A 131,095-nucleotide genomic window follows, 5' to 3' on the forward strand; every position below is an offset into this window, starting at 1 on the left:
TGTGTCAATCTATTTTAACACTCTCCCTGTCGGCTTCATACCACACACACCATACAAAGTAACACCATCATCTAAACGGCTGTGAGCACCTGACGTGAATGCATTACCCGGTGCCAAATCAACTGTAGTGGAATGAAATGAGAAAATTGTTGTGTGCTTTTTTCGTACATTAGCTCCTGGGTACATGCAGAATCCCTAATTGCTTATCCTATTCTCTGCGCCGACAACAGGGCAGATGTGAGGAAACCACTTACCACAACAACCCGCTGCTGCCGACGACAAGCAATTAAGATATCAGGATAAAGTCATGTGCGCTCCTGTGAGCAAAGCAAGCACGCCTCAGCCTCCCAGTCTGACAGATCAGGCCCGTGGTCAGGCCTGGATATCACCTGTCTTCATAAAGTGCATCAAATCATCAGAGTGATTAGTCTTGTTAGCACAATATCAGATATCAGCAAATTAGCCAATGTCACACAGTAGAAAGTGTGTTGGAATTCATTGAGCTTACTTTTTTCTTGTTTTTTGTTTTTAGTTCAAATCTGTGTTGGTCATGACAGTGCATGTTGACAAACATATATGAGCCTCGTGCATGTAAACGCGCCAGGCCTGGTTAGATTACAGATCCATTCATCCTTGTCAATGCGCTGTGGTGAAGATTTCTAATGCCATAAAGAGTTCAGGAAGTGCCCATGGCCCCTTTGCTTTATCACAGAATGCTTCATTTTCCATCTGAAAAGAAAGCCAATGTTCATGGAGCAGCACAACACTGCCCCCCGGTGGACACCTGAAGAAATGCTGAGGCAGCCTAGTATGTTAGAGCTAATGTGTAATAATAAATCTGTTGGAATATATAGGCAATAGTATATTTTACATTATATTACTGTATTTGAGTACATGTTTTCATTTTTTTTCTCGTATCTGTATGTGAGATAGACCAGAAGTGAACAGAAGAGAAGCAAATGACATTAAAACATATGCATTTAGGTTTTTCTCGTCTTTTCAGAAAGCTCAACAATGCAGAGTGGACCACTTTAAAGTCAGGGTTTCAATTCTATACATTTGTCAATCTAACAGTGATCCATCCATACTCCAGCAGATGGGGACACTTTGTTCATAACAGAAATCATATGTCTGGCACCATTTAAGCTCAAATCTCTTATTATTATTCATAGCTTATTGATAGGACCATTGCTTTGGGGAATGCTCTCTCATTTTCAAATTGCACAAATAGAAAATTGGGTGACCCTGAACGAGCCCCCATTGTGTAAAGATTAAACACATTTTCATTCCTCTCACAAACTCACAACAGAAGCTGAAGAGATTAAACTCCACACTAAAAGAACGCCGGTGCACATCGAGAGGTAATTAATCATTTGCTGGATCCTATTATTCCAGTGCTCCCTCTGCTTGTGCTCATACGAGACCCCTGCTCAAAAACTTCTTGACATTTTTGTAATTACACCTATTCTCCCATGTGCATCCGCTCAGCAGCTGTTGACAAACAGGGGAGGTCACATTGACACGGCACAAATATAAAAGGCTGATGCTTACAGTTAATATTTGCTGAATTTGGAGAAAAGTTCTGAATTCTCAATCAATAAATTTAGTTGTGCATAGCTGTTTCAAATGGCTGAATGGCTAGTGTTGTTTTATGCATTAAATTGATTCAAATAGGCTCTTTAAGTCCCTATTCTCTACATTTGTCTCCCCTCACTGCATCAATTAATCACCCCTTTGATCGTGATACTTTATAGGTGCGTTATGAAACTTTTTATGGGGGAAAAAATGCCCCAGGATCAATTGTTATGTAGGTTTTCTGGTGAGAGGATCCATCACCAGTGAAAAACTTCCAAACAATTGATCCCGGAGCGTCCTGGAGACCGCTGTGATGGAAAGTAAAGGCGTCATGCTGACCATCATACAGCGGCTGAGTCACTACAAGGTAAAATACACACACATATCGACTTTTTTCTTTCGAAATAAAAAGTTGCATAATGTGCCTTTAACGCAGAAGTGAGTTGCAGAATCAGTGGGTCAACTCTGCACGGATACTGTTGTTGTTGTTTTTTTAAATGATATTATACATCAGGGTCAAAATGCAAGAGGTTTTCATTGGAATTGTTACTTTTGCATGTCATATGTTGAAGGTGCACCATTGAAAGCCACTGCTCTAGTTGTATCATTCCTGTGTCTCATTCCTCTTATTCCTAAGGGTCTGTTCTCCCAAGCAGTCTCCAAACAAAACCCCCCCAAATTTTTTTGTTCCTATATAAGAACATGCACCCTTAAAAGACCGTACAAGTGCATAAGCCATGTAACCAGCCACAGCACCTGCATCTCACCAATCAGTGCTGTTACCTTTGCTGTACTTCCCCAGAGCCCGTTTCCTGACAAGGTAACAAACTGCCTTAAAACGGCCTGGGCTCTCATGAGCAGGCGCCTTGTGCGGATAAAATAAGCTCAAGGAGAAGCCCCGAAGCCTGCTGTTGTGCTGTTGTGTTATGACTTTAGACAGAGGCTTGGAGGGACTAAGAGCTGTGGTTTTATTTACTTAGAAGACAAGTCAGATTGTTTTGCTATTTACCTGATTGTACTTGCTCTGCCACATTGAGTTATTTTTAAACATTACTCTATACCCATGTAACCAGATTCTTCCCCCAGAATACAAACTTCTTGCAAGCATTTTTTTTTATTTAATGTTCACTGTTAATTTGTGAACTAAACCAGGACTTCATAGGGCCTATATTCGGCTATATCTAAATCCAGATTTGACTGGGACTGGAGCATTTTCCAAAGCCTACCAGACCACTATTCTGTAAATCATAGGTTGCAGATGTCTGAGCTAGGGCTGTCACAATAAATACTATATCGACTTATTGTTCAATAAACATCAGATAAACGGTACATTTTCAAACGACCCCTATTTTTTCTTTGTAAAACTTTGATTTCTATCTGAAGCAAATTGAGTTACATTATATTTCATGTTTTTTGCAGCTTGTGTGGTATTTTTGGGATATGATGATGCACTTTTAGAACAAAGGTTTACTGTTTTATGCCTGTGAGTTGACAGTTTCTAGTATCGTTAGATTCAATAATATTGTTTATCGCGATACTTTCCTGCCTCAACATATCGAACTTCACATTGGTTATCGTGACAGGCCTAGTCTGAGCAAGTCAATGCACATGCACAACAGTGATAGAAATGAATAGGTTTTCGGCTACTGGAAAGCAAATATTAAGTATAGGACAGGGTAGGCATTATGGAAAGTCATCGACATGTGAGCAATGCTTATTTTATCTTACACACTTCCCCTGTGTACTACCAAAAACACATAAATCAACCTGCAGTGTAGCTCGGTGAGTATCAACGTGACCTCTGTTCTTCCACGCGCCCCCAGTCCCCTGACTAATTGTGTGAATGAAGGTCTTGCACAAACAGGAATCAAACTTACACAAGGAAAGACCTGCCTCTCATTGTCGATGCAAAGCTATGCGTCCCGTAATTAATTTGCCATTAAGCCTGGATTGATGCCGCCTTGGTGGAGCAGACAACCAGCTCTTAATTGCCTCTGGTGTTACATTCACGGCTTTGTCTCATTAGGGAAACAGATGCTTTCTGTGTGGCGCTTTTAAAAGTTGACAGGTGGGTGTGCAAGTGCATTACATGTGGAAAGCAGAAATATATCATAATAAAAATGGGTTAGTGATTTTGTTTATGAATAAAAGGCACTGGCGCTAATTGGTATTTGAAGAAACACAGAGTTAATTGCTGTGGAGAACGAGCCGTTTACTGAACTATTAGCTCGCTCAACAAAACAATTTGCGTCTAAATCTTTTCATTCCCCTGTTCTACAATTCATTAGGCTAATTGAAAGAGCCGAAATATTTTCTACAAATAACTGAAATCAAACCACTAGAAAGGAGATTTTATTCTTCAGGCAACAAAGAGAATGAATACAAATTGCCAGGCTTAGTATTCATCATCGGTTTATTAGTAATTAACATAGAAATACAAAAAGTAGTACAAAAGCCTCATCATTGAGCAACAACATTCATAGCTCCCAAAATCATGTTGGCCAAAATTATCATACATGGAGATTTAAATTGAAAATATTGGTCTTTGTTTCTTCATAACAGCATGTGTATGGAGAGCTGGTGACAGACAGAACGAGTATGCAAGTGAATGGCTGGCTGTGTTCATCTCTTTCATTTAATCTATTTTAGACATGCCTGGCTTATGTTCTGCAGGTGTATCCTGCCTAAGGCCCAAAGTTACAAGGATTGGCTCTGGGACCCACGTCTCCTAGATTAATCAATGTTTACTAAACAAACATGATTATCAAAGCCTGACAAATTTAGATAAGACTGCATTGTTCCCCGACAGCAAGAAGCACGGATCAAATGCAGATGACAGACCCAATAAGAGGACAAGGAGCACAGTACCTTCAGTTTAATCGTGTATTTTGCTATGTTATTATGAACTCTATCTTATTTGGTAAGAATAATTGACAGTAATGATATAAAAACAGTGTATCATTTAATGTCAATATATATTTTTTGCGCAATTTGTACATAGGCTTTAGCAATAGCGTCACATTGAGAGAGGAATTAATGTCCTTATGGGGTCATTGTATGATTTGTAAAGCATAAAGACAACTTTATATTTATTCTATACAAGATAATACCAAAAAATACTTAAGATAACATAGCACACTAAGCATAATGATTTTGGCCACTACTGTGGGTGTAGGATCTGAATTTCAGCGCTGTGTGGGAGTCTCTCCTCAGCGTCCTTGAAAACAAAGTCTCATTACAAAAACGTCACTACATCCTCCTGCGTTTCTTGGGTCTCTGGTTGAAAACGGGAGACGCTCCCATGAGAGAGTCTGGCGAGTGAGATCCGTAGCTTCCGTCTGACGCTGCGCCCCCTGGAGATGGAACCATGGCTCCTCCAGACTCACTCATGGTGGACATGGGCCCCCCCTCTTCAAAAACGTCCCCTCCCAGGACACCGTGGTGGTGATGGTGGTGACTGGACCCTTGGCCGTCATCACCATCCTGTGGCTCTATTTTTACCTGCGGCCAAAGCGGGGAGTTGTTGGCACCGCCTCCACCTTGTAAAAACAAAAAAGACATGGTGACATCATTCATTAAAAAACAACACAAGAGAAATGCAGACTACTTTTAAATTATCATTATTCTATTGGAACTGTTTAAACCAGTGGTTCTCAACCTGGGGGTCGGGACCCCCAAGGGGGCCGCGAGACAAATATTTTATCTGCAGATCATGTAGATAAAATATACATACTTTTTTTAGCATATAATATTAGATTTTATTGTCGCTTGTGTGTGCTATTTTACCAGAGTGCCATTATATGTTCGTTATTTGATTTATTTTATTTTAGCCATTTGTATTTTTCTTTGTTTTTTAAGAATTATGTAGGCTAATGATCCGATTCCTCACAGTGTGACCCGAGCGGGGGGTCACAAACCCCCTGAACTGTTGGGGGGGGGTCGCGGCTCCAAAAGGTTGAGAACCACTGGTTTAAACTGTTGTGCTCTAAGACGAATGGAATGGAAGTTTATTTGTATGACGCTTTTCACATGACACAAGTCACAAAAGCGCTTTGAGTTAAAGCCCAAGAGGGGCTTCAACAGGCACTCCTCCCAATGAAATCACTTTCAAACATGAATAATAATTGCAGGATTTGGCATTTGTGGTCTCTGTTTTATCAATGTGTTATGACTGTCCTGCTGCTTTCTAATTCCACCCCCAAGGAAATGCAATCAATCAGATAAATAATCAATTATCTGAGAATGTCTAAAGATACACATTGCATTCTTGACATGATTGAAATTGTTAAAATCATACATTGACACTCGTAAAGTAACATGTGCAATAATCAGCTGCACTTTATTAACTCTGAGTGATCTTCTTGAACGCCGACTGTAACAAGTGAATTTCTCCTTTGTGAGATCAATAAAGGATTATCTTATCTTATCCTGTCCTATATTTTTACATTAAGTTACAGTAGAAAACATCAATAATAGATCTACCTGAGGTGTGAGGAGACTGATCTCCCTCCAGGCCTGACGCGAGTCTCTCCCCATGCGGTCCCAGTACTCCCATGGGTAGAGCCTGATCCCCAGATGCCAGGTCAGCCTCTAGTTCCTCGCTAACGGGGAAAGAGATGTCACTCATGGGCTCCTCCTTGATCCTGGGGGGTTTGGAGTCCTCCAGGGCTTTCTCTGGGTTCACCAGGCGCTCGTATTCCTCTGACAGCTCTTTGCTCACCTGAATGGAAAATGGTGTGTGGTGAATTGTATGCACAATATAGTATTACACTTAAAGAACATTAAAAAATAACACGCTCATACACAGTATTTGCCAGACTCAAAAAAAATCCACACCTTTTTCTCACCTGTAACATATAGCTGTGATAGTCTTTTATCCGCACTTGCCAAAAACGCTGCAGGGCAAGCACACTGCCAATACCCACTTCATGAAAGATTTGCTCCATCACGTCTGGGAAAGCGGTGGCGCCGAGTCGAGCCTCTCTGTCCACTGCCACTCGCAGTCGATGAGTGAGTTTGAGGTAATGTTCATGAACCAGGTCTGTTAATGTCTCCAGAACGCTTTCGTGGGCCGACTCAAACCCAGCGTGGGCCAGGACTGTGGCCACTGACTGATACAGCAGCTGTCTGCAGGACGGCCAGCCTAACTCCAAGACAGGTTCACCTTTGCCCCTAAAAAATAAATCAAAAATATATTTTTTTAAGTTATGCACATTTTTATTGTAGAGTCAATGTCTGACTTTAATCACCAGTAATACTTGAACTCACTTGTAAAAGTCACTTTCAGGATCACTATGTTTAACGTTGAAGGGCTGTTGAGGGGCTTTGCTGTCTACAGGCAGCAGATCGTCTGGTATGGTAGGAGGAGTGGGGGCCCGCAGTGGTACGTTCGTGTCTGCCTCCTCTGACCTCCCATCAGAAGATGCAGAGGCCTGGCCTTGAGCCTGAGCCTGGGCTAAAGCTAACAGTGCCCGCAGACGTCGAGTGTGTTGACAAAGCTGCACTGTGTGGATGGTGAGGCTGCAGGGCTCAGAGGGGATGTCGAGCATGGTGGTGGGCCGCGGCCGCTGAGCTGAAGGCTGGTGCAGGGGAGGGTCCTGCATTTCCACGGAGCGAAACTCACGCTGGAGCAGGTCGAAGGAGCTGCGGCTCGGAGGCGCCCCGGCAGGACCAGGGATCTCACCCCAGTACCGCATCATGACGAGCAGCTGTCAAACTTGATAGAAAAGGAGGAGTGTTTAAACGACCGTGTACGTGCACTTGCTGTGTGCTACGGTAAACACTGAGTGAGGAGAAATGCAATTCAAGAAAATACGCTATGCATGTCAAACTACTAAACAACGTTAAGTTGTTTGGCTGCTCAAGAAAAGAAAGATACTTATTTATTAAAGTAATGTCTAAAATCCAAAACTTACAATACAGGGAGACAAAGTATACGATGAAATGATCTCAATGAATCCTGTTAGGGGAGATAAGCACAAGTGTAAGCGCACTCAAAACTTCCCGTCCTTCCAGTATAAACGTCCGGTAAGAAACAATGATACTTTATGTTCCGATAAAATTGATAAACCTATTACTGACATTAATTTATATATGTATGTTATGAATAGCACAGTAAATAATATTGTATACATTTTAATCTCAATTTTTTAATCAATTCTGACCGATATTTGACCCCGATACAATTTTAAACAGTTGTACAACACGGTCCAGTTTGAGTGCCGCACCAAATAAACATGGCTGCTTCCCCGTCGTCTGAGCATCGCGTTGAAAACACAAGTGAAGAAATAAACTCTACAATGGACACACCGGAGTCCTCGGCCACAGACTGCGTAGAGAAATCCGAAACTGAAAACGAACCTAAAGCCGAGGTAGAGGCGGATGAACCTTTTAAAAAGCCGACCATTTTTGCGGCACCTTCTCTGTCAACCAAGCGTGTTGCCACTGCTCCACCGAAGACTCCAGCATCATCTGAAGCTGACCGTGTCAAAGAGGAAAAGAAAGATGAAAATGTAGAAGCCAAAATCAAACATGAGTCAGAGACGCTAAAAGAAAAGGCAAAGGACGCGACTGGTACAAATACGGACACGGACTCTCTCAAAAAGAAACCTGAAGCCAAACCTAAAGTGCTCCCTAAAGGTCCCCCGCCTGGTAAATTCCCCCCTCTCCCGTACACTGAGCCAAGTTGGGGTGGAAAGGCTCCGGATGTCCCATACACTATAGAAATTCTTAAAGACGGGGCCATAATAAACTCGATACCACTCAATGACAGGAGCTTCTTCGTTGTCGGACGATTACCGGTGTGTGATGTGTCTCTAGAGCATCCGTCGATTTCCAGGTACCACGCCATAATCCAGTACAGAGGAGAGTCAGGGGAAACGGACTCTCTGGGCGAGGAGAGGGGCTTCTACGTTCAGGACCTGGGCAGCACACACGGGACAGTTGTGAACAAAAACAAAGTTCCCCCGAAGACTTACATCAGGCTCAAAGTGGGGCATGTGTTGAAGTTTGGTGGCAGTACAAGACTTTTTATATTACAGGTAAGGAAAAGGAAAACTACATGATGGTCAGTCAGTCTTAAATCCTGTTTTCCCTTTAAAACTTGCAGACCTTTGGAACAAAAAAGTATAAATGTGTTGGCTGGTCCGTGTTACGATAAAGAACATTTTCACATTGACTCGATGTTTTGAATGTTCTTTTTTTTTTGTCGATCCCACTAAGCTTGTTTTTTAACTGTCTTCCACATTCGCAGGGTCCAGAGTTTGATGAGGAGGAGGAGTCGGAGTTCACGGTCACAGAGCTGAAAGAGCGTGCTCGAAAGCAGAGAGAGGAACTGGAGAAGAGGATGATGGGAGTTGGGTCTGATGATGATGAGGAGCAGCAGGAGGAGGAAGGAGAAAATTGTGGAGATAAACTTAACCAGAACAAAAAGTCAAAGGACGTTTCAAGCTGCTCGTGGGGAATGGGTGAGTAAGATGTGTTGCCAATAAACAGAACTTCAGCCTCCATGACACTGTTTTTAAAAAAAAATTCAGCTGATGATGCAATCGCTGAGGATGAAAATGAGGAGAACCCATTCTCAACTGAATTTCAAGAGGATCAGGAAGCAGCCTACCTAAAAGACCCAAAGAAAGCACTCCAGGGATTTTATGACAGAGAAGGTTTGCCACTTATTTAACATTCAAGCCCAAATAGTTTCAGTATGTTGCTTCTGCAACAATTTCCTTTTTCTCCACAGGAGAGGAGCTTGAGTTTGAGTATGAAGAGAAAGGCTCTGGAACATGGATTTGTAGAATCAAGTAAGACAGAGCATCATTTAACACTGTTGTTCTCTTTAGGTTTTTATTTAATTTTTCAATGTTTCCAGAAAGTGTGGACAATCCTTGTTGGTCATTGTAAAAGATCTTTAATAACATACAAGTATATTACTACTGTGACATACTTGTTGAGCATCGTTTCCTTAATAATAATAATAATCATTCATTATTGTGTCATTCTTAATTTGTGTTTAACTGTGGCCTCAATGTTTTGAAAATTGCGTCCCGCACACATTCTTAATGTTGTTCCCTGTCAGATTACCAGTGGATGATGCCCTGGGGAAGCAGCTAGTTGCTGAGGTAACCAACACGGGGAAGAAGAAAGAGGTGATGGTGCAGTGTTGCCTTGAGGCATGTCGAATGCTAGAGGCACGAGGGCTGCTGCGCCAGGAGGCAGGTGAGATATCAAAGCCAAGTAACAACTTGACAGTAGACTCAACATTGCAGGTCTGAACACCTTTTGTGTGTGATGTTCAGTGTCTCGGAAGCGGAAGAAGAAGAACTGGGAGGATGAAGACTACTATGACAGTGATGATGATACATTCCTGGACAGAACTGGCACAGTGGAACGCAAAAGGAAAGAGAGAATGAAAAAAGCAGGGAAGATTGAGGAGAGGCCTGAGACCTATGAATCACTGGTGGGTCTGGCATGAAAATACAAGTGCAGAATTGGCTATATACACAAGATGTTCAATTTTCATAAATGTTTAATAAGAACAGTTCCCTTTTTTGATTCAGTAAGTCCATCAAAGAAGTGATATTGACTGGTTCTTGCAATGAACTCTTTCGTTAATCAATACCAATGAAAGGATGTGTGTATCATAGGTGGCCAAACTGGCAGGGGTGGAGAAGGAGCTGGCAGAGACTCAGAAAAAGCTTGATTGCAGAAAAGGTAATTTCTACATCTGCTCGCACATAGTGTTTTTTGTTTTCTTCGTCTAATTTACTCTCCTCATCTCTGTCAGACTCTTTGGGATCGTCAACTGAGGACACTCTTGATGCCTTCATGAACTCTGTGCGGCGCGAGGCTGCGATGGACGGAGTAGAGCGCAGGAAACTCCATGTTCATGTTGCCGATCTAAGAAAAGAAGCTGAGAGACTTCGTAAACTTGTTGAACTTACACGGCCTGTCCAGCTGCCCTCTCTTTTGCCTAAGTATAGCATTGAATTTAATTGTCAATCAGTTTTATGTTATTTTCTATACAGTAATTGTTTGTTCTCTCTTCCTTTTTCTTTTGGCAGCAGCAGTTCTCAGTCAGAAAAGCCTAAAAAATCCCTTCCCCTTTTTGGAGCTATGAAGGGAGGCAGTAAATTCAAACTCAAGACTGGCACTATTGGGGTAAGCTTCATACTTTATTTGATACTTTTTCCCTTTTTTTATATATTTTTTTATGCTTGCCTTATTTGCTTTTACATGTTACACCGTAGAAATTGCCCCCAAAGCGCCCTAATCTACCCGCTGAGCTCTTTAATATGAAAGACGTGCCTCCAGGAGGGGAGGAGGAAGAGGAAGATGAAGAGGATGAACACAAGCACAAAATGGAGGACAGAAACGATGAGGATAAAGACTGTGTAACTATGGCTGAACCTGAAGCTGAGGAGTCCAGCACATCTGCAACAGAGAAGACTAAACTAAAAGGTGAGCAGATACTCAAAAAGAAATCCTCTCTAGTCTCAAAGTGTCAAAGCCTTCTCAATACTTCCACTAGATGGCGGAAGAAATCAACAACAACAGCCTTTCGACTATTTGTTTTAAAATTTGCATAATTCATAAATTACCTCTTTTATCTTATTCAGAGCTTAGTCCAAAATTACAGAAAGATGTAGAACCCACAGAAGCTGTGAAGAAAGTACATAAAAGTCCCATGAACAAGGAGACGTTGTCAAGCTCAGGTGCTTTTTTAAATTGTTTTAATGGAAAATTAAAAAGGAACTTTGTTATTGAGTTTTGTTTTTGTATTTTCATAGAGTCTAAATCGGAAGGCAGTGAAGAACCGGCAACTGAGTCCATTAACAAAAAGAAAAAGAAAGTCAGTGGCCCAAGCAGAGTAAGAACAATAAAGTACACTGTATTGTCCTCCTTTGTATTTGTTCATTTATTACACTCGCTGTTTTGTTGTAGCCGCCAGTGCCACTCGCTGGGGGACAGTATCCAGATGATGACCCTGACTATTGTGTGTGGGTGCCTCCTGTTGGTGAGTTATGTTTGTACACACAACTGTTAAAGGTCTCCTAGATTTTGAAGGATACAGTGCTGTAAAGTAATGTGATTTGTAGTGTATTTGCACAATCATTTGAAAACTCATATGACTGCTATTCCCAAGTAATAAGTCGGAACCTACGGCACTTATGTCTTTTGAGAAACTTGGTGATATGGATAAATATTACACTTAAACGTTCTTACTATACTACAACAGCCTTACTAATCCTGTTTTCTATTGATAATTTTTAAACTGTGTTCTTTCATCCCTTATAGGTCAGTCTGGAGATGGCCGCACACACCTGAATGACAAATACGGCTACTGAGAGAGTCCTCTTTCTCAACTTCACCGGCTCTTCTACCGCACTGAATTAAATACCTACTTCCACAAAGCCCTCCAGTCTACTTAGCCGCCGAAAGCTAACTCTTGGCTATTGGTCATTCTGAGAAATAAAGGGACAGACCAATAAAACTGTCCCAAACCCACTCCTTGAGATAATAATGCACCCTTTTCAGCTTTTAGAACTATTTACAGACTGATAAACAAAAACCACACCGTTCCACTTCACTTAAACGGAGAGGTACCGTTGCTCTGAGCAGACACTGGGCAGTCGTCCCGCTGGCACTTTGTACACAGAGATGGGGGTCACACTTAAAATGTTGTCCTTTTTATGTGAAACCGCTGCTTCAGTACTTCGACCAAGTGGAAAATGCTAAGGGACAGAGCAGAATTTTTTTAACTGATCGCGATTCAGCGTTCTCTTGCTGTTAAATTCTCCTGACATCCAATCCATACACCCCACTCCCTATTTGGCACTAGTCAATTGCTGGCATAACCTTTTTTTTTTCTCCAAAAGGAGAATGCGTAGCCGGGAGAGAGAACGAGAGAAGAGTATTGAAGCAGCTTTTCTGACCATCTGGACTCTTGGATAGCTTACTGGATGAAATGCAAGCTGATAATGACTCAAGCTAAGTGAAGTGTGTGTCTGTATATACACGGACACACACGCAAATGGGGCTCAATGTTCTTATTTTAACAGGATTGTCCCAATAAGCCTGTCAGCACTTTGACTGTGTGCATGAACCGTGATTCCTTAATGTGTAAATCCTACTAATTGTCCCTGTGTTCTCATACGATTCATGCTCTCTCTGTAATGTCAAATTATTTTGTTATATAAAAGTGTAATTAAACAAAATATTTGTTCCTGATCCCATTGTGGCAGTGCTTGGTAGATTTCCAGGCAGTTGGCCTTTACTTGGAGGCCTTGTTCACACCCAAACCAGTTTTGACGTCAGAGGAGCTTTCTCTCTCTTCTCCCACACAAAGAGCTCCTCTCAGGGAATGATCTGGCAGAAAGAGGCTTGTGGTCTTGGCTGAGGTGATTCAGTCTGAACTTCTGTGTGTGACCTACTAATGAGGATAGAAACGCATCCTCTTTCTCTTACCTGAAAAACAAACCCTCTTTCTCTGAGGCTTCCATGTTATCCAAGGATTGTAAGAGTTCTAATTCATGTTTCAAAGTCAAGATTCAAGAACACAAAGTCAAGATTCAAGAACACTTTAGAGAGTATTTTTGGTTTTCAAGGCACATTATACTACCTAAATAATTGAAACAATTAAAATGTCAATTTTGATACAATTGTGATTAATTGTGCAGCCTTCACTCAACACTTATCCTGTGTGGTAGGAATATTTGAAATACATTAATTCTATAAAATTCAAGTAAATTAAGTAATTAAGTAAACTTATTTCATCTGATGATTTATTGAAATACATTTGCCCATAGAAGAGGCCACACTGCGTTTATTGGTTCATTTTGTGCAACAACAGTAACAGTGACATTGTTACTTTCTCTTCAGCAAAGTCCTTGTCAAGAGTGGTGTCTCATCCATCAAATTCATTACAGTCTGTGCTGAATAGCGAGCTATCATTTCATACAAGTGCCATGTCACACAGGGGCATTAAGGGACTTACAGATGTGTATACACCATTGCGATCCACTTCTACCTTCAAGTATGACAAGAATGTAAAGTTGTATTTAAAAATAATGGCACACTATAAAGTAGGCTATGCAGAAGACAGATTACACTTTGTCAAATATGCAGTAACTACTGTCCTTTCTCATTATCTTATTACACAGCTCCTCTCTGCAAATCAATGGAATCCATGCAAGGAAGATACATGTACTCGACTTTGACTACAAGTGACAGTCTTAAAAATACACAGATCATCAAAAAATCAACTATTCAACTACAGCCATTACAGTTGGTTATATCTTATGACCTGCATATTTGTAGTCAAACATGTTTTATTCCAACAATACGATGACTCACTGTGTCTATAGGGCGGAATTACCAAGTAGGAAGACCACTTGGTTTGATTGTCTTACATGCTTTATATCTTGAAAATGTTCCATGTTTCTTTCAAAGCTGCTTTGTTTACCACAAAACAGTATTTTCTTTCAGACATGCAATACCTAAAAAACCCTGGGACTCAAGTGTGTAGTTTAGCCTGTTTCAGCATTTGGAGGCAGACTACCTGAGTGTGCAAGAGTGTGACCAGCGGACATTTTTCTTAAGTGTGCTTCTAAAGCTGTCAGTCTTTTAACAGTCACTTGTTGGCCTCGGCAGCAGAAGCCACATGAAAGCGGCTGCGTCTCTGTCTGTCTGTCTGGGAATGCAGAACAGGGCGCTGGGTGCTGGATTATGGTGTTAGGACTGAGTGGATTTCCTTATGAGCAAGGAGGCTCCTCGCCGGAGTTGAGGGGGCTGCAGGGGGGCACCGTGCTGAGGGATCGAAATGCAAAGATGGAGGGGTCGTAGGTGTATCTGGGTGGAGGGCGGCTGCTGGACAAGTTCTGCAAGAGAGAGAAAGATAAATTGTCAGGTGATTGGGCTAAGACAGCCTGTGTGATTGCCCAATAGACATTTTCTGTCAGTTAAAGGCAATGGACTGATCCTTACTGATTATGCAAAGTGGAATCACATGTCTGGATCCTATAATAGTTTACTGCCAATTATGTAGATATAGGCCAAACTGCCTCGCTGAATACAAGAACTATTGACTGGGCCACGTAAATTGTTTAACCACCCCTAAACTAGAGGTTTTCCAAATCTATACAAAATAGCACCAACAAGCAATCAGTTTAATTCTGATTAATGTGTATTTCTATGCATTAATGCACACATCTTTGTACTGCAGCTTTTGAGTTTACCATATGAACATGGATAAGTACTGCTGCTCTAGGCAAGTTTCTTTGTCATGTCATGTTTTTTTTTTGCTTCAGAAATAATTTGAACCAAAACACCAGGCCTGTGAGAATCAGTGGTGGGAAAATGTCTGGCCCTCATTAAAACAAGTCAAAACACTTCTAGTTTTTCATTCAGGTTTACGCTTTTCCACACACAAGGCCGACCCCTGGTGAGCTGCAGCAGGCCTCTCACTGCTCGACAAGCTTCCAGTCTAAAATTAGCCCCGGTCATTTTCCTCCCAACAGGAAACGACAGGAAATGACTTTGTTGGATTTGGCAGTGAGGCAGCACTTTCTCCAGCGCTTGTTGAGGGGGAGTGAAGTCTGCAGAGTGGGAAAGATTGGGGTTTTGGAGCTTCAGTGTGCTTCCAATGTTTTTTAGATTGTAGCTGCAAATTTGCCATGCTACATCCACATCTGTGCAATGACTAAAAAACACTAGGGGTGCCCAATATACATCGCTTTTGGTTAAATTGGTTAAAATGCAATTATATTCTGGACAGATACAATACTTGTTTGAGTAAAATGATAAAGTGAAACATATAATAACATTGGCTTTCATTTGTATGGTGCTTTACAAGCTTGTAGACGAATGCACAAACTACAGAGCCACTCTTGCCCTATAAACCTTTATGCTCTAACCACTAAGCCACTATTTCCCCATAAACCTGTGCAATTTTGACACTCTTTCGACAATTTTGCGGGGCTGTCAACAGAGGATAGCAACCTGGTAAGTTGCCCCACGCCCCAGGACTGGGGGGGGGGATTAAGGGGCCTTTGTGAAACCTTCTTGCCCTGGGCCCCAGCAAGTCTGTCGACTGCCCTGCAATTTACGTAGTATGTTAAAATGTTAAGTAATTCATTGTTTTCAGCATTGTCATATTCAGCACAGTAAGCATAACGCTTTTTTCTCCTCCCCATCAGTCTGTAGTGACATCCTCACTTTTATTGTTAATGCAAAGTGTTGTTATGCTATATCTTCAGGGATCCAACTCTTGACAACAGCAGTAACTCAGCAACAAATCCCACTAACACGTAGGCATTTTACACCATTGATAACAAAAACAGACAAAGCTTAAGACGTGGAAAATCCCGGCACAGGCCAGGTACGTGTTACAGGAGGTTTGTTTTATGTTGCTGTGAGCTGTTTTCCGCATGGGATACACGGGTCGTCCTAACGGGCTGGGAGGGGAGGCTATGTTGAAGATCCCCACAGAGCTGTCCTGTTGTCACATCTGCAGGAGAACAGACATCCAGGGCCAAAAAAGGTCAAGCAAAGTACAGATCCCAAAAGAAGAAGACACTGAAGGGGAAGCAGTAGCACAACAAACTACAACTGGGGCACTTCTGCTTTGAAGGGTTTTAGACGGGTTTGAGGAACAAATTGGAAATACAGCCAAGGTTAATTGATGGGCCATTTCAGGTGGTCCCAGTTTATAAAATGGGAAGATGGAGTTACCGTCTGGTCAAGAGATTTAGATCAGCGCTGCTCACAGATTGGTTAAAAGTCCAGGATTAATCACAAAATACTCTTCATCTTTTCATTGATATTTTACGGTTTAGAACTTACAATGATGTGTCTAGAACAGCTGGCAAAGATATGAGTGAGCATTTATTCTCTAGGAGCAATTAAGAGTCATCAATTCACTGTACATGCGCCTTTTTTTTCAGACGGTGGGAGCAAGCTCGAGGGTGCGGAAAAAAACTCTACACCCTGAGAGAACCGCAGACCATATGCAGGACATTATATCAATGAACAAGTTAAATAACTTTTGAAGTTTTCAAGTTGTTTCGCTAAAACTGCATTTCATAATCTTTTTTGAATGCATTCCACTGCATGTACTTTGCCACTAATCTCAAATCAAAATAAGGCAAGCCCACTTTCCCTTCATTAAGTTTTCCTTCCACTCCCTTCCAATCTGCGCCATTTCCCTCACCTCAATCAATCTTCGCCCCGCTCTCCGCCCCTTCTGCGGGGTGACTGAAACCAGACGCCATCACTCCTGCTCTGGGAAGCTCTCATCACCCCATTCGGCTATTCATCCTCAGCCCCTGGAGGAGAGGCCATGGTTGTGTTTTCCTTCTTACTGACCCCCTCCTTTAACTAAAGCCACCGACCTCCTCAACCCCATAACAACTCCCATCTTTGAATGCTTCAATCCAGCCTCAAAGCAGAGAGTGCAGGGTCAGGATCCAGTGTCTCTGTTGGATATGGGCCAGGAAACTGAGGGTTGACAGATAAAAGGAGTAAAAGACACAGCCAGGCAGAGGATAGAGAGGCCCAAACCTTTGTAAGTAGAGGTTGGCAATAGTATATTGTCTACATGAGATACTATTGAAATGGTTGCTTAAATTAAAGGCAATGTTCGCTAGATGCACTCGTAGATGTTTAACAAAAGGCACTACAAGTACTACAAGTACTACATGTGTGTTAATGGCATTCCTGATTTGAAAGCCTAGGATCTCCAGAATTCACTAAGCTTTAACTAATGGAGGCAGCACTAGCACTGATAAGGACTTGAGACTCCCTTTATGTTCATTTCGAAACTGGTTCAGGCAACCCAAAGAGTGAGGTTAATTCTGTTTTCTCATGTATAATGGTCTTCAGAACCACAACAAAAATAGTAAACATAAAAAAACTCTTTTATATTTTTGCAAATACATCAAGAGTAACATTGTTATCAGGAAAGCCAATACATCATTGGAACATGTTTACCTCACAATGGGGACACAAATTGGCCATGTTTATGAAATGTTTACAAAACAGTGTTACCCTACCTTTAAAACCTCTGCTTATGTAATAACAATTTTGTTTTTTAGCCTCACATTATCAAGTAAGATACATCCACATTTTGTTGGTTTGCAAAATTCTCGCTTGTTTTTCATTATTGAGGAAGCGCAGAAAAACACTGAGATATTCACTTTTGTCAATATCGCCCACCCCTTGTCGTAAGGAGGGAGGATCATTCCAAATAGCGACCATGTGTGTGTGAAGAAAATCAACAAACTGAAACGCACCCAAGGCACAAAGACGTCACTAGCGAGGACACTAGCAGCTCCACGGGTGAGAACACAGAATATGAGGCGCTGCAGTGTGTATCAGGGCAGCTCCACGGACAGCCGTCCGCTCTATTAATGGAAAATGACTTCATCCTTGGAAATACACCACAGGGGAAGCAACAGCACTCCACCTCCTTCAGCATCTCTCATCACCAGCTCTGTCTTTAAAGTTGTTCAACACTTGGTTAAGGCTAAGGGAGAAGCCTGGAGCGCTGCAGTCGGTGGATGTGTGTACATAAACAAGTGCATGATAAGGTTCCACTGACACTAGCCCACACAACGTGATAATAACGTCACTTTTCTCACCACACTGCGCGTCCGTCTGGAGTGCTCCACTCGGTGCCAAGATGCCCAGGCTTGTTCCACTGTGCTCTCCAGTCTTCCCAAACCCAACTAAATAAACACTACCAAGCACTAAGTATATACAAATAAGATAATAGGATATGGTGCTGCTTCTAAACAACTCCAAAGATATTTGCCCAGACACAATCCTATGAAAACATCCCTATATTTACACAGCTAACATCCATTTTTATTTTATTTATTTTTTTATGTAGGATATCATTTAAGCACAAGGTCAATAATTATAGCATTTAATGAAAACTCAACTTCACCATCTATGATGAAAGGCAACATATTTTGAAACTTGGTAAATATCAGCAAAGGCATAAAGTATAGTATTTAACTCTACTGCATTTCATCTGTAAGTCACACAACTTAGTGTACAATTGTACTGTAAACAAGTGCAGTGAGCATAATGTCCTCTTTACGTTTTTCTTTGGGTAGCCTGGCTTCTTCCCACCATGCATGTTGAAGCTGGTGATTCTACTTTGCCAACAGTAAATAGATATGAGATTGAATGATGGCCCGCCCCACAATAATAATAGATACAACTACGTGTCTTCTGCATAATACCAATAGTTTCCTTACAGTTTTATTTAGAAGGAAAATGGAATGAAGAATAGCTATAAAGAAAGAAATCATGTTCAGGTCACTTATACAATTTTACTATGACTGTACCAACCATTACATAACAGCTGACAGGTCTAACACTAGTATGCCCTTTAGAAAGCTAAGAAAACTGATAGTGGTAGATGGGCCAAATCGCCACTTTGATCTTTGGTGAACAAGCTCTGAAGCCATATACACCCTGTACTGTCCCTGCCTGGACTTGGATGGACATCAAGGGGCAGGTGACAGAACAGGTTGAGCTGAGCATGGGGGCTGAGCAACCTTGCAACCTTATCACTGCTGTCAATGGAAACCCTGAGCTGGAGTGCCTATTATAGTTGTGCATAAAGGGAAAGGCTGTGTGTGCATTAAATTAACACCGCACCAATCAAAGGTATAGGCTTACCTTCAGGACAGACAGTGCATGTGAGGTTTCAAAGAATAAGATACTCACTCGAATCTTTATAGTCCGTGTCTTCCCGCCGCAATTCTTCTTTAGGAGCATTTTCTGTGGGGAACAAAAGTTATACTGTATTAATAAACAATTCATAATGTTAAAGCAGTACTCAGTAATTCATGCCCCTAGAGGCCATAAGAGCCACTGCAGGTGTCGTAGCATGTTACACTTTTTTACTCATTAATTGTCAATGAGAGTAAATACTACGCTGACAGAAAAGACGAAGGGAGAGAGGGATATTGTACATCCAATTACACAATGGAGATTTTTTTTTCCCCACAAACTTGCCTGTATACACTGTTTAAGTGGCGCTAGCTCACAGTTAGCTTTGCCCTTTAGCCTGTTAGCTTCTTCTTCTTCATGATTCTATGTGTGTATTGCGCCTCCGACCCGGAGCAGGGAAAGTTGCAAATGTGGTTTTCTGGCCTGAGACACCAGGGGGAGATGAAAGACCCCCCAATCACCCCATTAACACTTGTATTACCCTCAGAGGGACTACGAAAAAGGTATCAAGGTAAACAAGTCACTTAGTACTGCGTTTATCTCAATCAAATCAAAATTATAATTTGAATAGAGACAAATAGCAAATCGCAAAATTTCAATTGTTCAGGCTGTTAAAATATTATGCTTAAAAGTCCTTTTTTGGGGACGACAATGCATTTCAACTGCTAACGTGGTCTTCAGGGCACATCATTTTGCAGTCTTGTCTCAAATGTTAATGCTCCTGAAGATGCTTAAAATGTGCATTGAACCGAGTCTGAAGATGCGTCGCAAATCTAATCCAAATAATTGTCTGACAATTTTGAATTATTGTCGTTTACCGAAATGACTTAGCCCAACTCCAAACTGTAGGTGTTCTCTCTACCTGACACAGTAATAATCGTAGGTCGAATTCTTTATGAAGGAGAACTAACGATTTTGGTCTGCTCACACAAATTTAGGATTCTCCAGGAAGTGAGCAATCCAGCTGTCACACAAACCTAAACAGTCAGTCAATAAAACTTATGCAATATCCTGTCTCCCACTCCCCACGATGTTGACGTAGTTCAACTGTTCTCCAAAAGCAGTGGGGGTGGAGGGACCACACAATCATCGAATTGTCTTGGCTTGGGTGGCTCGCTTCTAAGGGGGAAGGGAAGCACAGGAAAGAATGGAAACTCAACTCTCCCACTGTTATGATGTGGTGGCGAGCCGGTGTACATTTGCCTCCCTGCTCACCTCCTGCCAAGCTTATATCTGCTTTAGCTTTACAATGTAGTGGGCAGAGACGCAGCGGCAAGTGAACTGGACAACGACTGTAGCTCTAGCAGCTGATTCTAGATAAACTATTGTACACACTCCACAGATATGCTATCATTGCTATCAGCCTTGGTACGTCTGTTTATGATTAAGACAAGAAGAGCAACCAAATATGGGTAGTTTTGAACAGAAAGTGACTGTAATACATTGAAACACATGTTTATATGATATCATGATCATTTGTTACATTTGTCAGAGTGGAGTAACACGCAGGCTCAATTGTCACACACTTGTGATGAAAGACATGTTGGGACTTGTCTACTCATGCACTTTTTACCATGGCTTTTATGGTACTATAATAACACACACAATGGGACAGGATTCAAAACAAATGAAATACAGATACAGGTCTATTTCATCTTCTTAAAAATGAACATATGTGTTAATAAAGTTTATGAATAACAGCTGTGTCTTAAGGTACTCCATTACTTATGTATTATACATATTTCTCAAATACTTGGCAAAGTAAGCAGACATCTGCTGTATAAACTGTTGTCACTTCATTTATTATCAGGCTAACAAACAATGACACCGCCATATCTGAACGATTGGACATGGATTAGCATGCATGAGGGATTATCGAAGACTAAAAGAAAACGACCCGCTGACCCTTTAACCCGGCCTTTAAGGAAATTATGAGATAAATAAACGTATGCCCCCGGCTGCCCCTCATGCTGGGCTCTGTGGAAGAGATTTAAAAGGAAGCTGGAAGTGCTCCGTTGAAGGGTTAATGGGACACTGGAGCAGCGTTTGCTGCTACCTCTGTAGGCCCCCTATTGTATTCCTGCCGCACCTCCCATTCCACTTGACTGAGTTACTCCCAGACCGATACAGCAACAAATGAGCAGACATGAGGATGTGCTCACAGACACACAAAGGCCTAGGATGATAGACGCGCACCCCAACCTCTCCAGATCTTCCTCTTTTTTTCATCTCACCCTCTCAATGCTGTCCCCTGTCATCTGCCGTCTCCCTATAAAACCCCATGGACATATGGTCTCCAAACCTGCAGTGTCCCTGTGCCCAGTCTTTCCAATACACTCCAGGCCAATAGTCTTTGGCTTTAATGATTAGTATTAGGATGATGCTTTTCCAACAGTCATTATTGGCTGTCATTTGGGGTGTGTGTGTTTCTGTGAGTTTGTGTGTTTAATCCTCTTCTTGAGCCTCCACCCTTTAACGCTGTCCCAAACTCACTGGCCTTTGTGAGGCCACAGGGCGGACATCTGCCGTCCTCCTTCATCCCTCTCCAGCAGACCACCGTGGAGGCTGAGCAGGGCTGTGCAGAGGGATGACTTTGTTTGCCTGTGAGAGCGTGCACATTTGGGGAGCCATGTGCGTGTGCGGAGGCTCGCCGGATAGACTGCTGGGACATCATTGTATTTTTGGAACACATCCTCAGACCAACATAACTGTTTGCCTTGTTCAGCGGGCAGCATAAGGTTCATCCGCTATTTGGTACTTTCATGTTTTCACTACAAACACTGGTGGAGGCTAAAATATGAGCTAATAAATGTCCCGGCGCTGCTGCTGGAGAAATACCTACAGCAGATTATTGGTTTTAGCGAAAGCAAGCTGAAAGGCTGCCCAGGAAACATGCTGAATACTTGTGGAAAAGTATGTGTAAAGTAAATTTGCTATGACAACTGGTGTGTCTGTTTCAAATGTTTATACTCTGAGAAATTACACTTCATTTGAATTGTACGGTATTTTAACAGCCGTGTTTGTCAATGGTTATGTGGGATCTGGCTATGAAGAATAAAAATACTGCTTTAGTTCGAAGTATGTTTTAGTTTTTATGCATCGCTATAATCAGATGAGGCAGATATAAAAATGCTTATGTGATCAATCAACAATGAAGGGCCTTTTTCAGATGGGACCTGGTTGTGTATAGGACACTCACCTGTTGCATCTTCTCCAGGTCTAGACTGGGTCTCCCCGGCTCGCCTCCGTAACTGTGCCTGTACTTCCTGTATGGTGCCGCCTGGTCAAAGTGAGTGAGGATGATGGGCCGCGTGGCGGGCTGTACCACCTGCAGCTGGAGCCTCATGGAGGGTGATTTGAGAGTTCGAGGGGGGCTGGAGCTGAACAGGACGGGACTCGGAGACGTGGCCAGGCAAGCACCAGGCTCCAGGGCTATGTTAGCGACTGGAGACCCACAGCCACACAGATCCCGCACCTCCTCATCGCTCGAGGCGCTGCTATGGTGATCGCCGTGACGCCCGGGGAAAGCCGACACCCACTTCCTGTTGTCGGCACGGCTGATCCTCTCCAGTTCTTCTTCTGAGGAGTGCCGGTCCAGATTGGCGTCTAGCAGGAGGCGGAGGCGCCGTAGCCGAGCTGGAGAGAGTGGACCCTGGTTGTGCTGTTGGCTGGTGGCCAGTGGAGTGAGGGCACAGTTTCGTCGCCTCTCTGTGAAGTAAGACAGAAGGGTGAAGATATGAAAAATATTGCTATGCTTTACACAGTGTACACAGTGTAATATGAATGAATACTTCGATGTGCAATGCTATGTGCGTGTATATTACAATCACAAAGCAAGACAGAAAATTGTCATCAAGGACTAATCTTATGTCAGGGAACACTTTGGTTATAAACACAGAACAACAGTAAATTGATGTGACGCAGTCTTAGGTCACATGTATACACGAAATTTACTTTACTGAATTCCCTGTCAACAGCTTGCAGCCACAGTTTCTGAGAATTGAAACCACAGTATTGGCGCTCGTCATGATTTCATCGTCAAGAGTTCGTCAAGAGTTCCTAAAATAAAATGAAAACTCACGCAGATCCTACCATTACGACCCTGCATTTTGTAAGCAAGTCCTAATATTGTTTACGAATATGGATAGACTAGTTCCTCCGAGGGGCCACTTACCTCTGTCAATTTGTGCGAGCTCCTGGTTCTCCCCCTCTGAGTCATCGCTCTCTCCGCCATCACCGCTGCCATGGTACGAAATCTGCAGGGGACACATCGTACTGGAGGTCAGATATGCCATATGGTCCCACCAGCTGAGTAGCCTTTACAGTAGAACAGGCTGTGAGGAAAGACTGCAGTTCCACAAACGACTGACAGTGTTCACAAATGGCAGTTGAAGACTCGACTATTGAGTCCCAAAGTTGTCAATAATATATTATAACGAAAACACATGCTTATTTGCAAGTTTATTTGTATAGCCAACTTACTTTTGTAATTAACAAGTACATCAGTCTGAGGGCTAATATTTCCTTAAAAGGTTGAGTCTATTTTTAAATGTATTCAAAACATTGAAGAGGACATTAGCAAAGATGTGATTCATACCATTTTTTCAAGTTTTACATGTTTCTAGTACTGTCTTCAAAGATCTGAGCAAGTTCTAGTTTTCAAAGCATGCTGTTTATAAGAAAGCATTTGTACAAAAGAGCCAAAACAACTAAAGGAACTTTTTATTTTCTCACAAAAGTTCACTATTCCTGCGTCGGACCAACGTGGCATAATGTACTCCCATACTCACATTCATTGTATTGACAACTCTCAGTTCCCACAATCTTGCCCCACTCCACTCCTCTCTCTCTCTCTCTCTCTCTCTCTCTCATTAAAATCAATTCTTGGTTTGCAGCCGGCGCAACAATACAGATACCCTGCAGACTGCCACGCTAAGAGTTAAGTAATGCCCCTCGTGTGGGTAATTACCAGTGTGAGGCCTCGCTGAGCAGCTGCCATCTGTGCATGTGCTGCTGTATTGCCAGCGTTCACACAAGCTCACACTGTCCCCCACAAATACACACATGCACACACCTCCTTCCTTTTGGGGCGGCGTGTGGGGTGGAGGGGTGGCTAGGGGGGTACTCATCCAAAAGACAAGAAAGAGCGAGCATGGGAGCCAGCAGCCACTAAGACTCACACTCGTTTTAAGTGTGAACATACAACTTGTAGAGAATTAGTGGAACAACTTTTTAAAAAAACAAATAAACTATCCACAATAAAGGATAAAAAGCAAGTGGGTCAGTGGATCAAATTATTAGTTTTAAATTTAAAAAACATTGCCGCCAACTTTCTGACCTTGATTGAAATGAGCATTGGACTATGTCTGAACCAGTAGGAAACCAGGATTTGCTTTGATATACAACTAGGACAAAAACTACTAAGAATGTAGAGGAATAGTTTTTCACTCCAGGTACCACCTCATTAAGTATTTGACCTTCCATGCACCACCAGGCCTAGATCCAGATCAAATCAGGACTAAACTAGGTCCAAACTGGGCCTAAAAATAGATCTCACTTACAACTATTGCAAAAGCTTGGCTTTAAACAGCTTAGGATTAGAGTGAGAGATTGTTGTTATTTCACTTGTGGGATAATTATTTGTCAACGTGTTTATAATACCAGCCCTTTTCAAACCAGATCCAATCCAAAATAACTATGATCAATCCTCACTATATTGAACTGTCTGGATGTATCAAACCCTTCATGGCCAACAAAATCCTTTCATCCAAGTGGCTCAACTTCACAGCTCGCCCTTACTCATGCGGCAACTGAATTATGCTTCGGGTACTTTAAAACCAAGTCACAAACAAAGGCGTAAATTATAAAGCATTTAGTATGTACTTAGTGTTTTCTGACTATTCATTGTCTGTGATTGAAAGGACCATAAGCTGTATCTTGAAATGACGGTGTCTCAAATGGAGATCTTCTGGTTAAGGGGTAAACGCAGTACTACATTACCCTACATTAAAGTACTACATTTAGAGGCAAAACACATCATCGTTGCTTTACCAACCCCATGTTTCTGTTATCCTCATAATAGAATATACATCAAGATGAGCGTGATTCATGTCATGTCTAAAAAAGCTACTTCAGCTCCAACAAACTAATGCTGGCAAAAACGTGACCTCCCTAGATGGAGTAGGAGGTTGAAATCTTGAGTATATTAACCACTTACATTCTGTCGATAGTGTGCATACTAGCCAAAGATTGTTCAGGGGCTGACAGTATGATTTGGCCTCTCCTTCCCCTCGAGCCAACTCAAAGGTTGCTGCTGATGAATTGGAGATCAAGACGAATGTAAAACATGTGTAGCTCTGCAGCAGGACAGAGGCTGCTGAAGTTTTTAGTGAGTCTCAAACGACACTCTGTAATCAAACCAAGAAGACTCACACAATGTTTTCTTGAGGGAAGAGAACACATTTTTTCTCTTAAGGCTGGACAAAATGACCAAACGTAATTTCAGCAGCAGGCCAATTCCAAAAGGACTAGTGACAAACCATAGTATTCAAATTTTAAAAAAAATAATTATTGATGTATATCTGTTTGTATGAATCTCTAGCTAGTTGAAAATAATAATTATTTTCAGTTTTATTTACAGTCACTTTTTGCTTCCCTAGAAACAATTATAACTTATAGGGATGTTTCATTTTCTAAAGCTTTGGAAATCTCTGGTAAAGTTTTCATTTGCTTTTAGAGTTGCTTGAGTCAAATAACTGACTTTGAAAACCTCTTCTAAAATAGAAAACACCTGGACGACCAAGAGCTTACACATGCTTTGTTAATCTAATTTGAGATAAATAACTGAAAGCATGTATTTGTATATTTAATTCTACAGTTCAAGAATTGCAGATGTATGCAAATCAAGGCTCTAGGTCCGTTCAGACTTGCCAGTCCTGAAGTGAGAATTTAAGAAGTTCCTGCAGTTTAACAAGCGTTTGTTGAGGAAATGCAACTCGCTGAGACAGACGATCCTGTGAGACGTCACTGTGATTTATGGCACATACAATATATTAGAATGTAAGGAATCTCTCCTGGCAGTGGCATGTGAGCGAGTGCACTTGATACGACAGTACTTTGAGAGACATAGATAAGAACACCACCATTGTGCTCCAGTCAACCACATCTGCAGCTTTTAGACAGTCTGCTACAACACTCCTACGCTCCACTATGCTCCAAATAATGGCTAGTGTATGGGTAGGTGGGACAGTGAATGTTTTACATCTAAATACATGGTATTAGTACAGTATAACCATGCTCTACTGAGGACAGCTTGTGGAGGGGCCTGTACTTTGATGTCAGGAAACATTAGAGGGCAGGAAAACATCTCCACTGTTTATGTCCTTGGTCCAAGCTTTAACTTTTGGCCAAGTTTCAGCCTCTGTGTGTACCAAAACTACTTCAGCTTGTTTGAAACTGATAAGACCACTGTAAAAACACATTAGATACAAAACAAATCTATCACTGGGAATTTCTTAAACCGGGTGCCTCTATACAAATAGTTTTGCAGGAATCATTGTCAACTAGGAATGTTCAACAAGCATCACTCACATTCACCCAACTGATGTGATAATTCTTACAAAAACATACTACAGGCACCATTCGTTCACCACATGCATTTGAGCTTATTTTTTTGCTTCTGATGAGGAACACGAAGCAGGTTTCAAAAGTTTCAGAAATGTACAATATCTGTCACACAATGAAAACAAACCACGTCTTCTAGCTATTCAGCTCATGGAGGATATAAAACACAGGCAGAAATTGTGTGATAAAGGCCACATGACGCGATGCCTCATCATTAAAGCCATAAAACTGTGTTGCAGGCAGAGACAAACAAAGAGCGGAGTGTTTGTGTGTCAAGATGAGCTGAATGAAATCCTTGTCAGTGCAGCGCGTCTCTGAGCAGCTTGCTAAGCTGGATCAATGCAATGTCACCGTGCACACTCTCCCACAGTGGCCAGTTCGGGCACATATCTGTCCTCCACATGGATACTTGCCTGTCCCGACCATGCGTTCACTGATATACTGCTGTATGTTCCTTTTGGGGTCACTGCGGTGGGATAAGGGCACTACATTCATAACGTTGTATTTTTTACAGTACAATCTTGCCCATCACTGTTAAATAGTTTGGGTATCAATATTTAATAGAGTTGTAGTTTATTCACCTATAGAAATAGCAAAAGTTCAGATGAATATAAGGCGCTGGACTGTACTACAAAAAACAGAGGCCTCATCCAACACACACTGAATACAGACTATTTGTTCAGTAATTTACATAACATAGAGCTGCACCCCATGACTCTTAATAGGTACTACAGTTGACATAATACTTATTTGTGCAGAAAACACTTCAGTACAGTATTCAGTTAGTGACAACAATCAGAAATCCCCGATTATAATTTCTGAAGATATGCTAAAAGAATGAAGAATAACATCCATCCCCGACCATGCCCATGTACAGTAAATGTAGAGACATTAAATTAAAAGCTGTTTACTAAGTAAGAGGTAAAGTTAGTTCTAAACAACACCTAAACAGTCTGTTCATTATATCTAATTGGGGACTTGGGTTACTTTTGAATCTATTGATCTGGTTTCTCACAGCAAAACTCCACTCCTTCTCCCTCAGAGATAAACATAATCATAAAATATTGTGTGGGAATGTGTTGTCTCAGTCGAGGTGGGTGTAACTCCACCGGATCTTGATCAGTAACCCAAAATGATGCACCGGGCAGGCCTACACACTTTATCTACTGGGCCATTCACTTCGCCAATCTCACTAACAAGCTGGGGCCGTACCATTGACCACCGCACCAAACAAGAACACAAGCAGACAATGGGGATGGCACACTTTCCCCCTGTATCTTCAGCCAGCTTTTTGAAAAGGGGGGGACCAGTTTGGCACAAAATGGCTGCCATGCGACTATACAGTTGGTTGAGGCACAATAGTGTTGTAGATGGAGCAAGTTAGTGACCCATGCCTGGATACTATTCACCCCCACTTCTCGCTGAAAAGAGGGTATTATGCAGTAACAATTGAGGGGCACTTTTTATGGATACCAAATAGATCTAGAGAGTTGTACATCTTAGAAGAAGTCAAGCAAAAGATGAGTTGATAGTTTTCCAAATAAAAGGGTTAAGATACAGTGATAACAATGTTGTTATGTTGTTGATCTTTTGGCTTAAAACTATGCTCAAGTTTTGTTTACAAAGAAATGAGTAGTAGTTTGTAACCACTGCCATATGCTTGCAGAAATGTTATGCAGCAAAGTGCCTCTCCAGTTTCTTCCTGTAAACATCTGGCAAAGTCCTGTAAGCCATGAAGACCTAAATTCCCCCTGTAACACAGTAATGAATGGTTGGAAGTGCATAGAAGCATCCAGAAAGCATACACAAACAAGACATACTTCCAGGATGTCAGAGTGGACTTCATTCAAACAGGCTATAGCGCAATGTCAGCCAGTGCCCCGGTGTGAAAGAGAAACTATATGAACTTAATTTAACCCCATTGGAGCAGGGTTACAGGCATCTGGCCTACAAACGCACGAGTCACAAGACACAAAGTAAAGCCACACTGTTCACAAACAACCTCCTCTCAGCTCTGCTCCCCATAGTAAAGTGCCTACAGCTGCTGCAGCTACAACTCCTCCATCTACACACCAGACAAAGTTAGTTAGTGATTCAACTTACCTTCAATTGAAAGGGATGTATTTCATTGAGCGAATGTCTTCTTAGCTTCTTGGTCAAAGTCTTTAACATTGTTTCAGTCTATGGCTTGCTCCCTACAATTAACGCGTTATTACACCAATGATGTTACGAGCTCATTTGTGTCTACATGGACAACTTGTAGCCAACATTTGAAAAGGCACCGGTTACAGCTGTCTGCCACAGAAGACAACCTCGTGAACAGTTAAAAGCATCGACAAAATGATACGGTGTAGTACATAAAAAATAAAAAATAAAAGATTCTGCGTATTTTTTAAGACATGAGCGTAGTAAACTTATTTTTGATCGCTGCGTAGCTGAGGAAAAAGGTCTGGATGCTCTTTCCGTTTCGGACTAACTCACCCTCAGCTCGTCGTGCTTAAGAGGTTTTGGAAAGTTTAAAAAATATATATGCTATATATGATAATAGTAATAATAATAACTTGTTCGCATTCACACACGCACACTCTCTCTCTCACACACACACATGCACACACGCAGATGCACAGTAAACTGCACGAACACAAGTGATTCTCCAGAGCAGCTCGAGCCGCGCGCTGGTTGGCTGCGGTGCGCAATGATGTCATGTATTTCACGAGAGGAGGAGGGACCTAATTAAAGCCACATTGACTTGCACTGTTTACAACTGCTATAGAAAAGGTATGTTGGGATCTGAGTGGGATGTCCCATGGTAAAACAGTGCGATATCTAAATGCATGTGCTGTGTTGTTGCAGCAAAGAGCAAAGTCAGGCGCACTGTGGTGCACTGTTTGAATGTGCCAAGACTAGAAACAGTTAATGAGTAAAAGGGATGCCAAAAGCACTGTAGTAGTTAATAGTTAATTATAATGAGGGACACTGTGTACATGTAATTGTACTTGTATTAAAGTTCATAGGCTGTATTATTATTATTTAATCATTAAGCTTAAACAATAGCCAAACCACTTAATTGTGTAATTATCAACAATATTTTCTATTGGCTTGTCTGATATTTTATTCCATGGGCCAGCTATATATATTCTTTTTCTATATTACTTTTGATGGCATCACATAACTTTACCAAATGTTCCACTAAATCCAAAAGTAACTTGGATTACTGTTTTTATTCTGTGTTCCTATTTTTGCTTAAAATATGATGTGACCATTCAGGCCCTTTAACTCGAGGAAGCAAAGCATGCAGGGAGTGAGAGAGAGAGAAAGCTGAGAGCAGAAAGAGCATGTCAGGTATAGCATAATTGGTGTAAGTGGGGCATCCAGTTTCAATGATGTCATGCTTTACAACCACTGTCTGCTGTAACTCACTGTAGATGATGCAGAGCAGGCTACCTTTATGCCTCTGAGGTCTGTTGTGTCAAGCATTCTCCGTGATGGCAGACGCGGGAGGGACACACCTTTCCCCGGTGACATAATAACCCCTCTCCAGTTGTCAAAGTCAATTATGTCAGACGCTGTCAAAGCAATCGGGTTGTTCTTTGTGTATTCTATGGAGTAATGATCTGAGAACGCATGCCTATTAATGTCTCTCCACGCACGCGAGCACGGGCTTTAATGTAGTCATTTGTGTGTTGGAGGCCTTCAAACATAACTCCTCCGGTCACTGACCCGCTAAACTCTCTAAGGAACCTGTGGCTTAATTTGCTTCAGGTCAAACTCAAAGCAAATCCACTTTGGCTCTGAAATTATCCAACTACAGACTTAACTACCACTTTGTGTAACCTTTGAATGCAGTACAGAGGAATAAACACATAGTTTTAAGGGTAAAATTTAGTTGTTGTTTTTTTTTTTTTTTTTTTTTTTGCCGGTTCAGCAGTATACAGTTTGGCCAAACGAGGGCAGCACTTGCATTATCTTTCCAGACCAGAGAGAAATGGTTTACATGAAAACATTGGCATAGATAGAACTGCATAGACTGAAACGCAGAACTGACGTCAGTTTGAAAACTGCCATTGAAAAAAACAATTCAATAAATTGTGTAGATTCTATTAAATTCTGAAAAATAAATGTATTTTAATAAACACATCATTTCCCATTATTCATAGTGTGTATACATATTTTTGGGACACTGTATTTACATTTAGACAGAGGAATTGGATTCTGCCCACACTTTTCATAACATATTCCTTTGTATTCTTTATATGTCGACCATTTAGAAGCAACAAATCACTCAAGGCCTTTTGATTTTCTTGCTCATACAGCCTGAAACAAAAGCACTTTGTGATTGAAAAATGATTACGTCTTTTTTGACAAATAATCACAGAAACAATTATGTAATTTAAGGCAGAGGTTTTTAAGGTTTTTCAGAGGAACATGCAAAACATGACACCATTGAGCTTCCTGCTACAACACTACAAGGTACAGAATGTATGATCAGACCAAATTAAAAGGGTCAAAATCTGAAATGGTTCAAAGTTACAATATATAGGACCTGTTGTTAAAAAGTAAAACAAAAAATTAAGTGGAAGAGGCAGTCAAAATATAGTAACAGTAATCATTTTTAGGACACACAAGGTCTAAACAGCATCACAGCCTCTATTTTATCACATTTAGCATTACACATTTTAAACAATTTTGGAAGCATTTAAACACTTGAGAGAAGACTTACAGTAAATATGAAATCCTAAAATACAACAATCCTATACACTTCGGAACATTATGAGGCTCATTCAGTTTTAAATATAACAAGATGACAATGATTGATATGATTTGTAGTTTGAAGAGCAGGTCAAAAGTGATGATGGACAGATAGAAAAACATGTTCATCATGTCCTCCACGTATATAGTTTAGTTTGGACTTTGTGCTGGGGGACCGCTGCAGGAGGAAACTTGCTTTGGGCTGCCCATCATGTTCTAATGCTGTGATGAACAAGTTGACTAGATGACGACTGTGACGATCTTATCCACAATTGGGATATACCGTCTTGGCTCACACTGGCGTCCGCAAACAGCTCGAATTTTTCCATGTTTTCTTTTGTGCATGGGCAGTGACCACCTCAGTTTGCTCTGGCTTATGCTGGACATTCTCATACCACATGTCCACCAGAGTGCCGATTTAAAGGCACACTGCGCAACATTTTGGACTATATTGTTGCCATCAGTACAAAACATGTTCCTAATGAGCAGCTCGACACGAATGGATGAATGGATTAGGATGGGAACCTAACCTGTTTAAATCTCAAATTCTGCTGCCTTTAGTCGACATCTCCATGGAAACGAGCTGGAGACGTACCCACTCCTGGTAAAGTTATGTCATGTCTTAGGAGAGCTGAGCCGCTCACAGCAAAATTACATATTTGTTCCTATTTTTCAATGCTGAAAATATCTGTCATAAAATAAAAACTTGTATTTCAATTTTTTCTTTTTTGTGGCTTTAAATAGCCAGCAGGAAGTAGCCGATGATGACGATAATTTTTATTTATACATACATCCCGCGACTGTGTATGTGGCAGAGTGTTATCTGAATGTTTTCTCCTGCAGCATCCATCCTGTCATACATTTGCCCAACCATTTTTGGAGTATATCACAAACATGGACAGTAGTGCCTTTATTGTTTTTGGTTTTTTGTTTTGTATACTTTATTGTCCCCGTAGGGAAATTCGTCCTCTGCATTTAACCCATCCTTCGATGCCGCTGGGGCAACCCGTAAGGAGCAGTGTCGACGGCAGTGCCGCGCCCGGGGACCCATCTCCATGATGTAGAGCCAGGCTGATGGTCAGAATCACCTGGCTGGAGGATTCACCTATTGCACATGTTTTTAGTGGTAGGGGAAACCGGAGTACCCGGAGGAAACCTACGCAGACACGGGGAGAACATGCAAACTCCACACAGAAAGGCCTCAAGACATCAGAGTGTCTTGTGTCAGTGAGGTTATCCAGGAAATAAGGATGTCCGGGTATGGGATTCACCTGGAATCCTCCGAGAACCTCACCTGAAAGACATTGTCAAAATTGTACGTCCTTGTGTGATTCTCCATCAGACGTTTGTAATGTTGGTGTAGTGATGGGTAGACGATACCATTTGTACAAATTGTGTCACACTGTATCACGCAGTGTTGGTAGGCTTATAGGCGCCATCTGGTGGTGAAAAAACTAACTTTGGGCTGCTGCTGTTCTAATGCCGTGATGAACAAGTTGACTAGATGACGATCTTATCCACAATTGGGATATACCGTCTTGGCTCACACTGGCATCCGCAAACAGCTTAAATTTTTCCATGTTTTCCTTTCTGCATGGGCAGTGACCACCTCAGTTTGCTCTGGCTTATCCTGGACATTCTCATACCACATGTCCACCAGAGTGCCGATTAAAATAGCCAGCAGGAAGAAGCCAATGATGACAAACGAAACGAAGTGGCCGAAAGTCTGTCACAGGCTGTGGAAAGACTCTTTTTGTCAGTCATTTATATTGAAAAAGACTTATGACTGGCAAATTGTTTCATCAACATCTGGTGGTTTGTTTTTAATATTTATTTATACATACATCCTGTTACTGTGGCAGAGCGCTACCTGAATATTTTCTCCTGCAGCATCTATCCTGTCATACATTATACTGACCCAACCATTTTTGGAGTATATCCCAAACATGGACAGCAATGCCTTTAACACATCAGAGCATCTCGTGTCAGTGAGGTTATCCAGAAAATAATGATGTTCGAGAACCTCACCTGAAAGACGTTCATGTACGTCCATGTGTGATTCTCCATCAGACATGTCGCCTCGTTTGTAATGGTGTAGTGATGGGTCGATACCTCAGTGTGTGTGTCACACACTTGTACAAATTGTGTCACACTGTATTAGCTCAGTCTGACCCAATACATAGTATATTGTATCAATAGCTTGTCTGTTCTGTGAGTTGTATCACTACGCATTCAATTTGGTGGTCCAATATAGGCAATACCTTATACTATAATGTGTTGCTCTTGGTTTGTTAGTGGGTGAAATGTGAGTATGAGAATTGTTTGCTCTGTGATATGATGTTTTTGATGCAGAAATAATCTCTCCTGTTTAGAGACAACAAAGATGAATCTAATCTGATTAGCCTGTGACCAATCTAAACTTAGATATCTGCCTATATCCAGTCAAAAGTGTGACCTGATCTGCTCTTTGTTTGCTCTTTATTCATTACTGTGCACATATTATTACATGTTGTTCCATATATTGCACTAGAGCAACATCATTTTTTATTATAATCTGGTAAAAGTGACAATAAAGCTTGCTATGACTTTATTTATGCATTGTTCATACATTTATGACTATTGACTTTCTTATCATAGCAATAACACTATCATTACAAAGATAAGCCCTTTTTTCCCTGTTTCCTTTTTTGGCCTGCATTGTGAAATGACATGCTTTATTCAGGCTTATTCTATTCTATTCAAATCTGATGCTCTAGCTTATTTTGCCCCTGTCCAAATAAGCTATATCCTGAGTTACCAAATAAGGTCCAGGGTAAGGAGCATTTTTCTCTATGTGGACAATTGCACAATGAGGAGAGTGTGGGAGCCTGTGATCATACAGTGATGTCAACATTCCCTCTCTGCTCCATCACTTGCTGAAATAGCTGATGACAAAGCGATGGACTGACCTGTGCGCGTCATCAGCCATTTTTAGCCATGTGTACCAAACCTCAGCCCACTTGGCCTTGGAAGTGCTTGTGTTCCTCTTCCTCCTGCCCACTCTTTCTCTCTACCTTGCACAGAGCGTAGCCACTGCCTCCGCTGCCCTCCCCTCCACACCACGCTCACCCAATGACCCACTGGCGGGAAGCGGGGGCCCATCTGTGCTGCTGGAGAAGCTGCTTATAGACTCGGATTCTATTTTCTTTGCATTGTTGTTTAAATAAAACCCACATGGTCCAGGATTACTTCCCCTATTTACCCTCATACGTGTGTCTCATCCTGATTACACAATGATGCTTGGTACAGCATTTTGACTCAGGTTAGTAGGCCATCTCAGACATGAAATTTGTGAATGGTCAAGTCCATAGTTATTGCAATTTTGGATGTAGTTTAGAGTGTTTCAGCTGAGTAACCTGCAGGGCAAACTGACCAATGCACAGTGTCAGAAACCCTGCATTTGCAAAGTATTTTTAGATTACAGTCACCATATTCACCATATTCAACTTGAGTCTTCTCACTATTTCACCAGTAAGATTTGATGCGATTAGGTACACTAGAAGTACATTTTCTCTTAAATGATTTGAGATTATGTACACAGGTAGTGGACAGGATGGGGAGTAATTATTCAGTAAGAGTCCTCTTTCACTTCAAAGGGGATTGTAATAAACATGTTTCAAATGTCTTGGGTCCCATCAATAACTTCTGGACCTTTGGCGGGACAATATGGACAGATGGCTGGGCTGACACAAAGACATACAGACAGAGCAGAGAGAACATTAATCCTCACACCTCACATTCACCCACCCGTGCGTTCATTGTTTTGCTATGTTTCTACAAAAGAATGTGTCAACGAAAGGGATTTCGAAGTTCTTAACTACAAATAAGGTGAAATTAGCAACAAAAAGAATATATAAAAATATTTTTTCGCTATACAGCACAAGAACAAGGGGTAGATTGGAAATTTGAATTGGGAAGATTTACTGAGACCAATAGGCTACTGTTATTGCTGTTGTCTGATTTTGAATGACTGTGACTGTACATGAACATGTATATAGTGGCTTTAGAGAATTGTTTCAGAGAACATTTCAGAATATAGAATTTAAATATGAGTAAGTGCAAGAAAGGTGTGAGGGGACACTACTGCAGAAATTATTTCTTCTTGTGCAAAGTGTTTTGTGCAAGTTCACAAATCATTCTTTTAAACATATAATTTAACTCAACTGAAAAGCCTTTTATGGGTTACATTTTATTTTACACTACTTTGATACATTGTACCTAAATTTAGTACAATGTAATGTACTCTGTAACAGTAATAACTTGTACCTATGCACTACATACACAATGGAATAATGTGTATTAGTACTTTGGAGGTAGGACATAAGATTATTACATTATGTACCTCCAAACTACAAATGCATATTATTCCATTGTGTATCTAACCCATAGGTACAATGTATTACTCATTGTTACAGAGCACATTACATTGTACTAAATTTACTTAGGTACAATGTATTAATTAGAGAAGTTTAAAATAAAGTGTAACCCTCTAGTCTAGACAGTTCTCACCATCGCACTTTAGTTAAAGGGAAACATTTAATGTTGTGAATATGTTCGTCCTGTGTCTTATGCCATCTCTTTTCTATATATGACATAAGCCAGAAAATACTTTTTTGATAAGTCCTAAGAGTGATAATTGTAACAATTGCTGTTACAATTTGCAATAAGCCTCATCTTCAACACATTACATACAATTGACCAACAGAGGGCAGCAGAGTATTTCAATACACTAGCCCATCGTCTTCTGCCTTCTCTTGTAACTTTTCCTCCGTATAAACCCTACATAAAACATCGATAGGAGCGCTAATGCAATGAGATTTATTATTATTATTATTATTATTATTATTGTTATTTTTTTAATGCAATGAGATCCATATGCAGCAACGCTTCGACGTGACGCGCAGAAGAATGGAACCGTGGCCGAGCTTATGGGCCGAGCACAGGAGGGGAGCAGAGGGGCGCAACCTCCTCTCTGCCCGCGCTCTCCTCTCCGGTGGAGCCATTATTGCTGAGGTTGCTATAGCGACCGGAAGCATAGAAACAGAAGGTGTCACTTGTTACCTCAGAGCTGGATTTAGCCAAATTGTAAAATAGCCACTGATGGATTGGAAAGGGGGGGTTGGGGTTTCTAAAGATAAGCGACACAAAGCAGGAGGACCAGGAAGTAGCAGAAAATAGGATGCTGTTTCTCTTTGGGTGCGCTTTTATCTGTATGTTCACACTTCCCAATAGAACAAATGTCACGCGCAGAAGGGAAATTACGCACAAAAAACGCATTATCAAAAACAACACTCTAACATGACTGTAAGTATCCTAAATGGTGCGACTGATGTTTATAACACTATTAAATTGACATTGATAATAAACTGGCCAAGAGTAAACTGACATGATATTTTGGCCACCAGTTTTTCTGATTTTCAAACTTAGCTAGTCTGCCACAAACCATATCAAGCTGGAGCATAAAGACGAATGCTTTGAGGTCAGTTAGCACTCATCATAAAATGCAGAAGGAAATGCAAATGAAGATGCTAAACAGACTCACTGGTGATGATGACCTTAATTTCTTGGAGAGCATTCTTGTGACCTGCATGTGAGATGTGACATTACAAGAGATACTGTTGATCTTATAATAAAGCACATGGTTGAATTTGCAATGATCAATTTATACATATTTTTTCTCTGTAGTTGGGCAGCTTTTCACTACAGCTTGACTTGGCTTTCGCAGCATGACACGAATAACAACAAAACTGAATTTATCCCAACAACTGTGGGCCTTAAACATACAAGGCTGAATACTGATGACAATATTTACTGCTAACTTTTTGGCAAATCTTTCACTAGAACATCGACAAAAAAATAGTTTTAGTTCTTCTTGGTTTGTTGTTTTTTTGTGACCTTTTTTGTAAAGCACTTTGGTCTGCCAAATGTTGTTGTAAAGTGCTCTAGAAACTTTGATTCATTGATAATTGATCCCTGTGCAGAGTGTGACATAGGGAGAGGTAGAACTCCCTTAACAGTTGGAAAGGAGTGAGTCATATAGAACCATCCCTCTTCCTACGTCACTAACATTATAGAATTGAAAAAGTGTTGCTACATTACTGGTGTAACACTATGATTATTCCTTACCACACAAATGATTTTCACTAAAACCAATAAGCACTTAATCAATGTTGGCTTTACACAATTTACTTGTTCATATTGCGCAGTGCTATATGGCAGGTTTGCCTTGACTGCTGTGTGAAGGCAACAACCCCACACCTTCTGCTTTAGCGGCCAAAGATCTAACATAGTTTAATAATAAATAAATGCAATACAATTGAGACCATTAATACGTTTACAGTGTTGAATTTAAAGTTCTCACATAATGCATTGCTCTTTCCTTCTTTTTGTCAGTTCCACTCCTCCCTCTCCTCTTCCTCCCGTTCCCGGGTGTGTGTTGTGAGCGCACAGCGGATGGCAGTGGCCCACTCGGTCCTCTCGGGGAGCAGAAGGTTTGTCCACTCCCACTCAGCTTTTGACGTCATGGAACAAGGCGAAATCAAGACAGCACCACAGAGAACAGATGGGAGGAGGACACACTTACTGCAGGTTGGCCGTTTCATAACATAAAACTCCTAACAACGCAGCGTGGTCAGCAGGACAACTGTGTAGCACCCTCTTGTAGACTATAAATAAAGCAGTGTGGGCCTAATATAGAAGGAGGAAGTGACCATTTTAGATTGAAAAGGAAATGATATAATTCAGATCATTGAATTAGTAAAGTTTGAAAAGGACTGAGCATCCCCCAACTCTCCTTCAGTGTATCATATTGTTATAGATGATTAAATGTGTGGTTATTCTGTAGTGTTAGGCTTTTTTCACAATAAATATCATCTCAAGTGAACCAACCTGAAGACCCATGGCTAACCATGAACTGTAGAAAACGGTTTATAACCTGTAGATTTAGGATTTGGCCTAACCCAATAATCAAGAAAGAATTTCTCATTCCAGAGTGAGAGTGTAACATAAATTAGTCTGATTATTCTTTGTCTAGACTTTACAATCAGGGACCTGTTGCCGTTTGAGAGCCGGTACTAGATTGGTGTAACCATGGAGACGCGATGCACATGGGTGAATGACATCATTACAGCCTCGATTGTTCCCATCTACGCAAATGGAAAGACAACCTAGAGCATTTTTGTTGTGGGCATTTGAATTTTGGCAGATGGACAGCGTGTTGAAACAATGCTAATCATGTCATAATGGCAGATCACAAATACATCACTTTAATTTGAAATATATGTCTAAGTAATTAAAATGTAATTGCGATGTTGTAGAATACAAAAAGGCCCACCCATCCATATATCTGACTCACAAAGTTGTGTTGTGAGGGGGACATCACCAGTTTGTTGAGTTTGACCATTTGATTTGACTGCAGGTTGCCAGATATGAACTTAAAATGGTCTGGTCCTCTTCCAAATAACTCATTTTGATAACCCCTGCAAAAAAAAGTAACAGTTTAGAGGCACATTTGATGTAGCAACATGTACCTCAAATCTTCCACAGTGTGGCTTTAAATAAGTCAGGGTTATTAAAGTTTAAATGTTGTTTCAAGTTATTGTAAATTACATTTCATTAGAGTAAATCATGATAAAATAAAACACGTTACAGCTCTAAAATATAAAATGAAAAACTGTTGCAGTGATTTTAAAAAATACTTGTGGCCATCATAGCAGTCTGCACTATAATAAAATTAGCCCAATGTCACAGCAAAGATCCGATTACTGAACAATCAGAAGTAGGTACAGTGAATATGATGAAAGTCCAGCAACACAGTATGACCTGATTTAGTTTGCTTTCAGTAGTAGATCATAAGATGTGCTCTGACGCAGACTGGGGAGTTGTGCTGTGTTTGCGTGAGTCATTTTGTCACCTACTGCCACTGGGCTGGTCTGGTCAAAGAAAAGGGAAAGTGGGGTGTTGTTACACTTAATACACAAGAGGGAGGCTTCATGCCCGTGAAACTGGATATGTGATACCAGTTTAAAAAAAGGAAGAAAAAAAAAACATATGAATGGGCACTGAAAAGTCAAATCATGCTGTATTTTTAGTTGATGTATAATAAGTTTTCAGATAATCTAGATGTAAAAGCCTACTGGCCAAAGAGGCTGGTAAGCGTTATAGAGCATTAGACATACCAGAAATCCAGTGTTTGACTAGTTTGCCAGGGTTAGTGTCAACCCTGGCAAACTAGCTTATCATAATGTCTCCTCAGTGTTGATAAACATACATCTGATATACTGAAAGCCAGGAGCAGTGTGCGTTTGAACGTTATAAAAAGGAGAGAGTCTGGAGAGCCGCTGAGAGCAGTGTGGGCTGGTGCTGCTGCTGTACGGGGCAGGGTGAGGGCTGTTGGAGGAGAGTGGTTACAGTCAGTGGTCTCAGCCTCTTCCACAAAATGATCCTCGGTGACGCAAGCTGCTCTACACACATCCTGTCAGCTGCTCCTGCACTGTCCCTGAAAACATTTACGATACTGGACAATAGGCAAGAAATAGACAAGAAAGATCCAGTAAACTTGTATTTGTTTTTTTTAAATAATTTCTATGAAAAATGAAACGAAAAGCCTTTTATTTTGTTTTAGATATTCTTATGAGAAATGCACAACAATTCAAATGTGCTTGAACTGTTTTGTACTTGTAGTTTATTCTATTATTCTCATGCATGCTTTACATTTTACAGAATTCAGTGTTACGACTACATGCGGTCTGTACTGTAGATCCCAAAAAATAAGTGCCTGGATACAGGAATTATGAAAATGAAAACACATTTGTCACATGAACTGCATGTCACCAATACTGACATGTAAATAGAAAAGCTTTGACCCAAAGATGGATCTATAATATTCACAACTAATAAGAAGTTTATCAAACTACAATTTTAATATTAGATGAGATGGGGATTTCCATGGCAACATTTTCCGTGTTTATCCTTGTTTATTCATCTACCGTGCTCACTTTGGGACATTCCACAGTGCCACAAATTCATCACATCTTTTGCCTCAAGCCAGACACACCAAACAAATGCTTTGCTCGGTCCAATCCTATTATTTCGGTTAAATGGAAGCATCCTGTGCACCAAATTGGAATCATGAATGGAAATGAATTGATTAAAAAAAAAAATTGGGAATGAGGCATTGAAGTTTTTGGTTGGAGTAGGTAATACATTTCTTCAATTGTACAATCATATTATGTATCAGATCTTAGCAGCTGCTCATATACCAGGAATGTTGCCTAAAAGTAGCAGAAATATGGTTAAGGAGACCTTGCTGCCCTCACAAACACAGGTGGATTATATGCTCTGCTTTGAGAGGATAAGGGAACTCACAAATGGATAACGAGCATTTCTTTCCTGTAATTTGCTTTTCGCTGTATTTTATCAGTCCCATTCAAAAGGCTTTTAGTAGTCCATTTTCCAATAAAGGACATCTTGTTTACTTTTACCATGCTATTGAGATCTGAAACACAAGCTTGATGAGCAAAGTAATTGGAAATGGTTAGTTTGGCTACATCTAGTACATACTAATGTAGTGTGCATGTGATACCATAAAATAAGTTGCACAAATCTCCCCTGGCAAATTGGCCTGTGCCATCTGACAAAAGCAATTATCTCCTCATAGCAGGGGTCCATCTTTTCTACAAAGAGCTGAGTTGTCGGTTACTGTGAATAACTCACAACATGAGCTTTATATGATATGATAAATGGAGTTAGACCAAGAGGTTCATTAGGCACGGCAGGGGGTGTCAGTTAAAAAGCACCAACGGCCAAGGAAAAAAAAAAAAACTCTAAGAAGTTTAACATGCTTGAATATATATTAATAAAAAGTCTGGTAAATTAATTTTTGCTTGATCTTAACTGAACTGTAATTCATTATGCATGCTTTATGTGTAAATTTAGGCCTTTCACTTTGTCTTTGTTCGGTAATAAATAAATAAAAATACTTAAAAAGTTTGCAGTATGCAAATGCATTGACAGTACATTGAAGTACATCAATCAACTGTCAATGGTTCAATGTAAGAAACATATAAACGGTGAAAATCATGTTCGGCACTGTCTCTTTAAGAGCACCCGGAAGTGTTTCTAAAATCGGAAACGCGGCTGTTGTTTTCAATGTGACTCTGTTGGCAGCGAACATTAGGAGCTCCTTTGTAATTCCAGCCTTTAATGCCTTGTTAACCCGGCGAAATGTTTCTAACAACTGTTAATTGTGAGTATAACAAACGTACATTACGATCTAGGCTACACATGTAATGCTACACGTGTTTATGTAATGCAGTTTACGTTTGTTGCTGACCAGTGCTAGTAGCTCATGAGTTTCTTTCATAAACATCAAAACAAATGCTCCATATTATTTGCAAATCAATTACTAGTCATCATCTGTTCGTGTGCGTAGTTTATGGAATGATATGCAGATTTTGATTGAAATAAATGCTAATTTTAAGTAGCCCATACCTGAATAATGTTCCTGTTGCTTCTGTTTCCCCTCCACCTCAAGTGGCCAAGGCAAAATCCAAGTAAGGCCAGTTTTCTATCCAACAAGATTCTCTCAATGGCCTTTCTATATTCTCTGTTAACTGGTTTCAATAATTTGACAGGGCTATCCTGGTGCAGATGGTGAGCGCAGCAGGAACAGGATACTGCTTCAACACAAAGAGAAACAGACTCAAAGATAAAATGGTCCTCCGTAAACACGATCCATTTGGTAAGATGGTTATTTAACTAAGGCTCTGTCAAAGTGTATAATGTGTTTGTTTCATCAAAATATAGTAATTGATGATTGATAATAGGTGTAGAAGTTAAATTGTATGTTTTAAGTATAGAGGGAGTTCGACCATGGTAAATGAGTAAATCTGTAGGTGGCAACGGTGAAATGAAGGTCAACTCATTGTTTTGATCACTAAAAAAAAAAAACCCATTCATTTGTGAGTTGTCTGTCCTATTACATCAACACTAAACATAAATCTGACTTTTACACTCAATTACCAAGCACTTATTTTCACAAAGTACTTTATTTTTTACTGTTACTTGAGTAGTTATTACTAATTATATTTTAATATAACGTTCCTCTTGAATAAACATTTTGGCTGCTCTGGTGACCTGTTTTGAAGTACTGGTTATTACAAAAATAACATTTATTTTGTTGATTTTGTTTCAGTGAACAAGCATGTCTTATTCTTTGAGAAGAGGAAGATCCGCTCCATTTAATTCTGTCCTCAAAAGTATGAATTGTCAATGGACCATCCAATAACATCCCTATTTGGATTATACTCAAAGTTGGCTGACCTGCTTTCCTGGAGAGTCTGGGACACCACTTCATGGTTTTACAATGATCTTGCATAATCCTCTTGTGTATTTTATTATTGGTCGGATACAATACAACTGTTTTTGTTAAGGCCACTTTATTGTCAGAACACCTCAAATAGTTGACTTGCTCTACATTTGTATTTAAATCACAATATTGTACATTATGTTGAAAAAAAATAAAAATAAAGTTGTATACAATTGAACTTAAATCTTTGTAAGACTTATCTGGTAAAATATTTAGCAGGCAGATCTTTTTTAAAAGGAAAAGACGTCTGTGTGCCCATGGCCTGCACACTCACTGCTGCAACTTGACTGGCTCTTCCTGCCATTTCCTCCAAAGGCAACGTGGGATAATAGGCCATGTAAAATGCCAGCGCTCCAATGAAACTGTCTCCAGCACCCTGGGCACAAAAAACAGAAAAAATAAAATCAGACCTAGAATGTGTGTTATGTTTAATGCATCTGTCATGGGTCACTTCTGAAAACTTGAGATCTTCGAAGACAAAAGCTCATAAATGATTGGACAGTAGGGGGCGCTATGACATTAGTAAGAAGCTAGCCACAGTATAGACATAATTGCTACAGTACTTCAAGCCTGCAAATTATAATGGGAGACAGCACAAAATAGTACACTTATTCTATAAAGTTGTTCATAACCATTTGTTTTAATCTTTCAATTGAGTAATGCTTTCAGTGTGGCAGAAATAGAAATCACAATACATTTTTACCTCGATATAAAGTAAATGACATTGAGTTAAAAATAAGTGATGTGAGGAAATGTCCTTATCTTAACACACATAGTTTTAAGTGATACTGGCCATAACTGTCAGTGATCCTGGTTTTGGTTATCTCAGAAACATCACCCCTTTGTGTCTTCATCTATTGATACACGGGGAATGTGCGTCTGAGCCCTGGGGGGTTGGCTCAGACAGGACGCAGGGTGAGGGGAGGAGGGTGTCCACTGATGGGAAAAGGCACACTGGTATGTGGCAGCAACACGCTCATGTTTAACCACAAATGGCCCCCGACGCTGGTTCTCACAGGCCCGTGCCATTACTCATCACTTTGGATCTCAAAAGAGGACTTCAGTGCAGCCTCTCGGCTCAGGGCACTGCCAGCCTCCCCCAATAACCTCAATGTAACCCCTTTGTCAGGTTTTACCCATCAAGACGTTGACAGCAGAGGTGATGATTCAGTAACAAGGGGCAAAATGCAGACCCTAACCTTGTGACCCTATATAGGGCATTTAAGGGGCATGTCTCGAGAAGATTGATTCAGTACAGTTAAAAAATATATGTATTTCATCAAAGGTTCACTTGTGTTCACATTACTTTGGAGGTGCCGATATCACAACTGAAAATCAGAGATCGGGCTCATATAAAACAGAAGAATGTAAAAAAAACAAATAGATCTTTAGGTTTGGGATGTTTGAGTTTGATAGAGACCAGAAAAATATAGCCTCTTCTTATTTGACATTTATGAGGAGGATTTTTCCACCCCACCCCCTCTCGCCGGTGTGGCTCGTTCAAGACGTTGGAAAGAGTGAGATCAGGGCTGAACCATTTTACAGTCTTGCTGGATTTCCATACGGCAGTCCAAGGTGCATTTATGCCTCTTGTCTGAGAATCTGAAAATACAGCTGTAGTGATGCTGTGCAGCGTTTGTGGCCATTGCTCATGTCCATGTTCTCACTGTGGTTAAAATGATGACACCACCACTCCAGCGGGCCTTAGTGGTGAAGCGATGATTAAACCACACACTTGCAGCACAATAATAAAGTGCGGTTTGAAAGCTAAAAATAAAGGGATTCATGATATGGGAAATACAAGTTCAGTATAAAAGCTTTTTTCCTGGTAAATTATTATTCTCATTGTATTTATGTATTTTTAAATTATATTACAATTTCAATGCAAAAAATATCAGTTAGTCCAGAACATTTACTTGTACATTGACTGCCATATTAACTATGACATATAGCTAAATAAAGGCCTTGTAACTTTAAACATGAAAGTAGCTGTACTCGACAATTCAAAAGTGATTTCTTACATGCCATTACACATTTACAGGCTGTGTTCACCAGGCAGATAATTTGTTGTATTGTTTTTTGATTTCCATCTCCTATTGTCTTTGACTTGAGACTGGCATGTGGCGCTCCTGGACTGAGTGAGGCTCAGTGAGGCTGACAGTGCGAGGCCCTTCAGCCGCTGAGCCGCTGCCCTCGACACACTTTGATGAAGGTTAGATCTGGAGACCTGTCAATCAAACGACACAAGCGCTCGCTGCGGATGAGCGCTGATGTTCTACTGCCTGGCTCTGTTGGGCTGCGTCTTGACCCTGTGCTGCTCCTCTGCCGGCTCTCTGCTGGAGCTCAAGCTGATGATCACAATTGGGCTGGCACTTGAGAAGCTCACTTAAATAAACTAAGTAAGGATCCAGAAGTTCTGAGCGCTAGACGGTGAGCAAGTAAGAAGAGGACAACAACAGCTGACTCTTCTCTTTTACAACTTCAATGGGGGCAATAACTGCATGTTTTAAAATGTCAGTAATATAAAGGCCCATTCGTAATTTGACAGAACCAACCAGGTACAATTAAGCAAGGAAAATCAGAGGGACAAAGCAGAAGCCTTGAGGAGAACCAAGACCAACTCCCATGGATGGACAGGCTATAGATTGGCCCAGGGCAGATGTCCCTTCAGAAGCTTCAGAACCGTGAAAAGAGGCAACAGTTGCATCCACATGCTCTGACCAATGAGAGATACTTATAACCAAACAACAAAAAACATGCACAATAGGTTAATCCTCCAGCCATGTACTGTCCACACAGAGCTGACAGTTGATATTACTATGTTATATCTTCCATGCTGCTGAACTGGCCTTACTGCAGTGTCTTTCTCAAACCTGTGACTGTGTTTTATTTCTCACCCAGCAGCCCAGTACACACTCTATTCCCAGTACTGCACAGTGACAGATGGAGCTGCGTGCCATTAGTTCCTGGAGCCTACAGCTTTTGTCAATGAAAGGCGCCGCGGGGAGTGCAAAGGCCGACTGAAGGGCCAGCCGTGACTCACACAGGCTTTCCACATCCGGAAGCTTCCAGTAAGACTCGCTTATCAGCCGGGGACCACAGTTCAGAGGCAACAAAAGCCGGAGAGTACCAGATCAAAAAAACATTTAATTAGACCAATTAGACTCTTGCATCACCATCCTCTTTCAGCGTTTAACACTGATGATGATGCAAGTCACGCGGCTCAGTGAAAGAACATCTGGCCAAAATGCAACACATGAGAGCTATTAAAACTGGTGATGTTGCAGTTTTTGAATTGGCCACAAACCCATACTTTTACTGTTTTATACTAACCTAGTTGTATTAGGGCAGGGAAACCAATCCAATTCATTTTAGATACATTTATGTATTGAATATGAAAAATGGCTAAATTGTATTGATTGTAATGTTGAGGTCTCTCTCAGAAAGTATTTTTCCAAAAGGCTTGGGCATCAGGGACAAAACTAATGATTACTTTGCTGGGATTGATCCAGTTCTCTGAATCAGAGTTTACAAAGCGAGTCTCGGGGACCTTGATATGAGACAAGCGCTAATTGAAATTTTACTGTGGGGGTTGTGACCTGAAAAATGAGGGAATCCCTAAATGCAGGATGAAACTCAAAATCAAAAAGTTAAAATATGCTTTGGATGGATGTCTTCTTTTACCAGGGGCTTCCAGGAAGGAACAAAGCACTTGCGTTCCTCTAAGTGTCCAGTCATGTGAGAACAATTTGACCACCGCTGTAGTGCTGTAATGTCTACCTTTTACCCTCCTCAACTATAGACCTCCCGGAACAGTGGAAATAAGGGCCACCCAAGTCCTGCTGGGGCTAAAACATGTGTCTAACTGTCCACACAGAAACTTCTGATCTTCACTCGGGACGGCTGTATTCAATTTCGAACAAAGGAATAAAAAAAGAAAAAAAAGAACAAAAAAAAACGTCAGGCGAGACACTTGGTAGATGAGTAGTAGATGTATTTCTAATGGATTCACAGGCCTGACTCAGCTTATAACGTCTCTTGCCAAAGTAAAACGTGTTATACAAACAGTTTTAGCAGCAAAGAGTTGTTGACAAAAGGAGGCTACGAGATTTAGCCAACAGTAGTCATCGTCAGCAACAAAAGAAATAGTCCATCTGTGTGCACTGGAACAAAGTGACCAAGTGCTTTTATTTTTTTTTGTACAGAGAGGATAATTGAGATACTTTTAGGTCGTCCCTGGCACACGGCAAAATAGAGGCTTCGCAGTGAGAAACCACAAGTGACTCACTGTGTAGCTACTGCAGAAGTACAGTAGAAAAGTCACTACCGTCACCACTGGGCAACGGAATAAACATATACTGTACATACAGTACGTAGAGAACCTTTCATACAAGACAGCAACATGTTTTTTTCCCTTAAGCACCTTGGATTTACAATAACACAGAACCACAATAATAACAATAAGAAGGTACAAACCAAGGCAATACATATAATAAAATATGTACCTATCAACATACAAGACAGTTGTATGATAAGACATTAGTTAAAGGCTTCAGTAAATCAAAAGTTTTTCATCTGGTTTTAAAAATTACAATTAACTGTAATTATCCAGTTGCTACTAAACTAGATGCACGCCTCTTCCATAACACAACAGTTCCAGCCTGGATTCAGCTTACGTGGAATCAATTATGTGATACAAACACTGGAAAACACCCCAAACGATTTATTTCTTGACTAAACACCTTTGCAAAATGATACCAAGAAAAAGTAAAATCGTGGAGCTAAAACGTGATCCAGATGATTAAGAAATAGGCCTGAGAGACAGAAAAGACTGACAAAACAACTAACACACCACAGCTGATGAGACATAATGGTCTTCACAGGGTTTTACGTGTAATTGTATCACTTAAAAAGAATCTTGGAATGCAAATGAAACGCACATAAGGTAATCATAATTCAATGTTCTCGCAGGGATGAGTGATGATCATGATAACAGGCCGGTTAGCTGCTCTAGTCTGTAAAAACTCAAGGCCTTTACTGGAACAGGGATTATGATGTCCAAAAGAGTTAAACAGCCCAAGATTTATGGGTCCATCAAAGAGGAGCCGGTGGGAGGTGGTGTGTGTGTGTTTACCAGAGCAGTGGGGACATGCAGCCGTCCCGACCGCACAGAGAAAAAAAAAACTTAACTCTGCTTTCTGCTGACTGATGCGCCCATCCATGACTCAACAAGGCACAACAAGAGGCGGGTGCATTTTTCCCCAGGGGCTTTTTGGGAAGTTCGGACAGCTATGGACGTCCTTTTCACGTTGTACATTAAGTCAGATGGTATTCCATGAAAAAGCTTGTTTGCTCTTCGACAGCAAAGTGAAAGAACGTGATTCTACGGCAAAATGCACTCCAGAAAAAAAAATGTAAATGCTTGAACTATTGAGGAACAGAAAACCGGGTCTGTTCGTCAGCTTGGACCACAACAACAATATAAAAAAAATATCTCTGTTTTTTGGTTTTAAAAAAATATATATATATAGCAAATAAATGAGAAAGAAAGCAGTAAATATGAACAGCAAAAAAAACTAAGGAAAAGATCAGTCAGACAAATCCACAACAAAAGTAAACACAAAATAATGCATGACTACCCAGCTATAGAAAGGCTTTCATCAAGAATAAATGAAAGACTTGAGAACCAGTACTGTAGATTCTCACCCCACACAAACTTTTATTGGTCAATAATTTCTGTTTTCACAAGAGAGGGTCTGGAGTGGGTGTTGGAAGAGTTGAAGTCATAGTTTACAATAAGCGGTGATCAGCAGCATTTGGGGAATTGCAACATAGTAAAAGTCCCTATAAGGGGAACTAGTTAGCAACATACTCCATTACACAAACAATTAAAGACCTCGACGCGGCTAAGTGATAATCGCCTCAGCGCAGTGACGTGTTTCACTCGGTTTAAAACACTCAGACCACAGGAACCTCAGAGGCAGGAAATGCAAACATCTAACTGAAGTACATTGTGACGGCAACAGGATCAGAGCCCGCGCTGTGAAATGACTCAAGCATCTCTGGCCTCGATACAATCAGGGAGGCTGGTTGACTCGGCCGCTGTTCCAACCCTTTATAAGTGCTAAGCCATTTTTTGATTATTGCACAAGGCTAATCAATAGTGCACTTGAGAATGGAAACCGGCACATGTGCTGTTTCATAGGAAGTCTTTCTTCTTTTTCTTTTTCCTTTTAACGCCTTTTGTTAGAGTGAGTAAAATTTCTCTCTGAAACTAAAATATGCAGAATTGTTCAATAGGTCAAACATCTTGTTACAAATCAATCATCAAAAGTATTACTAATACAATGACAAATCTGGAAAGAACAATAACTTGATTCAATTGAGAAACGCAAGAAAAAAAATCTTTAAAAAAAAAATGAAATAAATTGTGATTCATGTCAAATAATTAGCATATTGTAGAAAACTAAAATACTTTCAGGGGTTCTGTTTAAAAGCATCCGATTTACATATTTCAAACAAATAAAATAAAATACTGTAAATGAATAAGTTCTCAAATGAGATAAGTTCTGTTGAAATGTTCATTAAACGTGCATAATCAATTTAAATTAGTCTATTTTCACTGACTTTTTACTACATTTGAAATTCACTGCAAAAATAAAACAGGGTTGTTTCCAAACCATTTAGGATCTACTTCTTGTGTATATTGTAGAAAACATTAAAACTTCTGTAAAACTGCAATTTCAGCCCACTGACCAAATGAGTGCAATGTGAGTGGTCTTTACCGTAGTGTCCACTGCTGTCACCGCCTCTGTCGGGATGTGTTTGGAGGTGGACCCTTGCGCCTGGAGCACCACACATCCCTGGGGTCCGAGTGTGACGATCACTGCCCCGCAGCCACGGGCTAGCAGGTTCTGTCCGGCGCGCTCTGCCTCGTCCACGCTGGAGACTGGGCAGCCTGTTAGCAGCTCGGCCTGGATATTAGACAGCAGGGAAATTACTTATGGCAACGCGCAGGAGATATTTTAATTACAGGTTATCTACAGCCAGGGAGCCGATTTCATTTAGGCTCAAATTAAAACTACAGCAAAACCAACAGTGGTGTGGGATAAATAAAGACCAGCCTTTGGAAATTCCCCAAGGCTAAAAACTAGCATCCAACACAGTAAAACAAAGAAGTGCTGCTCATTGCATGGCATTAATCCAACTACTAAAATAGTGAAAAGAATAAGTTGAAATAAACTCCACTTTTTATTTTGAGAAACCACAAAATCTTGTTTGTAAATAACGCATATTGCACAGCAAGTCAGAGCTGTTCTAATCTCTTCTTATTCGTTGCTTTACTTACTGTTAGTAGCTGTGGTGTGACTCAGCTCTTAATTACACAGTGACCATGCTAAAGCAAACTCGTAAAACACATACAGTCTGTGAAGGATTTGCCGGATTCAACGGCGCTCCACGCCACAGACGAGAGAGATTCACAAAGAGGACGCCAGTATGACTAAACTATGACAAAGCCGACAGCCTGCTGGAGCTGGAGCTTAGCAAACGCCAGGGAAACACACAGAAATAAATAAATAAAATCAACCGAAACAGAATGAACAATTCGTAAATCAGAATTCATTACGAAGAGCTGCAAAATAAACCTCAATCGAATCAAAAGCAGCGAGTTGAATTATTTACAAATTGCGAGGGCTGCAATTATTTAGACGGTACAACACAAAATAAACAAGTGTTAACAGCAAAAAATAAACCGGCTCCATGAGATCTTAGAAACCTGCTGACCCTGTAGTTTAGGCCTTTGCAAAGACATGCTATTGAAACATGAACAGTCTGATATATATCCATTGTCCAGCTCTTTTGTGTAAGTTTTAGAATTCCTATAAAATGTGTTAAAAATGAGCTGGGAGTCAAGTATAAAAACGTGCATTGAAAATCAGAAGATCAATATTAAAAGATATTAATAATAAAAAGGTGCAGTAAATATCATCGATCTCAGCCAATTGCAGTGTTTTCCATGTGATCTAGATAAGGTTAAATATCCAGTCCTCATGTGCTCTCCATTTTACCGGCGGCCTTCCCCATTAATTTTCTGCCACAATTACAGATCAAAGATGAGGCTCTTTTACAAATGTTCCCCCATAGAGGTGCACATAAAAAAAATAAAAAAAACTTGATTCTCTCCTCGTTAAAAACAGTGGGATTCCTGCGGAGATTTTGTGGATGATGGAAACATGAATCCGTTTTGGCGCCTAATGTCTTCAGGTGGACATCAAAAGACGGTTCAGAATAAAGCGCCGTGCCCGAGTATGTGGGATCAAAGAGTACCTGCACTTTGTCAACCAAAAGCCCCCACCCCTACCCAATGCCACGCCATTATCCCGGACACGCTACAGTGAGACCCGCCACACACACACACACACACACGAGCGGGATTATCTCCTCTGACACCGCGCTGAATGGGGGGGGGATCTGATGTAGGCGCTCCTTGTGATCTGTCGGAGCGAAACAATGACCTTGGACAGTTCAAAAATAAACTGAGGTGGAGTGGATCGGGAGCTGCTGTAGGGCCCGCAGCCACCTCACTGCGCTCGGATGCCAGCGGAGACGTTTTGTTAGTCATCAGGCTTCACACCGGGGCCCAGAATCAATCTACCTCCCTCTGAGTACGAGGATATGAGCGAGGTGGATTGTGTTCGCAATATCAACGCCGAGCTATTTCGGGGTTTTATTATTGTTAACAAGGTACTTGTACTATCAATCCAAAGAGTCCCAAGGAATTCACCTGAATGCATATGGATCTCAAGATTCTGTGATATGAGATGTACAGCTGAAAGCACTAAAAGCTGGCCCTATACATATTGTTGGATTGCACTTTATTCTATAACACAGCAAAAGCCTGGTGATAAGATGGAAATAGAATGGTATGTAGAAAAAACAATAAAATACTACCCATGTTTCCTGATGATTTACAACCATGAAATAGCCAGTGTGTCATTGTTCTATGTAATAACCAAGGCTATTACACTTTTAGGTACTGCACTATTATTGTGCTGTAAAATGCTAACTTTATTATCTACACAGTCCATTAGAAAGTTCCATTAACCTTTAAAAAAGAATAATCTAATCAATTTTGTGTTCAAGGGATGCTGCAGAAAGACAGTTGTAAACAACAACGGTAGGTTTTCAATGCTGGATGCCTTTCCTGTTGCATCCAGCCACATAAACAAGCACTAAATGAGCTCTACAATTACCAGCACAGTCAATATGCATGTCAATATGTTTGCTCAATGCACCTCTTCACACTGTCTAATGTATAACACAGCTATAGCTGCATGACCCTGACCCCTTCTGAAAAAGTGAAGACATGTTGCTCTTTCGTCGACTCTCCCTTTCATGTCCCACACCTGGATACAGCAGCTCCTCCACTTCAAATAGACCAGGCTCCAAGGCACCTCCAGCTCATCCCCGCGGCGTGCTGACTCAGGCCCTCAGCCCATCTGCCTGTTGTTTTTACTATGTTTCCCATCAACCCCTGCCCATCTGTCTTCACCTCACACTCAGGTGCCATGTCACAGTGTTTTACCGTAAAGAAGGGTGGACTAACATGTCTGTTCAAGGGAGAGACTTTACATGTGCCGCTGCAGGCTACAGTAGGCCTTTATTATATGTTAGACATGGGTCATGACCTTAGAGCTGATGCAGAAACCTCCACTGTCAAACTTTCTCATAAGTTTTCTCACTTTGGAGAGACAGAAATTTTGGAAACATTGCAACACATGAACTTTTCTGACAGAGCTTGGCTCTTGTAGTCTATAAAATGTTACTAGACAATCAGTGATTCATTCACTGTTTTGAATAGTGATTGTTTTTTTCCATTTACATTTTCAACACAGGAAATAATATTTTCACAATTAAAAATAACATTTTACATGATGTTAAATTCATGTAATAATAATATGTATACAGTATATATTTATTTTTTGGTTTTAAAGCTAATCTGATCATATTGCAGAATGAGTGCTATGCTTTCGGTTGCTAGATCCAATGTTTAAAATCAGTTTCCAACAACCCAAAAATAAATAAATCTCTGCTCTGAATGCTTGCTCGTTGCTACCAAAGTCCCTGTCCTCAGTCAAGTGACACTTTTGTCAACGCAGGCCTCCATAAGGTTCTGAGCTTTCAAATAAGGTCTGGCCAGACTGAATTGTGACCTTTGCGGTGTCTTTTTTAAACCAGTGAGAGAGCATTCCACAAACCTGCCTTTAACACTGTTGATCTCCAATTGAGAAGCTTTTAGATTTGGGTAAAGCCGAACTGGAGGCAAAGTGCTTGGTTCAGGCGGGAGTAACTAAGAGGTTAATAGTGATGTTGAATGTATGTAGTGTGGTCACCTTGAGTTCTGTTATATCTATCCTAATCCATACTCTATTCCTACAGTCTGTATCTATAATCTATACTATGTTCATGGCACGATAGCCTCAGTCAACTGGCTAAAGTAGTAGTAGTTTAGGTGTTACTCACCAAAACATAGACCAAACAGCATTTGGCAAAGTGACCTGAGCAAATGTTAAGACCAGTTAAGAAGTGAACTTGAGCGGTTAGGGTAATTTCCTTCAGGAACTGCATCACAAGTACACCTTAACGCTTCTTCAGTATATTTCTTGAGAAGTGACACAATATTACAACATTTCGGCTTCTCTGACTGCCATGTTATGCCTGGCGGAGTTTCCTGTACAGTAATTCTTGGCCTGTGCGATTATTATTGCGGGAACAGACATGGGAGTTATTTGTGTGTGGCTGAGTGTGTATGTGATTCATTACCTCAGACTCGTTACAGCAGAACACATCAGACACTCGGTAGAATTCCGCATCCAGGGACGGGATCGCGGGCGCAGGGTTGAACACTGTCTTCACTGCAAGGAAAAGGAACCATTAGGGATGCAAGATAATAGAAATAAAATAGAAATTGCTTTTTGAACTAGCAATTCGCAAATCGTTATTGGAAGCACTTTACTTTGCATGGTAATAGGATGAAACTAGTACCTTTAAAGTGTTAAATAACATGGTAATTAAAGGCCCTATACCTGATTATTTTTAAAGTACAAACAATGAAAGAGGAAGCCACTAAGTTGCCACTAAAGTGAGTGTAAAACTTAACCTGTTGAGCTCTGCAACTAGCTTTTGTTAACCTCTTAACCCCCACCAGAACCGAGCGCATTTTCTCCAGTTTGGCTTTACCCAAAACCTAAAAGCTTCTTGGAAAAAAAGCGTCACATTAGCCACAAAAACACAAAAGTGTCAAAAAATAGGAAAAAATCCACAAAAGAGCAGCAAAAAAGTGACAAAAAAAATAAAAAATGGCAAAAACATGTCAAAAAAAGCGATTAAAAAGTGAAAAAAATACGATGAAAACGCAACAAGCAGTGACAACAGTGCGGCAACAACCCGAGGAAAAAGATCCGTTAATCAATTTTGAGGATCTTAGCTTTCAAATGTGGCACTGGCCTAGGCTGTAAGAAGCAATTAAATATGAGTAAAGTCGAACCAGAGAAAATGTGCTCGGTAAAGGCGGGAGTAAAGAGGTGAACATTTACTTTTACAATGTTCTTGTACATTTTTATAATAAACTACAATTCTTATCACGATGCTTGACACGATAATCGATCACCCCAACAGATCACTGTAAGTGGGACCAGAGTCAAACCTAGTCATCTTGGGTCACTGTGGGAATAAACAGCAATTTACAACCGCACACAGAAGATGTCAGTTGTTAAATGCTTTTGACAATGCTCCTCCGAGACACGGTGCACAATTGTGTTATAATTACTCCCACCGGATGAGAGCTTACTGTCAAGGTCTGGCATTACCTTAATTAAACTTCCAATAGGAACAAGCCAATGGGCCTCCTCCAGGGACTGCTCTGTAGGGCAAGTGCAAAAGCTTCTATGTAAAGCCACCTTTTAACGATTAAATTACCAATAGCCGGGTCCCAGAATACTTCTTTACATCATGTACGGTCTTGCTAGCCAGTTAAATCCCTGCAGTTCGATGGGAGGAAAAAAAAAATCATCTACCCAATGTATGTAACCTCTACATTTTGCAGCGCGCCAGTGAGTGGGTGAGATGACCCTCCTATGCGTTAAGGAGCACAAGCGAGCGAATGCACATGAGAGAGAGAGAGGAAGAGCAGCCCTATTTGTCAGGAGTAATCCGCTGGTACGTGTAGCACATCAACTGTCTTATGTATATTCATGAGAGCGCAGCGTTAATGCATCTAATACCAGGTTTTCTGTGTATGTGTGAGGATAAGCCCTATTAATTCTCATATCTCTGTGTACCAAATAAAGCCTTGTGCCAGAGAGTGTGCGTCTGCGAGGGAAATGTATGTTCGCTGTTGGTGACATCAAAGTCTGTTGTGCAAAAAAAAAAAATGTGTGCGTTTGCGCGTGTGTTTGCGTGGGCCCGTCGGAGTACAGCTGCGTGGGTTAGCGCAGGGCTTTGGCCACCTGGCGCTTTGAGGTGGATGCCGGGCAGTCTGTGAGTGAAAACGTGGAAAGAGTGCTCTCTCTCTCTCTTTCGTACTGTACTGAATGTATGTAAACCCAAATGAGCCCGGGCTATGACACATGCTCTGTGGCACGAAGGCTCTCCTCCTGCCCTGATCTTCCTCGACACTTACGCCCAACAAGCTGCACCTTCATTTCCATAGCTCTGCTTTCCAAAAGCAGGGCCGTAGATCACTGACCCTCAAAGTTTTATGATGAAACATGACATTTCTCTTGAACTACAGTGGAGCGAGTTCGAAAGGATATGATCCCAAACTTTTTGAACTCTTAAACTGTACATTTCGTACCATGAAAGTAGAACTGCAATTACTTCAAATATTACAAAAGGTGCTCACAATTTAGCCATAAAAGCAAAACATTTACCACACGCTTCTTCTAATTATTCTAATCTCTTTCAGAATGCATTTTATAATCCATAGCCATAAGATAAAGGTGATGTGTACAGAAAATGTTTGGCAGCTACTGCATGGTTTAGGGTCACTCTGTGCCTTGTTGTGTTCACCGGGTGTCATTAATACACAAACATGTTTAACAAAGGCACACGCACAGAGCTGCCGGGACAGATGTGGCAACACCGGGCACTGACTCACGTCTAGTAAAGGCGTGTGTCATGATTGTGGGCTTTTCAACTCCAAAGTTCAGCGTCTGGTGGCACATGTGTACAAAGGCCAACCAAGCGTTTTACAAAACAGTGCTCATAAAGTTCAGCAATACAGCTTTTATTCTGATGGTCGAAAGGTGAACAGAAATCGGGGCCAGACAGATACAAGCTGCCACACAGATTTACACTGACACACATACAAAAGAAATGAGTCACCCGTGAGTTTGTGAAAAGGCTCATGAGGCTCTAATTGCATCTGGTGAGAAATAAAAAAGCAGCTTCTTACACAGACAAGGAAGTGGGGGAGGAAGGGGGGAGAGGACGGAAGCAGAGAGAAAGAGTGAAACTCCTGCTATATCCGCGTTTAGATGTGATTTATACAGTACCTGCAAACTGACAACATGGAATAGACAAAAATCATTTTGTACTTGGCATATGTACAGTACTATTTAATTCAATATATAACATAATCAAATAAAGAATATGCTTCCTTTATAAGTGTATCTGTGCACTGGCATCTCCAATGTGTGGTTCGATGGTGACATTTGCGTAATTTTAGCGGCGCTTCTCCCCCGCGTCATTAAATCCTTGCCGCCAAACCCATTAACACCTATTCTCTCCAGAGAACTCAATTTACGCAATGATCTGGTGCGGCAACATCGAGGTGGCATCTTTTGCCAAGTGTCTTCTCTCGCCTGCTGAGCCTAATCCTGCTGCACTTCTCTGAGTGAGGAGGGGGCCAGGCACCGGAGAGAGAGCGGCGCTCCACAAGGCCATCTGGGTATCCCATCTGCAACATGGTTCTGCTGCAACTCTACAGTTCTGGCAGCCTGTGGAGAGCGATTACAGCGGCCGCCTCTATGACAGGCCGAGAGCCTCCTCAGACGTCTTGGATGACGCGCATGGCTTCTAATAATAGGATGCTGTTAGAGATGATTAACTCTGTAACCTGGTTATGACTAAAGGTAACAAAGGAACAGGGGACACTGTATAGGTCTACTACCAATTACTGACTATCTGTACATGCTTTGCGTCATCAGGGAAAATGAGAGAAGATCCTGTGGCCTTTTGGTTACATGTACTGTAAAAGTTTAGGATTTATTGAATTATGTTTTAGATATTTTTAGAACTTTGTTAACTGAGATGAAAGTGGGACGTATTTCATAATAACCCAGACCCATGCACTTTACTTGTAAATTCACAAAATGTAGGCGTCTCAAATTCTATAAGGCCAAATCAAGAAGACAAAATAGCAGTCATCTCCTCAGTGATAAGGATGACACTATGTCAGGAGCCTCATGACTCACCTCCAGCCTCCCGGGCCATACACAGAGCTTTCAGGGAGGTTTGTGGACTGATCTCCAGTTGACAGACCAGGACTTTAGCCTGGCTCAGGGAGAGCTGCATGTCCTGCAAATCCTCAGTGTTGAGCAGCATGTTGGCCCCAGCAACTATTACAATGGCGTTCTCACCTGATCATAAAAAGACCACAAAAACACCAGGTCAGAATGATCAAAGTTTTGGTCTTTTATATATACTGTAAACATGAAGAACATCAAGTTCATGGCATGTAGTATAGACCTGTAGGGCAGGCTTAACGGAACAATACTTGGATAAGCTCTTAGCTGTACGGGAATTTTCATTTGTAGAAAAAGGTTTTCAAGGCGTCATCTAATGATAAATGCATTTATTGTATCAAGAGCAGATTCTGCTTTCTCTGCATGAAATAATAAAATAAAGAGAACTGCATGCACTGATGCAAACTTCAATGCTTTAAGAGTCCCAGCAGGGACATGACATCGAGAGTAAAAGCATGTACCTGCATCATTAACAATGATGGAGGCTGCCCCAGTCGCTGCATCCGAGGTCTGTCGGACGAAATCTGAAGAAAATAAACAAGGCAGTCAGCTCAAAAAGGATCAATCTACTTGATACAACTTCCAAAATATAATTTGTAATAATGTTGCCCCAAACAGTCAAACTTTTAGCAAATCAATCAATGAGAGAACTTAAAGCAATATTAAACTGCAGGTAATATGCCGCATATCGCTGGATGAATAGTTGGTTTACAACAACTAATATCAATAAATTAATCACAAAATAATTTAAGAAAGAATAAAAGTCTAAATAAAAATGTTTCTTTGTGTTTTTACTTGTGAGACAATAGGCTCCACACGGTAAGTTTACTGCAGCCTGCATCACAAAAATACAGCTCTGTTTTACCTGTGTGCACACCGCTGTCCTTGAAATTCTGGATATAATTGTCTCCAAAGAAGTCTTTTCCAACCTACAGAACATAGAAGGCAAAACGATTACAACAAAGAAAGTGTCAAGCAAGGTCAGACTTGGTTAGCGGCAACTTTTGAAAAGTGGTCTACTCAAACCTCTGTTGGGTTGTTTTTTCGTGTGCCCTGCCAGCATACTGGCATCGTGCCGTCAACAAAAAAAGTGTAGAAATGAACAGACATAGCCAAGAAAATGCACATACGTGAAAACACACGACCAGCTGCGCCAAGCCTTGAAGAAAGATAACCCCGCCTTCACGCCTCTTCATGCCCACCTCGCTTTTGTTTCCCTTTCTCGCCGGCTCCGCACTGGGATGTCCACATCTGTAGCTACTTTGGGTTGTTCAAGGGGTCCCCACCTTGCCCCAAGGCGCTGAAAACGAACCCACGCTTTCCAAAAAATGTGCCAAAACGCGGGCACTTGTATTTGGCTATGATAAGTGATAAGGGCTGGTATTGGCTGCTTGGCCCCATTCTCTTTGAAGGGCGGCCTTGCGTCTTGGATGTTTTTGTCAAACCCGGGTGTCTATTTTTGGGTTTCCCCATGCCCGGAGAGCTCCTCCTGCACTGGGCTGTTATCGATCGGGCCTCTTTGTTCTGACAGAGGTGGGGCTTCGTTGCTTTAGCGTTCAGGTTGAAAGGCCACTCTCAGCCTACTGATTGGAGACTTGGGGTTGTATGGTATGGGAATAGGCCTGTTTGAAGGAGCACTAGTGTGGGTGGGTGTATGCATGCTGTATGGTATTGATCAAGAGAAAACGAAGTGCAGTGAGTTGAAGTTGTGAAGTGAACGAAGCTACAAGGTATTCTGAATTGCTAACTAGAAGCTCATTGCTCATCAACTAACAGCTGCGACTTTTCTGTATGAGTTCGTAACACACACACGTGCACTGGATACAGCGCAATAAACCGCTGCAACATGCTGACTGCCAGACGGTTGTTATTCACCTTGCAGACCATAGCGATCTCGGCGCCCAGTCTTGCTGCCTGTATGCATTGGTTGGCTCCTTTACCGCCAAACCCGATGAAGAACTTGTGCCCGTGGATAGTTTCACCTGCCTTAGGTAATCGCGGTGCCTGGCTAAGACAGAAAGAAAAAGATATGTTTTAGTGAAGCAGCTTTGAATTAAAAAAACTGATTCAATAAAGATTCATTAACCTTTAGATCCACAAAAATATGCAAAATATGTTAAACTTTCATTAGAATAAGACACACATTTTTGTTAACCCCATCAAAAAACATTTACCAGTAAGTGTCTGAAGTTTTGTGGCAGTGTTTTTTCTGCAGGATAACACATACTATTATAACCAAAATAGGAGACTTTTGTAATTTAGTATTAAGAGAACTTTTAGTAAAGAAGTTCTTTGCTTGTTGGTTTTGTTCTCCATGTTTATCCCCTCTGCCGCTCTTTGTATTTGTCAAGTAAATGGCACGTATCATGACAACACAAACCAAAGGAAGGCTATCCAAATTTGCTCATGATGCAAGCCCTGAAAGCCACAGATGTTTCAACCTGGCACTGGGCGCAGAATCACCTGACTCACAGGGACTGGGAAAGGCCCCGCCCCTGCCCTGGAGTGTGCAGTGCTACAGGTGGGTGCCCTTAGTAATAATAATCTGTCCTTCTAGCAATGAGTAAGACACTTGTTAGTCTGACTTTCACTGAACACCACAAATCAGTAGTCAGAGCAAGATATATGAGTGGTAAATGATGAAATAACATTACTCAGAGTTCAGACGGTTTATCTGTAATCGTTGACTATTTCAAATGTTTAAATCAAAAATTCATTTCCCCCATAGGCTAATGATTTTGTATCTGCGTCCAATCCAATGACTTCCTGGAACTTCCAATAGACTAAAGGTGTTGCTGTAAATCCTGCTGTCTTTGCTGCAGCATGTGAACTTGGTGTAATGCCCAAAGCTATAAGCAGGATGTAAGGTCACTGAGCCTGAACAGTGCAGACATGGAAGCCGAACAAAGGTCGAACACATGTAAATAAACGCGTGCATACCTCCTCCACGCAACTATTCTTGGTATAGACACCCTAGTTAGTGTTTTCCTTTCTGTCAGCGCGGTGAGAAATTCTAATGAACTGCGGAGCACGGACTTCCAGTCTTTAAAGCTGGTTCAATCTAATGTTGGTCTGTGCATTTTAAGTCTATTGCGATATTGCGTTTGCTACATAAAGAAAGCAACATGTGTTATAGCACTTTTACATGTATTGCAGCTTTTTGCAGGTGTAGGATATTTATATCAGTACAGTTAAGTTATCTCTAAAGTTAGAAGTGAAAATTAATCAACTTCAGAGGGCTTGTCTTGTATTTGTAATACAGCATAATATTTAGGATAGTCGTTATTTATCTACTCTATTTGTTTCCAAAAAATCTGCAAACTTGTTATAGGTACAAGGTGCAACATTTTCTTACAAGACTGCAAGGCTAAAGCAGGTGTGTAGTGACGCCACATGTTTGCTTAAAAGGCTTTTCTTCAGCCACTGTTCAAATCAGCTGTGAGTAAGAGATGAGGGTAAGTGGGAAAAACAAAGTTTAAACGATAGTAGGTCATACCAGTTCCCACCAGCACACGCAATGAACAATGATAAAACAATGTATCGTGTATTGTCTGTAAGATATGAGCATAGTAATAGAAGTAGAAATGAACTGCACATTCAGACAGTTTTTGTGGGAGATTTTTGTAGTTTTGCCTTCAGAATAAAAAAAATGTCCGGGGGAAAAAAAGGAGAAATGCAACTCTTTCTAACAATGAACAGGGCTTTTTGTTGTTGTTGTAATTCTTCGCATTTAACATTAAAAAATAAAAATAAAAGTGTTTTGATTATATAGCTGTCACTATTCAGTCTGCTGTGGCAGTAGGGGGCACTGTATGGCTTTGACAATGGGTTCAGGAAGCTACTCTGCGCTCCATGATCTTAAATTTAGAAATTAGCTTTTACTATCAAACAGCATGTTACAAAGAGCAGTACAGTGTGTTCCACGGCCTCAAGCACTGGCATTTATTGACGCACAACATAATAATCAAAACCTGTACTAGGCAATTGCAGAAGAAAACAGCATTTTCAAAACCAAGAATCTCTACTGTCAGTCACCAAAAACGTCTGCTCAAGACAACTGGATTTTTAACTTCAAAGTGAACCATATCCTTTTGAAGGGCTGTATTCCAAGAACTTCTCTCCTCTCTCTGCATTCTGACCTCCAACCAAAAAACCCCAACACTGTCCCACCCCCAAATACCATTTCCCGTTAGCCTATTAGGATCTTAATAGAGAACTCCTGCCCTTCAAAGCAACCACTTACTGCTTGAATTTCTAACGAGTTAAACAAATACTTGCCCAAAAAAATATTATATGTATATATATATATATGGCAAAGGCATGTTTATTACAAGAGAAATAGTGCAGTATCTGGAATGATAACACAAGTCAAATAGAACTGCACCTCATGTCACAAACAGAGGTTGTTTTTACATTTGTTGGCTTTCAGGTGACAGCTTGACAGAAAAAAAAAGAAAAAATACAGAGCATGCCCAAACATAACACCAGATATTTCAAAGGGGCTAAAGCCGTGGTGAACTATACTACAATTGTACTCTATCTTATTGTTGTCTCATGTCTTCACAGGTTATGATAAATACAAGTGACAAATTGTTTTCAACTAAGCCTTTTGTGCTACAGTTGATGACTAATGATTTGTGGGAAAGGATCCTAGTTGGCTCAACAATTGTTGCCACATGCAGGGATGATGCAATGCTGACATTTTACTCAACAGTAATTTAAGCTATGGATACTTTTAATCTGAGTAGTTTTAATTGTTACGAGTGAATACAATTGTATTTTCATACAGAAGTCAAAACTCGGTATTATACTCTAAGAATAGCCACTTCCTTTATTTTTGCACAGACAGAGCCGTACTGGAAAACACCCTTCAAGACACCGTGCCAGATTTTCCAAAAGTTTAAAAATAAAACATTCGAAGGAAAAAACATTGGGATGGGTGTATACATTTTTTTGGAATCAACGTGCATGTATTAAAGTACAGATGAACTAATTAGATTACCATATACTTTTTATCACTATCACTTTATCAAATGCTCGATATTATAATGGATAATCTAAATGGTAGTTGGGATGAAGGTTTGCATAATACTTACCTCACTAAATCAGTCATACAGGAGCCAACAACAATCATGTCCAAAGCCTTGCCTGACATTATCTGTATCTGAAACACACACAGACATTAGGTCAGTCGACTTGCCGCTGTGAATGCAAAGAGATAAATAAAAAAAGAAACTTGAATACAAATGGAAAAGCTTTAATCTAAGCACAGAAATCCAAAATCAAATGCTGGATGAAATCTACTTCGGAGACAGCTCCTCCTTGGGGCCAGCTCAGTCGAAATATGTAAACTAGATTATTTTTACTCCACAAACAATAGAATATTTTAGGGCATCTATCATTGCCTGAATTGGATACGTTCCAGATTTATTGGGGGTTGAAATGGGGTTTGTTTCAATGCTACAGTGTTGGCCCAGCAGAGGCTGTAATTAATTCAATCCTCTGCTTGTATCAGAGCTAATGCAAGAGAGTTAATCTCTTCAAATCTCTTCCTAGTCGGGAGAAGACTTGGAAAGCCTGGCCGCTGGCTGTAGGATGGCTCAATTCTCTCTCCCACAACTCTGTACATTGTCTTCACTTTACAGGCAGAAACCTAGAATCCTCTTCAGACACAACGAATAATAATGAAGGAACTGCAGCTCAATGGGGAGCTAGCCTATTTCAGAAAGTACAATTAGTAGTGATATTGCATAATAACACTATAACACTTGATTCATTCATTGTACATTAATATCCATAAAACAGTATTAAAGCAGTGCGATATATCACAAAAGAGTACACTTTAATCGTTATGCACTGATTCAATGTCCTATGCGTGGGGTAACAGTATGTAATAGTGGAATAGGCAAATGCAAATAATTATACACGTGTTTAATGTTTTAATGGCATGATTTTATAAGTCTGGGGACAACTGAATAATATGGACGTATGTCGTATTTACCTTGGATGTGAATGTTCTCCTTGGACGAACCCAACTCAGCGCAAAAACATAATCATAAACAGTGTTCAAAGAGCACGCTCACGCATGTCTCAACTCTACAATGACAGTGCTTTGCCGGATTCCTTTTTGCTTACAAATTGTCGCCTGAGTTATCCACATTCTCCTATGCATCTTAATTGAGTATTGAGGTTAAGAATATATTTTAAAATCCATTCCCATCCCATGAAGTAATATTACTGAAGACAACAATCTTTTACATCTTTACAGGCATATTGACAGACTACTACCGGGTGGTCCTTTGAAGGACCCAAATACCACTGTACCCGGAAATGTCGAGAACAAGAAGTAAACATTGGAATAAAAAATCATATTTTCCTAATACAGGTAATACTCTGCACATTTTATTCATATTTATACATTTTCCAAGTTTATTTTCAGCGCAGACACTTAATGTGGAAATGCTTGCGCTTTTTGCAAAAGTCACAGGACCTAACCATGGCATGAGAATGAGAAAGCATACTTACCGCTAATTCCACTTTTGAAGCTATTGCTGTAAAGATATTTTCTTTTGTGTTCTATGTAAATCTGATAGAAATGCACCATTCAATTGGTTGGTTTACCAGCGTGTTTGTTTCACTGTCAGCCGATTCATTAGATAAAATTAAGAACGTGTTCACAGATCACTTTCATTTTACAACATGAATGATATATGTTCACAGATCACCTTCAGTAGATAAAATGAATAACATGTCTCCTGAAGTCGCGCTGCACCGCATCACCCCTGAGCTGCGGCCGTTGCTCTGCAGTGTGGTCCGAAACGGGCGCGTGGGACTGGACTCCACGAACTGCCTCCGTGTCACTGACCTCAAAACTGGGTGAATCAATCTGCCTATATGCATCAATATGAAGTTGTTATAGCCATCTTTTATGAAAGCCAAGAAGCTTTAGGATTTTTTTACACTCTTCTGACGTCAGAATGATTTTGTTTAGCTTTGCCCAAATCATAAAAGCTTCTCGACTGGAGTTTACAGCCTATAGTCCAGCATGACTCCATATTTGAAAGCTAAGACCTACAAAGCTGATCGTGACTTTTTCGTTGCCATGTTTATGTCTCATTTTTGAAGCATATTTGTCGTGTTTTCTTCTCTTTGTTGTCTGGTTTGCATTGTTTTTTTAAATCTTGTTTTTGTCAGTTTTTGTTCCTTTTGTTCATCGCTTTTGTTCCTGCTTTTTTGGTGCTTTCTTGTCATGTTTTCATTCGAATTGTGTTATTGTTGCTTTTCCAGCACGTTTTTGTTGCTCTTTATGTTGTTTTTTCGTGGCTCCTTTTTTAGATTTTTCATACATTTTTAATTGTGTGTTTGTCGTCTCTTTCCTTTTTTTTTGTTGCATTTTCATCCTCATTTCTGTCGCTGTTTTGATACTTGGTTCAAGAAACTTTTAGATTCGGGTAAAGCCAAACTGTGCTCGGCTCAGGTGGGAGTTAAGAGGTTAAACCCCAGAGGTTATTTATTATTGGGTGGAATGAAACGATTTGTTTTTAGTTACTCTACAAGAATGAATCACCTGACCTATGTGCGTGTACGTATGTCTTGTGGAAGAGGACAATGTAAGTTCCTGTTCTAAATTAAATCAATCTTAAGTGTTTATGGACTTGGCATTAACACATTGTGGTTGCCAAGTAAAATAACCAAAAACAGTCTGGAAGTTCATGTTGACACCTAGAATCAGGTAGTTTAATTATGCAGTTTTACACAGTCACTTATTGTATGTTCATTATGTTCTTTAGCCATTAATTTCACCTTTTATAGTTTCACTGGTTGCAGTTTACTCTACAGAACAGGGATAATAGGTTGAAAATAGCATTGTAACTTTAAACAGCAAAGAAGGGACAGTCTTTATACTGGATTGGGGTTAGGGCTAGGGTTATTTATATTACCATGAAATGAATTCGGTATGGTTGTGGGTTCCATGTACTCACCAGTTTTACTTTTATTCGATTATCATTTAGCAGTTAGATGTTGACTGTTACTTTCCTTTTTGTGATTAGATGTACATCATTGACGCCTGGACCATGTTGTGATCGCTTCAAGCTCCATATCCCTTATGCTGGAGAGACACTGAAATGTATGTATTCACTTGTTGCTTTTGTTGTTGATTGACAATGTCTTATTGACTTTGAAAGAAGTCACATAAAACAGTGTTCAGAAAAATTCAAATCAAATGAATTGAGCTGAAATTTGAGGTTGTCGATGCTGGTGTTTTATTTATTGCCAGTACCGTAGATCGTCCATCAATAAAGACGAGTACCAATGCCAATTTAACATTCTGATAACCCTACAATATTTTTCTTATAAAGTACTCACATATGTGAGCCACCGCTAACACCAACAGTAGCTTAAATGCTGGATGTGGAAGCTCTGCAGGATCTAAAAAACTATAATAATCACAGACAAAGTTTCTATGTCACATCTTTGATGCTCTTTAATCTTTACAGTGGAATCAGAACTTCAGTTTAGGTACTGAGTAGGTTTTTTTACCTCAAAATTTAGACGCGGCATAATGGGGTTAGCTTCTTTTATGGGCTTGCTGTGGATTTTTCCCCCACAACTTGTGGTATTGTTAGTACTCTGTACTGGCAGCTACACTGATTAACAATATAAATATTCAATCAAATTGATGACAAAATGTATTTCAATAACCCTAGTTGGCCTCATTCCAGACTAGACTTTTCATAAAACCCTTATTTATTAACACATGTTTTACTCAGTGCCCACAGGCAACACAGAGTAATTAAATGTAGCTGAATGATTGTTATCAAGCTTTAAAATGGCCTCAGCCTTTACTGGAACTGATATGATTCATGGTTGCTCTGCTAAACTGTCTGGCATCAGATAGCAATTAAGTGCAAAGTTTCCTTTGCTATCGTCATAAGGATATGCTTCATATGTGTGTTTCTATTGATTCAGACAGTTTGGAAATATCTTAAATGAAAACGTAACAAAATATTACTCAGATCATACAACACAAGCTACATATTGTATGTAATCGTTTACTCTGTATGTGGCTCCTCTGCCATGGTGCAAAAAGCTTTTTAAGCTTTTTTGAGAGTATACTGACAATTAGATTAAAATAATGATAATTTTGATCATCCAGTCTAATTTATTAATTTGTCTTTGCTCTGTAGAGTTACTCAGCTGTTCAACTAAATACTTAAAACCTCACAGTCGTCGTTGTGGGGAATAGCAATCTGCTTATCTTGCATTTTTCTTGAACTATGTAATCTGGCAAAACAATTTGCTACATGTTTGAGAGGATGTTATGGCTGGACTTGAAATTTATACAAACCCGATTTTATACCCTCAAAATGTTAGCTAAACAAACCATAGACTGGACACGCAAGAGTTTTTCCGGTGTGTGGGACTACCTATTAGAATGGTACATTTTGTTCATTTTTCAACAAATGGCTCACTTGACCTGTCACAGTGACCAGTACAGACATTTTACATTGATATTATTAGAGAACTACTAATCTCTCTCCGGTCTAATAATGCAGTCTTGTTTTGGTTTACTAATACTGGAACACGCACTGTTCTAATCCTTTGTTTCCCGTCTCTTCTAGGGGATATCATTTTTAATGCTCGATATCCAGAGCTGCCTCCTGACTTTATCTTTGGAGAAGATGCTGAGTTTCTTCCTGAGCCCTCAGAATTGCCTGTGAGTTCAGACACTGTTCATTTCTAACATTAATATCAGATTGAAAGTGGAAATTGGATTTATGCTCTTGGCTCGGTTAGTACTTTTCTTAAATGTGTTGCTAACTGGCATTTCACTCAGTGGTACGTTTTCGCTTTGCCTATCAGCAAATCTGCCGAGTGATTCACTCTTGAGTTAGTCTAAACAAGACAAAGGGGTTTTTCATTTGTAACGTACACCATACCATACTGACTGGCATTACAATAATTACTCAAATAAATGATGGTGCGCGTTTAGAAAACTTACTTAAGCCTATAATGTTCCCAGTATTACATCATGTTCTGTTTTTGTTCAAACTAGTGATGCAGTAAGAAGAAAATAGGCAAAAAAATAGCTTTAATTTGAGGTTGCAAAGCTGCCATTACATCTTTAACTAAGAGCATTACTTTATAAATAGGGAGTTTCAATGCTGTCACACCACAGTCCAAATACTGTGAAGGGCAGCACATATTTTTACTCTTGAAATATGGCCAAGAAATAACACAGCTCTCTACTCGCGCTCCAGACTCTTATTTAAGCTAATTTGGAAAAACCAGGAAGTTCTCGAAAACATTTATCTTGGCCTGAGATGTGAGACATTTACCACCGTGACCTTCCTGTGTGTGTGTATCTGCCTCTGATGAAATATTTTAAGCCTTATATGTCACAAAAATCTCGTACAAGAAACCAATTACAGATGGAGGGCAAGTTAAGGTGCAAGATTAGACATCAATATATGAGGAATCTTTGTTTTCTATACGTAGCTATGTTTATGTATAGGTTTCATAGAAAAGATTATGCAAACTGGCATACAGCACAATATTCATGAGTTTGGCTTGTTGCTTCTGCTACAACTCCACATCTATTTTTAAGGCAGCCTTGCACGGAGTGACTAAATTCCCCTGTTTGTGTCAGTGTCTGGGGGAGAAGAGGGGAGTGTATTGCTCACCGTCTCAGTGAGATCCAGCTGTGCACATAAGGGGAAGTACCGCTGCTGAGCCAGTGCTCGGCAGCCCGGCACTTGTTTATTCTCCTGCTTATATTGTGTTTCATAATCCTGCGCCTCCCTCCCTCGCTCCCCCTTTCCAGGACTTTTTCTGTTAGTACAACCCCTCGACGCCTTAAAAAACTTCCCAGCACTTCATTAGTTTTCCAAAGATTGCCCCTCACCCCCACGGACTTGTTTTTACCACCAATTTTGGATGATGGGAATTCTCCTAAAACAAGCCAGCTATCTGCAGAAGTATCTTTTATTTGCCAAACGGTGGGACATCATTGTTGACATACTTGCTCTTAAAACACAAAACCAGCTAACGTGTAACATCCCTGCTAATGTTCTGCCATTTTAGGCGAGCATTAGGGGTAATTTTAGGTTGACTTCTTGATGTCTCAGCAACATATTGCTCTTGTTTACAGTCAACCAAGGCTATCATTAGCTGCTCCTTTTAGCCATGTTTTTTCCCCTGCCATCAGTGCTGCAGTATATCGTTGTTACTTTATCGCACCAACCTACAGCAGCCCTTAATACAATCCTCCTTTGTTTCATGTTTTTGGCCTGTACTTTGAGGTTGCATGTTCTGCCAAGCCTATGTTTTATTAAGATCTTTCCACAAATTAAACTACCCAAAAATGTGTAAGATCAAAAGGTTCTTGCAGTGTTGCTAAAGTAGATCAAACCCTTTGCACAAGTCACAACTAATTCATTAAGGTCAACTGATGTTCTGCAACTTTGTAGTTCTAAACAGAATTTAGCTAATTGTTGACCATCTATGCACTTTCACTTGTAATAGACTCAATATTTACGCCTTAATACTTTACATCATCTTAATGAAATAAAAATGTAATATTTATTTAAACTCACAGCAATACAGATGTAACTCGGAAAATTAGAATATTGTTCAAAAGTTAATTTATTTCTGTAATTCAACTTACAATGTGAAACTGATATATGATAAACTCATTACATGCAAAGTGAGAAAGTCTTTGTGAAAATTTTGATGATTATGGCTTACTGTCCATTTTCAAAACATTTTCTGAGATTTTTGATTTGGGGTTTTTACAAGCTGATCCATAATAATCCAAATTACAACAAATAAATACGATACATAGATCATTTTGCATGTAATGAGTCTATTAGTTTCACACTTTGTTTCCAGCACACTTGCACTTTATAACAATATTCAAATTTTCCGAGTTTCACCTGTATCTGCCTACCCTTGCTTTATCTGTATGAGTCAGTCAAGCAGTGTTGCACAATATATCGCCAAATCATTGCAATATTTTGTCATATTATGTCCATAAAACGATTGCATTTTGTTCCTGGTTTTGTATTAACACAATTTAAAGAGACTAGATAGATGCAAGTTGGTCATTTTATACTCACTACTGCCACCCCAGGTCTTACTTGTAACTGCAGGTTCTATATTAAGCTCATGCATGATGGCACTTTGGACCCGAAGTAACACCTTTTTGAGTGACAGTGCAGGATTTTGGAGGCAGTTGTGGTGAACAGGTCTGGGCTCATTCTACACCTTAGGACATTGCTGGAACATGTAGGGGGAGGAAAATGCAGAATTTTAACATTTTTAAACTCTGTTTGCATGTAATGAGTCTATTAGTTTCACAGTTTAAGTTGAATTCCAGAAATGAATGCACTTTTTAACAATATTCTAATTGTCCGAGTTTCACCTGTATCTGCCTACCCTTGCTTTAACTGTGGTTAAAGCAATTTTCTTTGTAAGAAAGAAACCATTTTGTGCTGGCTTTATGTGCCATCTCAAAGTATTTAATATGTATTTGCAGTATGATAATTTAACAGCTGTGCTCAAAAGTTTACTTACCTTGGCAGAATGTTTGTTTTTTTGGACTATTTTTCAAAGAATTTGAAAGATGACACAAAATGTCTTTTTTTTTCTTCTTTTCACACAGTTAGTGGTTGTGTGAAGCCATGTATGGTGAAATGTGGGGAGGGCCCAGGAACTTAAGGAACTGGAGGCTTTTTACCAAGCAGAATGGGCCACTTTAAAAAATAAAGAACCTTATCCACAACTACCACAAAAGACTCCAACCTGTCATTGATGTCAAAGGGGGCAATATGCAGTATTAAAACTGTGTATGTAAACTTTTGATAAGGGTCATTTTGGTACTTTTTTTTTCATTATAGTTTTAAAATAGCAAACTATAGCAAAAGTAGTACCATGAGAGCGAAACTACCACAAAAGAGAGAAAACTGAGCAGAAAATACATAAGAGGAAGAGAGGTGAGAGGTGAGAACTTCTACAGAATGTTACATCCTCTGCCCTTGTGCTTCCACTAATACTGAAACTGAAGACAACTTTGATATCCCTTCATGCCATCATGTAACATTTTGAGGGAAAGATCCGCCTACTGCACAAATGATACATGGGTGGAAACTGGAAATAGTGTTTAATTAAGCCAGTTCACCATGAGGCAACCTCGTGCTGCTTTGTATGGTTTGGCTGAGCTCACAAACTACAAATCATGTGTACCTTACATCACTGACAGAGATTTGGATTGACTGCAAAGGTTCCTGTTAAAATGTTAGGAAAAATTAGGAGGTCAGGAGGTTAGGAAAAATGGCAGATTCATATTTGTATTAAAGTAGGAGGACACGTTTTGAGACTGTGTGCATGACCTGATCGAATTGTAAAACCTCTTCTTACTTCCCCCTAATACTACTATTTATCCCATCCCTCGGTCCCATTCTTTGTGCACAGTGTATCATTTGTCCGGTCTAGACTTGTTCAGTGATCCGTGCCGGCTCTAAACTGCAGGGAGTTCCCCGGGTGTTGCAGTGTTCTCAGTCAAACAATGCGTGCCTCAGACCGAGTAGCCTTCCCAAATACACCTTTTCCTTCAAGGTTGGCCATCCCACACAATGCTCTATCTCGGTTTTGGTGCTGAGAGACAGGCTGGTTAAGTTAGATATTAAAGCTGCTTATTTCATGTGTGGATACATGGTTTGTTTGGCTCTTTTCACCATTAAATTCGGCTAAAGGTTTGCCGCCTTTGTTTTAAATGAGAGCCCATTGAAAAGAGCTTATTCTGAGCTAAAAATCTGCCTTTTAATGTAACCTATAATTGTACAATGCTTTGCAAAGCATGTCATTTGTGAAAGGTCTGTTTGGCTCACAGAAAATGTTTTTGCCGGTAATGCCAAATGTGACTTTTTGTTCAAGAGTGAGAACACTGTGAGAACAGATCATTAGATAGGTTCTCTGTGATCAGATGTATCATAATGTATCTTAAGTATTTACCCTTGAACTAGAAAATCTTTAAGTTTAGCATATCATTTAGCATGTATTGTCAGTGTCAGCTATTAGCATAAAATCTGACACAACCTGTACTGTATCAGGTATGATGGTGCTTTTGTCTTTGCAGCCTGTACAATTTGAAAGGATTTAGGACTCTCCCTTGCATGCTATATAACTTCCCACATCCCACCTGACTGTGGATGCACAAATGTATTGTAACGTTGTCAGTGTTTCTGTTCAGCTCCCATAAAGCTAACAGAGTGTCCGGCCAATCCGAGCCATTCCCGTCAAGGATCAGGAAACCTTCCCAACTTGAGCTTACCCACTGGTAAACCTGAATGCCAAGTTGTGGTGTGTGCGTTTCCTTTCTGTACCACTCCAGCATGTCCCCTGTTAGTTTGTAACAATGGACCTCAGACGTCCCGTAAAGCAAAACCGCGTCAACCTGAGCGGAGTGGACCCACTGTGCTCCTGTTTCCTTCCGGCCTCGGTACATTCCAGCTTTTATTAACTTGATTACTGGCAGTGTTCACTTGTAAATGCATTGAGGAAGTGAACTATTGTTTGTTAGCAATAATGGCAAATAGAACTGCACCACAGTCACATTTTAACATCAGAGAATCTGTAAGCTTGGCACTACACAAATTTAGTTTCTATAATCTTTTAAATCCTTAAAACAACCCTTTTAAAGTAGCCATATTAACCCCTTAATGCCGTGTGTGGCTAATTCATGACATACCGCTTCCTGCAAGACTCCACTTAATTTATCTGCTTGAAAGCAAAAACACTGATAGTATAAATTATATTTTTTTTATATAATTGGAAATAAATTCTGGTGTCAAGGGCTTAAGATCAGTAATGAATTCAACTAAGTCTTTACTGCCCTTCTCAAAGGGCTTCTGTCTTTGTCCATTCACTCCACAGTTATGCACTTTTCATGACAAACCACGTCTGTAGCCACAACCACAGGCGGGTAGTACTCAGTTACATTTACTCAAGTACATGTACTGAAGTAACTTTTTGAATAAATTGTACCTCCTCGAGTAGTTTTATCATACAGTACTTTTTACATGAGTAAAGTAATAATTAATTATCTGTACTCTTACTTGAGTAAAAATAATTGTTACTTTTTCCACTGTGAGTAAATCTTTAAGCAACAAATGCTTAATTTTGATCTATAAAATAGATCGTCATTGAAAATAATCAGGCCCAAAGTGCTTCAGAGGAAAGGAACCAGTCACCCATTCACTCTCTCGTTCATACACCAGTGGACGCAGACACTGGAGACAAGTTGGGTGAAGTGTCTTGCCACAGTGTGCATTTGTGGGAGCTGGGATTCAAACCTCCCACCTTCTGATGAGACGACCCGCTCTACCACCTGCGCCACCGTTGCCCCACAAGAAAAATATGTGTCTGCTGTGTGGGCCGAGCCAATCAAAATTGTCCCTGAATGCCAACTGTGCCAGGCTTTGCTGACCCCTTGTTGAAGTGAATGAAACTAAAATGTCAATTTGGACAAAAAAGAAATGATTACGCTGTTGGAAGCTGACATAGCACATGCATGCCTCATTTCTAATTGAGACAATGATTTGACAGTGAGTATTCCGGCAGCAACACCAACACACAGTGATGCCTCTTGTAATATGTATGAGGAAAAGTGCTTTTTCTGTCAACAAGTTGCTCTGTGTTGGACACAGCCCATACAGATCTTGGTGAGAAAAGCGCACGGCTGAGAGCGCCAAGTGTCTTAAACACATGACAAGAGCAATTTAGCTTGATCTTAGACTTGGCACTCTCCGGGGGCGAAACAGGGTGTGAGCCCACACTTGAATTAGCGACTAACAGAGATTAATTTAATACTTGGGAGTTTTTTAATGCCTCACACTTTCAAGTCTACAGCGATTTATTGGATCAGGTTGCCAGCATCTATAAAAATCACATTTTAAGACGTAAAAACAAATATCTTCTCTTGGCCTATATAATTATCTTGCCTTCTCAGATGCCAGCCCCTCTCTCATTGGCCCCGGATAAATATTGGATCGAAGATGGTACAGACGGATGGCACAGGAAGACATAATTCTGTCAACTTGGGTCTATTCACTGTGAAGATGCCCAATTTAGGTGTACATTTTGTTCTTAAAGGCTTTTAAACATCGTCTTTGGATACTTCACTTCCTCTCTGCACATTACCGAAGAGGTCCACTCAGGAGCCAGCGTCCGTGTCCGGTGCATTTGTAGATTTATTTTTGGACAGATAAAACCAAACACCATCTCTGAGGCTGTTGAAACATATTTAAAGCATAACAAGCACAGATGGTCAATGCCAGATGCCTCACTTGAGACACATCCACTTTGATAATTGAAAACCGACAGAAGGCTTCATTGATTGTGCTGGATTAATTTGCAGACTGTATTGTTGGTCTTGGCTGGTACCGGCGAGCTAACATTAGATGAAGCTGTTGAACTATTGTAATTACGGAACATGATGGTCCTGGACTGGGAACAAAAGCAGAAAAGAGGTCAAACTTTGTCATGCCAGCACTTTTATTTTGACCAGGACTTTCATGAAATCCAACATCAATCAATCAAATCAAAAAATCAAAGACAAAACTGTGTCCAAAAGTAGGGATATCGGAGCCACTCTTGAGAAAGTGGTATCTGTAAATATCGGGTATTGGCAGATACTCGAAACCCAATATCAGTATAGGTAGCAAAAAAGTCGATGCATCTCTATCCAAAAGGATTCATCTTGTATCTGTAGCTTAGAATTCTTCAAAAATATTCTTTCATTCACCACATGTGGCTCTGTTATGAGTTAATCCCACTGGTTCTAAGTGAATGCAAAATAATTACAGGCAACAAAATAATTTTACTCATTCCGAAGTCCTTGCCTATTATTGAAACACTATAGTTACTTCTTTCTATTCTAATAGTGTTGATTTACAGTTATGCTTATTACATGGCATATTATTTTGATGGGGGATATTTTTAAAGGATTTTTTAATGCGCCAGGCTTGGATAATAATATTTTACTGCTTTTGCCCCGTGTGGTGACAAATAATTGGATTATGAAGCCCAGGTTGACACAAAAAGCATTGTTGAGGTCTGATGTTTACCCCCTGGAGGTAAAGCTGTAACACGAGCACTATTGTCCAACATGGATTTTGTGCATACGTATTAGCTTTATACAGCTCTCCCTTAACCTATATTTTATTTGATCTTCTCTTTTTTTCTGTGACTCAAATACGTTCTTTTTGTGCAGGCTTGTTCTATTCATGAAGAAACACGTTTATTTGTTTTGGCACACACTGCCTTCAGTAGAGCGTGTAAAATCAATTTGGTGAGGATGCACACACATACATATACAACACATGGACATTGTTTTTTGGCTCAGTGCTTTTCAGTCTCGCTCCGTCTCCATCTGACCAAAGATCCACTGCAGCGTCCAACCACTACCTTGTTAACTCGTGGTCAGAACATTCAGTACGAGAGGAGACAACGAGTGCACTCTGCTGTTATTAGCCATAGCCTTTTCACATAATAGCAAACCTCATGCTTACAAACTACATTTCCTTGGCTAAAGGTGTTTTTTCTAATGTTTTATAGAATTCTTTTGTTTCTGAATATAAACAGAATGTGTAGTTGCCAGCATTTTGATTAAGGAATCTTAAAGTCATGCTTCCATTGTGCCTACACTGTATACAAGTGAAACGTTGTTAAAAAGTGCACTGGTTTCTGTAGTTCAGCTTGAACTGTGAAACTGATATATGACGGAACATGCAAAGTGAGATATGTGTGGCCTTTATTTGTTATGTTTTGATTTTTATGGCTCACAGCTTGTAAAAACCCCAACTTAAAAATCTCAGAAAATGATTTTGAAAATGGAATGTAAGCCATAATCATTAAAATTATAACAAACAAAGGCTTGACAAATGTCACTTTGCTTGTAATGAGTCTATATCATATATTGGTTTCAAATAGGGTTATCGTTATCGATAACGAGAACATTCAAGATATTGATATTGAAAAAGTAAGATATAAACAATATAGATTTTCATTTAAAAAAATGGCTCTCTTTTGTATTATGATGTTTTTTATTTTTCTGAAAAATGCTTGGTTTTCTCCGAATCCGTAGATATATTGTATCGTATCGATATCAAAATCTCAATCAAATCAAAACAACTTTATTCATACCAATGGGCAATTGAGATATCTGGCATAAATAAATATAGAGATATGAAATTTCATAATATACCATTTCCATTTAAATATGAAATTTCGTCCACATCGTTTAGCCCTGGTTTCAAATGTTGAGTTGATTTACTGAAATAAATGCACTTTTGAACGATATTCTAATTTTCTGAGTTTCACCTGTATTATAACCTAATGATTGCATTGTTATGTAGTTGTCACAAATACTATTAGATTGATTGTTACAAATAGATAAACTCAGTATTAGTCACTTTTCCCTCTGGTTCAATTTAAGAGACGACAGATCACGTTGTATCTGAACAGATATACATGTTAGAGTGTAAACATGTTTCCTTGACCGTGCAAATTAAGTTGAATGTTATATCATTTCAGATTGTCTTTTATTCTGTTAGAAAACTATGAGCACATGAAAGAATAAATCTGGGGGAACAATGTTTCACAATGTGTATTGCTGTCTGAATGTGTATCCTGTATTCTCAGAATTCTGTGAATCTTGTCTGACATTGAATTCCCTGCAATTCAAACAGCACACTTTAATGTATGAACGTCATTTTGCCAAACAGTACAGCTTCATTCAAAGGAAATTATGTGAACGAGAATAGAAGCAGCTGATGCAAACTTGCAGATAGCTTCTTTTTCCACTTTTTGTTCTTGGAAAATACAGTGCCACAAGAATTTTCTGTGGGACTTTCCTACATGGTATGTCAGCGTATTGAAGTTTATGTTGAAACTTATATCCTAGTAAAACATGATTTATCATATCAAGGTGTCATACACATTGTGTTTTGTACTTTATTCCTGGGAAAACTGGGTCAATTTGCAACAATGGTTGAAAGTATTAACCATTTTAGAGAGGTGCCTTATCTGGTAGACGGTGTATTCTCAGGTCTGGGTTTAACTTCAAGTGTGCTGCATTTCCTCACAGTCTGTCAAACAAGGCAACTATAGCTAATCATTAGGTATTTGATTTTATAACATCCCACAGTGCTACCAAAAAGTATAACAAAATAGAAAACTGATTTAGTGTGCATCCCATTCTTTTTTGTCTAATTTTAGAACATATGACGGCATTAGGTTTCTCCTTACAGTATCTAAGTCAAAATGCCAGTGCCCTCTCTTGGCTTTATCCGAGTTGCCAGCTCGCCCTCCTCTTCCCCACTGTGGGAGTTTCACTGATATTCTCTGTCATAGGCCTGACGCAGCACTTCCCACTGTCTCCGCTCAGTTTCGGCTCACTCCTAAAGCCCCCGAGGCCTTCACCACCACCGCTGCTTTTTGGACAATGCCTTCACTTGTTTGCATTAGCCCACGTTTCGGGAATCCCTGCTGGTAACCGCTGCGAGACTAGTCTGATGAGGTCACGTCTCAGTTTAGCCCCTTCGTACACAGGCGTTTTTTGAAATGGCCCGAGCTGATTGAGACGCCTGGGAACAATGTAGGTATTCAGAATGGAACCAACATTAACCAAGACACTGATACTTTTCAGATCTTTGTCATGAGCATTAATGCTGAAAACACCACTGAACCAGCCTCTTACTAAGTGCTCAATGGTGACTCAGTATTCTTTTTTAGCTTCATTTGATTTAGGTCATCACTATCACTCGGCAACCTTTTTTTTAATGAAACGTATTTGTAAACGTTCTTGATAAGCCGTCATCTGTACTTGGTAGTTTGAGTCATTGGTTCCTAGTCTTTTTCACTTGAAGCCCTCCTGCTCGTGCTGTAAACAGGCTGGGCCCTCCAGTCCATGATCTCAAACCCCACAAATACCTATATATTTGTTGCTGTACTCTTCTCCAAACATGATGATAATTTGCTCAAAGAATATTTTTTATGACCTGACCCCCTGCAATCTCTACCACAGTTTGGGAAACACTGGTTTAAGTGTTGGACGTATCTTTGGATGCAAAGTGAAACGTTCACGTTCATCAAGTACAGATGACAGCTTAATAATCTTTGGGCAGGTCCTGTACAATTGAGAGCACAGCTTTTACACAAACATATTATTAAAATCCCTGCTTATTAAGTAAAAGGGCTTTGAATTGAAAATTGAGATTGCCATAGCGCCCTGCCCTTTGTGGGTTGTATTTGGTATCATTGCCTCATGTTTATTTGCTTTTAATGGCCTTGGTCCGTGGGTGGAGTGGGATTTGGCTTATAGCACTGGTGAGATTAAATACAGGGAGAGTCCATGCACCAGTTAGACTTGCTGTATTAGCAACAGTTAAGAAATTAGCAGCAATATGCTGCCACTTCAACTTGTCGCACCTACAATTGTTTAAATTTTCTCCTCAGCAAAAAATTCCACAGTGTCTGCTGAAGGCCTAGAGCTGGCGCTGTACTTTTCCATCTCGTGCTAAATCACTCTTTGGAAACAGGACATCCTTTAGCTCAGCCTCTCCCTCAGATCTCGAATTGTCATGGGAACGTCCATTTGTCGGGATTATGCTGTTAATGTGACACTTTTAAACTCACAAGTGTATTTTTGCCCTGTGGTGTTCCTTCGCTTTATGACTTTGCCGTCACTAATTGCTCACATATGGGCTGTAGGTGGTACAACTTTGTAATCATTTGTGTTAAATCTGAAGTGTTAATTTAATTCTTGAAAACCCTTGTGACTTGAAGCCCTACCCATCTGTCACCAAACAATAGTAGTTTTCTCAGTAGTTTTCTTGGATACGCAGTGGCATTAATAATAAAGCTGTATTAACATGATGAATTCTAATAGAAATATCATTCTACCTTCTGTCTGTCTTCTACAGCACTTGGTCCAGTGGGATGCCGGGAACCCGGAGTGTCTTCTCCAGCTGGTGAAGGAGCTGATCCAGCAGTACCACCAGTACCAGTGCCAGCGTCTGCGCGAGAGCTCCCGCCTGCTCTTTGAGTATGACAGCCTGCTGGAGGACCCCAGCTACGCTCGCAACATGGAGATCTACGCCGGCCGCAAGAACAGCTGGGTGTGTGGTCACTCGCTTTAAAAATAAAATCCATTTCTTGTTTGGAAAGCACCTTGAAAGCATCTAACTCTAGTCAAGTCTAGTCCATTCATTGCACAATGACGGAAATTGTTCAAATGTGGTACACAGAGAGGTGAAAATCTTGTATTATATGTATTATGTTCCTGCTCTAGGACTGAAATCAGCAACAACAAAATCTGATTCCAAGCATCTTTTCGTTTGAAAGATTAATGTATTTGCACATAGTCAGTGACAATGAAACTAATAAACAAAACCAAAAAATTTTTATAAAAAAAGGTTGTCAATAAACAGTAGTTTCTAACAGCTGTAACTTGATCTCAGCCTCATGGTGTGACAGACCCGCCGATCACTATGTGCTCTATACTAGTTTATTCTAAAAAAAAAAAACTCCCCTTCCAATTCAAACCGTGCCGCTCTGCTCCTATTGAGCGATGCCTATAGAGATCGTAAAGAGATGAGAAAATGGAAATTCATTGTAAAATTTCAAGACAGTGTGGTTTGTATGTAGCAACTGGCCCTTGTGGTAAAAAAAAAAGCTGTTGTGGTTTAAGAAAGCTCAGCACTTCAGCAAGTGTTGTGATATTTCCCTGTAATATTTTGCAACTGAGAAGTGGTTTTTCACTTGTTTTCCTCACCACAGTGTCACTGACCAAGTGTTCCTGAAGGTGCAATAATGCATTTTGATACGTTGCATAGTACAGTATTTAAAACATTAGCGCAGCGCACTGTGGCTTTTGCTGAATATTTTCTTTTATAGCTAAAATAACATCACCTTTTAATCGTTAAATCAATGCTTATGTTTCTTCTTGTCTTTTTTCCAGACTGGAGAGTTTTCTGCCAGATTCCTCCTGAAACTTCCCGTGGATTTCAACAACATCCCCATCTATCTTCTTAAAGCCACTGTAAGTCAATGTAATGTCCGTGCCATCACTGTTGTACTCCCACGTTATATACTGTAGATGGGCCACCTTTGAAACTGTTGGCTAACTTTTTCCTGCAGAAATAGACAAGTTCAGCATCCCCCATCACACCCCTCACCTGCCCTCGCACAATCTGCTCAAACACATACATGAGTCAGTAAAATAAGTGTGGGAACGTTTGAAGCATATTGATGGAAGCAACAGTTTTAAAAAAACATGGTAGCTACTGTTAGCATATCAACGCAGGATTTACCATTGTAAACTGGAAAACCGTTTGCCCTGCCGTTCAGTTAGAATTGAAAGCATGTAATGTAAAGTAATATACAGTGCTGCTGCCACTGTGGCTTTAAGGTAGTTTCACAAAGCATACATACATTTTTGGTTACGACCTTTATGGATGCTCTAATTATGATTTGTTAGATAGATTTTTGGCATGAGTGCGGTGGATATTAGAAGACTTTTTTAATGTGCAGGCCACAGTCTTGGGGGCTGTGAGTTGACTAATCAGCGAGCCGTCACTCTGGATCTGCTCTGAGCCGCGTGGTGTCTGCAGGCAGCTTAACTCGCCCTCCCTCTCCTTCACTCTCCCTCACTCTCTGTCGTTGTCTGCATCTCTCTATCGCATTAGTAATTGCCTTCGCTGATCTCTCTCGCTCCTCCAGTCCTTGCTTCACTGTCGCTCGTCCCTTGTTGGTGTGCTGCGGGCCTTAGTCCGGGCCTCTGTTTGTGAAGGAGCAATGATGGTAAACATAAGGCAAACAGCAGCATTCATCATTCTCACATCAGCCTTTTGTCTCTTGGAGTACTTCACTGTTGTCTGGACAAAGTACAAAGTCAAACTCACTTTCAGAGGTTTTCTTTCTCTTTCGATCTGAGATGGGGCACAGCTTGAGTTGTAGAGATTTCCAGTTCAGGACCTGATGCTGCAAAGGGACGATCACCAGCAGGTGTTGTTTAGTATGCAGGGTTCTGCTGGGCTGGTGAGAGGTCAGACTGTTAAACAGGAAGAGCTGAATACAAACTACAGGGGTTTGAAATTAATTCTACACGACACTGATTAAGTTTTGGATTTTGACGCAGTTTGACTATATTGTAAACATATAATAGAGCAGTAGTAGTTTTTACACAATAGACTGTGAAAAAAAACAATGCTTTTATTTTTCAATAGTACTGCAAGGTTCAAGGAAAGTTTTCAATATACATTTTCATGCAGCCCTATTTACAGTATTTGTGGATTTGTTCCTTTCCAAAACATTCTTGTCACTTCCAAAAGTCATAGGGAATTTAAAGCAAAATCAAGGCAGGCACGCTGACATCTTGAACTGTTGGTGGTGGTTGCCATGCAGCCAGTGGCACAGTGTCGAGTATGTAATATTTAGTGTTTTCATAAGAGAAGAAATCCGGGATTTGGACGTGCATTCCTGTCATACTGATCATATCCTAAATTGAGCCTATACGCGCACATAAACCTCACAGTATTCTGCTGTATTTGGCAGCCAGGTTATACATAGTACCTCCAATGGGAGCGCTGAGGACTGAGGAAGACAGCTGGCGCACAGGAGAAGAAAGTAATGAACATCAGCCTACACCTTGTCCACCTCCGCATTATGGAGCAGCAAGACTAGGCAGCGTATAGACCGGACCCTTACAGCGGTGTAAAGCATGCCAAACCAATGACCTGGATTTTCACGCTGACAGTTGTCATGTAATTAGTCGTGTCGGTGTGAATGCTGTCTCGAGTCAGTAGCTTTTGTGTATTGTTAACTTGGTGGTATCCGTATTTCTATACAACAAACAAATGTCAGCGCCATCCAATTTGAATCGTAAACAGAATATGGTTTCGGACTATTAAAGCCATTGGCATAAATGTCATTGGTAAACTTGTTAGTGCGACAAAACAAATATACAATCGCATCACATTATATACTTTGTCAGTCCCCAACTTCATACTTGCTTTGAGAAATTAAACAACACACAACTCTTGTCCATTATTCAAACATTTCTCTCACTCTCTACTTCCCACGAAATCCCCACTATTCTGAATCTATTTATGATTTATTCATTTGTCCAGTTCAATTAATTTCTGCTTTACATATTCAGCTTTAGCTACAGGGCTATAGTTAATGCAGGGACTGCAGTATTGAGACCTGCTTATCCAAAAATCCTGTTTAAATACTTGTAGTTAGCCACCTTGCATCACACTAGGGTAAAGCATTTTGTGTTTTTTAGTAAAAATACCAGTTGCCCTTTGTGCTCATTTGAATAGCAGGTGCAGCTCTTTTCTCATGGGTGGAAATCAGAATCAGACTTTACCGCGCGTTATCAGCGGATCAGCCTGTGCAACAAGAAAAATATAAAAGACGTGTTGTTTTGTGCACATAAGGTAGGCCCACAGCCAGGTAGAGGTCGCACCGCTGACCCTGATTTGAATCTAGCCATCAAACTGGCGGATGTCCTTGTGTTACGGTAGAGGGGGGGGGGATTCAGCGGCGGAGTGGAAATGTGTTCAGACATAGGCTACCCCACACACCGCGGCTGAACGGTGGGCGCCGAGCTGTAGAGGACGACTGTTACCTGCAGCATCCTGCAAGTCTGAGCGCACGGCGCGGACATGTTTACCTTCCTCTGTGGACCGCTGGCCTGGAGGAGCGGCCAGGAATTTGAGTTCATTTACTTTATTTATTTTAAAGCAGGGGGGGGGGGGTTTGAAGCGTGAGCAGTTAGGACACACAGAGTAAGGAGGATAAATACATGAAGGTTTACCACTGCTCTCTTAAGTGCGCTGGGTCACTTGGGCAGTTTAACCTTTAACCTCTTGACCATTACCTGTGAAAAGTGCCCTTTGAGACACGTTTCTCCATCTTTCTGCCTTATCCTCCCTTCCTCCCGTGAGTGCATTGCTTTGAAAACATCCACAGCGATCAGTGCAGAGTGGCACCACATTCGTGACTGAAGACAGTGCTCTCGCTTCACTTGTGCTTTGTTCTCTTCGCGGGCACTGACCCATGTCACCAGCTCCAGCTCAGCCTGCAAGTGTTTGTCTGTTTGCGTATGCATTCAGAAACATTGTTGATCTCAAAGGATTTTAGGTGACCAAATGACAGAAGTGTATTAGTATTTTCCTTATGTCTTTTGAACTATGCATTAATAATAGGCATTAATGGCAGGGCAGCACATTCACTCCCAAATTTGCTATGTTGTGTTCCTCCCCAAGCCTCGAAGGTCATTTTCTCCTGCTCACCTAAGGCCTGCTTGTGTTTCGCCTCTGGCATCGCTGTCTCCCCATTTTGTCTCTTACTTTCCGTGCACGCTTCAACAAGACCATTTAGCGTCTAATTATTTTTACTCTAATTATTTTGGTCTCTGTCTCAGCCCACTCCCCACCCCTCCATTTTTTAACACACACACACTTTAACCTCGGAGGCTCAGCGCGCGGATGCAGACGAGGGGAGGGTCAGGGTGAAACGCAGCCTTGGGCTTTTCATCCGCAGTTGCCAGTGTCGCCGACTCCTGCACTTCCCCTTCGTTTCCTGTCACGGTTTGCTGTAGTATACGCGTTTTTTTTAAATGAGTGGTCGCCTCGGGCATGGTTAGCATAAAGTAAATAAATGTGTAACTTGTCAAATGTAACCCAAAGAACGTGGCCAAGAATTACTTATTATTATTTTTTATTTATTTAGATAAATAGTGAGTAAATCCGAGTAATCTGCATGCAAATCAACGCTAAACAAGAAATGTAATCGTTATTTTATTGTGGTTTACAGTCATTACTTTTAATAACTGCAATATTTCCATATGCATCATAAATACATAGTTTTACATCATTTAGCTTCAGCACCTTTTATTTATGCCATATATCATTGCATTGGTCTTTCACTGGTCTTTCCTCAAACTTGACTGGTGAGTGGTCACTCGGGAAAACGGCAGGTCTTCCTCATGGAAATACTGCTGGTTTGCTTTGACTTGATACATTAGGTCCGCTTGTGAGTGCTTTAAATTGACAATCCACTTAAAATAAGTATTGTTGATGCTTTAGGAGTGTGTTTGGCATGTATGTGTGTGTTTTATCACATTTTTAAGCCAGTTTAGTAACCATTTTGGCATCTCAACATATGACCTGAATGTTCTGTTGAGTGGCTATTATAATCATGAGAGCTTTTTCCCATTTGTCATATCATTTTTAAGTAGCAAAACGTACATTTGAGAACAATCTTTGGCTATACTCTTTCACCCCCTGTCTTTTTCTGGCATCTTGATAAATGCCCCTGTTTTGCCTGGCAGTGTTTTTTTTTATATTTTGCACCTTTCTGCACTAATCATATTTAGTCTGCCTTTTACCCCGGAGGCATCGCAGCAGCACACGTTTTGAAATGTCATTTGAATAATTAACCTCTGCTCTAATGTTGTCTAATTTAGATTTTAAAAACAGTTCCATGTGACCTGTGTTTATCTTCACTGGTAAAAAGGTTATGTCAGAATATAAATAGCATGAGGTTTGCACTCTTTTATTCTGGGGTTAATTAGGTGGGTGTTATGTAGTATAATGCAAGATTGATATTTTCCACCCACGCTTCACCTCAGTCAGCACCTTTATTGGCTCGTTTTGAAGAGCACCATTCCCTTATAAAGTTGTGCTTGTTTATGCAGCACTTATCAAAAACAATCAAAGCCTTTTCTACTGATTAAGAGAAGTGTGACCCGAAGTCCACAATGTATAAGATGTATGTTGTTCATCCTTGCTGAAAAGACAACACATTTTCTTGTATTCATCTTCATTTTGCGTGATCATCCATAGACCGTGGACACATTTCCAGTCTTCTCCTGTGGTTACTTTTCATTGGTATTTTGTAATGCCACATAATTGTTGCACATCCCTCAACCGCTCCTGAGCCTGGTGCTCCGTGGCGGTTGGACTTTTGGAGAAGTGGCTGAAGATAGCTCTGTGTGTCACATGAGGCTTTTGTAATGCTGTGCACAGACCTTGAAAACAACACTGTGGCGAGTACGTGAAGGAATAAATGCATGAGTACGGATGTGCCCGGGCAGATGACCTCAACCAACATGTGAATGACGTGACGCACGCAACATCGTTTTATGACTAAAGGATAAATCAGAAAGCACTGCTTAGTCAATTGAATTCAAATAGTATGTGATCACCTGGGTGTTTTACTATGCTAATGCAGTGTTGGGCAAGTTACTTTAAAACTGTAATATATTACTTACAGCTATGAAAATGTATTACATGTTACTGTTTCAAAAATGTAGCTGAGTTGCACTACTTTGAGTTACTTTTGAGTTACTTTTGGCAAAATATAAACTGAATATAGTAATAATGCCACTGAGCAAAAGTGCAGTCAGAATTGTCCTTTTCCTTCTCTTTCCCCCATTCGCTCAGTTTTGTTTTGACGACTCTAGCTACACGCAACTGCAGATCTACCAGATATACCAGTGTCCGTTATTTGGGGGGAGTTTGGATTTTTTCATTCATACATTTAAATGCACTTGAATTGCAATGACTAATATATTCCGGTATCTTGAGTAAGTATGTTGTACTTCTTAGTTACTGAAAAAAAGTAATATATTCTTGTAACTCGTTACTTTTGTAATACGTTACCCCCAACACGTGTTGCTTGTGCGTGACCATCGAGCATTTGGTGCCACTGTGAGTAGAGGTAATTTGTGGCCTTGCCCTGCCCTTGCATGGTAAACACTGACTAAGAGCTCAGGAATCTTAAGAGCTATAAAATAATTGCAGGCTCCTCCCATAATCCTTAAAGAGCTGATTCTTGCCCTGGCTTAGCCCTATCTGCCACATCTTGACGTTCCACATATTTTACTTGAAATATGACGTGCTAATCATTTAGTATTAATTGCACTACTAATTATATTTGCAATTTCATATAATAAATAAATAATCAACCTTTTTGATTAATTTAGCCAAACCCCATATCACTTTCGTCAAAATATAAAATACATAAAAGCTTTCTACAAGTCTTTTATTTCTTCTTCAGTGGTTAAATTATCCATATGGCACTGAGACATGGCATTTAGTAGGAAAGCAAGTTGCCCAAAAGACATTGTCAAGTAATTGCCAGTTTGGGCTTCACTAATGCAGTGTACGGTTGAAATCTGAAAGGCCAGTCAGTGCTTCCACGCAGATAAACAATTATGTGCCTTTTAAATGGTGGATGTATTCTAACTCGAGATGCTCTTGAAGACAGATTTAAATGTCAGGAGCAACGGCTCTAAAACGGAAATGAAGCAAATAAATATATAATTTTTATTGTAAGATGCAACATTTTGCAATTACCCATCGAAAAATGGGATATCTCCTTCTTGCTATGTGTCCATAAGGAGGAAATACTGGCCACAGTTCTATATGCTGACACTGCAAGCTGAAATCGCTATGTTGCAAGATACTCATTGCAAAATTGTATTTGTGGGTTTTGGGTTATTATCTAACGTAACTTTTCGTCATTTGTTGAGTGGCCCGTTTCTGCTCCTGCGTAGCATTTTGAAAGGTGTCACCACAAATATGTAGATTTACTGAGAAATCATTCCAATTGAGGAAATTAAATGACAGGACACTGATTACAGTCATGATGGAACAATAATGATTTATTATGTCTATATATTCTAGACCCCATGCTGTTTATATTGCCAGGTGTTGTAAGTAACATCTGGAGCATGTTCTGAGAAAGCATCATGCGCACAAAGTTGAAAAGGAGTCTGCGTGATGTTTCTTTTGTTATTGGTAGCTTGGCTTTCATCTTATGTGCTTCAGACTGTCACGAACTGAACAACACACGCCACTTTATTTCAGTCAAATCAAAGCACAGCTGTATACTGCCGTGTAAACAGGCTGTCTTTGAGGATAATTGACAGGACCATTAATATCACTATTGGCGCATGCAACCTGGCCCTTTTTGTTAAGTCAGCATTGTCGACTTACTGATGATTATGGCACCAAAAAGCAGAACGCTCTTAACTTTTATGACACTGAGCAACTGGTGACCCTCATTCCTGCTTATTAAACCAGATAACTATTACATATTATAGTATTTTCAGATGTGCATTAAAACTCAAGTTCACCCATTTATCAAAGTTAAAAAAAAATCCTATGCTTTCATTGATTGTGCAGAATGATTTAATCATTTCAGACATAAAGAAGTCATAAAATATCAGAATTTAATTTAGTACTGATAATAATGAAACCATGCAGACTCTTGGGGAAACAGCACAAATCACTTGGGTATCAAATATCTCTCTAATATTAACAGTAACTCCCCAAGCTGTGCCTGAACTTGCAGTGATAGATTCAGCCTTATGTTAAAAATAGAAAGCCCATAGAAACCCAAAAGCACTTGATCCTTGTTCATGTAAATATCAATTTGTGGTTGATCGTGCCCACACCCTAAAACACACTGAGCCAAATGTAAATATTTGAGCTTAGTCTTTGGTTATGACATAACCATTAGTGCCCCGTTGTTGACTCACTCCTCTGAGGAGTTTTATGTACTGGAGTTGGCCAAACATTTGAATGTTACTGGGTATAATGATATATCGCACACTATAGGCCACATTTGAATTTCAAATCTTCCAATTGCTTGTAAAAACGCGGTGTGTCTGTTTATGCTAAGTCTTGATGCTGTGCGTGGGCATGTAGGCGGCTCAGTGACTCTCTCTCTGTGGCTTGGGTGCACCTGTCAGGGCAGGGCAGCTCAGGCAGGAAAAGCAGGCAGGACTTGACATAATAATGTGGCCAGGTTGCAACCGCCTGTCAGGGTTTCTGGTTAACCTGGCTATCAATAGCATAGCTTTACAAAAAGTTTTTCTACCCCACCAACACTTGTTTTTGACCCGTGTGACATGTCTATACACAAACCCCTTGACTTCTCTGGACATTTTTCCAACCCCTACATTGATTAAAACAAAACTCAAAGAAAGAAAACATATGATTGTGTGTTGTTTAATACCTTTGGACAATTAATTTTCTGTTGTTGCATCAAGATCAAGATAAACTTTATAGTCCCGAAAGAGGACATTTGTCTTGTCACAATGTAAATAATGGTTTATCAAAGTGGAGAGAGTGGTGTAACTGTTGTCCATTAATGCAGACATTTGATCAAGCACAGGCACAAGCCTTTTGCCCACGCACTTCTCCTAAAGGTCAGTGGTGAAATGTGAACTCTCAGAAGGGAGCAGATGGCTTTAGATTCCTCTCAATATAAAGCTTCTGTGTATGAACCACACTGAGGATGTTTTCACAAGTCGTCAAAGTTTACCAAATAATATTTTAAGGTCAAAGGTTGTGTGTTTTATTTTTATTGCCTTTCCCTCACTCCTCTCCAGTGAGCTGGCACTTTCCTGAACATCTCCTGTTGCCGCGGTGACAGGCGGGCTGTCTCAAAGGTCGTGGCCCGGGGGCAGGAGTCAGTCCATGTTGTGACACATGACAGTGGCACCAATGCAGCTTCGCATGAAGAGGTGGTTAGCAGCTAACGCTAACATGAGCCCCCTGACCTTTCCTTCCTTTGACTGCCTTTTCCTTTGTGATTTCCTTAGAAATTACCTTCTACTGGGAATTTGACACAGTAGCATCCCATTGATGATGACTCCGTTTGGCCCGTTAGGTGTGGACCATATGCAGTGACTAATGCCACAGACTGCTTGTGACGCGGGTGCATTGATAATTGTTTGCATATGATAAACAACATATTACTTGCTGTAACTGAGTCATAACGTTGCCTCATGGTATGATGACAGACATGGAAGCAAGAAGTGTGTCTCATCTGTAGCCCATTCACCCAGCAGTAGTTCATTTGTCTCATTCAGCTTCTCTTCATTTGTTCATTTTGCTCCCATTTTTTAATAATGAACCTTAAAGGAGTATTATTCAGGTGGCAGTGTAGCGGAGCGGTTAGCACTTGTGCTTTACAGCCTTTCTGTGTGAAGTTTGCATGTGTTCCCCGTGCTTGCGTAGGTTTCCTCCGGGTAATCCGGTTTCCCCCACATGTACAATAGGTTCCCCTCTGGGGCCAGGACTCCCCTGGAAAGGAGATTTCTAATCTCAGTGGGACTTTCCTGGTTAAATAAAGAATACATAAAAAAAATACAAATATTTTTTTTTTTTTTACCGCTTGTAATATAATGTTATATAACATTGTTCTCTCTTCAGAAACATACCTATAGTAATATGTATTTACAGAGGCTTCGATCAAGCAGTTTTGAGTGATCCTGTTCACTTTGGTCATTTCTTCTTCTCCCGCTGAAGCGCCCCAATCTGCATCTCTTGGATTTTGTTGCATAGATGAAACACAAAACTGTCCCCCACATTTTTAAAGCCCATGATAATCCATCATCGGACTTGTTTCTGAATTTTGTTCATCCATCAATCTGTTAGCATGCCGTTATCTGAAAGTGAAAGCTTGTTTTTACCATTTTGCCAACAAAAGGACACTTCAGGCCTATTGAAATTCCTGATCAGCCCAATCTCTCACTGTATTTTCTTAACACAGACATTATTTCAACTGAAAACATGTTTTCATCATGTTTTTTAGACACCAATATGCATGATATGTCCACTTCAGTGTTCTGGGACAGCTTGCATTATTGTCTAAACTCTGTTACACATCCATAATCTAATAATAATAATAATTTGGGTAGTTTGCCCTTTTACACCTCATAGACTTTTTATGACTGAAATCCAACTTTGAAATGAATACTTTTGGGGTAGAGCTTTTTTGATTCCTAGAAATTCTCAGAGCTTAGCATATCTGAGCAAACACATATCTTGGAATTCTTTGGAGGTTTGCTGGGAATTTTGTAGCATCACGTCTCAGGCTTAAAAAGACTACCGGTACTTAAGGAAAATTAAAAACCTGGTACTCTTCGTTTTAAGTGTGAATCAGTGTCGACGGTGTGACCTCCCATTGCAAAGGTCATCGTTCCCCACTTCCTTATGAATCTGCCTCTCCCAATCACCCACCATCAGCATCGTGTACTCGCCCACACATCTCTGTGCGCCGAGCACACCCACCTGCCCGTACCCCCAGCAGAGCACCACATCTCCAGTCTCCGGAGAGCCCCCCCCCCCCAACCCCCCACCAACTCTTCCTCCTCTCCTCTCTTCGCCGCTGTGGGATTACTTCCATCTGGCCTACTTTCCGCCTGCGCTCCATATCAGCCATCTATATGTTGTTGTTGTTTTTTCTTCTATTTTACACCTTCAAATGCTCCTTTTTTGATCATTTTGTTTTTCTCAGACATCAAGTTATTCATCTTTCATTAAACCCTCACGCGCTTGTCACTCTGCATGTCTTCTGCTTTCTATAGGCTTTTTACCACAACTATGGCTCCAGGCTAAACTATATGCCCTATATGTTTGCTGTCCCTGCTCATTTGTGAGCTGTGGCCTTTGCTTACCCTTGGATTACCAATGTATACAGAATTTTGAATTAATCTACTTCTTAGGACTTTTTTCAACAACGCAGTATCAATCAGTCACACTTCGTGCTATTGAAGACTGACAAGGTACATGCATTATCTTTTACTTGAGAAAATGCCCCTTCATTTGTGCAATTCTTTGCAGAAATTCTCAGCCTGCCTCCTTTTCCTTGAAGTGCTTTTGCTTGTTTGTATTGAACCACCACTTGAACCACTTTATTAACTGCTTCATTAGAAAGTAAATAATTATTTGCAAAACACTCAACAAACTAGCTACAGCATGTAGGTTTTTAAATAAAGAATTATTGCAATATATAGCAATGGTGAGGACAGCTATCACATTTGGCATTGAATTTTACATCGACAATGAGCATGAGTCCAGTGTTCTCCGTCTTCTCCACTGAGGTCAAACTGACATGGACAGATTGATTGATGTAATAATGACTATTCCCCACAGCTGCTGTTCCTTCTGCAAAAGAAAGTTCAGTTTATGTCAAAGTCTGCCATTTTAGAGTACTCTCAACTTTTTACAGTTGTTTAAATAACCATGAGGTCCCAACAAGGTCAAGGGTTCACCTGGCTAGATTGTCTCATTATCCTTTATCAGGACAAAAACAGCCTGTTACTGTAAACTGTAGTCCCTCAGTAAATATAAAATTATAATAATGAGGCTAATTCCAATGACTATTGTTAATGGAGGGAAACTGGCTTAGGGTAAACAACAGGTTAGGGCTATGGCAGATCTCCTGTAATTCCTTCCCTCAGGAGGTCTACTTAAATCCAGTGTACAGACTTGTGGAACCACAAATCTGAAGAAATCTCAAGGATGAAAGGCGGAATGACAACAGTTCTAATAAATCCAGTCCAGATGCCTACTTTTTGAGCAACATAAACTCTTGACAACTGAGAGATTTCACAACCATATAATGATCACCATAATATGGTCTTTAATCACATATGGTCCAAATTATGGGCATAGATTTTAATTTTAAAAATATGAACACTTCATTGCTTCCTAATGTCATCTTCATCATCTTCGTTTTAGCACGATACTAATTGTGTTCATTCATCTCTAAAATAGGCCTTCATGCTGTTCAACATGCAAATACATACTTGAGTCACACCCTTGGCTTCCTGCCCACAGCATCACGCAGTGTATGATATGTACCGAGCATGTTTCCTCTGACACACTATCAGTGACTATTGGCCACAGTCACACATGACGAGTGCTGGTGTAACACTACCAGCTTCATCGTCTCTTTGTCACGTCCACTGGTCACCAGCCAGTGATTGTTACCACCACATTCAGGCACAATCCTAGTCTCGTCATTAGGACAGTTAAAGACTTTGAGGTTATTAAATAGTTAAAATAGTTTGTCACCAATACCAAACCAGGCCTCTTCATAGCTCCCATTTGGCCTCTTTACAGGCCCAAGCAAGTCTTTTGCTTCATCTTTGCTTTGCCTCGGTCATAAATTATCGTAAATACTGGAACTATAATCTTATTTTAGATCTTTTCACATAACTCAAGTCTCCGAAAGTAATTCGGAACAACAGCTCAGCTAGTTCAGCTGTTAAGATCCATCCCCTCAACTCTCCTTCTCAATCCGATCATTTCACATCAAGCAAAAAGACATATTGGCAGTGGCCACCTTGACTCTGCCTCAGGCTGTGGTGGTGTTAGTGCCAGTCAAAGTTGAGATGAGCATTGGCTCAGCATGTCTGCTGTCATTCACTAAGTTAAGGCAGACAATGGACATAAACAGATATATTGGATTATGATCAATCAAAGATAAAATGTTAATTCTAATGTGTTAGACTTCAAAAACACACATATAAAACCCACATGTTGCTTGCACCAGAAGGTGCATCCAATTGTGTGTCCAACATATGCACAGGGCCACTCAGAGCTGGCCTTGAAGCTGGACATGTCCTCGCACAACAATCCTGCTGTCAGTCATGCCTCCCATTACGCTGGGCCTGACATTTAAAGTTGGGTGAAGAAGGCGGACAGCATGCCCTTACATCCTCCACTCCCCTGCAGTGGAGCCCTTCACTCTGTGTTGTGTGTGCTATGACTTTGGCCAGACTTGGTCTGGCATAAGGACAGCTGTCACATCTCCAGCCTGTCACGTACCACACAGCGAGCTGCCAGAGGCCAGGGCCGCACAGACACAAGGGCCGACATAAGGAACAGTGTCAGGAGCATCAGAGATGTGCAGTGGTGGACTGCAGGCTCCTCTAACCTTGATGTACGCTTTCACTTTGTTACTTAAACTCCTGGAGCTGCTGAATCACAGGCTTCAGGGCACCCAGTAAATACTGCCTCAGTGTCTGCACCTCCCCTGCAGGACAGTGGTCCCAGCGAGGCTGTTTCAACGCTCATTACTCCACAATGAAATAGTACTTCATTAAGACCCAGCCTGTAGCCTGTAGAGTCAGGCTTTTTTAATGCAAGTTCTTTCTTTACTTAAGCCTGCATTGCCCTCCAGTCTGCTTAATTCAAAAGACTTAATAAGAGTCTGCAGCCCATAATGGTCATTCAGGGCTTTATTTCATTACTGAAGGGAATATCTTCTGTTTAAAGTTGAACAAAGCCAACGGGTTGAAAGATCATGTTTCTTCTCATACAAATGTCTTTTCCCACGTCTTCTGATGTTCGTGCTTAGTAGATTTGATATAAATGTTTACATTCCTTTAGATTTCGGGCACACTTTGGCCATTCGAGTTTGTTTTTATCACTGTTTTGCTCATTTTACCCACATTCTGGTCTACGTGGTATTTCCTTACTCATTATTGTGCTTCAGACCACCCCAATTTGATTTACTGGAGGAAAATATAATCTCTGGAAAGCCATCCTTAAGTAAAATGAAAAAAAGTTGTTTGTGTGTTTGTTTTCTATTTTAAACCAAGAAAACCTTTTCTTTCATAGCAAACTGATTTAGAGTGGCAATAAATTAACTTAAGGTTTAAGGGTGTGTGTGTTAGTTTTGTATACTGTGCTGATGCAGTATAATTTGTGACAGCTCTTTGCTGTCCATTCGGACTAGATGAGTTTGAATCATGCCACAGAAGAGCTCTTCCCCTCCAGACTCTTTGAAGATGGACCACAAACCAAAGCCGCTGTGTTCCTCCATGGCCTTTTCACCAAACTGTTAGTTCACATGCATCTGTTTACTGCATCCCAGTCCAAAAGAAACTTCTAATAAATAAGCCGTAAAGATGAGAATGGAAGTTGACAGCTACAAACTGGAGCAAAACAATCTTCCCTAAACCCCCCTCACCCATGGAGCCCCTGTCTGTGGCCTGTTCTATCTGTCCCATATCGTCAGCAGTAGAGCCCTGAGCGCGGCTGTATGGGGCAGCTCTTGTTTACTGGAGCTCAGTCTATTGATGTGAGCTGATTCCATCAGGCAACACTTTTGGATGCGGCACTGTCTCCTCCTTTAGCCCAATGAATGCACTTGACGAGGCAGACTGGGACAGGCCTCAGAGCTGCAGCCCTGTGACTCTTAATGTCTGTATGGGCTTCAACAACACTATTAACTGTTCATAATCTACATTTCATCCTCAAAAGCCACAATTCTGCCCCGAGGAGCTGCTTTATGATATAATGAAGTGTTGTACTGTGTATTTGAGCTGCAACTCTTAGTGCAGTGTTTTTATTGTTGTAATATTGAAGTCAGTGGTTAATTTAATCAATTGACATATGATGCTGTGTTATTCCACTTGATTTGTTGAAATTCTGCTCAGTGAAGTTTTCCGCCCACTCAGGCTGTCTCCAGTGGTCACTTTGGGTTTGTGTGGGGCAGACATGTGCAATTAGTTAATAGGCTGCTGCTAACTGGTAGCTTTTTGCCTCTGTCCATCATGTTTGTAGCTACATTTCCTCTCACCATCTCAGGCAGCGATTATAACAATCGGCTGAGTTCAAACCATCTGTAAGACATTTGATTAACGCTCTGTCAGGGGAACGAGGCCGCATTGGTATTTGATGTGGAAGTGCGCTAATGACAGTGCCTGGGAAGTAGCCATGCTTCAGGAAAAACATCACAGAATGGTAAATTAGGAGCTTGGAGAGACAGATGAAGTTTGCACCACGCAGCTCCGGGTGGCCTTTGCCTCACTCTCTCTCACACATGATGTGAGGGTGCTCGCAGTCATCAGCTCAGCCTCATGCAGCTGTTAAAGCTAATGTGCCGTGAATCCCAACAGATGTTTTTTTTTTTCTTCTTTCTGGTGTCTTTCCTGGTCTCCTTTGCAGCACTCTTTGGGGACTTGTTCCACACCAACTGCCTTAAAACTCTGATAATTGTCAAATTAATGGGTCTTTGTCTTTCTCAGAACACAACACTGGACCCTGGTGAAGATGTGGCTCTTCTCTCCGTCAGCTTTGAAGACGCAGAGGCCACACAAGTGTTCCCCAAGCTCTACCTTTCTCCCAGCATCGAGCAGTAAGTAATCAAGTCTTCAGTGAGTCTACTACTGTTGCTTCTTCGGACAGCAGAGCTGGATTGCCGGATTAGTTTGTTATCATTTTATAGCTATACATATTAAGAAAATATTATAGGGGGCCACATGATCTCCAAATCATCCATATCGCAATATTAGGTGTCGCAACATAGAGTACCTATAGCAAGAAGTTAATTTAATGGAACATACTCATGTTAAACATATTGAAATGGTTGACTATATACAATTATCTGCACTATTCATAAATGCAGATTATTGTATATAATGTATAAAATGGCCACTGTTCAACAATCTAGCTCACAAGTGTATTGCTAATTCACTTTGACTTAGTTTTGTTCCAATCTTTCATCTTTAATCAGGAAAAGAAAATGCAGCAGTGTTGGCAAATTATGTCACTGAAATAATTAATTTATTCTCATTATATTCATCCAAATGAAATCTGAATAGCAAAAGGCATTGTATGACCATCTGAGCCATTTGAGTGTCCAGCAGACTTGTGAAGTGTGACCAGCCATACGGGATATGTTTTCACTCTGCGCCTTATTAGCGGGTTTAGCATTGGCACTTTACATTTAGATACCTGTATTTTATGATTGTGTTGTTTTTATTATCTCATCTCTCCTCGTTCACGCTCCAGTATTTGAATCAGGTAGAAGTCGTGCTTTTGTGCCAGGTACGGGCCGCTCTGACCCCAGGGCCCCTCTGTTTGGGCTTTCGTGCATGGAATAATCTCAGGCTGATGTTTATTTACAAGCAAACGCCCCGTCGCACCAGGTTAGGAGACCTCTGCTGCCCAGCCCTCCTCCGCCACCTCTCTCTGTCTTGCCGCGCTTCGACCTTTCCACATGGCCTGCACTCTGCTCCGGTGTTCCTCCATTGTAACACACTGCTTTGTTTGCCAACATGGATTTAGATTAAGTTTGTCAAATCAAGAGCCTTTTCCTCTGTAGATGCGGTAGCAGTTTGTGGATGGCACAAAACATAAGTCACTGGAGATCCTTCAGTCCTTTGTTTAGGGACTGCATTTTTAAACCGGTAAGTTTAGAGCCAGTTAGTTTCAAAGCAGGAATGAACTCTGCACACTAATTTGGTATAGAACATCAACTATTGTACACTGGTAAAGATGACATTTGTGAACTCTAAAACAGCATTGTAGACTATACCTTGAACTGCTTTACCATGTTGCCTCCCTTTGCTTAAGCTGAGCACTTATGCGTGACCCTGTGACAGTGACCTTGAAGCAGCTCCAAACCCAACTCTGCAGTGACTTGTGCTGTTCTTGAGGCAGAGCTGCTCGGCCGGTCGCGTGAGAGGAGCAGACAGCAGCAGGCTGAAGGCAGTGGAGCAGGCTACAGAGGACTGACTGCCGGCACAACGACAGTGGCAGCGGAGGGGGGGTGAATAAGCTCAGGCTATAAAGCGCTGTAAAGTCTGTTAAAAGGCAAGCCTCAAAGCACAGCTCCCATTTAGGCCCGTTCTCTGCCTTTGTCTTGCGATATTTGCACATATGCTTATGAAGGCTGGATGAATATGCCGCGGTACATGCTTTTGTGCACCTTTTTGTCAGCTGTGTGGGAGTGTGTTAATTCATGACCCAGGGCTATAATGTATGGCTTCAGCAATTGTTTGAAATGATCGCATGTGTGTTTCATGTTCACGCCTGAGTGCGTTTGTGTTTCCTGCCATTTGCTGTTGATGCTCCTTAATTTAGCACACTGATGTGTGTTAGCCTTTGCTGCATGTTTATGCAGATCTGTAAGCTCTATTTGTCCTTACTGACCCTTGTTAGCCTTTGGTGCCCATTATTTTACATAGGCCCAAGTGAAGAGGAAAACACATTTATTTCAGCATGTTGCTGCATCTCTTTTCTAGTGTTAAATATGACAGACTACATCTATAGCTGTAGTGCTACAAAATAGGAAAGAAGTAGAATGCAGTCAAACAATTGTCTCCACATAACTGTCTTTCTTTTTTGTCATAGTTGTTGTAGTTGTATGTCCAAGTTGTAAGAACAGACAGAAGACATATGTGTGTGTTCTGCTGACCCATTGTAAGAGCTTATTTGATAGAGCAAATAATTTATGGAATGTTTCTCAAAATGCCTTAACATGTTTTTATAAAGTTTTGTAACCATCAATCAAATGTTCTGGTTTCATTAGACTTCTATTTCAATACTTTAATCTGCTCTTCCTTTGATCCCTCGTCCTGTAATTTTGTCCCCATTATCCTGCCGGTGCCATCCGCAGACATCCTTGTTCCCTGGCCCTTTCCCTGCTAAAGAGTTTAACTCCAGTTGTCCCTGTATCCTGCTCTCTATCCTTCCTCGTTTCCTCATGTGTCTCCTTTCTCTCTCCTCTTTCCTCTCCCTCTGTCTTCCTCTGCTCCGCTGATCCCTCTGGCTGATCCTCAAAGGGAAGCCAGTGTGAGTGAGTGGGACTTAAAAGACAGAGAAGCGGCGTGCTCTACACTGAAGGTCGTCCCTCGCTCCGATGGAAAAATGGATAGTTTTCTCTGTCTCTCTCCTCCATCCTGTCTGTGGGTCTCCCATCACTCCAGAGTTGTTTGAAATCTCGTTTTTCTCTCCTCACATCTGAAAGCTTCGAACGCTAACTCCCCCCAGAGCTATACCTCGATTTCTATTCACTTTTTTTTTTACCTTTAGTTGCTGCTTTCTGCTTTTTTCACTTTATTGTGCTGTAACAGGGAGAGAAATATGTTGAAACACCCACATTTTAACCAATAATGTACAGCACAGACAGCTCCATCTGTTCATGCATCTTTGATGTGGCTGCACTTTGTATTCGCTACATTTTGTAGGAGTTATTGATTATAAGGAGTTATAAGGAGTAACTTGCAGTGGTTCTGGAGGCTTGTTGAAAGAATTACCTGTTTGAGGTTCATATCTTCAGTCTTTTATAATAATAACATGAAAACTGGCTGGAAGAAAACTTTTTTTTTTTTATGAGAGTATGTTATGTAACGTGTCTGATTTTACCCTAGTATGGTTTTAATTTTTGTGTGAGCTAGACATGAAACATGACAGTGTCCATAAAGACAGCAGAGGATATTTGGAACTTTAATACTTTTGTACCTTTCCTTCTATTAAGTAATTTTGTCTTCAACTCTCCATTTTGCAAAGGAATCAGCCACCCTCCCATTAGAAAATGCTTCCAATAATTATAAATGAGTTTTATGCAATTATCTAGCTAATCCAAGTCTTTCATTTAGATTACAGAGGTCTAAGTTTTGCTTATTACCACATGTCCGAGTCGCCATCAACTACATTTCTACAGTGGAACATACGCGAGTAAACCAATCAGCGAAGGGCGGGCGTGTGTTGTTGTAGAGTTACAATGAAAAAACGATAAACTCAAGCCATTAAACTACTGACCATGTAACCTCGCTAATTGTTCTTTGTTATAGTTGCCTTGTGACTCGCTGGTTAAGACCCTTCAGTGTTTGTATTTGATCATGTAAAGAAGCTAAACTTACTGTATCTTGTACTCCTTCATAATTGCCCCTAATACATTTGAAGTTTTTTGTTGCATATTCTAAACTATCTCACCTCTCCTCTCTCATACTTTAACACTACTTGTTTACCTGATTGAACTGTGCCCATGAGATGCGCTGGAACCGTCTTTGCTTCCCCGGAAAAAACCTGCTGCATTGCATAAAAGAATTGAGTGGGCACTGCCTGTCTCTGCCCCCAAACCAGATTTAGGAGCCCGTAAAACCCAACGCAGAGAGACAGTTTTAGGCTGCACTCCTGTTTATCTGCGTATCTGCATTTGCCTGTAGGTGCCTATGGATGTGTGAGCGTGGGCGCCCGCGTGTGTCCCTTCTCCAGAGGTCTGCAGAGGTGTGTTTTTTTCACGGCCTTTGAAATCCGCGCATTATGATCTGATATTTTTCAAGGTCTCCCGAGCATCTTGTCGCTGTCGAAAATCATCAACCAGTTGGAAAGTCAGTCACTTCAGATGCAAGCTTCCCCTGTTTTAAACTTTCACCGTTTTTTTCCCTTTCACTTTGGGACTATTGATGATGGTCAACTACAAAGTGTGGTTTAAAAAAGATAAATAGACCGCTAAATGTCCTGGATCAAATGTAGCTGATCAGTATCCACCTCTGCATAAACCTTTACAAGTGTTAAGATCTGAGAATTACTGCGGAAGAATTGAATTTACTCTTTTCGCCGGTTTGACTCATGCTCAGGAAAGAAATGTGAGTCAGGCTCTGGCAATTCATAATACCTGCTGCTTCAAGGACGATCCAGTAGAGCCTCTGTGTTTAATACCATCAGGCTGATGTCCATAATTCAATTTCCACTATATAAAAGTTATTATTTCATCTTCCGCTTCATTGCTTCTTTCTTTTCTTTTGCATAAAAGCGGTGCTCGGTTGTAATTTCCTGTGACATTTAAGTCCTTGTAGAAAGTCTCCTATACTGTATATGAGGAGAATCTTGGGCGGGAAAGGGTTATCATTCGCTTTTAATCTTCAGTATAGTCAGGTTGCACTATTTAGGTGTTTAGTTTTTAGTAGGTCCTTCTTTCCAAGGTCCTTCATCTTTCCTGGACCCAGCAAGGAGTTTTGTCATAGAGATGTGGGTAAAATACATTCAAAAACAAAGTGGCTGTGTTCTACATTCAAAAATTCACTTTTTAAGACCAAGCCTAGTCCCGCTCTAGCTTTCAGCCACGCTAATTGGTCGGATGGTGCGGGCAGTGGCATGCACCATGACACAGAAGTAATGCAGAAGCAAAGATTTTATTCTGGTGACATGCGCCAATGGGCATAGAATCAATGCACCATCTTGGATAGTCAGGGCTTGGTCACGACCCACTGCATGGGGAATAACCGTCAGTGAGATTTAGAACTTCAACAGAAAACTGTAACATTAAAAAAAAATTGTGGCTTGCTCTGCATTATTTTTAATGTAATGTACAGTATAGATACTATTATGATACTGTGTTTTGTTCTTTATTATTTCTTATGTCTTTTTTGACATAGGGCCTCATTTCCTAGTTATCATGCAGTTCTTATATTTGAAGAGTTTAGTGGTGCTAGGCTAGTGCTAGGCTAACACATGTCTATGGTAACTAGTAGCCTGCATTAAAAACCTCTTAAAAATCATCGGGTAGTCCTCCAAACGTTTCCATATCTGATTTGTAGAAAGCTCCTTTGTGAATTCAACGTGTAGTAACGCCGGCTGCAGATAAACAAACTGTTGTAGATCCGGTAACCTCAGGATCTACGGATTACTCCGCCACTGCATAGTTTACAACCAGGAGGCTGATGCTGCTCAAATATAAGTTCTTTTAAATTCAAAATGGTTATATTTAAAAAAAAAAAAATGATTCAGTCAACACAGACAATTAAATCAGTAGTCTGGTGTTAAAAGTGATTTGCCTCAGGTGCACAGTGCTTGGGTCAGACTGGTTTTAATGCAGGCCACTAGTTACCATAAACATGCGCTAGCCTAGCACTAGCCTAGCACCACTAAACTCTTCAAATGTAAGAACTACATCAAAAATATATTTTTTTTAAAACAAAAGACTCTGGATACTAGGAAATGAGGCCCTATGTCAAAAATCCTGAACTATCCCTTTAAGTCTGAAATTTACCAGGAATAATAATAGTGATAATAGTGTAATACAGATAACCGCATCTACATAACTTTTCATCAGCATGTTTTCATCTTGAAACTTGGCACCACATCCTTTTCTCACTAGCTTGTCCGGTATTGGGTAGTGTGTTTTAAGAGTGGATCCTCAAAGCTGAATTGTATATTTTCTGCTATTACATGCATTATTGGGAGTGAGTAAAACCAATCTCACCAAACAGAACAAAACTGTCCTGCATGGCTTTCACTTTGCCCTATATGGAAAACCCTTTTTACCCCTAAGTCTTTACTCTTGTGTTGCCACGGTCTGACACAGAGCTGCACCTGAGTCACAGTATCATGCCTGCGTTTGATGAAGTCACTACACACCAGCCTGTTTACATGTGTGCTACACTGTAAATATCTCATACAGTGGGGCTGCGTTGCTCACCGGGGCTGTGCACGTTCTCATATCTCTGATGACTCCTGTCTGTGTGGGTAGTGTTAAGAGCACTGTCACCGTTTAAGACATAAAGGGACTCAGGGGCCCTGGAAAATATCACTGCAGAGAACACTTGCTCTTACAGGAAGCATTGGGTTTCCCATAACTGATGATCTCAGTGGTGTGTCTTTCAATTCAAATAAATCGTGTCGCTCTTTTTGTTAGACATATTTGATTTTATTTGCCACGAAACCTACCAAATACAACTTCCTACAGAAACAGACTATTTTTTTTACTTTATTTGAACTGCTTAATTATTGTCCCAGAATTCACATTTTGTCCATTCGTTTCGTTTCTTCTCATATTCTGCAATTGTTTCATGCCCTGACAAGCGAACAGTACAATCCCATCAATTCCTCTTTTCAATAACTATTCCGTCCGAAAAACCAGTGTAATACAAAACACATTTTTGTTCCTCGGCCCGCACTGACACAAATGAGTGACGAACGCAGCGCCGTTTATTTTGTCCTTCTCTAACGCATTTCCATCTGAATGATATGGCGCTATTCTTAGACCTGTGGGTGGATGGATGGGCATCAGCTAGATTTTCATTTTTCAAAAGCTTTCTTGTGCTCGATGCAGTAAGCCATTTGTTGGTGAGCAGGGAAATGCACATGCTAACGCTAATTATTTGCACAAAGCCCTGCGTAAATAGTGGGTTTGACAATAGCTTTTGCTTTTGTGACAGCTTGCTTGGCTTGTTTTCTCTAAACGCTGAAGTTAACTAACACAAAAACTTGAAAAATTACATTTTGTAAGATAGATCTGCTGAAGCTTTAATGTAGCTCCCAAGGTCAAAAGTTCACTCACCATTGGCATTTGAGTGACCTCTGTTTTGAAATAGTTCCCATAAGTATGTTGCTCTGGTTAAGGTGGAGCACATTGTTATGACTTATCAAACTCCCCTATACTCCCTTAAATATTTCTTCACAATACGTATTGTTATATTGCCACATAGTGCATGGTGGGAAACGTACTAGTCAAGTATCTACTGCATCATTTGCATTTTCGCCTCGATAATGATAATTATTTTTGCCCAAAGGATGTTTTACTACTCTGTATTCTGTATTTTATATTTGACATAATGTCTCTTGAGCGGTTTGTCCATGCATGATGTCTTTTAAACCTGGTAAACAGTTGTCAGATTCAATGGACAAGAGTTTACAACGTAAAGCCTATCAAAGGGCTTCTCGTATATAGAAGAAATCATCTGTGAACATCTATGTTTTAAAATGAGCATTAGGAAAGAACGAGCACTTCTTAAAGACCTTTAACCTGTCCTCGGGGTTTTCCCTGTTTATGTCCCTACGCATCAGAAGAGATGAGGGAGTGAGCGCGGTGCCTGGGAAGTCATAGGGCAGCAACAGCAGCAGATATCCTGATTAAACAGGCATGAACTAATCACTAATGGAGCCATCAGTAGGACGTCAGGCCGAGATAAGGAAAGATAAGGAAAGATGTAAACAAGAAGCCACAGCTTTGAGTCACCACATTTATTTGAACTCTAGTACACTGTAATAAGTGCTGCAGACCAAACTTTGGTTTGAAACATTTTAATTAGTTACTAAGTACTTATTTTTTTATAAATTTAAATTTTTGGTTGACAAATAAGTACTATATATCATTATTACAGCACCATAAAAAATACAGATTTTATTGCTTTAGGTGAAAACACTTTAAGTATTTATTTTGTCTGAGTGGTGGTCCTGTAATGACAAAACTAATATAATGTGTTGATCGAACACAAACTTGGCCCGGGGGGCGGGTTTAGGCTGACTTTCAGACCGGTTCAAGCCGGTCTGGGGCAACGTCTTCTTGGGAGCTGAGCAGCAGAAGTGCCTTCGCCATCGCGATGGATCCAAATATTTTCCAGGTGAACGAGACAAGGTACGTGTATCCTTTACTGCAAACGGTGGTTATCATGTTTGTCAAATTTGTCCAAAAAATTAGTTCGACATACATGCTCTAAGCTAGCATTAGCCGATGTTAACATGTTGTTGTTGGTCGCTAGAAAGAAATGGTTTGGAAAACTTTGTTGCGTTTATGTGTTATGTGTTTTAAGATACTGGTGAATGAATTTGGTTTAACATTGTAAGTGGCCGTGAAAGCTAGCGCGTTGGGGAGGAGGACTATCTGAACAGAGAGGATCATACTAAAGTCTATATACACACACACACACACACATGTACGGGTCAGTGCGTCCTGAGAGGCCTTGATAAAAGCCAGGAATATTCACGCATCTCTAAAAATCAGACACGTGTAGGCGAAACGAAATTGCGCTCGGATCTAACGCACCACAACAGTGTCAGCTCAACGAGCTCAGAACCAGAGACCCGCACAGTGTTCAGTGTTGTTTACTCTTGTCAGTGATGTAATGAACGCGTTCATATTTTGGGCGAACGTGAACTGAACGCACAGTGTTACTGCCTGGTGAACGAAACCATGAACGCGTTCATTCTGGTGTCTGTGAACGGCATTCCCGTTCTATTTACGTCCGTTCAATATGGTGCCAGATTTCTTATATCTGTGATTTAACACCGCGGATCAGTGAATGTAAAACCCGCCGTCACAGTTTACCAGCGGTTCGTTCTAAACTCTGGCGGGTCCACGGTGTAGCTCGCGCTCGCTCCGCCCCCGCGCCCACGGCCCGACTGTGTCCAGTTTTGTGGCGCTGAACTCTGCTGTTTATGGCTCTGGCACACGCCCTTGCACACGGGTAACCAGCGGGTCCGCACGGTGCCGCAGCAGCCACAGTGTGAGGTCACGAAGCGAGTCTCCCTTGTGTAACGTCTGTGGCTCCAAACTCCTCTGCTCCGCGTGCGCTCATTTACATAAAGACACAATGTGGAGTTTTTTAACTACAAATTAGCTCCTAAAACAATCTTATTCACATGATTAATTTACCAAATGAACACACATGCAATTGAATATTTGTAGCTTCATTTTCCACCAAGAATTTACCAATTAAACTAAAAAAATAAAATAAAATATGATTAGCAAAGATAACCAAAATCCACTCATAAAACAGTGACAGGCTGACATGACATAGCTGCATAACACTAAGAGAGGATAATATTTTTAAGTCATGGCTGAAGTCAACTTTCTCCAGCTCTACCAAGGTTGGCAAAAATGCATTTAAAAATGCATCAGATTGTTGCTTTATGAGCGGGGAAATATACGTCTCACCTTTTCACCTCGATCCATTTTCATGCCTGAATAACAGCTCGCAGCAAAAAAAAAAAAAGAACTATGAACTAGTTCATTTTTGGAACTATGAACAAACTATTAATTATATACAATTATGAACTATGAACGAACTAGTTCATTTTGAAATTTGTGAACTGAACTTTGAAGTAGTTCATGTAGAAAATGAACTTTCCCAACACTGACTCTTGTTCTCCCCTCATCAAACGCACACTTTATTATCTCCAGATCACCCTGCGTCACCGTAAAGTTGTACAAAAACATATAGTAAACGTGGTGCGGTATCAGTTCATGTTTGTGCTAACCACAGGTAACTTCTCCCCTTTTTGTAAGATTCTAAGTGAACGTTGTTGTATGGCCTCATTCGGTAGGGGGGACTGTGCATCGATTCAAACTGTTAGGGCTGTAATATTTATCATTAGCCTAAACTTCGTTTATGATAACAATGGATAAATTCACTTGTTAAATAAGCTCTCAGAAAAAAACTCAGGGTGTGCAATAATAAGACAGGAATACAGCAGATGATGCGTAATGTAAAAAATACTGGAAAATCTGATTATTTTGACAAATGACATTCCACTGCCATGTTTTCTAGATAATGCATTAACTTGGGGAGGGGACCTCTGTGTAGGTTCTTAGGTGTTGTCCATCGTAGACAGAGTCCCTCTAGTCCTCATCTGTACTCAGAGGTGGAGTGTCGGACGTTTCGCTCTTTGTCCCACTTAAGCTTTTTGTGCAAATGGACGAGCATATATTATCCATATGTGCATCGACTGTGTGTATATTTCTGTCTAACAGTTAATTTCTTCTGTTAACAGACTGGTGACTTACTGATACCTAAAAGACCTGACGGTGGACCAAGATATGATACAGGTCAAATTAACTTTGCTGTGCTTTTAAATATGGGTGACTTTTATAGTTTTTTTTTGTTTATTCTTTTTTTTTACATATAATTTTACAGTTCAGCTTTTTCAAGAGACAAAGAAGAAAAACAATGTGATAAATGACCTGATGTCCCAAACCTTCAGCCTACAAAGGCAAGAAGCTTTATCTGAAGGATCCAATGTTGCTACTCTACTTGATCAGTGGCCGGCCTTTTTAGATGAATCTCAGGTGTGGCTCTAAAATGTTGTTGCATTTAAGTATGTATTTACATGGTTGTGTATCAAAAATGTTTTTTTGTTCTGCAGATTTGTGAACAATTTCAGCAGCTTGCTGGCATATCTCTGGAGCCAACGTTTATCCGAGAACACAGCCAAGATGTTCTCACTATTCAACTCAAAAGGTGGCACTCGGTGAAAAGATGGTTCAGGTATATACTTTTACAATGTATGAACATTTTACACTTACAATGTGAATTATTGTGGGTCCCTGGTTTGTGGTAGGGGATAAAACATGTCTACAATAAATTTGAATGAAATTCATGTGTGTTATAGAGTCCATCTTCAAAGGTTGAAAAGAGGAGAGACGTTTTGCTGAGATGTCTCATGGCGTACATTGGGGAGAACCAGGCTGACCTCATTTGTGATGACCAGGTAACAACTTTTACAACTTTACAACTTTCAGTGTCTTGAAAGGGCTATAGGGCTGGAGGCAGGACATGATCAAGAGAAATAAGATTAAACTAAAACTAGTGATTATAAGTTTAAAAAATGTGGTCCTGCTGTGGCTTAAAGTTCAAGAACAAGAGGAATGGCACGTGAGACGATAAAATAAGGGTTATTGTGTAAATGCAGCTCCACTTGAAGATTTCTGTGATGGGATAGGTTAGGCTGTTTAATCAGCCCAACACGGTTAAGCTTGGCTGGGACATGCCTGCACTATTGTCATGAAACGCTCAGCTGATTTATCACTTTGTAAATATACAGAATGTGACAATTCTAAGTGGCACTTACAGCACCAAATGTATTTTCCAAGATTGTACTTGGTGTGAAAATTATTGAAAACCATTTATCTGAAGGTAAAAAATGTGGTCTTGAAACACTAAACAAACTGTCAACTTTAAACATTATTTGTCTCTTTAAACAGACCAACGGGTTCACTGAGGATCTCAGGCCTCCCCAGTGATGATCTTCACGTCTCAACAGACCTACGGGATCAGGATTGATGGCCAGCCAGTCTTGAAAGGTTTGGCCACGTTGCGTTTGAACACAGAAGATGGCGCACATAGCTGAAACACACGTTTGAGTGCTTTGACTTGCCTAACTACAAAACTAAAAAACTACAAAAACAATGCACATGTAATAGTATTGGAATTCTGACTGACCATGGCATAAAGAATTACTTAGTGTTATGGCTATTAAACAATAAATTGTGATGACCTCCTAATCTGGGAAGATTGTTCAATACAGTGCATTAATTTATTCTTCTGTTCTTGGTAATAACATGTAACATGTAAATGTTTAGTATTGTGATGAACATTGGATTACATTTGTAAAAAAAAAAAAAAAAAGGTTTATAGTAAAAAAAATATTCCAGTCCCTTGTTGGCTTTGATGATGGGTTCCTAGCTCAAATCACTGTTATTCGGTTGTATAGTGTGACGTCACAGCTCTACTTCTGGGTCCGTACCAGTCGGCAAATATGCAAGACAAAACTCTTCAAAACCACAAGAAATATTTCTGAAACTCAGCAGAGAGTTACTGAGCCTTCTTATTTCTCAGACTCATTAGCCAAAAATGCTACACCTACTGCTACAAAAGTAATATTAAAGTCGCTACTTCTGGGGTTAGCGTAGCTGCTGCGCCACCTCGGACATTAGCATTTTTCTGCGCTAAACCCGGATGTAGCGATTTCGGTAAATATTACTTTTATAGCAGTAGGTTCAGCATTTTTGGCTAATGGGCCTGATAAAAAGGTCTGTTCAGTAACTCTGTTGAGTTTCAGAAATATTGATTGTGGTGTTGAAGTTTTTGTGTAGTTTCTCGCACATCTGCCGGTATGTGGATCCGGAAGTAGAGCTGTAACGTCACTCCGCTACATCATAACCATAGCAACGCATAACAGCTTCAGCAAAATAAGAAAGGCATAGCTTGTGAAGCCAGGTGAATGAGAGAAACGCAAGCTTCCTAGCATTCTTGGGATATACTTAGCATTGCATGATTTTATTTCACTACTGTATTATATTTTATTGTTGTTATTATTATTTTTGGTTAAGAAAAGGGCTTCATTGTTACCGAAGAAAATAGGAACTTTGCTGCTGCTTACATGTTCAAATGTGTTTGGCTTTTATTGTGTAAAAAATTGGATTTTTTTTTATTTTTGGGGGGGGGGGGAATTTGATTCTCAATAAATGTTCAACGTTGCAGAAAAATAACTTTGTTTTTGGTATTACATTTAAGTTATAGTTAATTCATGGTCAATGATATAAAATGAAGATGCATTAATCACCAAAAAAATGTTTGAACACAAAGATATGAACGAAATTGATCATCATGAAGTTGTTGTGCTTAATCAGAATATAAAACCGGGTGGTACATTATTACATTTTTAAAGTTGTTTTGCTTTGTGAGAACACAAAAATATTGAGTAAATCATTCACGTCTAAGTTATAGTTTTGCTTTGTGAGAACACAAAAATATTCAGTAAATCATTCACGAGTAATTTATAGTTTTGCTTTGTGAGAACACAAAAATATTGAGTAAATCATTCACGTCTAAGTTATAGTTTTGCTTTGTGAGAACACAAAAATATTGAGTAAATCATTCACGTCTAAGTTATAGTTTTGGTTTGTGAGAACACAAAAATATTGAGTAAATCATTCACGTCTAAGTTATAGTTTTGTTTTGGGAGAACACAAAAATATTGAGTAAATCATTCACGTCTAAGTTATAGTTTTGCTTTGGGAGAACACAAAAATATTGAGTAAATCATTCACGTCTAAGTTATAGTTTTGGTTTGTGAGAACACAAAAATATTCAGTAAATCATTCACGAGTAAGTTATAGTTTTGCTTTCTGTCAAACTCAATTTAATATTTTTTAGTACTTAATAAAGAGCTGAAGTTGACAGAACACAAAATGTCCGATGGAACCGCTTACGGAATTTTTTTTACTTCTCATTTAAGCAACACTTTTTACAGTGTAGTAATAGTTGTATGTTCTGTGTAGATAAACATCAATATTATTAAATATTGGTTAAGGCTTTGTAGGATTGTTTTTTATAAATGCTTCTAAATATTTCATAAACATGACATATTTTGTTTGGGTTGTTCTTTATTTGTATTTGCTCTGTGTGTGTTGTATGTGTGATGTGTAGTGAATCTGAATGTGATGAGTTTGCCTTTGTAGTGAACCCAAACTAGCGATTTTGTAATCTTGTTAAGAGAGCCATAGAGACTGACAACATTGTGGTGAGACCAGCTTTTTGCTTGATCACAAATTGAAAGTGTTGCAAATCAACAGCACATTTTCTCATCTTTTTCAGTGCTCTTGGGGGTTCATCTGCACTGCACATCCCAGCCTTCCCCAGCGGAGGATGCCTGATCGACTATGTACCTCAAGTGTGCCAGTTGCTAACCAACAAGGTAAAAAAAAATAAAAAAAATGACGATGTCCTGGTTTTGCATGCAGATATAATCCAAAGCTCAGAGCTGCGAGGCTGTGAATAGCCGGTTTACTTGTTATCGTGTGTACTGATGCACGTATGTCTGGTGTCGTGGGCGTCCTGGCCGACCTCCACAGTCTGTCTGCCGCTGCTCGGCTTCCACAGGTTGACAGGTAGATATGCTGCGCAGGAGACGCCATGGCCTTTTGCTCGGGGGGTGAAATGCCCATCCCCCCACGTGTCCAGACCATGCCCCCCCCCCCCCCCCCCTCCCACCACCACCTCCCACCTCCCATCCCTCCCACCTGCTCTCTCACTCTCCTCACCCACACATAATGCACAATGATCTCCGCTGTCTCCCCTCTCCATCCTCTCTCACCTGGACCAGTGAGCTAATAGCATCTGCTGCATGTCTGTCCTCAAATGGCCTGCAGGCTCCTATGTCCAGACACTATGAACTCCCACGGATTTTGAGTACTGCCATGTCTTATTAACATTTGAGAAAAGGGACTTGATTTGTGAAGCGTTGGCTTTATTTTATTTGAACATGACATCCACAAAGTATCAAGAACCAGTGGATCCACCGTTTACACGATCATTACCAACCGAGGCTCAGCTCTAGTTGGAAACACATAGAGTGCATTTGCCATGTGTGTGATATTTGATTACAGACACTAGCATTAGCCACCATTAGCTTCATGTGCTTCTTTCCTCTCGTATTTGACCTTGCACTTCTTAATAACTTCATAAACTCAATTAAACTCTTACAGTGGAAACCAGATGTTTACATACACAATAGAAATAATATTGAAAATTCTAATTGAGCTAAAAAAGTTATTCTGGTTTCATGTCAGACAGTGAGAAAAAAAGTGCCTTTTTATATGGTGTATCTAAACATCTGGTTCCCACTGTATATAGACAGGAGGAATTTACAGTAGTTTCCCTAATTGTGTTCTTTTTACTGGGAGTTGTATGGGATCATGTTTCTTAAATTCATCATGGGGGACCAGAGGAAATATGTTGGAGGGGCGAATTAAGCCCAGGGGCCTGACAATGATGAAGGATTTCTAGAAGAGAAATGCTGCTGTAAATGGTAATACAGACAAACAAAATGCAGTACTTTGAAATGACCTATCAGAGTAGTGTGCGTAAAGTTAGGGTGGAGGCTTTCTCGCGCAACATGTCGATTGCACAAACAGATAAGTGGGAACCAGCTCAAAATAGATTTCTTCAAAAATAGTTGCGTGAACAAACCCAACACACTTCCTGTACAGATAATGATACCTAAGTGTCCCGAAGTGTCCGTTTTTTTCCATTACAGCATCAGTATGCATGTCATCTCGGCTGGAAAATATGACAGTGACTGTCATGCAACTAATCCATAATTAGCTCAACAGTCATTATTCGGTCATGTTTTACTTTACCACACAGTAATAATAACATGGTAATCGGATGGAAATAGCATGGTAAATTAGGATAACGGGGGATAATGTGATTAGCCACCCTGTTTCCATATTATTTCCAAGAAAGAAGCCATGTTTCCTGGTTATATACAGTCTTTAAACAAAGTTACACTTTGTTCAGGCTCTAAAAAAGGACCATCAAAAAATTGGGCAGTATTTCCACCCTATTACCTGCCATTACTCTGTCGTAAACCTATTCTTCTTAAGAAATAGAAACAAGTGTACTTTTTGTGATTTTGTCCCCATTTATACGAGTGATACAGCTCATCCGAACAGCCATAATATCCATGTTATTTGCCCAACACCAGCCTGTGCAGTCACTTCGCACCATCCCGTCTCCCGCCCACTTATTCCAGATGCTCCGGGTGCAGTGACACAATGTAAAGCAGCACATACCTCAGCCGTGAGAGAGAGACTGCACACCTGGCGTCTCTGTCCATCAAATATTCACTCACTCAATGCTTTTGTTACTGTTCAAAACATTTACATGCTTCTGTTGTCTTGGATTATTTTAGAATTGCTTTTTTGTTTCTTTTACATAGATGATTATAGTATCTGAGTGTCTGAACAAACTGTACTTGTTCTGTCTTAAGCTTAATTAATCTGGTCTACACCCAACTCAAAAAAAAAGAAAGCATTATTGCGCAAACAAGGTCTAAACGCATTATAAACCAGTTCTAAATGCTGACTAGACCAGGTCAAAACCGGTAGTTAATCATGACAATACTACAGAAAACAGGGGGAAAAACAGCAACTCTAAACTACCTTGGCCTTGAACTGTACAACGGTAAGTATATTTCAATTGAGAGGGAAATAATTAAAAGCTATATGTTGAACATCGTTTCAAGAGATACCAAGGCCACACTGACTTCCCGGTGTAGCCTGCTTTCAGCGCATTTCTGCGATGGCCAAGGACAAAATAACAGAGGAAATGAATCTCCTTCTAAACACATTTGGGCATTTGTAATATATATATCTGACTGTCACAAGTGATGATGAGTATGTTAAGAAAACTCACAAGTTTGCCATGAATGTGTGGATGAGTTTATCTCAGTATAATGTCTTTCTGTTCTTTGTGATAAGGACGAAATGTTCGAGTGGCTTCTTTTTGTGGCAATGAGGATGAAAACATTTGTTCTGAAATAATATTCGAAAGCAGTTTTACTTTGTATCATAAATGACTGTCAGGCTTTGTGGTTTGGTGTAACTGCGTAGGTGACATTTCTCAATCACACATCAGGATGCACTTCCGGTGATGTTGCATCACTGCTGGCACATGTACAGACACCCAAGCACAGATGCACAGAGAGAGGCCTGGGCGTGGGCATATCTAAATACCTGCAGAGCAGCATCACCTGAGTTGCATCAGGCTAGCCTCCAGGCAGCCAATAGGAGAACTCTGAGCTGCTCTCTGGGTCACAGGGGGCGGGACATCCTTCAGCATGGGTGTGAGAGTTCAGTGATCTGCAGTTCCCCTGAAACACTCAGGCATTCAGTGGAACTAAATAAACAGCATTGAGTAGTGGCCTTGCAGCTTTCCACTGAACTGAAAGGCCGCCTCCATGTCCCATGTAAACATCATTGAACAGAGCTGAGTCACACAGTGTATTTAAGAGCCCTCGCTGTGTGCTGCAGATTACTGCTATTCTCTTTTACTAACGCCATCATTCACAAACCATGAGTAAGCACTGCCATGTGGTGTAGCAGTGGCTCTGTCTCCAGGTCTCACCTCTCGACATTCATATATCCGAGGTTGTAGGTTCAAATCCGGCTAAAAGCATACGCTGCCATTGTCGCATGACCCTCTCCAGTCACAGTGCTGTGGTTGATTGATAGGACTGATATTGGGTGCAAAATCATCATGTGTTTAATTTGCTGTGGGAAGTTGGCAACCCCTGATGAAAGAGTTGTGTTCCAGACGTTTTATTTACAGAGTTATCAAACACCCGGATCAAAAGTTTGAAATGAAAATATTGATTAGATTAATTGATCAATAGATACATTTTAAAAAGTGTTTTAAATGAACAAGAAACAAAGATCTGTGTTTTTAATTCATCCTGTTTTGGGCACATCCTGTGTTTGTTGCCCACATCAGATAAGTGACGGGTAGGCACACAGCTGGCCCGTAGCCAATCAGATTGTAGTGTAGATAAATGTGGGGAAAACAGCCTACTGTACTTCCTGAGCGTAAGAAAGTCATTCATTTTAAATTAAGCTCCACATCCTCTTTTGGTTTTTAATCGCCTTGTCAATGCATAATCATCACGGATTTTACTCACATTTCAAAACATTTGTTCATATATATTTCCATTTGACATTATTTGTGAAACAGTAAACCTTCACGGCTGACATACTGACCACAGGCCTTAACAACCTGCCCACAATGGTCAAGACGCACAGGCTCAGTCTTCTCTGTGGACTCACATGTCTCTCATGTCCATTACTCTCCTCTGCCCATATATCCATAAACTGATTTAAAATGGATTTCTAAATAAAGACATAGAGCACGATTTTATATAATGTGTCGAGCTACAATTCCTTTATTGCTAAGTTGACAAACATGTCGTGCAACACTATTTTTGTGTCTGCATCAAACTGAAAACAACTGTTGAAAGGTCCATATCTCTTAATCTTGCTTGTCTATGGCCTTGTTTACATTGTGGGTAGGTCCACTGTCTCCAGGCATTAGCACATTGGCAGCATTAGCGTTAGCTTTAAGCCGGTGTGCAGCGCAGATGAAGCAGTTCAGACAGGTGCTTAAGGGGATAAAGCAAATACTTTGATGTGATGAAAAATAGCAAACTAAATAATAATTGTCTATTATTCCAGTTATGTTTTTTTTATTTTTTTATTTTTTTGCTATGGCAGCAGTTACCCTGCAGTGGAAACTGTTCTCTTAAAGAACAAAATGGAACTGGAGTTTTTGTGAGACTTTGCAAAATGAGAAATGCTCATGAAATCCTTAATGGTGTAAATGCATGTAATTTGTGTCATCAGTTCATATTTCAGCCTTCTCAAATATTAATGCTCCTGGGGGTATTTACAATGTGTCTGGTCCTGTCAGACCTTGTAAGCTAAGCAGGGAAGGGCCTGGTCGGTACTTGGATGGGAGACCATTTGGTAACTCCAGGAAGCCTAGCGAATGTATTTAGTGAGTGAGTGGTTGGTGGTGGGCGGAGGGGCCGATGGCGGAAACTGGTTGCCTCACTTCCATCAGTTCACCCAAGGGCAGCTGTGGCTACAATAGTAGCTTACAATCACCAAGTATGGAGTGAATGAATAATGCAATGTAAAGCATCTTTGAGTGTCCAGAAAAGCGCCATATAAAAAACTACTCTAGCATTGCAACAGAATTATAAACTATTACTTATTTTTCTCAAATATTGTAGGACTCATAAAGTTGTTTGTAATGATGCTGATGACTGATTTTGGGGCAACCAATGATTTCTACTAATTTACTAGAATCTCGTTGTTACGACCCAGCTCAGCTAAGGGGAAGGGGAAGTAACAAAACCAAGATGTGAAATGGTAAAACTAAAGTTATAATTTATTTAAAAAGGAATGCAAAGGTGAATTGAACAAAGGTTTCAAAAAGGATTCCAAAAAACAAAGCTCAAACTACTAACCAAACGAAATACAAAAAGCAAAACCAGTCTCTAACTAAGTCACAAGGACTACGAGTGTCTTTACAACAGATTCAAAAAGACACAGAGCAAAGTGGCATGCTGTTCACATCCAATCCCAGCAGCCCCGAATGGCAGGTTGGCAGGTCCTTTAAGGGTGTGGCCGTTCAGGTGGGAGCCCAGGGTTGGCCTGACTCTGGGGCGGCACACCAATCACAGGCCAGGGGAGCACCAGGACCATTATCCACTCAGGAACCAGGCTCAGAGACAGTCGACCAATGGCTGTCGAGGACTTCCACAGACACATTTAAATACAAAACAAACAAGGTTCAGCACACAAGATGACGCCACAAAGGGGTATGGCCAGAATGGAGGAGCTGGTGGCCTAGGGCCGTAACACTCGTATAAGTCACTTGGATGTTAAATGTCATGGCCATGTTTTCAATGTACTTGGTGTTTTGCTTATATCATTGGTTCTCAAACCTTTCCCCCCTAAAACCATAAAGAAAATGCTAGTCTTTCTGAGTTCCACAGATCCAAATTAGGAATAGATCATCATGAAAAACCGCTAAAGACAGACTAGAAATAAAGGTCCCAAAAGTACCACCAAAATCAACCAGCCTCCCTCAGTGGTACCTATACCACAGTTGCCTAGACCATTACTCTGCTCCTGTCCATTATGCCCTGCTTTCCATTCCGTACCAAGTTCAGTAACATCTGTGTATCTGCAATGGGGGAGTGCTTAGGGCAGCTGATAAAGTTGTTTTGTTTGTCCTGAAAGCAGATATTTTCTTTCATTTTGGGTACATAGAGTCACGATCAGTGCTTTTTAAAGCCACTTAATTATCTGCATTCCCTTCTGTGCAGGTACAGTATGTTATCCAAGGTTACCACAAACGAAGGGAGTACATCGCTGCCTTTCTGAGTCATTTTGGAACGTAAGTACATCCAACGACCAACGATTCTAATCAATTCAGATAAATTCAACTTTCAAAGAGAAATGTGTTATTTTTTCAGTGGTGTTGTCGAGTACGATGCTGAGGGATTCACAAAACTCACCTTGTTACTCATGTGGAAGGATTTCTGCTTTTTAGTGCATGGTAAGAATGGCATGTAAAATCATACCACGCCTGTATGTTGTCCGGTCCTGAAAATAGTTCCTTTTTGCAGTGGATTTGCCGTTGTACTTTCCCCGGGACCAGCCCACCCTCACCTTCCAGTCCGTGTACCACTTCACCAACAGCGGCCAGCTCTACTCGCAGGTGCAGAAGTCGTACCCATACAGTCCGAGATGGGATGGCAACGAGATGGCCAAAAGAGCAAAGTTAGTTTGATAATACATCCTAATGAATGGGGGGATTTAGTGGAATGAACAGTAATGTGTGATTAAGTGCAATTGAATTAGAATTTCTATGTGACAGGGTGTGTGTGAATACCAAAAGGCTGCTGTCATTTTGACCAGTGTACAGGATAATGTAGTAGCCTGGCTAACACCAGACTAAAATCACAAGTGATATTTAGTCTGGGGACCACCAATTCATTTTCTCGTAGGAGAGGTGTGGTTAACGAGCGTCCATAGTCGTTTATTGGGCGATACGAAAAAAAAAAAAAAATGCGTCTGCACGTAGCCCCAGCCAATCATATCATCGTATGAGATGACGTATGACGTACCCGCTGTAAACTTTTGAGCTAAATTATTTAGAACAAGGTCTAAAGCTTGATCAAAAAATACCATTGTGTCTGCTGCTGTCATGTTGGATCCGTAAATAAACTTTTTTTTTTATTATACGTAAATAAACTACAAGCTTCCATATATCGAATAGCGCGTCATCGTCTTGCCGTCCCTCCTCGCTCTGTGATTGGTTCCCAAATCCACCGGAGATTTGGCCATGGTCCCCAGGCTGTTGTGCAGTTCGAAATAATTCGAGCGCACACAGCAGCCTGGTGTTAGCCAGGTTAATAATGTAGAGTATCTTTTGGAAATAAATCATAAAAGAAAGGTTTGCAAAAAGTGAAAAGGCTTTCGCAATCCACTTTTGCGTCCCAACCCACCAGTTGAGAACCACAGATTTAATCAGCACAACGTCCTGTGCAAACAACAAAATGTTTTTCTCCTACAGGGTATCTAGAGATTTGTTCTGAAATGATCTCATTATATATTTGGCTTATACTTCTGTCAGTCCTTCAGTGTTAACCTCTTACCCCCGACTTTAACACATTTTCTCCAGTTCGACTTGACCCAAATCTAAAAGCTTCTTGAAAAAGCGTCAAATTAGCAACAAAAATGGATAAAAACGCAACAAAACAAGTGGCAAAAAAGTGACAAAAGCGGAACAAAACAGACGATCAAAAAAAGTAATGAAAAAGTAACAAAACAGTTACAAAAAAGCGACAAAAGTACATAAGTGAGGATGAAAATATGCAACAAAAACACAGCAAGAACTGGAGAAAATGTGCTTGGTTCAGGTGGGAGTTAAGAGTTTAATGATCATAGACGAGTTTAAGTTTATGTTATTACAAATTATTATTACAAATCTAAGCGCAATAGCAATGTAGGTCAGAAACATGACAAATAGATTTTTTTTCCTACAATTAGTCAGCCCTATTGAAGAAATGTTGGCACAATCTCAAGTTCAAGGACAAAAAAGAGATTGTGGGAGAAGCCTAAAATTGTAGACTTTGCTTTTCATGCACTTTTGTTGTGCATGCTAGTGTATATACTTCATGATTGGCTTCTTGTGTGAAATAGTTGGCTTTGTGCGATTACAGTAGGACGTGAGTGCTCACACACCCAGAGCACATAAACTCATTTGACCTCATGATATCTATAGGCGACTGTTTGTTCTTGGCAAAAGCAACTGGCTTCAACTGATCGGTCTGACATGTGCAGTGCGGCTTTGTCTGTTTGTTTCCCAGAGTCAAGCAGTGCATAATTCTCTTTTGTATATTATTTTTTGCATCTATTTATATTTACCTTTTACTCCACATGATTCCTGTGCTTTTTGCTGGGGCAGACGCATTGTAACTATTCTCGTGAACCGATTTGCTTTCATCTCCTCTTTACCACACACTGGGGCTTAGACTGACCCAGTGAATGTTCTGCTTTGAAGCGTCAGAAGCACAATTATTCTCGAATTTCTTGTGTTTACTTTCGCTGCACCTTCTCACTGTTTGTCTCCTGCGTGTCTTGCAGAGCGTACTTCAAGAGCTTCATCCCTCAGTTCCAGGAGGGAGCCTTTGCCAACGGGAAACTCTAGTCTTAATGACACGCCTGCGGAGCCTGTGGGAGTGTGTTTGTGCACGTCGCTGTGTACCTGAGAAGACTGCACAGACTTGACTTGTAACTGTACTGAGATAGAGCAACATGAAACTGATAACCCTTAATCAGTACCTTCACTTTCCTTTACTCGACATATAGTAAGAAGGCACATCAGGTGGCCAAAGCAAAGTAACAGCCTCACTTTATGATCGTGAGGCACTGTTGTGTACTGAGTCACACAGAACAGGCATAACATTCACTTTTATGACACCAAACAACGTCTTACCTAGCAATTTTCAGCTACGCTAATCTGCTGGAGCCTGCGTCTTCACTCCCCACATGTGTCACCTGTTGCTGGTTCCCCCCTCTGACAACTTTTTCTAGAGAATGCAAACTCCACACAGAAAGGCCCACGTAATCATACATGAATCCTTCTTGCTGTGATAGGTATTGACCACAGCAGAGTGGGATTACCTCACGAGACGCTCTCAACCACTCCTAGGATTTTACCCAATATACAAACAGGTGCCGTGATGATAATTTAATCTTGTTCACCTCTGTTGGCATGTTACGCCTAATCTGTGTTTACCACTCTGACATTTGGCTTCGATAGTGCTTAAACCCCTCTCACAGCGGCTTTTGTTTCTCTGGTATTATCCCTATGTTAAAAACACTGTTGGAATGCTGGAGGTATCTTCGTGTACTGATCATTTGTCACTGACGTCTCATAATTTTTGGACAATTGATATCCCTGTGAAACTTTCCTGACATGTTGTGATTGTACTGTAAGTTAAAGAAGAATGTTACTATTTCAGTCCAATAAACAATGTTTTCCATTATGAGGTCTATTGATTTAAGAGACCGCACCGTTCTGCATATTAGGTCATAGCCGCTTGGATAATTACTGTATGGGGTATTATCAACAAGTTATTCAACCCCAAGTGATGCAACAATTAGCTTCTCCTTAAGACACATGATATGTTCGTGTCAGTTTGAGAAGTGTCAAGTCATTGGCAAGCATCAACCAGAAAAAAAAAAGAGATTCTCTAAGACATGAATAGCAACTGAAAGGATTGTGGAGAACCATCTTCACAAGATTTTGGCGAATGATGAATGCAACAATGTGTACCACCTATCACCACTTGAGTTTGAATACTGCGGGGGATTCACTTTTACAACCAAAAGCTGCCATAGTTTATTAGTGTGTCTGTGTGTGTGTGTTCCTGAATGTGCACGTGCCTCTGCTGCAGCGAGGAGTGTGTGCTTGTTTTCATCATTAAATCTGAGGTCAGAGTTAGGGGTCCTGTCCAGCCCGAGGCGAGGCCCTTTGCTATATTTATTGTGGGTAATGCAGGAGCTGTCAAGTCGAATACGCGACTGTAGGATGAATGTATCTGGGGCATTTAATAACATCAAGGCGCTTAATAAAATAATTAAAATGCAAGATTCTTTTTGTCTTTTTCACCGCCTCGCTCCATGTTTCTTAGCCTAACCTTTGCCGACCTGCTTTCAAAACATTTGCCTTGCCAGAGAGATGAGCCGTTCCTCTTTTGGAGAGCTGGGGGGATGCGTTGGAAAGGGGGGTGAGGAGGGGGGGCGCCTATAACAAGCACGAGAATAGTTTCACTTGACAGTTGGCTAGAGACATAATGACTGCTCCAAAAGTACAATTGATTTTCAATATGGGACAAGGTGGAGAAAGTCTGTAGCCCCCAATCTGAACCACAATTCTGATGTTTTTTATACGTGATGTCATATAACTTTCTACAGGTCTAGCCTTTATATTGTTTCTTGTTTTGTTTTTTTGTTTTTTTGGGGGGGGGGGTTTCTGGCTCAGCCTTTCTTTGTGAACTGTGCATGTTTACCCTGTGTCTCGGTGTGCACCCTCCTATTTTGCCCTGAAAGCATTCACAATAGAGTCCTGCTGACCTGGGTAATTGCCCTGACCATGCAGCATGTAGAATTAAAACGTAGAACAATTCCAACTGAGATGCACATTAAGAGAACTAAAACAAGTGTGTTTGTTTTTTACCTACTCTCCCTTCAAACCTTAAAGCAGTACTTGTTTACCTTAAGAAATCCTTTCCGTAGTCCCTCTGGGGGTAATACAAGTGTTAATGGGATGATTGGAGGGTCTTTCATCTCCCACTGGTTTCTCTAGCCAGAAAACCATGCTTGCAACTTCCCTGCACTGGGTAGGAGTCACCAATACACACTAATGGAATCGCAAAGAAGAAGCTAACGGGCAAAGCTAACTGCGGGCTAGCGCCACTTCCACAGTATTTACAGCCAATTTTGAGTGAAAAAAAATCTCCATTTTGTAATTGGATGTCCCTCTCTCTCTCTTTGTCTTTTCTGTCAGCGTAGTATTTACTCTCACAGACAATCAATGAGTAGAAAAACGCAACATGCTACGACGCCTGCAGTGGCGCTTATGGCCTCTAGGGGCATGAGTTACTTAGTACAGCTTTAAAAAGTCAGCCATTGAACTTTAACTAATGAATGCCAGTCGATGCCTAATAAAGACTCTATTAGAAGTGAAAATGAGTCCTTCTATGTTTATCATAAACTGATATCTGCTATAGGATAACTCTGTGGTTAGAATATTGACCTTATCTGGAGCTATCTTTGTGAAGTATACCTTTGATGCTTTTGTTGTCTGTTTGAAATACTGTCTAACCTTTGTGGATCCAATAACTTGAACATTAACCGTTTCTGTGCAAAAAACGAGGTGTGCCATCTCAGATTAACCATTTGGGAGCGGATAGTTCCTCCAATGGTTTCTTAATACTTGAACCCCATTTGACATAAGCCCTTTAAGTCACCTGTAAACAAGTGTCTTAACCGTGTCCCTGTTGCTCTGCTAAAGTCACGCAAGCATTAACCTCCTCTCCATCGCGCCTGCACCCAAACATGGCTTACCGTTACACCTTTTAAGCAACTTAGCATGGATTTACCCAGTGTAATGATCCCGTGAAGGTGCTGTTGGAGCTACCTTTTGAAGATGAGATACTCAGCCTCCTGAATCACAGAGCACAGGTCTGCCAACCACCCCGGCTCATGTTGCAAATCCACTAATCCAGACGTCTTTAGGAGATTGCAACGGCCAACGGATGGAATAATTAAAGACTTGCAGTAATTAGCCAAAATCTCAGAACTGGGTCTTTTTAAATGGATGGAAGATTTTATATATTGTTGTGCAAACTTTCCTCTGATCCTTGACCATGCAAAGAGGTCAGCCTTTACTTATTTCAAAAAGATTTTCCAAATTATTGGGACACAACAGAGGTTTGCTGGGGAGTTAAAATATACTTTTGATTGACCACTGCATACAAACACTTTTCACAGGTATAGTGCAACCCATGTTTGCTTCCTACTTTACTTTTAAGGGTAAATACTATTGCAGGTGCCATAATGACGATATAATCTGTCACTTTTAAATGGTCATAATTTTGTGCCTGATCTGTGTATGCCCTGACATAATTTGTGTTACTGTCTGTTTTTTTTTTATAGAATATTAGCATGCGATTAACACTAAGTGCAGTGGTGACAGCCCTGTAAGAAGGCAGCTCTGTGGCAGTAAGGACCTGCCAGCCACCGCAAGTGACAAGTGTGTGAAACAGGATCACTTCAAGCCCTGCAACAAGCACCTTTTTCTGGGCAATAACCTTGAGCTATAACAACTTCCCCCTTACCCCAAATCACCTCCCAAAGTCTGCAAAGTCCAAAGTTTTAATGGCTGAGAAACTTGGAGGAAGAAGCATCATGTACTTTTCTGTAATAGTGAATCGTGAAGTATTCAAAGGGACAACAGGAGCGGCACAAAGGCCTGGATACGTCAAAGAGGGGACGAGGCGGGAGGTCTTATTTGAGATTAGTTATTTTCATGTCCAAAGAGGCCAGTCTGACAGCTCGGCTTTTTCACTTCTTACTTTCAGAAATTCAACACAACTCGACAAGACATTTTTGACCACAGTGTCATAAGAGAGACAAGAGGGAATACAAATTTCACAAGAACTGGTCTGTCAGGGCCGCCTTGTACGGGGGAAATAATGTAAATAACAGCTTTAATGCATGAGATGCGTATTGATTGAAGAGCGTGATACCCAAATCTCTGCACCTGTCTCCAAATAGTCCATATAAGTGTGAGTAAAGGCTTCCACTCTGAGCTTTCAAATGAGTGGACAGAAATCAATTACGCCTTGACCAATGTACTGGGAATGACACAGTTTTCTCAGTGTTGTCTACTTGTGTGGCTGGAGAGGAAAGAAGGGTGCGTGAGGAAGATTGAGGTAGTGAAGAGGGCCGATTTCGAAGGGCTACATACTGTTGAGGATGATGGAGCTGAGAGGCTTAACTAATTTTGGAAAGAGAGAGAGGGAGGGAGAGAGAGTGGAAGGGGGGGATTTGAGGCCTTTGTTACAGCCTGTTTGATCTGGGAATTCTGAAAAATGGCCCAGAGATGTCGTGAAAAGGAGAGAATTACAGCTCGTGTCCCATGTGTGCATTACACTGCAATGATAACTTGTAATTTTATTCATTGTTTGCTTTATTAATTATCACTATTACTCATGCCAAGACATTTTGCCTGAACACAAGACTGAATAAAGTGTCTGCTTAAACTAATACTACCCAGTATTTTTAATGGCCATAACATGTAAACATTCACAGGACAGGGAGGAAAAAGTAAGTGAACCCAGGAATCTCGTGACCCATTGTATTAAATAGCTGGCTGTCCCTTCTTTTGCAGCATTAACTGCTTTTCTGTAGTTGCAGATTGGACATGCACAACAATCCGGATGAATCTTGGACCATTACTCTTTATAAAACTGTTGCAGTTCAGCGAGATTCCTGGGTTCACTTACTTATTCCTTCCTGTCCTGTGAATGTTTTCATTATGGCCATTAAGAATATAATAACATGTAATTGTTGATTAGTTTAAGCAGATACTGTGTATTCATTCTTATGATTTTGATGAAGATCAGACCACATTTTATGACAAATTTAGACAGAAATGTGAGAAAAGCGTTCACATACATTTTCCTCCCTGTGCATTTACAGATCGATCAATCCAGAGTACTTGTTTAAGACTTGCTCGTCGTCCTAAAATTCTTAAAGGAATAGTTGACTTTTACATACTGTTGTTTTTACATACTGAGATACCTGTCTGGTCTTTGTGCGTGCGCTCAGTCATGCAAAAAGACCAAAGATGTAGTTAGCATTTGGCCTCTCCCTATGTATTCCTATAGCTCCAAACGGGGGTGAAATTGGAAGCGACCAAGCTCCTCCACGGGCACACACAAAGACCAGACAGATACGTATCAACTCGTCTAAGCTCAGGTAAGAACATATCTCAGTATGGGAAAAACGATGTCTCCAGCACATGACCACTGAAATCTTCTCAAAATATAACTTCTGCTCAAGTTCCAGCGCCTGCATGTCGTTTGTCGGTGGCAGTAGAGTTGTCACTTTACATGTACCTGTCTGAGTGTGTCTCCACCCGTCATCCAGCCTGACAGCTCTATCAGTGTCCACAGCCAATCACTGTGACAGGCTGAACAGACAGGGCCGCAATCCAGAATGACAACTGCTCAGGTACAAAAGAGAGAGGGAGCGAGACAGAGGGGGAGACGGGAAGAGGTGGGGGGTGTTAGAACAAAATTCAAATTCATGTATGTAACGTCACACCACAATGAAGAGGTAGAGTCTTGGTTATTTGGAGTTTATAGGCCACTGTGAGCCTTCGGACTGAGCTATAACCAACACAATAGTGATAGATTGCATGGGTCTGGAGGTAATTTCCCCCAAATCCGTTTAAACCGTTGTTCAGGTTATATTTCAACATCCTGACTTTTAACAATCAATGCCTTGGTGGAGGTTAATGCTCTCATAGGCTTTTTTATCCTGTCAATGCCTGGTTATTAAACACTCTTTTAACACCTCAATGCTGTGAATCTGCTGTGCTAATTTGAGCATAATTTCAGGCAAATTTAGTCTCATCAGTTTCCACACTCAAACACACTGAACTGGATCCAGCGCGTTCTCCTAATGCAGCTGAACTAAGAACTGTATTCCACTTGGGGGATGTTCTCGGTTAACCCGTGAAGGATTTAAGTCGTGATCGGGCCCGAAGGGAAGCGCACCCCCATCTTTTTTACTTCCTCAGAATCAATCTTTATCTTGCACAACAACAAGAGCGCAAAATGGGGAAGAGGCGACACGCGCTGGAGTTTATACTCTTTTGATCAGCTTAGCAACGCTCTGCTGGATGCACATGTCGCTGGAGTAATTAGTGATCATGGTTTGTTGTTACTGTACGTGCATGACGATACACTCACAGTTAGCATATCCATTCACTGTCTTTCTCTATGAAGACACATGTACATATCCTATCATTCTGGTTGGATTCACACATAGATTTCATAAACGGAAACGTACACAATTGATGACATGTTTTTCATCATTTGACTGCATGCAGAAACAAGGTGATGGTTAAACGGGTTTACCTAATTTATTATCCCTATACTTTCATCCAGTGAAATCCTGTTTGCTCCCTTGCAGCTATTGTATTCAAGGACATTTATGGATGAAGAGACTGCAGTGAGGTCAGCAGTATATTGTGATTGTAAACTTGGAAGTATAGAAATTCACCGTTACCATGGAGATCAGCCATGTTTAAAGGTACTAGCAAATAATAAAGTAAACAAAAAGCTCGCGTATGAGCTAAAGACATTTGAGACCTACAAATGTTGTCTTCTGAAACTGAAGAGGAACCAAGAGCACCACAGTAGCAGCACAGTGGAGGCGTCACAAGAGGAGCTACAGGAAATAAAAAGGGACAAACGAGGAGGTATCCGGGCAAAAGTCAAAGCTAAGCCACACATGTCTTCTATCCCTACTATTGTTCTGGCTAATGGCTAATGGAGTAACTACTAAGCTCTTCCCAGAAGATGGTGAAAGACTATTATGGAGGGGAGGGAGCTGCACAGGACGAAGAGTAAGGAGGAGGTGGAGCTGACCAGTGCAGGACACCACGCTCTGAAACAGAGACAAACCAGGAGGCGCTACACCGTTTCAGCGGTCTCTTATTGAATCTAAACAGGATCAGTAGAGACTGAAGGCAGCCAGCCAGGTTTCTTCTGGAAGCTACGGTTTCCCCGACCTCCAAAAACACGCTGGTCAGGTTGACCCACAGTGGCGGCGCGGCTCAGTCACAGTGGCTCAGGACTAACACCTGAAAACTATTTCGTTGTACGGTTGTACAATGACAAATAAAGCACTTACTTACTTACTTGCTTAAAGTTAAAAGTTAGTAAAGGTAAAAACAAAATTTTAATAAAATAAAAAGCTCAAATTTTACATCATTAGATGCAGGACATTTAAAACGGACTTAACTGGACACACTTGGTACATTTCTCACCTTCAAACTGTTTCTGAAAGCTTTAAAAGAGCACCCCGCTAATATTTTGACAGGCAGCTAGATAAAACATGTCCATGCCTTTTTACTCTCCTGTGTACTGTAACACACTGCAGCATGAGCTCTGTGTGACATCCCCATCACATCACGGACTCACGCGGCTGCGCTCCACTACCTCCTAACACTGTAACGCGTTGACCTCCGCACAGCCTTTGCCCCAGCAGGTCATGGCACCAATGCACCATGGGTAAAAATACATAGCACGGAGCAAACGCCTGGGTTGTTGTGGCAAATGAGTGGAGAGTAAAGGTTGAGCGGGAGGAGGGTATAGCGGATGGCTCGTGCGAAGTGACACAAACCCCCTTTGGCAGCCTAATTAAATTTTCCACTTTCCCACACTCATATTAGGCCCGCGTCGAGCCAGAAGGAAGGGACGCACTGACAGGGTCGGCCCCATCCAGCAAAGTGATCAAAATCTCCCCTGCCTTAAATTCCACAATCCAATATGCCACTTCACTTCCTTTGGAAAAAAGAGAATATCTACTTGACTATTTTTTAACTACACTATAAAGCATTTGTTACACATTTCCAAAGCATTCCTCATCATTTCATGAACATTTATAAGCACCTGAAAAGATGTTATATGTATGTGTTGCCATAGCAACCATGCATGCCCTCCCTGTGTCGGGTAAAGGTTAGGAACCAATCAGAAATGGGCAACATTCTAGAAAAAGGGTTTGACTGTATTGTTTTATTGAATCCAAACAGTCATGGTCTGAGCAATGACATTAATGTTGATTTAATTTGATAATGTGAATCTGATATTGCATTATGGTGTATGGAAGGATAAACCTGTCATCTGATCATAGGTTTCGATTCGGCACGAGCTGGATAGTAGTTTGTGAGATTTGTGACAAGACATGGGCAAAAGGAAAAGAAGTTTCCCCCTCGCATGTAGGACACTTCAGTTCTGGGCGGCTGAATCAAGGCCAGACTCATTTTCTTTCAGAGGTTAGAACGCAGTGTTTCCCACAGATGTCTGATGAGACTACGTAATTTCAATACTTTTTGTTAAAATAAATAAATAAATTGGAGTGAAAACTGTTTTTGAATCTGAGAATATAAGAGGCAAAAAGTATAATATGTACAAAAATAACACCATGCTTAATTCCATAAACACTGGAATGTACCTACACATAGACTCTGCCACACTTGTGATGACAATTGGGCTTTTTTTTTTCTTCTGTGTGTGCGTGTGTCTATTTCTTTATTTTATCTTGTGACAGTAAAAGATCAAGGTCGGACCTGATGAATGGATATATCTTTGACACCAGACAACAGAGTTAGAGCGACACGAACCCTCTTCAATTTGTAGACTCATAGTGACTGATTCTTTAACAAATTTCATCTGAAAATGGAGCTAAAACCAAGTGAATTGTTGTACACAGAGATAAGCCAGTGTCTGAAAAAAGGTTTGTTACAGATCTAAAAACATGCACAAAACTGCCTCATTGATACTTGAAATAATGCACATTCTTATCTCTGATGTCTTTGTATCTAAACAATTGTCCTCATTGCTGCCCTCACAAGGTCAGAACAAGAAATATGCAGGAAGTTGTAGAAGAGGTAATAACAAAAAGAATCACAATTATCAAAAAGATGTTGGCAATATAGGCATTTCACTATTTCAGCATTGTTATGAAAAAATAACTTGCTCATTCCTTAGACAAATGTGTTTTGAAATGTGACTAATCTTGAGTGAAATAAATTGCAAATCTAATTCAGTACGTGCCAGAAAATTCACTACAAGATTTTTTTCCTCCATATTCACATAGAAGCTGATTGAGTAATCGTCTTTGCATCATAAGCAATCACTAAACTATCTTGAACTGGAGGCCTGTCTGCTTACTGTAAAAATTATGAATCACCTGTTTCTTCATGACAACCATTGTGTTTGACCCCTTTCCCGGTAAGACTTTGCTGGCACACAGCATTGCTTACTATTTCCACTTCTCAAGAAAATTGGTTAGTCAGCTAAAATTTCATCATCCAAGTCAGACACCCACGTTCACAGAGGCGGGCTTTCTGAGGTTGGAGTCATTTTAACTAGAGAGCAGCTGTCGGGGAGAGGTGTTGTTTTCCAGTTTGGGTTCTGGTCAAACAACAAAAGGGCAAAAATTGCATTCTTCCCTTAACATTCCACAGCCCTTCAGACATGCATACTCATAAATTACCCTGACGGCCGTGTTGACCAGCTGGGACAAAGTGGGCCATTGTGTTCAGCTATGAGAGGCATCACTCAAAAAACATGTACAACAATCACAAGCGTAGAAAGAGCAGGTTTTTTTTTTTCCTTCCTCGGTTTTAAAGTCAAGGTGGAAGGAAGGGCCCTGTTTGTTTGTTAGCACAGGTGCTTTAGGGGTTAGTGTTTGCGAGCCCTGTGCAGAAGTCCCCCAACCGCTATGTGTTTTTCTTTATTATTTGTTCACTCCTTCCAACACTTCCACTCCTTTTTCTCTCGTTCCACTCTTTGTCTCGACGTGCGCGGAGGCTGTGACGCACTTCCTTCCATTGTAGCCGGAACTGAGTGCCGCTGTAGCCACTGAGGTTTGTTTTATGTACAGTTGTTGGTCCAAAACATTATGTCATGTTTTACCTCTGGGCTGTTTGTCATAACACCTTACTCATACGCCAGATGACGAGTCTTCAGAAACTCATTCAATACCGGAATGTCCGCGTCTGTTGTCACAAATGCCTTTTATATCATCAATTCCAGTTGTCTTGAATTCACTATTGTTATTATCATCATATATATGGAAAATACAAAATGAATGATTAGCTAAAAAGTGCTGCTTTCATCAACTAATTACTACCAACTTCATTCTATATATTAAATGTTTTGTTTGTTTTGTTGTCTCATTGTGGAACTGATGACCAAAATAATATGTCTTGAGTACGCCTCGTTGCCCTCATTGCAAACACTGGGAAGCACTGTGTTAGGCAATTGTACACTTGCTTCTGGTTAAAACAAACATGTTTTATAAATGACATAATAAAACCTGCTCCCTCTATAATCTGGTGGGCTGGTCTCCGTAAAGAGGTCGTGACATGAGAATGACCCTGTATCTTGCATAAGGTCAGCCGGTTTGTTTCCCCCCCCAATAAACAGCTGGTTGCTACGTGATTGTGTTTTAATAAAGTGATTTCCCACCTCTCTGCAAAACGGACCTGCCACAGACTGTGCTTACACTCCCGTCATCTCAAGAATTAATGTGTCTGCTGGTCAAAACAAGAAGAGGTTGTCGATTTATTTGTTTATCCAATTGTGCGTTGAGGTTTTTAATTATTAACTTGATAACAGGCCCTCATCTACAGGGTTAGTTGCATCACAGTGAATTTTAATGAGGAGCACCTCTATTTGCACCCCTTTGAAACTCTGGTGCACTCTCAGTCAAATTATTCCTGGAGCCGGCGCTCATACGTAAAGCACGTAGACAGGGTTTGGGAAATATTCCTATGTTATGCAGGGAGAAGTTCAAATCGGGGTCAGGGTTAGGGAAGTGTGCCTTTCCATATCATGGGCTTTGAATGAAACGAACCATGGACCAGAATTTTTACCAAAAGGAAGGACATTTATATGATTTTAAAGCACTACTAAGTAACTGCCCTCAGAGGCCATAAGTGCCACTACAGGTGTCGTAGCATGTTGCGGTTTTTTACTCATTATTCCATGAGAGTAAATACTACGCTGACAGAAAAGACAAAATATAGAGGATAGAGGAATATCGTACAATGACACAATGGAGATCATTTTCTCACTCAAACTTTGCTATAAATACTATTTAAGTGGCGCTAACCCACAGTTAGCTTTGCCCGTTTGCCTATTAGCTTCTTCTTCGTGATTCTATTAGTGTGTATTGGCGACTCCGACCCGGAGGCAGCGAAGTTGCAATTGTAGTTTCCTGGCCAGAGACACCAGGAGATGAAAGACCGCCCTATCATGCCATTAACACCTAGAGGGACTACGAAAAGGATTTATTAAGGTTGACAAGTTACTTAGTGCTGCTTTATTATTGTCAAAAGAAAGTGTATAAAAGAATGTAAAAGAGGTCTTTAATTTCGCACGTGATTAAACTATTCACTACTTTCCATTAAAACAATGTTGCTCAGGAGAATACCAACAGCTTTCAGCGTTTTCTACAGCTCACCACTTAATGTCGCCTAAACAAAACAGGTTTCGATTGTCCTTCTCTCTAACAGGCGTCCAGACAGCCCGCATTAGCCCAATCACACGTTGTTTTGCAGACACTTTGCCGTCCGCATACCTGAGTGTGACTGGCCTCATTCAAGGATATGTGACCGACGAATTCATGTTCTCTTTCTCCACAATCCCACACTCCGGAGGTCAAGAGCGAGCGGATCATCCCCGAGTGCTGCTGATGTTTTGTGTCGGACTTTACTGAGTCACCACGGCAACAGCTCAATCAAACCATGAAGGATGCTTACTTCGATTCACCGGGACGGCCGCGCTCGGTCTAAAGTGCACAGCCGGGACAATGAGGAAACGGAGGATATGATTTTGTTGAAGGAATCTAAGGTTTTGCAAGATGTTACGGGTACAATTGACAGACAGGAAGAATAAACGTTGCACATTTAAACGGACCCATCCTAAAAAAATTAACTTTTCCACTGTATACTTTAATATGATGGACATAGCATTGTGATAACATTTATAACATTGTTATTTCTCTTACAGCTTGTCATGGTTGATAACATCTTCAATTCACTTGGCATCTCAAGCAAATATAGGCTACTATTTAGTCCAAACCTTGAAGAAATGGATACAAATTCATAGCGAACACACAGAACTCTTAGAAAATGTGTTGCTGTGCGTAAACCCATATGATGAAGAGGAAGAAAAGGTATTTTCGTTGCGGAGATAAAGCAGTCTTGATCAAAAGTTGTGTCCTATAATAGATGTTTATGTGGTGGCTTATGGAATATGCAATAAGTAACATATAAGTGCTAATGGCCTTTTTTTTTTCAAGGAATCCAGCGCAGTCTGCAGTGCGGCCTGGAAAAATCATGTCAAAGAAAAACGTCTGTAAGGTTATCGAAATGGAGAGAATATTCTTAATGATCATAAGCCAGTGGTTCTCCAACTTTCTTCAGTACCTGCTCATAAAATATCATACCACCGGTCTGAGATTAAGGTAAAAACTGGATTAAATCACGTGTAAAATGGATCTGAACTATTAAAAACCAACGCCTTCTCTGTTGCATTAAACCACATAGCAGCAGTCAGGAGCATTGTAGGCCACTAGCACAATAGCAGGCTTGGCTATCATTCAGTCTACTCAGCACTTTGGTGTATGTGCCCTCATGGTGCCAGCAATTAAAGCATGATGAGATTACTTCTGATTATCATTATCCAGGGCTACACACACACTTGGCGAGAGAAAACGACCTCAGACGCGTGAAAATATAGCCGCAAAAGTCCGTACAAGCCTGGCAAAAATCATTTCAGTCTGTTGTGGACGCAATGTCCATCAGTGCCACAAACGGATGTCTCACCATGGAGGGAATGTACTTGAATCCCACCTAACACTGCGATGTGTTAGAATTTGTAAGAACCAATGTTATTTTCACACAAAAATCTTCTCCAGCTCCTTTTTAATATTTAATGCGATGTGCAGATAAGGATTGCTATTGTTGCCCGTATTCAAATAATACACCAAGTGAAATATCAAATCGTCACATTGCACTTGCACTCACTGATCTCTCACAAGGCACTGGTCCTATAATCGCAATGTTAAAGAGATTCAGTGCCCAAACCTGGTTTCAAACTTGAATAATAAGTTCAGGGGTAAATGCTCTCATAAGCCACAAGCTCTGATGCACGTCACAACACTGGAACGTGCGTATAGCTCTGATCTGTTAAGCTTCTTGTGTAAACAGCAGCAGAATCTGATGTCCTAGGCCAGTGGTTCCCAAATGGTAGATGTACCACTGTTGGTACTTGGGCATCTTCAGGCGGTACTCAAGGTCATCTGCACTTTTAGACTGTTCTTTTTAATTGATAGCTTTAGTAATGCTTTTAAGTGAGGTGTTTTGTGGTTTGGACATGGTTTGCAGATCAGAGACATTTTAATATAGCTTTTAGACACAATTTACTGATTTTATCTTGATCTATGGTGGTGCGAGGACTTACTTTATTCTTGGTGGATTGGTGCTTGGTGTGAAAAGTTTTGGGAGCCATGTACACTTCATGTATGCAGTCCATTTGTAAAATGTTATAATCCACAACAAATTAAGGAAATAATGTTTGATTGACAGGCATCACATCAATGTTCGCTGTGTTTTCCAAATTTTCCCTAATATCTCATTATGTGCTTAAGGATGCGATTTGGAGTGGTGTAAGATGGTCCTGTCACAGAGCCATACCTTTCTTCCCCCGGATTGATGCCGATGGGTGCAGCTGAAATGATATTATGGCATTAATTATAGGACTATGGCAGATTAAATCCCCTCAAGCCATTTAGCAGAAAGTGTGTCGCTTAGCAACACCATCGCTGTTCAAAAGCTGCCGCCAAATGATAAACATGAATTATTAATTAATATTTCATTTCAAATATGGATTTATTGAACTCCTGTGCTCCTATAAGTTTAACTTGGATTCAGGAAGAAAGAAATCTTTGTTGTCCCTGTAGGCGAGGGAAAATTGTCCTATGACCTTTGACCCATCCTTTAATGCCACAATTTGGAATACCAGGTCACTCTTGCAAAAGAGATTATTAATCTCAATGAGTTTTTTACCTGGTT

At 40.6% G+C, this 131,095-nt stretch overlaps 6 protein-coding genes across 7 annotated transcripts; 3 read left to right on the forward strand and 3 right to left on the reverse strand.

Moving 5' to 3' along the window:
* Positions 1-4,743: 4,743 nt before the first annotated feature.
* supt7l (SPT7 like, STAGA complex subunit gamma) lies at positions 4,744-7,604 on the reverse strand. Its single transcript, XM_079574134.1, has 5 exons — positions 7,491-7,604; positions 6,844-7,291; positions 6,423-6,747; positions 6,058-6,295; positions 4,744-5,114 (listed from the first exon to the last, which is right to left on the reverse strand). Exons 2-5 carry the CDS (start codon positions 7,272-7,274, stop codon positions 4,825-4,827), a joined length of 1,284 nt encoding a protein of 427 aa, XP_079430260.1. The 5' UTR covers positions 7,275-7,291; positions 7,491-7,604; the 3' UTR covers positions 4,744-4,824.
* Positions 7,605-7,778: 174 nt separating this feature from the next.
* slc4a1ap (solute carrier family 4 member 1 adaptor protein) lies at positions 7,779-13,126 on the forward strand. The gene is made up of 14 exons (XM_079574278.1): positions 7,779-8,615; positions 8,828-9,041; positions 9,111-9,236; positions 9,314-9,374; positions 9,650-9,789; positions 9,870-10,030; positions 10,218-10,284; positions 10,358-10,547; positions 10,635-10,731; positions 10,821-11,031; positions 11,190-11,285; positions 11,361-11,440; positions 11,515-11,587; positions 11,869-13,126. Exons 1-14 carry the CDS (start codon positions 7,812-7,814, stop codon positions 11,916-11,918), a joined length of 2,370 nt encoding a protein of 789 aa, XP_079430404.1. The 5' UTR covers positions 7,779-7,811; the 3' UTR covers positions 11,919-13,126.
* A 252-nt stretch (positions 13,127-13,378) lies between these two features.
* On the reverse strand, positions 13,379-29,569 carry LOC306976237 (uncharacterized protein). Its single transcript, XM_079574135.1, has 5 exons — positions 29,041-29,569; positions 23,489-23,570; positions 22,514-23,022; positions 19,309-19,362; positions 13,379-14,450 (listed from the first exon to the last, which is right to left on the reverse strand). The coding sequence occupies exons 1-5, from the start codon at positions 29,107-29,109 to the stop codon at positions 14,325-14,327; spliced, it is 840 nt and encodes a 279-aa protein (XP_079430261.1). The 5' UTR covers positions 29,110-29,569; the 3' UTR covers positions 13,379-14,324.
* A 12,275-nt stretch (positions 29,570-41,844) lies between these two features.
* On the forward strand, positions 41,845-43,188 carry mrpl33 (mitochondrial ribosomal protein L33). The gene is made up of 4 exons (XM_079573063.1): positions 41,845-41,971; positions 42,260-42,278; positions 42,360-42,466; positions 42,920-43,188. Exons 1-4 carry the CDS (start codon positions 41,950-41,952, stop codon positions 42,967-42,969), a joined length of 198 nt encoding a protein of 65 aa, XP_079429189.1. The 5' UTR covers positions 41,845-41,949; the 3' UTR covers positions 42,970-43,188.
* Positions 43,189-43,244: 56 nt separating this feature from the next.
* Positions 43,245-64,264, reverse strand: rbks (ribokinase). 2 transcript variants are annotated; one of them, XM_079573058.1, is made up of 9 exons: positions 64,147-64,264; positions 62,718-62,785; positions 59,497-59,629; positions 58,487-58,550; positions 58,083-58,145; positions 57,571-57,735; positions 53,918-54,009; positions 49,879-50,067; positions 43,245-43,469 (listed from the first exon to the last, which is right to left on the reverse strand). In XM_079573058.1, the coding sequence occupies exons 2-9, from the start codon at positions 62,774-62,776 to the stop codon at positions 43,290-43,292; spliced, it is 945 nt and encodes a 314-aa protein (XP_079429184.1). In that variant the 5' UTR covers positions 62,777-62,785; positions 64,147-64,264; the 3' UTR covers positions 43,245-43,289. The 2 variants fall into 2 exon arrangements, with proteins under 2 accessions (XP_079429184.1, XP_079429183.1); XM_079573057.1 differs by lacking the exon at positions 64,147-64,264 and adding an exon at positions 63,623-63,871.
* On the forward strand, positions 63,919-117,587 carry babam2 (BRISC and BRCA1 A complex member 2). Its single transcript, XM_079573048.1, has 12 exons — positions 63,919-64,006; positions 64,342-64,497; positions 65,673-65,749; positions 67,245-67,339; positions 78,606-78,800; positions 79,643-79,723; positions 94,532-94,641; positions 108,392-108,491; positions 114,465-114,535; positions 114,615-114,697; positions 114,768-114,921; positions 116,791-117,587. Exons 2-12 carry the CDS (start codon positions 64,361-64,363, stop codon positions 116,852-116,854), a joined length of 1,167 nt encoding a protein of 388 aa, XP_079429174.1. The 5' UTR covers positions 63,919-64,006; positions 64,342-64,360; the 3' UTR covers positions 116,855-117,587.
* Positions 117,588-131,095: the final 13,508 nt, after the last annotated feature.

The sequence above is a fragment of the Gobius niger genome (assembly GCF_951799975.1).
Source record: "Gobius niger genome assembly, chromosome: 16".
Lineage (NCBI taxonomy): Eukaryota > Metazoa > Chordata > Actinopteri > Gobiiformes > Gobiidae > Gobius > Gobius niger.

What these genes read in the sequence shown, in the direction of transcription:
- supt7l (XM_079574134.1), bottom strand. Translation starts at nt 7,274, where the DNA reads ATGATGCGGTACTGGGGTGAGATCCCTGGTCCTGCCGGGGCGCCTCCG. An exon ending in ATCACAGCTATATGTTACAG is followed by an intron (nt 6,296 to 6,422) that starts GTGAGAAAAAGG and finishes TTTTCCATTCAG; the next exon opens with GTGAGCAAAGAGCTGTCAGA. An exon ending in TCAGTCTCCTCACACCTCAG is followed by an intron (nt 5,115 to 6,057) that starts GTAGATCTATTA and finishes TGTTTTTACAAG; the next exon opens with GTGGAGGCGGTGCCAACAAC.
- slc4a1ap (XM_079574278.1), top strand. Translation starts at nt 7,812, where the DNA reads ATGGCTGCTTCCCCGTCGTCTGAGCATCGCGTTGAAAACACAAGTGAA. An exon ending in GGGATTTTATGACAGAGAAG is followed by an intron (nt 9,237 to 9,313) that starts GTTTGCCACTTA and finishes TTTTCTCCACAG; the next exon opens with GAGAGGAGCTTGAGTTTGAG. An exon ending in TCAAGACTGGCACTATTGGG is followed by an intron (nt 10,732 to 10,820) that starts GTAAGCTTCATA and finishes GTTACACCGTAG; the next exon opens with AAATTGCCCCCAAAGCGCCC.
- LOC306976237 (XM_079574135.1), bottom strand. Translation starts at nt 29,109, where the DNA reads ATGTTAAAGACTTTGACCAAGAAGCTAAGAAGACATTCGCTCAATGAA. An exon ending in TACATCCCTTTCAATTGAAG is followed by an intron (nt 23,571 to 29,040) that starts GTAAGTTGAATC and finishes TGTCCCCTGCAG; the next exon opens with ATTTCGTACCATGGCAGCGG. An exon ending in CACGGACTATAAAGATTCGA is followed by an intron (nt 14,451 to 19,308) that starts GTGAGTATCTTA and finishes TCTCTCTTGCAG; the next exon opens with AACTTGTCCAGCAGCCGCCC.
- mrpl33 (XM_079573063.1), top strand. Translation starts at nt 41,950, where the DNA reads ATGTTTCTAACAACTGTTAATT. An exon ending in CCGTAAACACGATCCATTTG is followed by an intron (nt 42,467 to 42,919) that starts GTAAGATGGTTA and finishes ATTTTGTTTCAG; the next exon opens with TGAACAAGCATGTCTTATTC.
- rbks (XM_079573058.1), bottom strand. Translation starts at nt 62,776, where the DNA reads ATGTCAGGCAAGGCTTTGGACATGATTGTTGTTGGCTCCTGTATGACT. An exon ending in GGACAGCGGTGTGCACACAG is followed by an intron (nt 58,146 to 58,486) that starts GTAAAACAGAGC and finishes TATTTTCTTCAG; the next exon opens with ATTTCGTCCGACAGACCTCG. An exon ending in TATGGCCCGGGAGGCTGGAG is followed by an intron (nt 54,010 to 57,570) that starts GTGAGTCATGAG and finishes TTTTCCTTGCAG; the next exon opens with TGAAGACAGTGTTCAACCCT.
- babam2 (XM_079573048.1), top strand. Translation starts at nt 64,361, where the DNA reads ATGAATAACATGTCTCCTGAAGTCGCGCTGCACCGCATCACCCCTGAG. An exon ending in TGCTGGAGAGACACTGAAAT is followed by an intron (nt 65,750 to 67,244) that starts GTATGTATTCAC and finishes CGTCTCTTCTAG; the next exon opens with GGGATATCATTTTTAATGCT. An exon ending in CTGAGCCCTCAGAATTGCCT is followed by an intron (nt 67,340 to 78,605) that starts GTGAGTTCAGAC and finishes TGTCTTCTACAG; the next exon opens with CACTTGGTCCAGTGGGATGC.